At 40.2% G+C, this 113,684-nt stretch overlaps 10 protein-coding genes and 1 long non-coding RNA gene across 22 annotated transcripts; 4 read left to right on the top strand and 7 right to left on the bottom strand.

Moving 5' to 3' along the window:
• Window positions 1-33,752: 33,752 nt before the first annotated feature.
• On the bottom strand, window positions 33,753-37,422 carry LOC131465776 (C2 calcium-dependent domain-containing protein 4C). 2 transcript variants are annotated; one of them, XM_058638665.1, is made up of 2 exons: window positions 37,267-37,422; window positions 33,753-36,398 (listed from the first exon to the last, which is right to left on the bottom strand). In XM_058638665.1, the coding sequence occupies exon 2, from the start codon at window positions 36,348-36,350 to the stop codon at window positions 35,091-35,093; it is 1,260 nt and encodes a 419-aa protein (XP_058494648.1). In that variant the 5' UTR covers window positions 36,351-36,398; window positions 37,267-37,422; the 3' UTR covers window positions 33,753-35,090. The 2 variants fall into 2 exon arrangements, with proteins under 2 accessions (XP_058494648.1, XP_058494649.1); XM_058638666.1 differs by lacking the exon at window positions 37,267-37,422 and adding an exon at window positions 37,169-37,257.
• Window positions 37,423-41,445: 4,023 nt separating this feature from the next.
• On the bottom strand, window positions 41,446-44,771 carry LOC131465485 (uncharacterized). The gene is made up of 3 exons (XR_009241317.1): window positions 44,494-44,771; window positions 43,446-43,542; window positions 41,446-43,212 (listed from the first exon to the last, which is right to left on the bottom strand). It is a non-coding gene; the product is annotated as an uncharacterized LOC131465485 (long non-coding RNA).
• Window positions 44,772-44,918: 147 nt separating this feature from the next.
• Window positions 44,919-59,035, bottom strand: cdc34a (cell division cycle 34 homolog (S. cerevisiae) a). The gene is made up of 5 exons (XM_058638198.1): window positions 58,549-59,035; window positions 49,565-49,651; window positions 49,272-49,369; window positions 48,214-48,348; window positions 44,919-48,082 (listed from the first exon to the last, which is right to left on the bottom strand). The coding sequence occupies exons 1-5, from the start codon at window positions 58,729-58,731 to the stop codon at window positions 47,860-47,862; spliced, it is 726 nt and encodes a 241-aa protein (XP_058494181.1). The 5' UTR covers window positions 58,732-59,035; the 3' UTR covers window positions 44,919-47,859.
• Window positions 59,036-61,151: 2,116 nt separating this feature from the next.
• On the bottom strand, window positions 61,152-84,893 carry ap3d1 (adaptor related protein complex 3 subunit delta 1). 9 transcript variants are annotated; one of them, XM_058638131.1, is made up of 35 exons: window positions 84,576-84,893; window positions 80,910-81,005; window positions 80,090-80,170; window positions 79,738-79,818; window positions 79,521-79,628; window positions 78,866-78,995; window positions 77,980-78,119; window positions 77,614-77,687; window positions 77,456-77,505; window positions 77,130-77,179; window positions 76,674-76,722; window positions 74,921-75,066; window positions 74,332-74,480; window positions 73,993-74,223; window positions 73,454-73,685; window positions 73,221-73,366; window positions 72,949-73,090; window positions 72,556-72,627; window positions 72,281-72,374; window positions 71,824-72,023; window positions 71,451-71,524; window positions 71,062-71,085; window positions 69,137-69,308; window positions 68,901-69,044; window positions 68,459-68,512; window positions 67,033-67,149; window positions 66,598-66,756; window positions 66,194-66,241; window positions 65,906-65,926; window positions 65,389-65,578; window positions 65,189-65,277; window positions 64,773-64,858; window positions 64,496-64,617; window positions 64,228-64,307; window positions 61,152-63,909 (listed from the first exon to the last, which is right to left on the bottom strand). In XM_058638131.1, the coding sequence occupies exons 1-35, from the start codon at window positions 84,669-84,671 to the stop codon at window positions 63,814-63,816; spliced, it is 3,843 nt and encodes a 1,280-aa protein (XP_058494114.1). In that variant the 5' UTR covers window positions 84,672-84,893; the 3' UTR covers window positions 61,152-63,813. The 9 variants fall into 9 exon arrangements, with proteins under 9 accessions (XP_058494114.1, XP_058494116.1, XP_058494115.1 ...); XM_058638133.1 differs by having other exon boundaries at window positions 66,598-66,753; XM_058638132.1 differs by having other exon boundaries at window positions 68,901-69,041.
• Window positions 84,894-85,559: 666 nt separating this feature from the next.
• Window positions 85,560-92,498, bottom strand: hdgfl2 (HDGF like 2). Its single transcript, XM_058639403.1, has 16 exons — window positions 92,248-92,498; window positions 91,178-91,254; window positions 90,618-90,759; window positions 90,331-90,513; window positions 89,789-89,911; window positions 89,646-89,714; window positions 89,363-89,543; window positions 89,182-89,266; window positions 88,768-89,059; window positions 88,524-88,657; window positions 88,369-88,436; window positions 88,189-88,259; window positions 88,004-88,105; window positions 87,617-87,770; window positions 87,343-87,496; window positions 85,560-86,648 (listed from the first exon to the last, which is right to left on the bottom strand). Exons 1-16 carry the CDS (start codon window positions 92,317-92,319, stop codon window positions 86,540-86,542), a joined length of 2,016 nt encoding a protein of 671 aa, XP_058495386.1. The 5' UTR covers window positions 92,320-92,498; the 3' UTR covers window positions 85,560-86,539.
• A 1,230-nt stretch (window positions 92,499-93,728) lies between these two features.
• LOC131465555 (fumarate hydratase, mitochondrial) lies at window positions 93,729-96,248 on the top strand. The gene has a single exon (XM_058638339.1). It carries the CDS (start codon window positions 93,786-93,788, stop codon window positions 95,283-95,285), a length of 1,500 nt encoding a protein of 499 aa, XP_058494322.1. The 5' UTR covers window positions 93,729-93,785; the 3' UTR covers window positions 95,286-96,248.
• On the bottom strand, window positions 95,720-98,049 carry LOC131465558 (protein FAM32A-like). Of its 2 annotated transcripts, none has more exons than XM_058638345.1 (4): window positions 97,893-98,049; window positions 97,478-97,636; window positions 96,101-96,148; window positions 95,720-95,912 (listed from the first exon to the last, which is right to left on the bottom strand). In XM_058638345.1, exons 1-4 carry the CDS (start codon window positions 97,961-97,963, stop codon window positions 95,885-95,887), a joined length of 306 nt encoding a protein of 101 aa, XP_058494328.1. In that variant the 5' UTR covers window positions 97,964-98,049; the 3' UTR covers window positions 95,720-95,884. The 2 variants fall into 2 exon arrangements, with proteins under 2 accessions (XP_058494328.1, XP_058494327.1); XM_058638344.1 differs by having other exon boundaries at window positions 97,504-97,636.
• A 100-nt stretch (window positions 98,050-98,149) lies between these two features.
• Window positions 98,150-99,755, top strand: LOC131465556 (fumarate hydratase, mitochondrial-like). Its single transcript, XM_058638340.1, has one exon. The coding sequence runs from the start codon at window positions 98,256-98,258 to the stop codon at window positions 99,753-99,755; it is 1,500 nt and encodes a 499-aa protein (XP_058494323.1). The 5' UTR covers window positions 98,150-98,255.
• Window positions 99,756-99,771: 16 nt separating this feature from the next.
• On the bottom strand, window positions 99,772-101,955 carry fam32a (family with sequence similarity 32 member A). Its single transcript, XM_058638346.1, has 4 exons — window positions 101,802-101,955; window positions 101,173-101,320; window positions 100,718-100,771; window positions 99,772-100,623 (listed from the first exon to the last, which is right to left on the bottom strand). The coding sequence occupies exons 1-4, from the start codon at window positions 101,873-101,875 to the stop codon at window positions 100,555-100,557; spliced, it is 345 nt and encodes a 114-aa protein (XP_058494329.1). The 5' UTR covers window positions 101,876-101,955; the 3' UTR covers window positions 99,772-100,554.
• Window positions 101,956-102,082: 127 nt separating this feature from the next.
• mrpl54 (mitochondrial ribosomal protein L54) lies at window positions 102,083-104,861 on the top strand. The gene is made up of 3 exons (XM_058638341.1): window positions 102,083-102,285; window positions 103,401-103,557; window positions 104,146-104,861. Exons 1-3 carry the CDS (start codon window positions 102,159-102,161, stop codon window positions 104,276-104,278), a joined length of 417 nt encoding a protein of 138 aa, XP_058494324.1. The 5' UTR covers window positions 102,083-102,158; the 3' UTR covers window positions 104,279-104,861.
• Window positions 104,862-105,621: 760 nt separating this feature from the next.
• malt2 (MALT paracaspase 2) lies at window positions 105,622-112,920 on the top strand. 2 transcript variants are annotated; one of them, XM_058638407.1, is made up of 17 exons: window positions 105,622-105,840; window positions 105,992-106,301; window positions 107,067-107,233; window positions 107,387-107,514; window positions 107,670-107,826; window positions 107,918-108,105; window positions 108,796-108,892; window positions 109,071-109,121; window positions 109,440-109,541; window positions 109,682-109,885; window positions 110,199-110,376; window positions 110,484-110,558; window positions 110,674-110,801; window positions 111,468-111,617; window positions 111,737-111,894; window positions 112,016-112,153; window positions 112,345-112,920. In XM_058638407.1, exons 2-17 carry the CDS (start codon window positions 106,165-106,167, stop codon window positions 112,723-112,725), a joined length of 2,439 nt encoding a protein of 812 aa, XP_058494390.1. In that variant the 5' UTR covers window positions 105,622-105,840; window positions 105,992-106,164; the 3' UTR covers window positions 112,726-112,920. The 2 variants fall into 2 exon arrangements, with proteins under 2 accessions (XP_058494390.1, XP_058494389.1); XM_058638406.1 differs by having other exon boundaries at window positions 105,988-106,301.
• The last annotated feature ends 764 nt before the right edge of the window (window positions 112,921-113,684 follow it).

Below are 113,684 nucleotides of genomic sequence, written 5' to 3'. Positions count from 1 at the left end.
CCTTTATTTAACCAGGTAAATCCCATTGAGATTAAAACCCTCTTTTCCAAGATAGGTGGAATCACATAAAAACACAAATAACAAAGTTAGACATTTAAAACGCAGAATGAAAACAATGACAAATAAATAAACATAGATACATACATACAAATTATAGGTGCTTTACTAAAAACAAGTACATGTGATGGAATCAGCCTCAAATACTCTGCTGATGATCCTGGGAACAAAAGCAGTAATGGCCAGTAATTTGCAGTGCAATCAGATCACACGTAGGCAGTAGACCAAGAAATGTGGGTGGCTGAGGCTTCGGGTGGTCAAAGAATAAATGAATTTCAGTGAAGCATGGTAAGCAGAGTCCACCATACCAAGACACTGAGCAGGAGCATTCATATACAAGAGATTACCATCACATCACATCACTTTTTTTACTTTAATAGAAAAACCCAATTTCAGTTTCAGCTTTTTCACAAGGCACTCAGCATGAGCATCATCAATTAAGATACCCAGATATTTATACATGTTAACCACCTCTATCTTATTACCCTATAGAGTGGTCACTGACGGGACATCACTAACATGTGGCCTCTTAGAGTTGGAAAAGAGCATTAGTTTAGTTTTGTCTGCATTGAGAACAAGCTATAAAAACTCCTTTACTTGATCCCCACAAGAGCTTTAAAACTTTTGGCCATGCAGCACTGAAAGATTTGATAAATACATTGTTAGATGTACTCACCCGAGAATGTTTGTTTGCCCTCAAGTTCCACACCATCAAAAAAAAGCAAAGCAAAATCCAAAGAAATGCCACTGCCCGCAGTGCTCAGCACTTTTCAGGTCTTTAATTGTGGTAAAGCTTCAGCGAGTAGTGCAGGCACCAGTGTGGTGAAAAAAGAAAGCTCCAGCAGACAGCTCAATTCTGGTGGCTGAGTTTGGCTGCATATCCAGGCTAAAGTCAAGCCACATGGCAGCAAGATAAGCACAGTATTGCTGACCTGCTGTCTTGATCCCATGAAGCTGCTGCAGAACTAGGGTCTAGCAGGTCCTCGATCCTTAAGATTAGCTACAGCACAGGCCTCAATGCAGCTGCACACGGAGTAGGCCAGAGCACATGGGGCAGCTCTCAGAAGTTGGTGAATAAAAACCCACAGTCCCATTAAAAACGTATAAATCACTTAGATGTGTTGTTTATCTGCAGCATAAAAGAATCTAAGCGCACCAAAAGCACATAAAAAAACAGTTTAAAATCATTTAAAAACAGACAAACACTGACAAACAAATGGACATGCTGCCATCTTGGATCCGTGCCCAACTGATCATCCTGTTTTAGTAATCATTTCAAATAGAGAAAAAAATGAAACAGTGTGGTGAATCATGTTAAAATCCACTGAAAAGAATTCAACAAAGGTTTCTAACCTTCATCAATGTCCGATTGTAAGCCCTCATCACAGGTTGAGCGCTTTTGGTGCTTTCACACTGAAAATGAAGGGATTTTTACTGGTTCATATGTGTTGAGTCATGTGTAGGTGCCTGGAGCCATGTTCATGGTAAAGTGCCTTCCTCACTCAATTTTGGCCAAATCCTCTCCCTCTTCAGTCTCGTTCACTGTCTCGCTGGCTTGGTGTGCTCACACCCAGGATCTCTCTTTTTTTTTTTTGCATCTCATCTTTTTTTGCACAGGAAGTTTAAATAATGTTATCCCTGAGTGGCTTTTGCAGCATTGCATCAGGTACACTTCTCACTCAGGTTGATATATTTCATGTTGACGGACTCAGGAGAACTTTTTCAGTGCATATTTCTATTGAATTGTCATGTTTGAGTTCACTCTCTCTGCATTTCTAAATATGGTGGTCTTATGTCAGGTCTGATAGTTTTGCTTGACAGAGCCTGTTTTCAGATGAAGGACGCAGCATACAAAATCACCAAAAGTTGCAAATTGCAGCTTTAGATAACCAATTATTTTTGATAATAAACCAATAATTCAATAAAACGAAAAAACACAGATTATATTATTTGTATAGCACTCCCTACACAATAGTTCAAGAAAGCATAAATGAAATTATAAACTATTATAAAAAATATGGTGCCACCTGGGCTTTCCAGAGGACAGACTTCTAATCATAGGTACATGGCAGCCTTTAGAATAATAACTTGCACCCACACATCCCTTTAGTTTTTCTCCTTGTCCACAGCTGCAGGAGCAAGAGGGGAAGGCGTTATGAAATAATTGTGCTCTGGTGTGGTGTGGCAGTCAGAGCAGGAGTACAGTGTGCAAAATGATGTGTCATTAGAGAGATTCAATAATGGCTTTGTAATTGGCGCAGACGGCATGACGGCAGCACTTTATGTCAATCAATTCTCTCTCTCTCTCTTTCTCCTGTCTCTCTCCTCTCTTTCACTCCTTCAGCACCTGTTTATCAGCATCTTTCCATCTGTCCACATCTCTGTTTTAACCGCCGCCTCTGTGCCTGCCATCTTCTCAGCCTCCTTCACTGTGTCATGACGAATGAGGAACTGACAGATGAGGGTGATACATGAACACCAATGAAAAAAAGGCCTAATGGCTCTCAAATGAGCCATTGTGCAGGTAATGACATTTACTGAACTGGCAATGCCAGGAAAGCTGGAGAGGCTGTGCACAGTGACAATCACAAAGCTTCATTTCTGGCCACCTACACAGTGTGGTGATGCATACACACTCTGAGGTGAGTCAAAGACAAGAACGAAGCGCTGGATTACACAAATGCCTTTTTATCACTCAGTCAATCTTTTGCATGTTTCAGAGTTTCCTCCGCTGGGCGTCTGGGCTCAGCCTTAGAGACTCGGTGAGGAGCGTGGACTTCCAGAAGAGGCTCAGGGTTGAGATGATGTTCCTCTGCATTGAGAGGAACCAGCTAAGGTGCTACGGGCATCTAGTCAGGACGCGTCCTGGGCGTCTCCCTGGGGAGGTGTTTTAGGCACATCCAAAGGGAAGGAGGCCTCAGAACAGACCTAGGACATGCTGGAGAGATAATTTCTCTTGCATCCCACTGGGAGAGCTGATTGAAGGGGCTGGGGAGAAGAGTGTGTGGGCCTCACTGCTGAGACTGCTGCCTCCACGATTCAAATCCAGTTAAACAGAAAACAATAAACACGACAAGGGCTTCAAAATGATAAAAAGTGGGAAACAAAAGTAATGTTTGTTGATCACATGAATCCACACTGTGTAGGGCCATATCGCTGAAATAAATCTATGATGTGTTGTTATACTTCAATCAAATTACATTGTTTCTGTTGCAATTCAAGAAGTCTTTTTTCCCATAAAAGAAAAGCCCATGCTCTTTGGTGGAACTGAAAAGAATGTAATGTCAAGTGTGCAGTCTGCTTAGCCTGTAATCTACATAGACATACACTGATGTGTATTTACAGTACATGCATAATCTGTACAGCATCTGAGCCCCGTCTTAGCATTTGAATATATGGCTGAATGAAGGATGAATGAAGGGGTTGTGACATGTATGCATCAGTGTAGGTGCAGAACTAAGTGGTTGATTTACATTTTGTACACTAATGGATGTTTGATTAGATGAAGCTGATGAGCCTGACCTTTCCTTTTTGAACGACAGATCTGATGAGGTTGCTGCCACACTGTTGAGAGGCTTGTGACAAACTCAGACATTTATCATGTCTGAAAGACACATAAACACACACACACACACACACACTGGCACAAGATTGAATTCTGTTTCTGAGGCTAACGTCAGCTTGACGAGGTATGTAAAAACAAGAGTAACATGTACTGTATTAAACACAGAGACAAACATAACCATAGGTATATTCACTGAAAAATATTTTATAATGTGCTAGGAATTGCTTTATCATTCTGCTTCTTCTTCTGTCCTCATGTCCTCCTTCACAACATCCATGAACCTCCTCTGTGGTCTTCGTTATGTCCTCCCACCTGGCAGCTCCATCTTTTGTCCATCCGTCAACCTTTGTCCAATATAATCACAATCGGTCTTCTGCATGTGACCAAACCATCTCAACCTTGCCTCTCTCTCCTTATTTCCAAACTGTTTAACCTGAGCTGTCCCTCGGATATGCAAATTTCTAATCCTGTCCTTCCTGGTCACCCCCAACAAAAATCTCAGCATCTTCAGCTCTGCCACCTCCAGCTCCGCCTCACCTCCTGTCTTTTTGACAGTGCCACTGCCAACTTTTGCAATTAAAGCTCCGGTGTGGAACTTCTGTCATTCCAAAACACTGCCAGCACCTCTACATGACTCATACCTAGTTGTACCCCCATTTATATCATTCAAATGTAGAATGTCCTTCTTTTTTGCACTTTAATGCACCTTTTAATTGCCACTTCTTTGCAGTTTCAGCCATATTGTTTGCAGCCATCTTGCTTTAGTAGTGCTATGTTGCTATTGTGTTCCCACATATCCTCCATGAGTCATGTTTCCCAATCTTGGTCTTCAGGGACCTCCGCCTTCCACCAGAACTTCCCACCCAGGCCATCCTCACATTTGACGCAGCAGTGGCCTGGAGGAGGCCCTACAGCAGGCCCCGCATCATATCGATGGATGGTGATTATGGAAGACCTCCAGAAGGTTAACATCACCCTGGAGGATGCAGTAGGGTTGACACAGGACACTACGATGGAGAGTAGTGGTGGACATGGTTGGTTCTGAGGCCAACAACCAGCATGACCCGGGACTCATCAAGCAAGAGCAATAATGGAATGGAATAGAGTGCAGTGAGTGTACTTATGTGCTCACCAACGTCTTTTGATATGGTATAAACAAATCAAATGTAGTATTACAGTATAAACATGCAGCATTGTCTGCAGTATATACAACACGTGACTGGGGTACTCAATGTTCCAACAAAAGCTTTTCATTTATATCCTTTACCTCACAGCAAACCAGCCAATCATCCTGTTGTCGATCATGTTCACATGATGGTTTAGTTTCCTCTGATGCCATGTTCAAGGTGGTAAGCTCAAATGCTGTCATTCATTTCTGATTCACATAGCCCTAAAGTGGTTTTTCATTTGAGAGTAATGAAAAGGAGATTGCAGCCGAGGCAATTGTCTGGCATCTTTCTTTTCCACCCTCTTGCCTGTTTTAATTTTGTTGTGCTCGGCTGCCACACTGAAGACTGCACACTGACACACATCAGGGAACAGGCAGGCAATAGACGGACAGGCAGCCTATTGACATAATTGACATAATGTTGCATAAGCCTTCACATTTACATTCAGTAAATGATGGAACATGTTTGGTTAATGTGATTTGTGATCTTGAGGAAGCATAACTAATTTACGCTGAGATTATCGGGAGGAGAAAAGTAGGAGCAACCGAGTGCCACTTCCCTGTTGGATGGGCATGCTGATTCCAGCTTAAACCAGCACAGAGAGGCATTAAGAGACATGCTTTTAAGCGCAGGGACAGAGAAAGGAGCGGTTGATGCCGAGAATAACACTGTGAGATTTCAGGATTGAGTTAAATGTACTCTCAACCTTTCAAAACAAGACATTATGAGGCACTTACCTGTGCAAAACAACACTGTAATAACATTTCCCAGGCAGCCGTGGGTGAACTGCATGGATGTGACCATTGCCTTATGCATTTGATTAAAGAATGTTCATGCATTTTACAACACCAGAGCAATCAGCCTTCAAAATATGAATGGGCTGATTGCTCTGTGTTGGCACGCAAAACAAAACATACCATAACAGAAATAAACCGGATCGACCAAGTTACAGAGCTCCCCTGGGGCAGCAGGCGGAATAAAAAAACAAAAAACAATCTATGTTTAAATGTGTATGCACCATTTATTAAGTGTGCTCGCTGACTCTTACATGAGATTTGTAAACTGTGCCCTTGAGACCAAATGCTCTAATAACATGAATTGTGAGAGACAATAAAACCGTTTTGCACACTGAAAGGAATGAAACATCCAATGCACAGCATAACATAGGCTAAAAAGCTGCACTTAAACCAAGTGTATGTGTGAGTCCACCACAAAGCAAGCTTTAGACGGCCTAGAACGGCTCCTCCAAACAACAACTTCATATTCAACATGGCATTTGGTCCTTTGCCAATTACCTGCTGTTGTGAAATCAATCAAATCTATCTCATTGTGATATTCATTAAACAGTCACAGCTGTGTCCACATCCTTGCCTTTCTTGTCAATCAATCAATCAATCAATCAATCAATCAGTGTTTATTAACGGAGCACTTTACAATACCTGCAACATACTCAAAGTTCTTCACATAAAAAGAAAGAATAAAAAAGACTCAGGAGTAAAATACACAACAAACGCGTAAGGAAAACCAGTAAACGAAAAGAAATAAGAATCGTGAAATTAGAAAATGTACAATTAAGAACAGAAGGAAAGTGTCATTCTGTTACTGAATGTTAAACGAATACAAATTTAAAAGCTCTAACACCTTCTCTCCAAACTAATGATGGCTCACAACCATGGTTCTTAGGCGGTAGATTGTGACACAGTAGATACTTCACCTGTCACTGAATGAGCAAACCCAGAGATGAATCCACCATTCAGGTGATTTATCTTGATGTGCCACTGTGGTAAGGAATATGACAGGAAGACCAGATACCTAACCAACAAACAACGGTCCATCACACCCACTACAGATGTCATAGACTAATAACTAATGTTTATGGACACCAATAATCCAACTATTCACCTAAATATGAAGAAATGAATAAGTGAATGAAATTAACATGATGCTTACACGTGTTATTCCAATTTACATTATTACAGAACATATGATTTCGACTGTCAACATTACATTCCCTGTGACGCAAAATCCAATAGGATGATTCACAGAAGGTGCCTAAAATCATTATACTCCACATCCTAATGTCATTAGTGCTTATTCTAAGAGTGAGCTCATTCTGGTTTGAGTAAAGTGTGATTTCCATGGCAATGCCTTAACGTGGTTAACATCGGAACATTGCTGTCGATGTAAACAGTCGAGGAATAGCACCGACTGGCAGTCAAACACCACAAACTCTAAACAATGTCTTGTCCTCTGAAAACATGTTATTATAGGGCTGGAAGGGCTGGTTTGTTTGGTGGAAGCAGCTATTTGAATCCTAAAATGTTAAAATGTTTTGTTGTTGTCTTTCAAAAAAAACACAATTACCCTCCTCTGTCCTCAAGGGCTGAATTTGTTTTTCGCAGAGTTCCTCTCTCCTCTCTGTTGATGAAACGGGTGAGTTTGCCAGAACAGCTGATGAGTTTCACCATCATCAAGACAATTACTACAATTACTGCAGTTGTTAAAGAGTGAAATTCTCAGAAACAGCACACAAGTAATCACTGTGCCTTCTTAATATATATACATGTATATATACATCATTTTAAACTAAGAGTACTTCCTTTCTTGATATCGAAAAGAAGGCTTTATTTTTTTTATCAGAGAGCAGGAAAATTTGGTCAGTACCTTAAATACATCACATGTTTGGGGAGAATGAACAAAACTAATTAGTTCACTTCGGATTATACACAAACACAAGTCAAGTTTTCTAGAGCACATTTTAAAAACAACAAAGGTTGACCCAGGTACTGCAACATAAAATCAATAAAAAAAAAAAAATAAAAAAATGTAAAAATAGTAACATAACAAAATAGTAAGAAGGTCAAATATAGCTAGAAATGTCTGGGTTGACAATTCTTATCCTGAAGTGAAGGCCAAAGAGAAGATTGATTTAAAATGTGGAAAACAATGTCAGGGAGTGACACACCTTTCATTTTCATCCTTTCATTCACTATATCATGTGTACACATCAGATACATTGTCAAAAACAATGAGACAAGAAGCGTCATTGTCACTGTGCTGCAGTGCAGAAACAACATAACAGATTGAGTTGTACAACAGTAGAGAACCCAAAACAAATAAGGTAAAAAGACAAGCATGGTAATATAAAGAGGAAGAAAATATTAAAATGTTAATATTATTGCTGTATTGATGTAGTAAAAGTGTCAGTGCTGGCAAAATATATTAATGGAGGATGGTCACACACTGTTGTTTCACTTTAATCATCCTAGTGGTATTATGGCGTTTTTCCACTAGTGCACCACGGTTAACTGTAGATCAGTTAAAAAGACTTTTAGCAAGGAACGGTCTCAACCTAAAATTTCCACCACTAGATTGTGTTGTCTTGTAACGTTTGCTACAGGGGAGTAAATCAATAAGAGGGCGTGCAGGACGAGAGGGGTCACCAATGATGTTGGAGGCTCTGCTATGACGTCTGGCCTCCACTCCTGCAGGCAGTTGTGCGCCCATTGATCTTTTGTGCTATCTTCACAACATTCTGCAAAGCCCTCTGTTCCTGTTAGTGCAGCTACTCAACTGTGTTGCTCTGTTTAAGGTCAGTGCACGCCCTACTGTGCAAGGGTAGAAGTCTTTTTAGCTCTCTCAGAAAGGCATTGCTGTGTCTTACCAAGGAGAGTAGAGGTGTGTCCGGTCCAAGAGTTGTTCTTTCTTTTTGAAATCCATCAAAATTTCGTTGGTCTCCCTCGTGTTGAGGATGAGGTTGCTGGTAGACCACTAACGTGTGGTCTTTGTGACACATTTTCACACACAGCTGCAGCAGGAAGGGGACAACGTTGAGACACTGACAGCAGTGTTCACATGAAGAAATGATCTAATGTGAGATAACGTGAGCTGTTTTTGTGCCCATAGCAATATAAAGTATTTGTCTGGTAAGAATAGTTATGTTCTCACACTTTAATATGTGCGCTTTAATGGGGACCATATTTTCGCCCTAAACCGTTCTCTTTTTATACTTTCTCGCCAAAACTGACACTTTCCTGGTCTAATCCTGACAGTCTGCTCCTGCTGCTGTGGCTCCAAACCAGAATGACATTAGGCTTTTAGAGATAACAAGGTTTCCCCCTGCTCTCCTTCATCATCTGCGGTGTAATTAGACAGGTAATGGAGAGAGGAGCATCCCCAGGCCCATCCTTCTTAATCGAAAGAGTCATAGCAATGCAAATACTGACTCTTCATTGACTCAGACGTTTAAAACACTGATCTAATGTTTAACATTTAACACATGGAAGAGACACCACAGCACAGACAGGCTTATAATGACATGCCCTTCTTAGTTGTTCACAGGAGGGAGCCGTGAGTTTGCTTGGATGAATAAAATGGGTAATAACATTTGGAATGAAGGAGCAATTTTTGGCTTCACTCCCCTCCACCTCCCACCCGGCTGCTGCACCTTCTTCAAAGCCACATCCACCCACGCCTTCCATTTCTCTCACACAATGGCACACACTCTCTGCTCTTTCGGTGTCTTAACTTCCCTCTGTTTTCCTCTTTCATTTTCTTCTCACCTGCAATCTCTCACTCTCTCTTTCTGTCTAACCCCCCCCCCCCCCCCACTCGTCTTTGTCAGTGTGACTCTCACCGTCTATCAAACAGGCAGTGAAGCATGTGGAAGCTGTCAGTGGTGAAGACAACAGTAGGGGAGGGCAGGGCGGTGAAATGCAAGCAACAGAGACTGAGTGGTTGAATTAAGGGCTTTGGAGTGTAATAAAAAAGAGAATATATTGATTCAAAAGGTGGACATTAAATCTAAATCTAAATCTTATACTTTATTAATCCCCTTAGGGAAATTATTTCTCTGCATTTAACCCATCCTAGAATTAGGAGCAGTGGGCAGCCACACTGAGTAGCAATGGCGGTTGGGTGCCTTGCTCAGGGGTACCCCAGCCCTTTGACCTGGTGGGCCACCTTACACAAGCTGGGAGTGCCACAGAAGTGACAGTGGTAACGCTCTTAGTGAAAGAACGATAAAACCAATGTGAATGAATAAACTCAACTTTAAGGTCCAGTGTGTAGAATTAAGGTAAAATTGAAGAAGCAACAATTATACTTACATTTTTTTGTATGCGTACAATGTCCTGATTGTACAATTTCTTCCAATATGGCAACCCATCACACTTCACCTGCAACCAGGCTTCTATTGGATGATACTTGCTGTCAATCACACTGCTGTCTGTCACTCATGTGCAAAGCTTTATCATCTATTCTACTCTAAATGGGGAGATCTTTCATTGTTCACTGTTCAGGAAAATGTTTACGGACTTTGTAAATCAAGTGAGAATTAGAAGCTCATTCCCCAACAGATGTCTTTTTGAAATCAGTTTGTTGTTCTATGTTTACCTCATACAACTCCGCACTTAACCTTAACCTGAACTGTCAAATTGATGTGTTGTGTTGTTATCCCCTTTTTATGTGGATTGTTAATCTGTTTTGTTTCATTAAAAATTCTGTTCATGTGCCCGGGTCAGCAAAGGTATGAACCGCTGGGCACAAAGAAACTGACAATTGAGCACAGGTGTAAAACATGAGGGCGGGGCAGACGCTGATTAAAGGCGGGAAACAGAAGAGAACAGGAAGTGAAGCTACCTGAGCCGAGTGCATTAGTGCACAAAATAAAACAGGAAACAGACAAAACTGAAAACCACAAATAAACCAAATTAAAACACAAACATTTTTTTTATTTTTTATTTTATTTTATGAATGTATTAAAAGTTTTGTTTGTATTATTTCAAAATCTAACAGTGACAGCTCACATTTCCAGCCCTTGCCATGCAGATTACTTTCAATCATTTTAAACCCCAGCGCTAATACGTTAACTGATAATGAGAGCTGAACTGGTTCAACACGAGCAGTTATAAGCTTAAACACAGCATTACCATGGCAACTATCAACAGTGAGCCTGTGTGTGTGTGTGTGGGGGTGAAATTATGAAGGGGATTGTGGGAGAAGATTGAGGGATATGGAGTAAAAATGGAGGGATAAGGTTGAGAAAGCAGAGAGATAATGCTCTCTCCTGGGAGAAGTGGCAGGGTAAGGATGAGTGCGAAAGTCAGAATGACGACCAAGTGAGAGACAAGTATTAAATACTAATGAAAAATCTGCCTGCAGGTATTCGTCATATATCCGCAGACTTATCATTTCACCAGTGACAGTGGAGCACTGATGCGTTCAGGGAACATGTTTTTAACACATTTGCCACCTGTTGCTTTAAAGCAAGGGACAATTTGGCTTAAGGCTATTTCAGTATTGACATCATATGAAGAGAAACTTGTGTTTTATTAGATTCTTGCGAGGAGTGGCTGAGCTAATTTATGATTTGATATTCATTTGCAAATATCCCATCTCAGTCTGGTCTTATGTGTTATGAATTTTAATGCCTATACTTTTGATTCGGTTTGATGTTGTTGTTTTTTTTATTTCTAATGCTATTAGAAGTAATAGGACTGTGACCGAGTCACGCGTACACAAATGTGACAGTGTCAAACCTTTGCCTCTCTTCACTATTATCCTGTGCGAGATGAATGAAACTGTCACTTCCTGTGAACTTTGACTCAGCCATTAGCAACAACAGCGGTGTGGTTGATCTGACTTGGCTGTAGGTTTCATCATTAGTTGAGGCTGGAGAACTGGATTTAAGCTCTATAGAACCAGCTGGTACAGTGAAACGCTGCAAACCACCAACATCGACAAAAAACACTCCAACAAAGACTACAAATTATACACCACTGATCTCTGTGTGCATCACATTCGGCATGCAATGATGCTTAATTTGCCTCAGCAGGAGATGATCTTATACCTGCATTCACATGTATGAACATGCCCTTAAAACACTCATTGTTATTTCTGATGTCTTTTCTTAGTTGCTCATCAAATGGCACATTTTTTGCTTTTCCATTAGGGATAGTACCTGATGCTCTTTTGAAGTCAACCATGTCACCAGAGATGACTGATGTCTGATAAGTCCCTCACACATTTGAATCTCTTTTTCTCATGAGAGTGAAAGTAGGTGTTTTGATCATTGCGCAGTAATAAAATCCTGCCACACTGCAGTGACTCTCCTACAGTGATCCTGTCAGCTGGACACCATGGCTCAGAGTGTAGGAGCAGCATTAACCCTCACAGATCACAGTTTTGTTGTTGTTTTGTTGATGAACATGTGAAACATTTCATAATAGAGCTTAAATTCTATTCAGAAAGAACTAGTTTTACCACAGTAATGTCACTCACTCCTGAAGCTTGTACTGCAGAGCAGGATTTGGGGTTAGGTAACGTCAGAGTAAGGGTTTTCAGAGTTAAAAATGAAAAAAGGTCCAGAGCATGTTCAAGATTACACGTCAACAAATGACGACTCACTGATTCATTAAAGATCAAGTGGAGCTCAGTCTCTTTTGACTTTTGGTCAATTTCCCCTGATGAGATAGATGTTCACTTTCACTACTCTATAATAATGATATGATGTGATTATGTTTAATAGTACTCCAGCATCCCAGTACTTTAATATTGATGTGTACCCTGTGCAAATGTGGTCAGAATGGTCTCCAGAGCTGCCACCACGATTGGTTGAAAAATCCCCTCCTATCCAATAAAGAGCAAGCATCATTATTGCAGAGTGACAGTTCCTCAGCAGGAGTATACTCCAGTGAACAAGAGCCCCGTCCGTTCTTTCTCATTTCATTTTATTTTTTCTCCTTTTGCCTGCAGCAATGTCAAAGCCATTTCATAATGCAATTACACAGTAGTCTTTAAGAAGGGACAGATTAACATGTGCATATAGAAGATGGGGAATAATATGGGAGCTGCCATTGTGCTGCTTTAATCCTGGATTATCTGTTTCTCTTTCTAATAGTTTTTTCGTCCTACTTGAAGTATACATACATAAGTGGACATAGTCTTGTTATGTAGTCCTGAGACTTGGGAGACGAGGGGAGCTGGAGCCAGTCCCAGCTGACATAGGGCGAAAGATGGGGTACACCCTGGACAGGTCACCAGTCCATCGCAGGACCAGTTTACAGAGATGAATCACCAGTCACTCTCACTCTCAAATCTGAGGTCAGAGTGTCCAGTTTGCATGTTTTTAGACTCTAAACAGACAGACGCTCGTTCGAACCAAAGAGCTGTAACAGTGACCTTCTTGCTCTGAGGCAACAATACTGGCCACTGCACCACAACAACCCAAAACATCATCATGACATCGTATTCTATTGACTTGAGACTAGTGATTGAGACCAATACCTTCTCAGGAAAATGTTTACTGATGTTATTATCAAGTCTGAAATAGACTTTTCCCACAGTCTTCCATTCAAACCCCCTGGTGGCTTTTTCCTAGGCTTTATTTTTGAAGCCATTAAGCTAATGACACTTTTATATTTCTATAGAAATATGCCACTCTGTTGCCATGTAGACATGTTCATGCAGTAAGTCATATGCTGCAAACACCACCCACCCCAATTTATATGAGAAAATATTGACCTCTTAACAACTGGGGTTTTTAGTGAATGAAACCAGGTAGTGAAAACAAATGCAGCTGATATATTGTAACACAGACATCTGGTGAGATTGTCAGTCTGTTCACCTCTCTGCGTGAAGCCTTTGTGGAGTTACCGCTCTGTGGTCGGTTGTCTCATCTGCTTTTAAATCTGTTGATTCATAATAAAAGCCACTTTACTATATCAGCCTGTCTCCACTCCTACCTGTGTTGCTAAAACACAGTATGTGGAGAATCATGATGTAGATTATACCTATAAGATACTATAAATAGCTTTCATTTAGGATTCATAACAATGTTTTAATTGTTTTATTATTCCCTTGTAAACCTCTTGGAGTGGACATAAGATAAGAAATAAATCCAGCAATAGTTTGAGTGAGAATGAAGCTGTACAGAGTTCAGCCATCGTGAGGAAAGACAGGTTCGGTGGTTCAGTGAGTGCGCTTGTGTTGTGTGGAAAAGGTTGACCAGGTCACTTGAACAACATTACTGTGATGGTTGAGCTAAATTGCTTCACTGTTGTCCCCACAATGGCTTTATTGAGGCCATGATAGGGTTTTAAACTTGTCCAGATCAGAAAGCTCTATTCTGTTGTTACAAACCAACACTTCCCACTGGATCCTCAAGCAAAGTAAAGAAAAGGAAGTAAAGGAAGCAGTCAATAAAAAAAGGATAACTGTATTCCTAAATCTAGTTCATCTATATTATTATGCATTGTTTTCTTGTGTTATTTGTTGTGGTTGTCCAGTTAGAATGTGTAATGTTGCCAGATCTACCTTGTAAAGAGGTCTAAAACTAAATGTGGTTTTATGTCATGATACTATGAGGAAAATACGTAATTTTTCCCTAGACTTAAACATTACTGACAAGCTATTACTAAGTTATACAGATCATGTTGTTTTACTTTGTGTACTTTTTTGCGTCTGCACAAATAAGGCCGTACCTCACCACAGGTGAGCAAATAAACAGACGACTGATTCCCAACGTACTGTAGATACTCAACCAAGCTCCGTGTCTGTGAAAGTTTGACCTAGACTTGCCCCACCTGCAATCTATTTTTATTCCGTTAAACCTTTGCGTTCATCCATGAGGAGTGTCTAAGTGCTGTCCCGAATGACACTTCATCAGTACGACTCTTATTATTTTGGAGAGAGGGAACATCTTGATCTTGTGTGTGTGTGTGTGTGTGTGTGTAAATGTGACAGATTTTACGAGCTCTCCACTACACTCCCTTTTTAGGAGCAGAGAAAAAGCAAACCGAATCTAGAGATAATCCTCCCATCACTCTCCTAAATCTGCAGGCAGAGACCACGCGACCACATGAGGCTGGATGAGAGAACAAAGAAGGAAGACAAATAAGGACGTGACTGAATGGAAAAGTGTAGACAAAGCAGGTGAAGTTATTTCAGGTTTTTGAAACGCAGGTGGGACTACAGTTTGACTGTGTGTATAAATGCAGTGGCGGTTTGTATTTTAGTGAATTGAATAATGCTCTGCCTTTAACAAAACATTAGTTGATTTGCAGTTTTCTAAAATAGAATTAGCATTCCTCGTCAACATCCACTTAGACTAGTCTACGTTCAGATTTGTGTCATTGACCTGCGGGATAATGGCGGAGAAAGCTACTGTACGTTGAGAGATGCTTCATCCCCGTTCAGTACATATGTAGACTTTATGCACTTTGTTCTCTATGTTGTGAATAAAGAGAAATTTTACACTTTTAACTTTTCACAGACATTTTGTCAGATATCGCGATGTATCGCTATATGGATGTCTTGCAGACAGACGGACAGACAGACAGACAGATGACTTTATTAATCCCTTTGGGAGGTTCCCTCGGGGAAATTAACAGCTCCAGCATCCACACACAGCACTGTTAAAAATAGAGAGTAGAATAAAATAAGATAAGAATAAAAATAAAAATAAAAATAAAAATAAAAATAAAAATAAAAATAAAAATAAAAATATAAAAATAAAAATGAAAGTGACCCATGCTATATATATGTATGTATACCTACATACACACAACACCTGTATATATATATATATATATATATATATATATATATATATATATATACATACATACACATCTACATGTATACACATACATACATACATATACACATACACACATATATACATATATGTATATACATACATATACACACATAGGTACACACACACACCTACAGTTTTATTGCACATGTCTATGGTTTTATTGCACATGTTATTATGTTATTGTTGTGGTTGTACTGTTTTTTTTGTTTGCCCTCCTCCCCCCCAGTGAGGAGTTGTACAGTTTGATGGCCCGGGGGACAAACGAGTCCCCCAGCCTGTTGGTCCTGTACTTGGGGAGGAGCAGCCTGTTGCTGAGGCTTCTGTGGCTCCTCTGGCTGCTGATGACAGTGTGCAGAGGGTGGCTGGCATTGTCCAGGATGCTCAGCAGTTTGTCCACAGTTTTTCTCTCTGCCACCGTCACCAGAGGGTCCAGCCTCATTCCTACCACCGAGCCGGCCCGCCTGATGAGTTTTTCCAGTCTGTGGAAGTCTGCCTTAGTTGTGCTCCCGCCCCAGCACACCACGGCGTAGGAGAGAACACTGGCAACCACAGACTGGTAGAACATCCACAGGAGCTTTTTGCAGATGTTGAAAGATCGTAGCCTCCTCAGGAAGTACAACCTGCTCTGGGCCTTCTTGTACAGATGCCTTGAGTTGCTTGTCCAGTCCAGCTTGTTGCAATTATCACAGATATCGTGATACTACATGTATTGTGTAGGTACCCTGTGAATCCCGCCCCTCGTATAACTGGTAGCATATACTGTATACCAAGCAATATGTCAGGCAACTCTTCACCAGCTGTGTTCATCAAATTGAAAATGTGGATAAGAGCAAAAGCATGGAAGGAGAATTTGATCAAATCCCTGTGGATCACTGTCATAAAATGCACTTGAAATGAGCACAGACGTGAACGTGACAGGTAATGGATTCTGCTTGTGAAGTGATCACATCATCAGGTCCAGAATCCAATGCTAGTTCACTTCAATAGCTTGTATATTTTAAGTGTTTTTATTGCAATGTGTAAGTATTCTCTGGAGAAGGATGAGCATGCGGGAACATACAGTAATTTTGCCGTGGGGTGCTATATAGTATAGAGCATCAAAGGCTATATGTGCATGTGCCAAAACACCTTAAGAGCTATGACACCATTATAAATTGACGTAATCGTAATTTAACGATGTTAGAGTAACCAGCAAAACACTTTCATGTTAAACAAACTCATTACAAGGTGAGGACATTACTCCATTTATCAACATATTTTACGTAGAGTCAGCAGGAACACTACACGCAATAAAACATAAAACCGTCTCGTTCACCGTCATTTTTAGAAAACAATTTCACTCACATCCCACTAACATTTCCTCTTGGGCTGACGAGGGCGGATGAGCGACCTCCTGTACTTCTCCAGAATTTAAATGCAAAATTCACACTAATAATTATGTTCAATTGTGGTTTTACAAAGCAACTGCACCAGACATTTCAGGAACTTCATTAAAATGTCAAAGATCTTATTAGAAGCTCTGAGCTGACTCAGTGTTAAGGAAAAGAAGAGACAGCAGACAGAGCTGGAAGTGGCACAACAACAACATGCTTGTTTGTATCTATTAGTACACTGTGTTATGTCTGCTTCTGCTGGATAACTTGAAGGACAAACTGGATGTCTTCTCATCTCGCCGCACAACAAATCTTCATACAGATATAAATAAAAGTGACCTGACCTGACGGAGGAGTTGAGCTGCAAAACTGCAACCAAAGAGGAGACGAGGTATCAAAAGAGAAGATTACAAACTGTTTATAAGTGTGACCCGTCCTTGTCGTATATAACTTTGATGACAGTCAATTACAAACACAAACAGGTGGAACTTGAATGTGATGTGCACGATGGTTACGATGTGACAACACCACAAATATGAAAATAGGATATTGTCTACTTTTAGCTTCAGTTTTCCCAATCCAAGGACACAAAGGACCTTTTCTGCATTCTGTGTGTTTTCTCAATAGATTCACATGTCAATATCCTGCCTTATGATGTGCTAACAAAATGTCTGACCACACCTTCGTCTAATGCAAGTACACCCATGGGATAAGTGTATTTGATATTTAAACACTAAAGATGGCAGACCTGCTAAGACACCTGTGTTGCACTTGGCATCACTTCAATGAGGTTTGTGCAGATGAATAGAGTGGTTTGTATTTAGATGACAACTCACAGCACTTAACACTGCAGTTCTGCCATTCAACCATTCACACAACGCAATCGTGTGCAGCACTTTTTCTATCATTCATACTTTTCCAGCTGCTCCAGAAAGGACGTTTGGTGAAATGTATCAACATCCACAATAATCCACTTTTAAGGTTAAAAAATACAAGGGTGCATTTTACTCTGGACAAGCAGAAAGTGAGATGAATGAAAACAATGATGCAGCGACATTTCCTAAATGGTTCTTATCGGCTACAACATAACAAGGAATTGTGAATGAAAAGCGCTGTTAACACTTATTTTAGTTTCAGTTTCTTAGCTCTTACTTTTCACTGTTGTTGTTCACACTTTCTCAGACAAACGCAGGGGAAAGAAACAGCTTCCTGTGGATGCGCCAGGTACACGTCGTCACAACCGAACAAGGGCTTGGAGACAAAGTGAAAAATAAACAATCTTTCCTTATGACAGTGCAAACGAAAATCACTTAAAAAGGAGGAAAAAACACTACTTCAGCTAATAAATGAAAAAAACTACTCATGAGGGAAAAACTGCTAGCAAAAACAAGGGCTTGACAAATTATGAAACAAAAGTACAAGGCCTGACGAGGGTTATGCTGGTTCTCAGGTAAACAAGACAAGATGAACCGGCAACAGACAAAAAAGAGACACAGACCATATATATACACACACACAGTAATGGGGAACAGGTGGAAACAATCAGGGTGGGGAAGACAATCAGACTGGTGGGAAAAACACAAGGGGAAAGTACAAGTTACCTGAAATGAGAGTGAAATTTCAAAATAAAACAGGAAACCACAAGACAACATTGACATTAAGACAAACACTAAACACAACCAGCTTTCTTGATCATGACACACATACTTTTATTTATGAAAACATTTAGCTACATTTATTTTATATGAAAACATAGTAGTGTGGGTGTCGCTGTTACTGACCACAAGGAAGTAATTCTCATCTGTTCAGGCTTCAATTTAAGTGAAGTCTGAACACTGGTGGCCATGGGATAAGTACTGAAATAATACATGATATTTTATATATATATATTCATATACAGTATGTGTACTCATATTATTACAGTGCTGCTCTAATGCTGTTTTGCATTGTATGGACAGATAGATCTTAATGACAACCTTTTAAATGATGAGAGATTTTCTGCCTGGAGTTATCAATGATTGTATCCATCTTTAGCATCTGAGTGATTATGGAGGTGCCACAGGTAATAAAAAAGAAAAAGAAAACAACACAGCTGCTTTGATTTTGTTATATATTTAAATACATGTTCACAGCAATGAAGAATGTGTTGATTTTCACAGGACTACACAGTAGTCATATTAAATAATACTACAAAATCATGTTTTAATTCCTGTGACTGATGGCAAGAAAACCGCCTGAACACAGAGCTGGTCACTCATACTGTAGAAACAAAAATGGTATAAATGGAACACAATCTTCAGCCATTGCAATCAAAATGAGAATTTAGACAGCAATCAGAGACCATCATCAGCATTATCATCACGTATGGTCCCCAAGTCCAGCTGAAGATCTGATTCCTATCAGTACCTACCGCCCCCAGCTCTCTGACCGATCAATACACTTAAGCTCTTCACCCTAGAGTGAATGTAAGAATGAAATAAATGAACTCAGCTGCTCATTTTCCTGCTGAAAAACATGAAACTGGCTCAGCGGGAAGAAGACAGTCAACTATCTGTTTGTGTGGGCACTCATGTAGCAGGAGCTGCCAATGCCTGCAGACTTCACATCACAAGACAGCACGTGGTCATGTGGCGTGAGACGCACAACAATCCTCAACCTCCGGAGTTCTTTACGACTCTTGCTCTTGCTGCACATCTGCTGCTTTAACTTCCGCGCCGCTGTGTTTCAGTCACACAGCTGTGATTCATGTGCTGCTTAGTCTGAAATAACGGGGCCTCCTGCAGCAGACATACGCACTTTAGATCCATTACCGCTCACACAGATTGCCATATACATTTGCAATATCATTTTTTCCTTGCAGGTTCTCCCTCTTGTGATCTTCATATTTGAGATTATTTTTACACCGGATGCCCTTCCTGACACAACCCTCCCATTTATGTTGGTTTGGCACTGGCACTATTAGGTATTACATAGATTATTATTATTTACAAGTTTGCACAAACTTGTCACAGTTTATATTGTGATTTGTTCCCAGTTGGTTAAATAATGGGTCCCCATATAAAACATTTTGGGAACTCGATTGAGTATTTGTTGAGTTTGTATTTTGAACAATGAAAATGCATCCCGGAAATTCTAATTCTAATTCATTCTATTTATGCCTGCAACCTGCAACCTACAGTGCACTGATGAAACTATAGTGGACTATGGTCTACAATAGAATTTAACCCTTTGACACCTAAACCTTTTTGCTTATTTTAACCATAAAAAGGGCCATTTTTCCAGAATAACTTCACTATCTGGCATTTATTGACAGTTTACTGCATGTTAAAATAGTATATTACCAATTTAAAATTAAGAAAAACAAAAAGTTTTATTAAAAAATAACCCAAAACACTGCACTTTTACACGAACAACACGATTTTGCGTGTTGAAATTTGAAATTTGAACAGAATGAAACATATTTAAAATAATATTTGTTTGATTCTTTGTCTCCATGTCCAAAAAGTGTTGTGGTTCTGTGATATTATGTGTGACACATGTGTAATTGCTTCAGTATTAGTTTCAGTATCATTACACCCATAACACAAACTGAACAATCTAATGAATTGATTATTTATTGTGGAGAGATTCATTTAATAACTGTCCTACTAGCTCTTTCCCTGGACCGGTAATAAGATGATTAATTTGCAGAGCTGGGCTCTCTACGCTTGCTAAATCTGAAATTCTTCCCAGTCAAACACACTTTGTTCAGTCCACAGCAGAGACAGACAGTCAAGTCACTTTAGTTTGTATCAGGCTGGACAAAACACTGGACGAGGACTCAAAAGGATGCACTCAAAAAGCACAAGGCAACAAAAGACAAACAAAAGACATAAAATACAAAGGAGGTCAAAAGGCTACAAGTAACTAACCTTAAGATAATGACACTTACTGGTGGGCAGACAAGACACAGGAAACATGCAGGCTAAATACTCAGGTGGATAATGATAAACAGGTGAAACACATCAGGGCGGGGCAGGTAATCACAGAGGAGGAAAACTTTACAGGAAGCAGACTCTGAAACGAGAGGCAATGGTTATTATTTCAAAATAAAACAGGAAACTGAATGCAAGACTACTCAAGATGTTACAGAGTGTGAAGAGCTTTCCACACACCACCGTCCATTAGGAAAATCAGAGATTTGTCACTGCTGCAAGAACTCTTCATCAATTATTTCAAATGTGTTATTTTGTGATTTTGTGGATGGAAATCCATAATTCAAATTTAACTTTAGCTCCAGTGTCCGTGCAAGCTAAATTCAAGTTCCTGGTGAAGGTGGTGCGCTGGCGCCATGCAAGGCAAAGTCAGCGTTAATTAGTGTCACTACATCAACACTTTTTAATGGAACTAAACTCACTCATGTGCCTTGAATTTCTCCAGCTCTCAGTGGTTAGTTTTTCTTATCCTTATCACGGTGTGAACTCTGCAAACATCATTACACACCACACCTATCCACAACAGCAACAACAGTGAGGACACACATGGCAAGTTGATAGAAACATATCTCAGAAATGTGTGTGGACATTGGAAACTACTGAGATAACTTGCTGTATTTGGCTCCAACCAGTGGATGCTTTTTTTTTCTTTTTTTTTTTACAATAACAGAGATATGCATTCACACCATGCAGCTGACTGGATGGTAAATAGATGTGTACTGCACTCAGTGTGAGATTTGATCACATTTTCCTTGGTAGAAATTGCTGTTTGCTGCCCCAGCAGATACAACATGACAATCAAAAGGGACGGAGAGGAGCATCACTGCAGTCTGACAGCGAGAACAAAGCAGATGTCAGACGGATGCCTGCACATCTGTTCTACTAAAGATCCTTTGACTGCTCAGTTTGAAACGACTATATCATAAGATTTAAATATGTCAGCAAGTATTTTTAGAAAATCTGATCGTAAACAATCTGTTGATTGTAAGCCACATGCATGTTTGTATCTTCATTCAGTATTTAAAAAAAAAAAAAAAAAAAAGCTCTGTTCACTGTCTGGAACATAACTTGTCTTGATGAGTTTCTGTAAAAACAAAATGGGTGTGATATATGTGTGACAGCAAAACCACTGCACGTAGTAGATGCAATATGTGAATGTGTGAAGCAGCTAGAAAAGCGCTATATAAATACAGACCGTTTAGCATTTAGAGTCATGCCATTCAATGCCAAACTGCAAACATTCATGATATTAGGTCACAACACACTCATCATGAGGGTCAGCATGATTAAATTGTAACGATAGACTGTGTATAAAAAAAAAAAATAACACTTAGCCCCAGGGTGCAGAAAGACAGTGACATCTATTCTCTTGAACGGCCAGTGGGTGGAGACTCCAGTTTCTGGCAAAAAGAGGTGAGTTTGTATGTAATAAAAAAAAAAAAAAGAGTCACTTTACTGACACAGAAAGGTCGTAAAGAATAGGAGCAATAGTTTGACTGTCCTCTCAAGAAAGAAAGTCTATATATAAGTCTATTAAGTATAAGCGGCAGTCCAAAAGAAAGACACATCAGAGACACTCTGAGTTTCAAATCAATAGTTTCCATCTGGGCACACAAGTGACAGTTTGAATGTAAGTCAGTTAAGTCTTTTACAAACTGACCCTATTTGTTGTTTTATTCAATGGATTTATGGTGTTTAGGGTGTGGTTTAGGGCGTGGCTACGGTGCGATTGACAGAGGTCACCTGACCTGCTGCCGGTCCTCAAAAGATTCACTCCTCACTGTGCAAAACTCACAAACTCAAACCAGTGCACATTTTGTAAAGTGTTATACGTATATATACAGTATTATCGATTTTGACTTGCAATTGTTAAAACCTCAACTGCAGCATCTTCAAATCATTTCTGAGTGAGTCAGTAACAAAATTCAAACTTCTTTAGATACATCTTGACACAGAGGCTCATGCTGTCTCTGACATTGGTGTCTTCTCCTTGTCGTTCTGCATAAAATATTCTGCATGAAGGATCAGGGTGCATAAATGCGATCCCCATCTCTCATTCCTCTCCCCTTTCTGCTCATATTGTCTCTCTATCCCACACCTGCTCATTTGAAAGCTAATTCTCTTTCATTTTATGGAAGTAACATGTTGCTAAAGGGCTGGATGCTGGAGTAACGCGCCGCATCCTGCACCCATCCTGCTCTCTCCCCCTACGTCTCTAATTAAGATCCTGTTGCTGCAGCACTAATGTTAATTCACAGGTGTCTGCCGCCTGCCAGTCACCATGGCAACCGCAAGGTATGCCACCTCATCCGTAACGCACACATACACACACACGCATGTGTATTTTTCCTGCTCCTATCAACTCTGATTAATCCGAACAACAAACAGTGCTGGCTGTAGTTTGTGGACAAACCTGACGCTGATTTTCCCTGAACAGGAAATTGAGGTTGGCTCGTAAAAAACCACATCTTAAAGTGCATAAAGGTTTGTTCGTGAAAGAGTCCGATGAGCTGCTTAACTCTTTTTTTTGAACGCCTGTTTATTCAGGCTTTGAGAAGCAAATCTCTGTAAATGTGAGTGTTAATCCTGAGCCTCAGGACAGGCAGCTATATTACTCCAAAACCTGTCCAAATCAATAAGCTGACTGCCGTGGGAATTCTGAGGAGTTTTATTACCTGTCCACATCCATTTCTTGTTGTCTTCATTAACCATTTTCAATTCTTTCTGTGTTAAATTCCAGAAAAAACTAAATTCTATTCTATACAGAAAGGTCATGAATGATGCAACTAGTACTCTATATACTCTATACTCTATACATAAGTGGACACCACTGAACAGTAATAACTGCCTAATATAATAATTGACTGTTAACACCTAAGCCTCAAAATGTCTTTTTTTGCTTATTTTAACCATAAAAGGTGCTGTGAGTACGTGCTTTTGCCCATTTTTCCCAGAATCACTTCAATATCTGGCAGTTATTTACAATTTATGACATGTTAAAATAGTGTATTAACAATTTAAAAGGAAGAAAAACCACTGTAGTGGTGCACCAGATATTGCGTGTTAAGTTTGAAACTTAAACATATTGAAAATAACATTTGTTTGAGTTTTGGTCTCAATATCCATAAACAGGCCAAAGAAGTTGCATTGGTGTGCAACTTCTCAGCTTTCAGAAAACGTTTGAATTATTCCGATAGCAAAAACCGTCGCGTAATTACATTACTTCAAATTATCCTATACCCATCATGACCCCCCCCCCCCCCCCCCCCATCACCTCAGCCATCTTTTTCAGCATTATGCATTTTATATTATCATATTCATTATTAACCTCCACATACTGTCCTGACCATGTCCGACAACTTCTTAATTGTCTTTGTGTGTTTGGTGTTTGTTTTTCTATTTATATTTTCGACATGTAAAGCGACCGAGAGTCTGAAAGGCGCTTAGAAATAAAATTTAAAAATACTTACGCAACAATACGCTCGGTGTTAAAGGGCAACAAGAAAACTGGTGTTAAAGGGCAACAAGAAAACTGTTTTAGTGAATAGATAATTAAAAACTGGAATGTTTGATTTGTCTAAAGGAACAGAAGTGGCATTATTGACCAATAAATCTATAATAACCTTTCAGCATGCTGTCAATCAAACCTCTCAACTAAATCTGTGGAGACCAGGAAGAGAACAAGTGCTCGTAAATGTCCAATGCTCCCAAGAAACTTTAACAAAAAAACAAAAAAAAGTCAGACCATAAACATAGTAAAAGCCGTCAATGTTAACAGAGAGTTTCAGAGATTGAGAGATGGGCTTGGGTCTAACGCACGCACGCGTCTGTGCTCTGCTGGTGAGAGGAGCTCAGGACAAAGAGCTTCATCTCAAGCTCCTGTCGACCGCAGCTTAAACAGTTTGACATTTTAAGAAATACACTCATTCACTTCCTCGCAGAGAGTTTCCAAGGAATTGTCTGCACAGCACATATAAAGCCACGGCCAGCTGTGAGTTAGCTCTTCATTTGAGGTGCAGTTTGATGTTCCTGTATATAAAAGTGGACAAAAACAAAACAAACAAACAAAAATTCATGGATGTAAAGAGACGATACCGGCTGTCGATCACACATCTTCCACATGTTAGTATATCCATTAGCATCAATGTTTTTAACAATCCTTACTTTTAAAAACGTGGGACCGTGCTCAATATAATTGATTTATTTCCTGGGGGCCACTGAGTCTGGTCAGGAGGGGGACGAAACACAACATTCCATCATAACATAGCAATAAAGATATTCATGGAGATGTTTCACAGAATTCCAATGTAAAAGTGCTTATTTTTAAATGAAATGTTGTGAATTTACACAACAAAAACACATTTATGATGCAAAATAAGTCAAAAATAGAGAAATAAATATGAAATTAAGTAAATACTGTTACTAAAACTATATGTAATTTAATGTTTGAATTACCACCAAATGTCTTATTATTATGACTATTGTGAAAATATTGCTCGCAGATCTATTTAGTATTATAACGTGTCTGTGTTTAAACGAAGAGGAGGTCGCGGGTCATGTTTTCATTAGAACATGATATTAAGTGGTGAGCCGCATGTTTGACCTCTGATCTCATCATCGTCAGAGAGACCAAAGTAAAAGATGCAGAATACTAAGCATCATCACATTATCACTGAGAGCAACAGAGTTTTGACTAATTCTAGTGTGAAAGAGACAGATTTGGAAATGATCCTTTCAGTAGGCGACAGAATGTGGGCTTCACAGCAACATTCGTCTGAAAGTGAACACTTTGTGAAACACAAATTCTCACCAAAAGCCTCTTTTATCTCAGCCAGTGGGAAAATGTATGCAGCTCCTGGTTAAAGCAGCCTTAAAGCCTTATGGGATAACACGGTGTAACATTTCTTTGACGTTCTTGTAGGATGCTCTTGTGTTGGAAAAGATGAACATTGCTGTTTTCTTCAAGGGGTAAACAACACAATACTTGCCACAATATTGTCTAAATATGAATAAGAGACTGAGCTAAATAACCTTTGGTGCGTCTGCAGGGTTAGTATGTCTCGCTAACGATGTCACTCCCATGTCTTTTCATTATTGCTTTTTTCACTTGTGAAAATTCTCCTTCTTTAATAAAAATCGATTCGTGTCGCAGAGGCGAGTTTTCTCCTGTCCTTTATTTACAGCCGCAAATACGGGGGGATAAATATAAACCATGTTTGGCAAATAAAGAAAACCACTGTAAATTATAATGAATATCATTTTTTATCAGTAAATATTATCAGGATGCAAATTCATGTTTCGTGTCGTGTGGAAAACTCCTCACTGTGAATCTACGGCTTCAATTATCAAAGTAATCAATACGCAACAAAATTAGACGAATCATTTTGATTTTCTACTATTTTTACTTTTCAACGTCAGTTGATTTAGATGTAACCAGTTTATATTTCTGATTTATTGATAAGAGACTGTGGCCAGGCTTAGTTTCAGCTTTGTTTACCTCTTGCAGCTAATTACACACATTCCTTGCATGCTTCCCCTGACTTCAAATGCTTATTAAATGTCTTTTCTGCAACACTGACCACCTGATGTTCTTCAGAAACATGTTGGAAATGTCCCCTGGGTTGCTATGGTTACACTGACACTATGGGTTTGGCTGTACAGCGCAGCACTGGGTGTTTGGGGGGGTCGGCCATCCTACTGGTTAGGGCCACAGGGAGCAGACGACGACAGCATCATCGTAGGCCAGGCCAACAAAGTGGCAGCCGGTTCGTCTTTAATGACGCTGCTGCTGCTGCTGCTGCTGCTGCTGCTGCTGCCAGGTGATATACAGCACGAGGGCTCCTCATCAGGAACCCGCCTTTGTCAGGAGGACGTCATACAGTCGTGTTGTTATCACCGTGACTGAAGTGACAAAGGACTGAATTAAAATGTGATTGGAAATGACCTTATCTAAGCCTCGCCTCAATCAGTCCCCGTTGTGCTTGTGGAGCTTTGGCACGTGTATGCAAAACCATGTGTGGAGCGACAAACTGTTCTTTTGGTTTTATAAAAGAAACAAAGGCTCGTGTTTTTGTCAGCCACAGATTCTTCAGCCATTTTCATGAACTACATTTTCTTTGCAAATGAACATTTATTCAAGGAGTTGAACAAACTTTGCATGTCATTTTCATTTGTCTCAAAAACAAAATCATAACCCTGGAAAGGTGTTTATCATACACTTTCACAGTCGCAAACATTATATAATATCAGCACCGGTCTTACACATTTATTTAAATGATAAAATGAACACAAAATGAGAAAAAATAGCCCCAGAAAACCCCCTAGTTTCAGTTGTCTGCTGTGAATGTCACTTCAGGAAAAATATGGATGTATAAAATTATATCAACAGTGCTACTGTTTTATTACGTGGGGCCCAGAAAAGTTCACACCTAAATGGATTACATACACTCATAAGAATATTTCATTACATGAATGATAATTTAAAAAGATATGCGTCTTCACTGAGCTGGAGCAGCATCAGAACTGATCTTAATGAATGACATGATTATCGTTTTATAAGCATTGCTAATGCTTATAAAATTAATTATATAACTTCTTACCACTTTTCTCTAAACAGCTTATCTTGACATTATTTATAAATAAACTGTTGTAAAAATATTGTGTCACAGGAGGGTTATAAATGTTATAAAGCATTATACCCAACAATTTGTACACAATAAATATTGTCGTAATGTAATGTAATGTAATGTAATGTAATATTGGTACACTAGTTTAACTGCTTGTTAACTAAAATATCTAATGAGCCAATGGCAAAACAGCAACTCGATGCATTTTACATGATCAGGACGACCTGATCATTCCAGGCGGGAAAAAAGAGGATTTAAGTGACTTTGAACGGTATTTGATTGTTGATTAAATGAGTATTTTCAGAAAGCCCTGACCCACTTGGATTTTCACACAAAAACACCTCCAGGGTTTTTAGAGAGTGGTTCATAAAAGAGAAAACATCCAGAGAAGAGCAGCTCTCTGTCTAAACGACAGAAAGGCACTTGAAACAGAAACTCAAATAACCACTCGTAACATCCAAGGTATGCACAACTCTGATCTCATAGACTGTCAAACCTTAAAGCAGAAGAGCTACAGCAGCACAAGACTGCACCAGGTGAGGTGTACCTAATAAAGTGGCCAGTAAGTGTACATGTCAGCATAGCACAGTCTCTGTGGGACAGAGTGAACACATGAGATTTCATCGAGTGCACTCATAGAAGAAGCCATTCTCTCAGTAGCCGTCGATACAACTCCATCAGCCAACAGCTCTTAGATTTATTCTAGAATCTCGTCTCTAACGGTGTTTACAGTTCCGCTGAGAGTAAACAGGAAATACAATTACTTGCAGCTGGACAAACACACACACACACACACACACAAACAGCTAAACTCACAAAAATGTTCTCTTTCATTTGAGGGTAAATGTCTGAGGAAGAAACGCTGTGCGCTGAAATTATACAGGATGGTAATGTTACCAGTGAAACCCCCCCAGCACTCGCACACACACACACACTCATGTCATTCCTTCACTTGGAAAGCACTCTGCTCTGTGGTTGCCATAGTAATTCCAAAGCCTTTAACAGCCCTAAACCTTTCCTTCCCTGCAGTCAAGAAAAGCCTGGGTTGAAAATGGCCCCAATCAAATTTGATCTTCAGAATATCAGGCTTTCATTGCCGAGGCGACGTCACACCTGGACCCCGCACCCATCCTCAGACCCTCAGCCTCAACTGTGATTCCTCCATTCCTCCACTCTTCCCGGGAGCAGACAGCATTATAAATCAATTTACAAACTGTGAGAGATGCGCGGCGCAGGATGGAAATGAACAATGGCAGATGAAGAATATTGGAAAAGATTTGCTTGCTGCCACAGAGAGCAGCATGTCGGCAGAGACAGCGCCTCGTGTGCAGCTGGTGCAGGAAACCCAATAGTTTTTTTTTTGCTTTTCTTTTTTCCTGCACGTGTTAGAGAATTTGTTGTTGTGTGGATTCCTGAATAATAAATAGTGGAAAGGTTGTGTCATGACGTCACTGAATTGTTGAATGATGTGATTTAAAGAAAAAAGTGCTCAAATTTCTGATAAATGGTCTGTCGTCGTGAGTAAATATATATGGATGTCAGTGTGGTTCTGTTGAGCTGATTGATTTTGGGATTATCTTTGCTCACGACCACTAAAAGCCTTCACCAGTGAGTATCGGTTTTCAGTTAGGTTTCCTGTGAGCAGCAGCTGCAGATGCATTTCATCTCTGATCCAAACAGATTATACAGCCAAACTAAGGATTTGTCAAACCTTGATTCTCTTTTACTCATTGGCTTTCGACCCAAAAGGTTGGGTTTTTTTTGTTTAGTTTTTTTATTGTTTTTATTTTATGACTTTTTTTTTGTTTTTAAGTCTATTAGGTCTTATGTTTCTATATTTGATTTGTTTATTTATCTCTGGTGTTAGAGCACTTTGTTTCAGCTGTTGTGTTTAAAGTGCTTTATGAATAAAGTTGGGTTGGATTGGATTAGTGAAAACACCAGAAAATGTCCAGTGTGAGAATTATTCAGAATGTTCCCATGAACATTAAGTTGAGCTACAGTTGAACGTTGATTACACTGTTGTGTCCTTGGCCTTCTGTTCTTGACTCACTATAAGAAGTAGCAGGGAATTCATTGACTGAATAAAGTGAGTCACCTCTGCTTCTACAGGTGGTGATTCAGTATGTCCCAATTTCACCTCCTTAGTATCAGGAATTCAGGACTTTGCCGTGTTGTTTTCTGTCAATTGTTGGAAGTGGTGCCACTTTAGTCCCGATTGTTGAACATGTACATTTACATTGAAGCATTTAGCCGACACATTTATCCAAAGCTAAGGAGAATAAGCTACATAGAAGAACTCTTAGAAAGAAATCCACTAGATAGCAACAGTGCAGAAGGAGATCATGCGGTGAAGGGGGTAAAGGTAAGTGCTAGCACAGAAGATGCTCTTTGAAGAGCTGGGTCTTCAAGAGCTTCTTGAAGATAGACAGGGACGCCCCCTGTTCTGGTAGCGCTCGGTAGGTCATTCCATCAGTGTGGTATGATATACATGAAATAGTCATTTCCCTCCCAACTTATTATCTGGCTCTCAAATTTCAGTCTGATTATTATGTTTACATGTGTTTGTGCTGTCAGGTAAATATTGGCTTGATTCTATGCCTGAGAAAATACACTTTTCTCATTTTAAAGCAGTTATACACTATCACAAGCATACAAGTGGGTGGCATATTCAATTTCTACCAATAAACGTTTCTAAATGTCCTAAATTCTCACATTATGGTAACACACACATTGTAACACTGGAGCAGCTCAAATTAAAATGTTTTTCTTTATGAGCAGCCGCTCAGAAACACAATATCTGATAATGAATTCAGGACTTTCAGATTCATTTATCTGTAGGGGAAAAAAGAATGAAATAGAGCTATGACAGTGGCCGTTATTAGCAGTGTTTTCCTGCTGAGGAGCATCTCCAGGCTCCTGTCACACACTTCCTGTCCAAAAACAGCAATTCCCAGACTCCTGAGGCTGATAACGATGGTGTCATATTTTACCCCTGCCAAATAAAGATTGCACGGCAGAGACAAGACGTTTGATGTGGTCCAGTATTATGCTGTGAAAGAGGGACAAAGGACAAGGAGACGAGAGGCAGCAGAGGAATTCAAATGGTACGGAATCTCTGAATAGGGCGCACGTTATTAAGACCAGTGATTAGTGCAAAGAAGCAGAAGTGTCACATTATTGTGAATGAACGTAATTATAAAGACAGAACAGACAGTGAGTCAGAGATGAGGGAAGGAGGAGAAAATGTTAAGAATTTAAAGTCGAGGGAAAGATTTAACTTAGCATCAGTGTTTTATTTAACCTCATTTTACTTAATATTCTTACTCTAAAGCAGGTGTTTACAGAATCTGTATTTAATCACTGGCTATAATTGTCGCTTGAGTCACTTAATTATGTATTCATTTATTAAGTGCACACATTTGTTTTATTAGTATAACTATATTCATGGCTTTGAGAGTCTGTGTATTTGTGTCTGCTTCTATTCTTTCTTTCTCTCTCTGTGTCTTTTGTCTTAATGTCCTTTTTCTTTTCTTTTTTTTGGACAACCTGTCATTTAAAAGATTTTTAAATTTCACAGAAGGAGGTCGGGGTCTCAACACCTGCCAGTCCAAAATGCACAGTGGACTCTTCGGCAACACGACTGCCAAGACTGATGTTGACTTGACGAGCGGTTGTTGAGAATATTAAAGGACAGACAGACAGGCATACAGAGCTTTGGATTTATATACTGTATATATATATATATGTATATATATATATATATATATATATATATATATACATACGTAAAAAGAAAACTAGTGTTAAATATACCAGCAAAACTGGGACGCTTTCTTTACAAATAGTGACAAAAATGACCACTGTTGTAAGATTCACCAATAATTGCTAATATATTACACCTAATATTAGTTTCATGGATGAGTGTTTCTTATATTACAAAGACATTTGGTCATTTGGTAAAATCTTTTTCTGAATATTATTTGCCTGAATAAACTCATTTAAATCGGATTTATCATGAAAAATTATTCTAAAATAAAGCTGTCACACAGCATTACTATAAGTTTTATTCCCAGTGGACACGTGACAGTAATAGCAGGTCATTTCAATGAAGTGACCCAAAAATCACCATGTGACCTGAAATCAATAACAACACAAACAGACAGAGATGCTGTGGAACTTTTCCTTTAATTAAACGACTTCACACTCATTGGCACAGTGACCACAGGGCAGCTGTCGGTTGCTGTAGCATCACAGAAGTAAAATATGCACCTACGTACATACGCCAGAAACACAAGAACAACACGCAGCACATGGAAATGTTCATACATGTCTGGAGAGATACTAAGATTTCAGTGTCAAGTAACGGACCGGCAATTTGCAGCTTCAGTTTCCAGAGAGAACCTGTCGAGACAGGAAGACTTGAGACAGAATATTTATATACAGTATATATATATATATATATATTTATTTATTTAATTTATTTAAAAAGAAGCAAAATCTAAGTCTGGCACACACACAGACACCGACAGTTCACTCAAACTTCTCCACCCTGTGCCTTATCAAACAGCCGAGTGCAGGATATAACAACTGCAATAAAATGATGGAGAAATGAATCGCGGTATTTCCTGTGTCACTTAAATAAAGGTAATACAACCCTGATTGGTTTCTGTCATCACATTTGGCACATTCACTGTCCTTCGAAGGGGGAATTCTGATGAATTCCCACTTGCGAGGACTCGTGCGGATGCGAGTTTTGCATCGGTCATGCAAGGCAATGGGAATCGGGAGAATCCCGCAAAAGTCAAGTAGCTCGAGAGGGTGAAGTGGAGAGGGTGAAGCAGAAAGTGACAGAGGAAGATAAACTACCTGGACAGTTCTGAAATGATGTCACTTGATTCAAGAGTAAAATGTGTTTGTTTTTTCATGGATGAAACAAACAAAATGCACATTTGTTGACTTATCCGGTGCACAGATAACCCCTTGTCATCTTCCACCCTGTATTTCACTTCCACTAAATGATAAATCACATGAAAACTGTCAAAACAATAAGAACTCTGACAATTTGCGGAACGTGTAAAAAGAACAAGGCGTCCCACCGCTGCACATTAAGAACCCACTGACATTTAGTGCTGATGCTACTGAAGTCATGCTAGAATAAATCTCTAAAAGGTTCGGCGATAACGGCGTTGAGTACAATTTAGGAAAGTTCAGGTAGAAAACACAATAAGTTTACGTGCAGGCACTGTACGTTTGCACACGGGTATGCAGGGATTACGACACACAAAGCCTCAGAGTGCTCCTGCATGTATAAAAAGTAACACAGGGCAAATCAACAACAGTGCTACAAGTACAGTATGCTACAAACACCAGGGGGAAATAATCCTCCCAGAATTAAGCCAAAGCTTTGGGGCAGTTTGTACGAAACCTCCGTTTGTCGTTTGCATCACTCTTAGACTCGAGACACGAGGCTGAAATCACGCACAATCCTTTGAATAGATCCAGAAATGTCTGCGTGTCCTTCACTTTTCTTAAATACATCTCATTTTTTGAAATTGTGTGTCTTTTTGAGTCTTTGTCTTTGTGAAAACACAGACTAAACTTCTTCTGAGTCTTTAGGAGGACAAAGTACACTATCTGAGAAAAGTGCCGCTCTTCTTGGCAGAGAATTGTTTCCTTTTTTCTTTCTTGACACGGTTTCTTGCTCGGTCCCCCGGGCTTCATTAGTGTTGAAAAAGTCATCATTCAAATGCCTCTCACCAGCACTTCTCACTCACAAGTGCATAACTGGCACTTCGCTGACAATAACAGAAACTATAGTACATGTGTAAATTACCTTCAGTACAAATCCAACACATGTTTATACTTATTTCAAGACAATTAATTGTATTTTACACAAACTCTGGACAAAATGTCATGCTAATCAAAACACGAGTCTCTCTGAGACACACACACACGTACACAGTAAGGCTTTAGGGTTTCATTAAAACTTTTGTCTCCAGCATGTTATTGACATATGCCATGCATGTGCTACTCTGCACGTCCACTACCATGCTCTGTTCCTCCCTGGTGAGAGGTTTATTACATTTACATGCACACGAGTACTGTATTTGTCCATCGCCAACATTGTGACTAAGGCAACAGCCCAGTTGCATAAATAGAGGATGAAGTTCTGTTGTCACATGCACAAATGTCACGTGGGTTTCATGAATGGACGTATTTCATTTAGTAAAGCTGAAAAAATGTAATACAAAACAATATACATATATATATATATATATATATATATATATATACATATATATACACATATACATATACATATATACATATATATATACAGTATATATATATATATATATATATATATATATATATATATATATATATATATATATATAAAAAACACCTGCTGTTGGTTTCATGCTATTTTGCCAATGGACAGCTGGTGATGATAACACAGCAACGCAGGCAGTCGGCAAACAAATGAACACCCATCCAAACAGTGAAGGACATTTTAAAATATCACCAAAAGTTGTGTTAGGAGAAAACAAACAGCGTCAATATGTCAGACAAAATCAATGGGGAACCTGCAATTTACAGACAAACATCCCAGATGCAGCGTTTGACTCAATAAAAGTCGATATAACTTTAGAATAACAGAAATATCACACACCCACATTACCTCAACCAAACAATATTATCTTTTTGTGCGTATAATTTTACCATGATGCTATTTACGATGTCACTTTTCCCACATGCTAATGACAAAATCTCACTAAGATCTATGTTTAATTACATGTATCATGTCTCTAATTGTTACTGTTTTCAAAGGTTGTGGCATTACTCCACTATAAGACGTAAACTTCAGACTTTGTTGATATGTCTTTGTGACAGGCAGGAAAGAATCTTATCAAAATAAGCTTTAGATTTCCTTCTCTATATGTTTTTAGACCAAACTTTAATAGACTAAACCACTCCACCTTCAAGATCCGCACAAATACACACACACACACACACACACACACACACATGTAAAGATCCAACCATGGCAACCATAGGCTTTGCATTATCAATTGTATTATGATCTATATATCTTTCACGAGCATGTAATTGTGATTATCGTGACTGCTCTGTTTGGCCTTGCCCTCCCTCCCTCCCCCTGCATGAGGTGGGCCATGGTAACTGGGATCAAAGGGTCATTTGCACATCAGGATGTAGTGCCACTTCAAAGCTCACACTGGCACACAAAGGTATCTTTGTGCTGAACACACAACAGCACGGCTAATGTAGACTCCCCGTCCTGTGCTGTTGTGGATTTGTATCACATTACAATAATAATAAAAAAAAAAAAAAAAACATGCATACACTCAATAATAAGAGTGAGACACAAGCACATCGAGACAGGCTGATGCACAGGTGCTGTCCAATGCTTGAAGCAGCCTTGACTGAGGACGTTGGTGTTGGTTGGGGACACGTGTTCAGTTGAAGGAACCACGAGAAATCCTTCATCTGTTGCGTTTTCTTAAACTTGGTGCTCTCACTTGAGACTCTCTTTCTAGAAATCTATGTCTTCATTGGATCACTTTGTCTCACTTTATGCCCTTAAGCTACGATTATAAAAAAAGAAAAGAGAAGAACCTATAGAAACCAGTGCAAACATCTAATTTATGTTCCAGTCCACATCGTTTGTTTTTGGCTACTTTGACCTCCAGGTCATGTGGATCTAAAGCCCGGGGATCAGCTTTGTTAATGGCACCTCTCGCTCTCCCAGCAGTGTGTCCCTCTTCAGGCTGGTGCCTTTGTTGACCACCTTGAACTTCACCGACAGTTTCTTCACCTGAACCGAGCTGATCGAGTCAAAGAAGAAGTCCTCGTTGAAGACCGGGTTGCGGCTGTTCTTGATGATGTTGCTCCTTTGCTTCTGCTGCTTGCCCGGGTTCAGGTAGACGGACACACAGCAGTTGATGCTCTTCACGTCAAAGTGCTTGTCGTATAGACTCTCTGTTGCCAGGACGCGGATCAGGAGGCGGGAAGTGCTGGAGTCATAGTTGGCATTGATCCTAACCACTCCACCTTTGTGCAGGTTGATGGTGTGCTCTTGGTGGAGGCCGTGGTCGGACGCGCCAGCACCATAGTGAAAGGAAGGGACGTGGAGCCGTCGCGGGATGTTGGGACTGGGCTCGGCTGAGCTGCACTCGTCTGTGGAGAGGGAGCTGTGGCGAGCGAACGTCCGCTTGGCTTTCACGACTTTCGCTTGTGTCTCATGGGTGAAGATCTTGAGCAGAGACGCGGAGCGGGAGAGCAGAGGAGAGCTGAAGGGTGAGGACTCCGCTGAGGAGCACGTGTCACTTTCTCCACCGCTGAAGTAACGATAAGGATTCATGTGAGACGTGTTGACGTCGGCGGGATTCAGGTGGTTTCCTGCGTCGCCGCCTTTCCCCTGGGTCTTCCTCTGCGGGTTTGGGGAGGTGATGGGACTGGTCAGTTCACAGTGGAACAGAGATTCTTTTCGGCGAGTGTGCGGGCTTTCTTTCAAGGTCGCAAATCCGTATGACGTCTGAGTCTTGGGAACATACGGCAGGGACATGGCCGTCTGTGACTGGGGGTCTGCGTTGGTGTCTCCAGCCACGACATCATCAGCACTCTCGATCTGTATGATGTGGCGGTTTGCTGCTCTCAACAAGTTCTTTGTGTCTCCTGCAATCTTGGCCATCAGACGAGGACTTTTCTGGCTGCTGCTTTTCTTCCCACTGCTGATGGTGTGCTCTGAAGTGGACGGCTGCAGCCCTTCCTTGGGTTTCACATTGGGAACCTCGGGCTCTGGGGGGCAGCTGATGAGCTTGGGAGGAATGAAAAAGTCTGGGATCTTGTCCGGAGTGAGGACGTTACTGTAGGCTGGGGCGATGACTTTCTTGTCTCCATTCTCTCCCTGTCTCAGTATACCAGTCTCCACCGACCCACGGATCTTATCCAGAACCCACATTGTCCCACTGGAGAATGGGATGTGGCAGCAAAGTGTGGTCAAGTGTGTCTGCAATTAATAACACACAGGGGAGGAGACATAAATGATAATAGGAGGAAGGAGAGGGATAAAAATAGCACCAAGGTGTTCTAGCTCTGATGTGCAAACACAGCCCAACCTAAGTGTTTATGGGATATCAACAAGAAATATTACAGTAACAGCAAAGTGAGTCTGGGACTAAATTATTGATCTACTGTTTCCAGACGCTTCAGAGTAAAAGCTCTCATGAGGATGGAAGGAAGTTGAATTAATAGGCTCATTAGATTTTATGTGAAGTCATTAAACTGACACACGAGATACCAAATCAAGCAGATTTGAAAAAATGACAACATTTACGACAAAACATGCAGTAATGTTATAGGGGTGTAGCGGTGCACGTAATAGTGTATCAATGTAGGGACTGATGAGCAACAACAAGTGGGAATCATCACTGTCTATACATTTTATTTTTTTATTTAATTAAATCTTTATTTTTATTCCAAATAGAAAAATGCATCCTCTCTTGAAATAAAACTGCCAGCTAATTATATGTGTTTTATTCTAAAAACTAATAACTAATAATATCAGCAGACCGATTGAATTCTATATTGTCAATTTTCCAAAGACAGAGAAAGATGTTTGGTCAAAAGATAGTTGTTTCTCATTTTTATTATATATCAATATATAACAGTTCCTCATCCAAAATGTTTCTGCTTCTTAAACAGCGTTGGAAAAGGTCACAGAAGTCAAAGACTAAAAATTCTGTCCAGCAGCAAAGATGCTCGGACGCTTATACGCACCTGCGTCAGTTTTCCAAAAACCTCTGAAAGGTAATATCGCGCTGAATCTGCGGGGAAAACAAATCAAAGCAAGAGAAATTGAAAGGTGAGTTACTTACAGGGCTGAGAAACACACACACACACACTGTTGTCTTTCTTTCTTCCTTTCTTTCTTCCTCTCCGCCTGCTCCGCCAGTAACAGGTGTTTTCTCTCCTTGGATGAGTTGTTGCGCTGCGCGGCGCCGCTATGCGCCTTCAGACCGTCTCAGCAGCTACTGGAACAAGTGCCGCGCGCTTTATAGACGGCACGCGTCAGCAGCTGACCAATAAGATCAACCTGCGCTTTGCACACACACACACATACACACACACAGACACACACACACACAGTCTATGAGAGGAAGAGGCATCTTACAGGTTGGTGTAACAGGTTCAACCTGCCCGCTGTTATTTCTGCGTCAGGCAGAAAAATGTTGGTCTTTCATCAGAGTATTGTTGTTGTTGTCATCACAGCTGCAAGAAATGTAGTGCAGCAGATTCACATGAACAGCTTTATTGTTCAGAAAAGAATAACTAAGATCAGGGCCGGCCCAAGCTTTTATGGGGCCCTGTGCTGCATTTGTTTTGGGACCCAAGTGGACTGTGCTTGATCGTTATTGATACAAATGTAACACTATAATTTGCCATAGCTGTATATTTATTCCAAACCGGTGTTTTTACTTAACGTGAACTGAAAAATAACAAAATGCAACAGTGGACGTTGCAAACACTATTTAGAGATGTGAATGTATCTAAAGATGTTCAAATGTTTTTCTTCGCACACACGGCTGAGTTCACTTACATATGCCTCAGGTTGGCTCAAACTAACGCTGCTTTTCCACTATACAGTTCCGGCACGACTCGGCGCGGCACAGCTCGACTCTGTTTTCCATTACTAAAGTATCTCCTCAATGCGGTTGGAGTCATCACAGCAACTGCTGTGACGTCATTTTATATGCGACACACACAAAGTAGTGACGAGTAAAGCAGTCATTTTGCGATGTACTGAATCATTAAAAAAATGTGTTCAGTAATTCCTGCAGGACGACAGAGCAGGTTGTGATTTGGCTCAAGTCTTTTTAACCGATCCACAGTTCGGCACTGACAGTTTGATTCTTGTGTTGGACGTCGCACTCGGAACCGTTAGTATGCCTGCTTAATGGTTCCGCTTATCGGTTCCGCTCGTTGCAAATGCGTCATGACGTCACACACGGGCTGCGTTGGTTTGTGGTGGTTATATTTCTCACGAAAAGATGACAAGATGGTCACTTGCAACACTTGTACAGTTTTCATTTCGTTGGCCGTCACAGCATGCAATTCATTTGCAGGACTGTCGTGTGTTTGATACACTGCTACTTAGCGACAAGTCAAGCAGCAGCGGAGCTAACGGGATTCCATCTGTTATTAATGCTGAAGGTAACTTTCAACTCTCCAGGCAGGACAGGCCCTGTCTACTTAGTTAACGTGAGCGCCATAAGAGAATCGATAAGGAATCGGATCAGTAAACAATATCGATAATGGAATCGGAATCTTTCAATTCTTATCAATTCCCATCCCTACTCATGCCTCTTCCAGTGACAACTCTCCGGCAGTCTGTTGAAGTCACATTTTAGTATCAGCTCAGCTCGCATGGAACCTCTCCAGAGGTGAAAGTTGTGAATTTTGCTGCTCAATAAAACCCAGTCATTCATCAGTTTGATTGGATAAATGCTTCCTGTCCCCACCCACCCCTGTGTTGCTGGTGTATACACACAAACACAACAGTCCCTCAGTCAGATCTGATAGTATTGCTTGACAGAGCCCATATTGAAATGAAGCAAACAACATTGTTCTTGTTCAGAAACACCAAACAGAGACAGAATAATCACATCATCAACAACAACAACAACAACAACAACAACAACAAAAGATCATCATGAGTTACGCACTGCAGCTTTAAACAAGATCATTGAGTAGCAGGAATGAACAGAAATGTGCAGGTTTCCCACTAGTGTCACTTCAAAATAAAACACTAGGACTATAGACAGCATTTCCGAGAAAACAATTTTGCCCATTCATTATTATCCCAACAACAGAAATTCACTATGATCAAGGTGTTGTGAGTGTTCTTTTAATGCGATGCATGATTAAATTCTATATTTTTAGTCTGTTGCATCTCAATCCTTCCTTAAACTCAAAATAAAATGATACGAAGGTCATATAAAGTCAAAGAGAAGTGAGTCTTTGTTGGTCACTTCAGACCTCCACTCACTTGCTAGATTAGTTTGTTTTTTTCCCCCAGTAGCACACACACACACACACACACACAGCACATCACAGCGCCTCTCAGTGCAAACCATTATATCTAATAAGACTGAGCCTATCTGAGCAGGAAAAGCACATGCAGCTGAGCGGACAATGAACTGTGGAGAACATGCACCTGTGTGCACTAATTCAATTTACAGCCTTTTTTTCCCCTCCACCTCCTTTTTTTTTGTCTGTCCTTCTTCAGGATTAAACCGACCCTGGAAACTTTGCTATGGCAACAAACACATTTGTCCGTCTGAAATAGAAAGGGGTCCCACTGACTTCATTGATCTGCAGGACAAAAAAACACTTTGTTTCGTCACGGCACTGCAATAGCCTCCCCACTTCATTTAGATCCATATCCTCTCTTCCGTTCCCTTTACCTTATCCACAGGCAATTTGCTTTCACTTGAACTTTAACAAAAAAAGAAAGAATGGATGTGGTAGAATATGTTTTAGGTTTGTTTTGGTTTTAAGTGGAGTGCCATCTAACCCACAGACTGTGAGAGGAGCACGGCGGCACTGCTTTATCAGAGATCAGCAGAGCCATTAACAGCACTGCACTGACTGCAGGGAGGAACTCAGGAATATAGCAACAGGTTTCACCTACTGTGTGAGTCCATACTTGGTGACTTAGTGAATGATGGCAGCACCAACAGCTTCACAAACATTGAATGGAAAAAAAGCCCTGTTGCCCTCAGTTAAACAGCTTTGTCATTCATACAGTTATGGCTTTGCAGTTTGCATTCCTTCTCTTTTAAGCTTTATTTTATCTTATGCAATCCTATTTTTGTGAAATGTTTGTTTTTGTTTTAAATGTTTCTTTACAAGGTTTACAAGGCACGTTTCATACAAAATCATGCAACTCAAAGTGCTTCACAAGCCGCCACACACCAATCTTCACACACCAATCACCAATCAACCAAGATGTAAAGCTCATGAAACATACTTTGAGCGGAGGGAACCACGTCAAAGGTGAGATGAGGAAAGACTGGAGGCTAAAAATAAAAAAATGAAAAGTAATTGAACAAAAACCAGGAGGAGGAAAAGCAGAAAAGGTCCTTTGAAAGGCTGTTTAGAACCCATTGATTTGAAGACCTCAGGAGGAACATGTACTGAATCAGGCAAAATAGTATATTGTATGTGTGTACTTTATACTTATACACACACACACACATCCTCTGCCAAACCTGCTCTACCACATGAACCCCTCCCACCTGAAGCACATAACACGTTAAGAACATACTGTATATAAACTTGACATTTACCAAAGTGTTTCCACATATACTGTACATGTGCAGACACATGAAACAGAGGAGAGCTTCACTATCTTCACCAGGTGGTAAAAATGGTTCAACCTACAAGGACAGAGACACAAGGACAAAGAGACAAGGACAGAGAGACAAGGACAGCATAAGCCCAACCTGCAAACCACATCAGCTGTTTGAGCTTTGAGTGCAGATAATTAGACACCTTCCTTTCAGAGGTCAGACCAGAGGTCATTGTCTGATGCCATCAACAACTTAAAAGAGCCACTTATCACATTGACTGCAGGGACAAATTTGAGGGCTCACCCAATCAGCGCTCGCTCACTCAGCACCCACCAACATTTGTCACATAAAGCGTGTTTTAATGTTTCAAAGCTTTGGAATCGCTTTAAATCTTGCAGAAATGGTTAGAGGTAGCAACGATGGATTATGTTCCAAAATTACATTTAGGATTTGATTATTTTACAAATATGTATCATTAATAAACATGACTCGTTCTAGTAATACAATGAGTAATGTAAAGGGATAGTACTACTTTTCAGTCGCCATATTTAGGAGTAATATGTACTAACATTTACCTTCCTGAGTAACTTGTGAGTTTTCATGGTAAGAAAATATAAAAAAAGAAAAACAGGAAGACTGATCTGATCATCTAAAAGATTCATTTGGTTCAGCTGAGGAAGAAATTATTTTAAGAAATCTGTAAATATGTAGCATTTGGCTTTTAGCAAATATTTTCAAGATTCATTTATCTGCCAGTTTAATGACAGACATTAAAATGTGCCTGATTGAAATCTTTATTTGGATCCACAGTAGTTTATACAAATAAAAACACCCAAAAATCATTTCCATTACTGTGTGTAACATTAAAAACCGTCTTATGCTACATTGTTAGAGGGAAGAAAATGGAATGGGTTCTGTCCAGACCAGTGCTCCATTCCTCATTCAGGTTTGGTGAAAAGTGATTCAGCATTTTTTGTGTAATCCTGTTAAAAAATAACAAAAACACACAGGAAAATTAAATAAATGAAGCTAATAACCAACGTGTCTCCACAAACTAATAACAGTAAACTTCAAAATTATTGATTATTGGTCTTTCCATTAACAAATTACTTACAAAGACGAACAATCAAATTAAATAAAAGATAAATGGGGAAGAAAAAAAAAGAAAGATCATTAAAATGGAGACAGTATCTTCAGGGAAATATCTGAATGTCACTCCAACACTCCAAAGGCTCACACTGTTAACAACTTCCTTTTACAAAATAATGAGATCGATACAGCAGTCTGGGACTCTTCAGCAGCGCTGAGACCAAGTCAGGCTACAGCCTCTGAAAAGGTTAATGTGTCTGTTCTGCTCTCATTAAAGGGCCAGACCTTACATCTCTGTCGGTCCCATAATGTGTGAGCAACACAAGCTTTTTCAAGAAGTACCCATAAGTACACAAGTGAACTTCAATGTTGGAAAATACTGATGGGCTTCAGTGTTTCTGAGGTTGTCCAACTCTTGTTATCCAGACAGACGGGTGTATCTACACACAGGTGATGATGCCGGGTAATTATATATAAATAAAGCAGCTCCAGGAGTCAATTCAGAGAGTGTTAATCACTGTGGTGTGACATCTATAATCTGGTGATGTCCATCTGTCTTCCTGGAAGGTCCGGGAGGAGGCGTCAGTGGTGCTGTTACGCAGAAACGAGGCACGACGTCAGAGAGAGAGAACAGGAACTGCACAGCAGCTCGGCAGGGGGTCAAGTGCATCTGCAGATTCGCTCGCTTGTTCCTGCCACGGTGAGTGTCTGTCACAGCGCACACACTGTGCGGTCACTCATTATGGTCAAGCATGAGGCCTGACAAGTCATTAGGTTCCATTTTTAACCCACAGCCTCATATTGTTGCCATCCATCTTCCTTCCTGTCAACCCTCTGCCACTTTCCGCATAACTTTGTCACCTAGGAGACGTCTTGTTTCCTGACATGTGGGTCAAACCCCCAAACCATGTCCCTCCATTATGAGCCGACTCTCTACTCACATCCTCCCTTCACCTCTCGGTTCTGCTCCACTTTGCCCAGTTGAGTTGAGCAGCTTTCCTCAGGTCTGCGCGGCTCTGACTCACTTGGCCTCGAGTCGCTGAGAGGCTGCAGGAGATGAGTGACAAACTTTCAGCTGGAGGAGAGGGATGGAGAAACACTTGACGTGTGTTTGAAGTGTGAAACCGCCGATAGAAGGCCACGGGTCTGACTAAGATGCATCAGTCGCTTTCCTTTCTAGCCACAAACAGTTCCGACTACAGAGAATGAGAGACGCCACAAAAGGAGAGAAGCAATTCTGCAAATGCCAGGACCATTTCAGTGTTTTGCCTTTTCTGGTCCACTGAACTGGCATTTGGATTGGACACGTGCAGGGCCAAAGGTCATACCTGTTGCCACAGGAAACAAAATTTGATGGACTCCGCTGAAGAGATGGTATATCTGGAGAATGAAGAGCCCAGAACACCAGCATACAGTTCAACACAGCCTCACAGATTGATGATTTTTATATTTTCAAATTACAGACAGCCATGGCTGCCTCAACCTTTCCAGGAAGAAATACGAAAATGGATGTAATAAAACATATATGTTTAAGTGACTAACAGAAATGCAGCAGGAGATGAGAAGAGGTCCAATAGATTAAGTAATGACCACACTTCGATTTTTAACCTTACTTCTTTGCACGGCAGCGCCCCCAGCTGGGGGGTAAAGGCAAGAAAACATTGCAGGCTTCAGGTTGTGATGTTGAATGCAGAATCATTGATGTGTGAGCTGGAAAAAACATTTTAAAAACAAATTTAAAAGGCTGACAAGTTGGAAAAAAGTCCACAAAACACAACAAAAAGGCACATAATAATATACGTATTATTATTTTATATCTTTACAAAGGCAAATACAAACAGCTGAGACAAGCTGCTGCTGCCACCTACAGACATGAAGCGGTCATAACTCAGATTCTTTTAAAAACAAAGTCTGTAGTAGGGTCAAAGTATTTATATGAGAAGGAACATCAGGAACAGATTTCATCACTTAAACTACAAATAGTGCAAATAATGGCCCTTAGAGAGTGATAAATGGAATTATTTGCAAAACAAACGAGGGTTCTAATCCATGTACTGTTTTACAAAAATGTAGGATTTTTATCTTGTTGGGTTAATAAAACTCTATGTTCGACAAGGTTTCATTGAAAGCAGTAAATGTGAGTTTATGTGTCCATGCTTAGAAAAACTGTTCTGTGGTGTTTGTGCATTTATTCAATTAAGATCAATTACTGTCCTTTCTGGACATAGATAGATTAAAGATTAAAGGAATCTTTATTGCTTTTTCCGCTGCAATGTTCCTTGTTTTGCCTGAAAAGAATAAAACTGTAGAAACTGACAAATCCAAACTTTAAAAAAAATCACTTGCATTAAGTTATATAGGGGCTCATTTTAATCTCTTGGTGATGTCTGGCTTACATCAAAAGATTATACAATTGACTATAAATTAGTTAGACACATAAGATGCTCACATTTGATCCACCACCTTTTTTTGTATTTTGTTGGTTTGTCATCTTTAAAAAGTGGTTCCACATATAAAGTCTGGGAGACATAAATGTACATAAGACATAAATGTATTGCAGAACAATAAAAATAAAATTCACCATGCAGATACCAAAGTGGAAAACAAAAGCAGAGAGAAATGAATGACAGACCTCAGCGAACACAGCAAGCAACATCTTACCTAAGTTTCTTCCAAGTCTTGTGATTAGGAACTGTCAAGAGAAAAAGCAAGAGACAAGACAAAGTAGCTTTCAGAGGTTATTTCTTAAACTCACTTAAAGATTTAAAAAAAAAAAATAGGTGACAAAAAATGGGAAGTATCAGGAAATCCTTTAAAGTCACCACCACCCTGATTCTTGCAGGGTGACTACTGGGTACATGTCTCATCATTCACTTCCCTCACACTAACAACTACTTCTAGTTTTTTTTAAAAACCAAGAAGTGAAAAGGAAGAATGCAAGGCTTACATCTCAGAGCTCACCCTGAATTTCACTCAGTACATTCACTCACTGTTCCAGCGTCTGTAAGAGAACAAAGAACAAAGAGCGGTGAGATCTCAAAATCTCTCAAACAGAGCAGCCAACCGGCCAATAAAAAAACAATCCATATCTTATAAAGATCTTTATTTCAGAGTTTAAATATTTAAAGATTTACAAACCATAAGAAAAAAAGAAAATATAAACAAGAAAACAATTCATCAAGTGATCGTCAAAATGTCCACATGTGCATATGAAGGGATTGTAAACAGTCCTTAGAAGCCAAATAGTGAGACTCCCTGGGGTCAGATTTGCTCAGTTTGGGAAAAAAAGGATTGGTTTGTTGGTGGATTGGTTGGTTGTATATTTTCCTGAGGTGGTTGTTATTGTTTTATGTATAGAAATGCAGGTTTGTTTCCCCTCAGTGATGCTGCTACCAATCAGAGCTCAGAGAACTGGGAGTAGTTGAGAAAAAAACAACAACAGTGGTTCGACAATTGAAGAGGAAAAACTTAAATCCCGTTCACCCAAAAACATCAAAAACGGAGTGGGGAGAGTCATTCACAGGCTGTAGAACAGACATCAGTCATCACAGACTACTGACAACTCATTTCTGAGCATTCAGGGCAAACGAAGGCTGGGAACATTCACTGATTAGAGTGCTGCAGCAATTTGGTTGTGTTGAACATTTCTGAAGTTAGCACATTTATTTTTGATCTTCCATGGGTTTTTAACAATCAGGTCATTATTCTTAGCATGTAATACACCCAAGACAAAGCATTGCAGCACACACCACAAATTTAGAGATAATAATAATAATAATAATAATGATGATAATAAAAAAAAAAAGATGACATCAAAAACAGTTAAAACAATCCCATAATAAACCGACGACCTTCAGCCCATTCACAAGGCAACAGCTTTAGATAAAATTGCAAACATCTGTCCCTGGACATAATCCCGACTCTTATAGCAGATCTAAAACCACAAACGTGTCATTGACAGCATGCTAGTGAAGAACCACTTTCTCCTGCTCATGCTCAAACATCAACCATATCTCCATTCCTTCCCAGTTTTATCTCTCCGCAGCATGTCCTATAAACAAATCGGCAAATATTCACTTAATCACATACACTTGCGCACACATACACACCCACATCGGAAACATGGTTCCAGTGATGTTGAGAATTCTGTCTGTAATACTGCTCGATGGTACTAATGTGTCATTTCAGTGTGCAACAGAACACTCCTGGCTGTTACAAAGATGCTTTCTGACAATACAGAGATCCCATCAGGCTATACTCATTCTTCTGAATCATTCATAGTGATTCAGGTGGGGGGCACTTTCAAACATTTGAGAGCAGGAGTGAAAGTGCTGCCTGTACAAGGAGCCTCCACTAGGTGGGAGGCGCTCCATGAAGGCCAGCATACAATCTCAGCGTTATTTTTTCTTCTCGCTCTGGACACTGGAACTACTCTGTTTTAGGACACCACTGGCAAACATGTAACAGATACAGCATGTCGTTTGCTCGTAAAGATCAAGCTGGAGTTGAGGCTCAGCTTCTCTGCCACACACATGAAGCACTGCATAATGAGTAAATTCAAGCACTGACCATACACTGCATTTATTCAAATGGACATAGTCTTCTGATTTAAAAAGCCCAGGAAGAATGATGGAAGTAGTAGTTAGCCACCAGGGGGCCACTCCAACAGTCGCAAATAAAAGAAGCCCATTTGAATAGAAGTTTATGGAAAAATGAGTCTACTTCTCACTTGATTTATAATGTTAGTGAACATTTTCCTGAGGAGTTAATGGTCTCAAACACTAGATTCAGCTCTTCAAGTGGACACCAACGCTAGTATCATCCAGTGAGAGCCTGGTTGCAGGTGATCTGTGAACTTCCAGTTGCAAAAACTGCCATTGTGGCAGGAAAATCAAGCATCTCAAGACTTCAAAAATGGGAGTTATTTTTGCAACTAAAAGACTACATCCATTTGACATATATATACACAGTCTATGGCAATGACTGCATAGTTCTTTTAAATACAGTACATACGATTTCATGAGCAGCAGCAGCAAGCTCAGATGTCTGTTGGTTAACACATCCAGGGCACTAGTAGCATGTGCTTGTGTGATGAAGACAGTGTGGCAGTCGGTAGATGACGTCTGTGCGAACATGACCTACATTAAACTTTGTAATTTTTTCTGATGAATCATATCTTTCTTACTCACAACCTGGACAGAGTAATAACTTCATCAGAAGGGGATTACAAAGTTAACACCTGAGTCCTTGTGAGCCTGAATATCTCCTCTCTCTCTCACACACTTTTGTTTGTCTGGCTACTGGAGGTAGGCAGACAAACAAAGGCGGTATCAGGGAAGGCACAAGGCAGAGTGAACAGCTTTCTTTTTTTTTTTTTACAAGCAGCACGAGCCTCTGGGCTCCAACACTGTCAGAGGTGAGGCATGGCAGGGCTTCCAACGGCCTGGTAACTGGAGGTCATGCACACATGGCTCAGAGGTTGAACATGACTCAGCTTTTCAAAACATGTGGACACACGCGCACACACACAGTATAATGTGTCTAAATTAGATTCCTTTGCAAATGCTCTATACATGTTTAACTATAATCTGATCTGGCCAGTTGATGAAGTGACTATTCCATGGCCAAAACATAATGCACAACTCTCTGAAAGCTAGAGGAAGAAAAAAAGAAAGGAAACAATTTTATGGGAATTTAAACAAGTTACAAGTTCTGCTAAGGCAGAACAGATGTGGAACTGTAAGTTTACCTGCTGCTGTTATCCTGTGTTTAACTTCTACCTGGAAAGCAAAATAAAAGACTAAAAGAAAACATGACAGAAACCAACAAAGCAACTCTGGAGCTTTTGTTTCTTCGATGCACCAAATTTTAGTGTGCATACTGTGACTGCATATGAAACAGAGAGAGGACAGTGGGGCCTGTGCTAAGTGAGGATGATGACAGACTCAAAGTTCGGTCAGTCATAGAAGAAGGGGAGGGACAGGGATTGGTCAGGGGTTTGGGGGTTGACGTCACAGGGATGTGAGGTCAGGAGTCCTCAGTGCCAGAGTCGTCCTCGTCATAACAAAAGTCTTCGTTGTCGTCCTCGTCATCGCCATCCAGCTCCTCGTCATCATAGTAGTCATCATATAAGAGGTTGGAGCCGTCATCTGTGGGTGGGACTTGGGTGCGGACACAGTACTCGTCCAGTGTGATGGGAACTTTGACGCCGTCCCGCTCTGCATCAGCTTTGGTAGCTAGCACTTGCTTCCTGTGAGAAGGAAAGAGGGAGGGGGGGGGGGGGGGGGGGGGGGGGAAGAGAAATTACTGCTGGCACTCTCTGTACCGGTTACAGTGAAAAACCCACTGAAGTGTGAAGAGTGCTGTGCCTCATCCAAGCACCTGATGATCTCGATGTATTCTCTGTCCTTCCCTTTACTGTCTCTCCATTTGCGATACATGACAGATGCGTCTACGTTGGCCGGGGAGAAGGTGTTGGGCTCGTTCAGCAGAGAGATGACACTGAGCAGAATGGTCCTGAGAAGAGACGTCGAAAAATGGAAGACAATTATATGGGGAGAAAGGGAAACAGGGTAGATAAGACAAACAAGAAAGATTGAGAATGAAGGACAAAGACGTGCACAGAGGCAGAAAGGAAAGACATATGGGAAAAGAGAGACATGTGGGGAGGTTAGGGCCAGAGGGGCAGCCTACACAACTTCCATTCATCTCTGCCACCATCTGATTTTAGCTACAAGAGAGAACAGAGAATACAATCATAAATTACTAAACCTGAATCCAACATCTACTGACCGAGTCAATGTACTGTACAGTGTCTTTTTTTCCCTCTTTCTTCAGGCAAAAATGTTGGACTACTTGATTTTATTACTTTTTTGCTCAGCTCTTAGGCGACAAATGAACCCATGATTGTGGTGCACACCTCTGTTCAACTGTGACAGACTGTACATCAACAAAGAGAGAACAGGGAATCTGTTGGGGCTGAAGAATGTATGTCAATTATCTGAAATAAAAGTGTATGAATTATACATAATTTTGGGATTTTTGCCACATTTCTACTGCAGCATGTTGGTTAGCAGGCGAGTTAAGGGTTTCAAATGCTTGTCTGGCTTTATGTTACTTTTTATGTTACATCCATGAACAGGAGCCAAAACTTGATTTGATTTTTAGTTTATTGTCACTATTGCTCATAGAGACTGTGACTGTGTTAAAATCCTCTTTAATGTGTTGGAAAAAATGTAATTTGTTTAAGTACGCTTAATGCTTGAGGTTTAGCCCAGGCTACACTAAAAAGGCTAAATCTCTCACAGGTATACTCCACAGTTGTAGTTAGTAGTAGTGCTAGGTACTTTAATTGAAAATAAGGCCAAAACTCTACAGGTTGGTGCATCAGAATCATTCTAAATTGACACATGTACATACTGTAGTGTTCTGTTGTGTACCTGACATTCTGTGTGGGGTTCCACCTCTCAGAAGGCAGCTCGCCGCTCTGTGGGTCGTCCACTGGTGGGTGCAAGATAGAAATACAAACATCCCCATTCTGGAAAAGCAGGGGAGAAGACATTAACAGGTTGAGGCAATATTTTATATATTTATATATTTTTTTTTTTATTGTTTATTTTCATCAATTTACATGCAGTGGGTTAACAGAAGAAAAAAAAAATACGAATCAGGAAACCGGTCTGTGACAGTGAAAAGCTGCTAGTTTTAATGGGTATTTCCACTTGTCAGTTACCTCATAGATGTTGGGGTGCCACATTTTGGTGAGGAAGCGGAAAGCAGGTGGAGAGTATGGGTAGTCGACAGGGAACTTGATCCGAGCCTGGGAGTGTAGAAGAGAAATAGCAATGTAATAGGAAGGTGGTTTAACTACTTCTCCCTTGCCAGCGGATTCATGTTGAGTCATGGCTACTTCCCTCTAAACTCTTACTAAAAGGAAGGATCTACTAAAAAAGTAAAGAGTGACTTTATAACTACAGACTACTGCAAATAATTTAAACACAGTAGAGGTTTGGCTCCCTTTACTACTCTCACAAGAGAAAGAAAAAACAATATTGTTAAATATAACATTGGAATTTTATTTATAAAAATTATATTTTAAATTGTATTTGTTCCATAGAGTTCATAGAATTCTTACTTAAATTAACATACATCTTCCTTATCATACATTAAGGTCAGAGCAAACAAAATCCCAATGTACAGATTAACATACAAACTAAGAAAAACAAATAAGAAAAAATGACAATTACATACACATCTACTCAGTAACCAAAGGAATAAAACAAAATAGAAAAAAGTGATATTGTATACAAATGCCCAAAAGAGTCCATCCTCAATTGTATTTTATCTGTCATCATTTCCACAACACCTCATTACCCTTCTGCTTCCATTGATGTATGACAATAGCAAAATAATTTTAGTATTTTCAAATTCTCTTCTTTTTTGTAGGGGGAGTATCTATCTCTGTCTATCAATCCCATGCATAGTGCAGTCTCCCCTGTATCAGTATATTTATCACATCACCAGATTTATGCCAATTGCAGCCTTATTCAATAGATCCTGAAAGACACTTAAAAATAGTAGCTTTATCGTCATGGTGAACCCTACTTAGGTATAGGTGATCGTGGAGGAGCTAATGATAGTGTAACGTAATATTGTGTGGAGAGTGGGAGGGAGGCTCGCGGTGCATTCAGCTGCTAAGTGTGTGGAGCTTAGAGAAACACCAGTCAGTGGGTGAGGGTAGGTGGTGTGTGTGTGTGTGTGTGTGTGTGTGTGTGTGTGTGTGTGTGTGTGTGTGTGTGTGTGTGTGTGTGTGTGTGTGTGTGTGTGTGTGTGTAGGGGATGGGATAAGGACATCATGGGGGTTTGTCCTCTCCAGCTGTCACTGCAACCCAAAACAATCCACTACTCACTCCCATGGTCTGCTATTATACACCATGACCCTGAAAGCACAGAAACACTCTCACACACATGCCTACTATCTGTTAGGACACCAAATGCACTGATTACACAGATGCACGTCATTCACAGCATGACCCCCCCCCCCTCTGTTCTTGCTAACATTTGCTGATTTGGCATGGTCAGCTGGTCTTCGCCACAGTGAACCATCATGTAGTGCGCGCGTGCGCGTGTGTGCGTGTGTGCGCGTGTGTGTGTGTGTGTGCAATCATGATAGGGTTTTGCTCTATAAATAATACTATAAGCGTTTTACCCTTTCTGTAGTATTGAATGCCTATTAATAACTGAATGTGCTGCTGTCCATTTTGGTTGTTAGAGCTGCATATTCTCCTCAAAGTGAGTCAGTATGTTCTGACCTCCAGAGCAAGATCAACATTTGTTGTGCTGGAAGCATTCCTTGATGAGGATTTCTGATTTGCAACCAAGAGAGTAAACATGTTCTCACCATGTAAAAATCTGACTGGGGAGGAAACACTGACTCAGCCCTGAGAGAATGTCGCCAGTAGGAAAGAACAAAATCCCTGGGTCTGGCTGACTTTGCCAAAAACTGGTGGCCCTTCAGAGTGCAGGGTTCAAGCCAACACTGTACACATTACAGGCTGGCAACAGTACAACAGCTAGAAAGGGAGGAGGACAGAGAGAAGGGGCAGGCTGCAAGAGTGAGAGTTTGTCAGAGTTTGTCTACATCATACTGGTCTACTAGCTGAGAACTTGGTAAAGACAAAATGAAGCTTGTATTATGGGAAAACTCCAACTGACTGTCAAATGTCTGCTGAGCCCAATAAAAAGAGCTGAGAGCTGTAACATCTGCCAGTGAGGATGTTTTAAAGGCGACATAGAATGCTTGTATCACACATATATGTTAGTTATGGAGGTCTACTTACATATATTAACTTGTTTTCATGATTAAAAACCTCCTAATCGCTGCAAACACGCCGATCAAAATATCTCCTCGCTGACGCTCTCGTCAGCCGCGCTGTTTCAGACCAAACAGTTGCTGTGATTGGCCAGCCAACGAGAGCTTTCCTACTGTCCTGTGATTGGCCAGGTACCTGGAAGTGACGTAATAGATAGGCCAGCGCTCAGATACACAGCTCCCCCTCTGGCACGGTGGATGCTCTGCATCTCAGCAGCTACAACGAGACTAGTTCTTCTTCTTCTGCGGTTGAATGTACGCAACCGGATGTGCCCGGACTAGTGCCCGCACCGGGAGGCGCTACGGTGGTGAGGATTTCTGATGACGACATCAAATTAAGGAAGTGTCGATCCGCTTCGCAGAGCCCAGGAAAACAATACAACACTATTTTCTCAGCAGTGGCTGAACTGTTTGTTCTGAAACTTTAGGGTTTCATAAACGAGGTAATGACGCAGATACACACAAAAACGCAGCGTTAATTGGAGCTTCCGGTCTATGTCACCTTCAAATGAGCTACAGTGCCTAAGTATTAACCTGTGAAACTACTTGATTTAATTCAATATGGGATGGAAGTGGTGCAAGGAAAGAACTTACGAGCACAAACTTATAACAATATTTCAACAAACAAAGTGGTTTGTGGTTGTCTTCATTATAAAATAAAGGGGAAAAAATTCCAAAACATCAGCTCACCACTTTCATCCAAATCTGTGTAAGCTATCTTAGAAACAAAGAGATGAATATAAATGGAAGAAAACCTATACTCCATTCAACAATGGAAAGCAAACCACTAGAGCCACCCATCTCTTTGGTGATGCACATATAAATGATCCCAACATTCCAAACGTCTAATTATATTTGAAAGTTTGAAACCGTCTATTTTCATGATCCCATATCTCATTCTGTAGCTTGTTGTTTCGATGTTTGGAGATCTATGCATTTAATGCCTGCTATAAAAGAAATTGTTTACTGTGATCCTGTGGGTCTGAGGCTACGTCCAAACTACATCACTCCGTTTTTGTTTAAAAACACATAAAATCTCCTCCAAACATGCCTTTTATCCAAAATACCAAAGTGTTTAGACCCATGAAAATTTGAATTTGAAAAGCAATGTTTTAGTCTAGCCAGGGTGAACATAACACCTTCGTATGTATCAGCTGTGAACTAAAATCTCTGTTGATACTTAATTTCAGTTTCAATTTCACCTTGTCTCAGTTTCATAACTGAAATCCTTCTTACTTGACACTTTTGTCTGTTTAGTAATTTTCTGAAAGTAAGCAAACAACTGCAAAGAAGAGTTTCAGCTTCTTGTTTTCACCGGCATCCACTTAAGCGGTGTACCATGTGATATGCATTTCAGGTGTGTTAGCACGACCACAGATTAATGTTATAATGGAGCCAAAATGCTCATCTAGACATTGATTGTTTTTATAGATGAAAGACAGATAGATAGTTTATTGTCCTGGTAAATCTGTCCTGAGCTCAGCAAGCCTAAATAGATTTGCATGCAATGCTGTAATCAAATTCAACATCAAATAAAAACAAAAAAGGGAAAAGATCCTAACCAACAGTAGCATAAAAATCAAGAACCCCATGGTGGGGAAGTAATGGAGGGTGGATAGACAGATGGATGGAGAGGGCGAATGTGTTGGTTTTAGAGATGAGCAACAGAGCTGGCCTAAAGAAAGACCGACTGCTTGCTTGGTTAGTTCATTTGCTTTGCAGCAGCGAGTGGCTTGTCTCATCAAGAGTGAGCAGACATGGGTGAAGAAATAAGAGCAGGAGGAGGAGGAAGCAGAAACAGCTCAGTCACTTTCAAGTTTCCAGATATCTGCTTTTTTATACAAGCTTCTGTTTGGGCTGTCAGTGGTAGAGCAAGTCGTCTTTCAACTTGAAGGTTGTGGGTTCAATTTGGCTAGTCTACGTGCCAATGTAGACTAGACAAGACATTTAACCCGACGTGCTGTGCCAGCAGCTTGTAAATGGGTATGAAAGACAAGACTAGAAAAGCGCAGACCATTTACCATATATATATTCAAATTTACATTGGCCATTGCTCACTTTCTCCCCACTAGGCTTTCACAGCCCTCAAGGATCAAAAAATAGTGGGTGAAAAAATGCTTTACCAGACTCAACCAAGATCGTCACAAAGTATGATCCTCAGAACATTTGATGAGAATGAATGAACAAATTCAGAGAAAGAACTCATAAATGAAGTGCAGTCAATCTGCCATGCTGTGATCCAACACTTGCGAATACAGAATCTTTCTTCAACTTTCTGTGACGTTACAGAGCTGCCTTGAAAGATAATGGGAATGAGAGCGAACATGTCTACTCTGCGGAAAACGACAGCAAGGCAAAGTAAACCAGGTCAGTGTAAAGACCCTGAAAAGACAGGGAAAAATCATTCTGTTCTCTGTTCTCACGTATCAACTTCATAGCGGTGTTAAGTTACAAACCGATTCCTGTGTAACTGTAACACATGGATGATTAAGACAATCAGCCAACATTTGCTGCTATGTTACTACACTCAAGGTTAGGTCTTCAGGACTTGTTCACCTCTGCTCAGTACAGGATCCCCCCACATTTCATGTAAGGAAGGGTTGCGAGTGCTCTCGATCAGGCTATTTCCACATTTTCTTTTTCCACTCAACCCTGCTCTTGTTACTCTGTCACAGCCAGAGGGGGGAAACCTGACTCCAAGCAGCTCAGCCAGGCCTGGCCCAGACAAGTCCTCTATAGCCTGTTTAGGGCCTTTTACCTCTATACTCTCCTACACTATTACTGCAAGGCTAACATCATAGTCTGTGGAAATTATGTAGCATGCATATGAGGGTGAAAGAAAGCAGGTACAAACCAGAGTCAGCTGCTCAACACAACTCTGATCTGCCAAGGGCTAAAAAAGATAGCACGGCCCAGGCCAGAACTGAAGGGCAACACCTCCCTTTGTCGTGTTTGTTCCAAAGAAGTGGTAGAACAACCCCTGGACATTGATATGCAAGAGAACCAATTCCAATAATGAGTAGAAGCAACTACAATCTAAAGTAAAACATCCAGGTGTGGCACAGCAACACTTCAGCTTCTTAGACCCCAGGCACTTTCACAGCAATACACCTCAGCCCTGCGTCACAACACAGAGGAGTTTCTGTGGTGCGTCACCACAAGAAACTCGGTGAAGCACAAGCAGATGACCTCATAGATGTACTGCTGTGTTAAATATACAAAATGTGCATTTTAAAGGTTTAAAAAAAGGGGGGATTGTAGCATTAGTTTTGCACAGCTATGAAAGAAAAATTAAAAGGCTACTTAATGTCATGTGAAGTAAAACATGTAGGTGGAGCCCAGACCATGGCTCCGACAAACAAACTGGAGGATTACCTCATTTGACAAAGCAGAGAGCCTTCACACAGTGGATCCCATTCTTGGAAATGTATCAGGACCAAACAAGTGAATGTCAGCATCAGAAACTATAGGCTGTGTTCTGGGACAGTTATCTAATGAGATGAGATGAGATGAGATTCAACTTTATTCTCATTACTCAATTACAAGTTTCATGTAACAAAATGAGGTTTGCGTCTCACCAGAAGTGCAACAATGTTATGTAATATAATGTTAAATGAATGATATTTCAGTATGTTTCAGTACTCGATGTGTCTGCGGTCATAACGTATTCATCATGGTGTGATTGAGAGCAACACCCATGCGATATTAACACCTGACTCAGCCAGGTTTTATGTGACATCATTACCTGCCCTGTGTCTGACGAACAGGGAGCTGCATCTTGTTGTAACTGTTTGGTTGTTTGTGTAACCTGGTCATAACTGCATGTTTGTCTTACTTGTTAGAAGGCACATGGCAAACAGGTTGGATGGAAACCCAACACAAAACAATGACTCACAACCATGCGGTGGATTTCACAGCCAGGTAGTGCATTCCTGGCCCGACAAAGGAATCCTGTGCACAGCACCCACAGAGAACACTGTCAACGGTAGCCTGGCTGTGGCTCTGTGCCTGCCTGTTTTCACAGGCTCAAAAAAAGACCAGCGGCAAAATGAGCAGGCTTCTCAAGAACTGGAAGCACAAAGCACTGCACAGTTAAACTGAGATACTGGATAGTCTGAACACAACACCATTACTGAAACAACAGATGCAAAAAACACTGGGGCACAGGGCTCCGCATTATCAGCCCATGACAAAAAAGTGTGTAACTGTAACAAACTCAAACAAATTTGACTTTGTTGTAATTTTTGTTGGCTGCTCCTCTAAAACCTTTAAACATTTAGATTGCTGGATTAGTGCGTCTTCATCTTCTTCTACATCACCTTAATTACAGCTCATTATTAATAGTTTGATGTACAATATTGACATATGGTAGGTGTGAAGCAGAACTAAGTTTCCACTAAGTGTTTTTTTTACTACAAATCTAATAAACCACAGCAGATTATATGATGAATCAGAACAATAGTAAAGCACTCCAAGTTTGGGTGAACTATAAACCTCAGTGTTTTGCAATATCTGAAGTTGCAACTCATTCAAGTTGGAGACCAATGACCTGGGGGCTTACTGTGGTAGTAACTAACGTATGTGTTTTCCATATTTACAGTGTAGGTGTGTCTCTAATGGGAAATTCCGAGAGCGTTACGTTGCACCTACAGCCATTTTGTTAAAAACATAAACATCTCGTGGTTACCAGGTCATGGGTCACAGACATGAGTGACCTGAATAGATAAGTAGCTAAAATGCATGTTACTATAAAAAGTATTTTGTCCACAAAGAAGAAAATATGAATAGTGTAGGGGCTTTCTAAACTAACCAATTACACAAATACTCACAAATGGGAACCAGATATCTGTGACAACAACATATTTATACTTTCAAGGGAGGAAGTTTGACAGAATAAATAATATACAAACTAAACTTTTAGGTTAGGTTACATTAAACTTTAGTGTCAACAATAAGGAATGTTGTTTTGACAGTAAAAATGTAATTGCACTTGTAGACATTGTTTGTGGATCATGGAAGTCTAGAACACCTTCCTAAGGGAGCAGTTCCAACCATGAGGGCAACAGATGAGACAGATTACTGTTATGTCAACAGTTCTCTTTTTGATACTCATCGTATACCTGTCCCTTTGCTGTATTTATGGTTTTCTTTGATTTTGCTTACTGCTGATTTGCATTGATCAACCTTCAAGAAAATGGCTGAATTGGTTAGATAATAAGCTTGTCTAATTCGAGTAACATTATGCTCGAGGCAGTTGTGCCAACAACCTTATGTTTCATATTACCACAAGTAGCTGTAAAACACTTACTGTTGCAATAAAACACTGCTCTTAACATGTAGAAAATAAGCCATAGGCTAAAAGATTTGGTGTCTACGAGCTTACACCTCTTATGCTTGCCCCATACGAGAGGATAAATTGGCCAGAGTTCATTCCTGATTGGGCCCTTCTGACAATTGTGGGTGCCTTACGATTTTAGACCGATTTAAAAAGGATATTGGCCAAATTATCCTGTAGTGCGAGGGGTGAACAGATGCAATTTCAACGGACGCATCAGTCTTCCTGATATCAAATCGTAAGCATTAAACATGTTTGATATTTACGGCTGAACAAAGATTGAGACTTGAGCAGAACCCCGCAATAACCAATGAGAGCGAGGTGACTGGGAAACGGATGTTGCGTAATTTGTTTAGAACTATAACTTGTACAAGCCAAGTTGATTCCGTCTTCTCAGCCATGACTTCATCCCCAGTTTTTTGAGTTTCTCGGCACAAAACATTGCACACACAACAGCTATTAACTGATAATGTCGACAGTTCACCTCCATGTCTGTTTATATTTTTAAGTCAAATTAAACAGTCACACGGGTTTTGGTGAGATCCCAAATCCATGGAGTCTGCTCCCTGAAATCGCTTGATGAAACGCCAAGTGTGTGGTCCTGCGTCTTGACTGGATCATCTAGTCATTTTTAAAATCAAGTCAGATTTGAAAATCCTCCAGTGTGGGGCAGGCTTTAGACACCAAAACGACATACATTTACACTTATGCCAGTATTCTACCTTCATTTGGTCAATCTTTGAGAGCTTTCAGAAAACATAAATACATAGACATTCAGGTGAATGTCCATGTTTCTCCATATTGATATGCATTTTCTAAAAGATTATGAAGGAAAAGCACATAAATATAGATGCATGTTCATATTTAGCCAGAAAGCACTAATGCTCATTCTAAGCAAATAAACATATCTGTAATTGTACATATGCCATAGACATCCAGGTACATGTTTTTTCCACATTTCAGGAAGCAGAGAGAAAGGTATGAATTGACTTGAATAACATTAAAAAATATTTAAAAATGTTATGTTAAAAAAAAGCTTCAGTTTACATTTTTAAGTGGAAAAACAAGGTAATTGAAAATCACGGGTTTGTGAAATATCCACAAAGATGGCAGCAGTTAGACAGCATTTAGAAGTCACTATAGAATACATAATATTGAATATAGAATATGAACAATTTCCCCTTAAATTATTATCCCGACAACGGAAATTCACCAAGGTTGAGACTGCCATTTTTATCGCGATAAAACCATATATCGTCCCATCTTAAACTCACGATTAAGTTCAATCGATTTAAAGTTGAACAAAGAAGGGGAGGCTGTTTGACACTGTAAAAAGGACACAACTACACAATTGTCACGTTAATGTTATTTGCTCTTACCTATCGTTCACGGAAAATGCTACAAGGTTACCGACTGCTAAGTCCTTTATGAGTAAATTACTTGAATGTAGGCTAATTCAACCAGCTTAAGAACAATAGACCGACTGCTAGCTAACATTAGCTATACTTACCTTAAAATAACCACCCTCGTAGTGTGTGTTCGGGGGTCCGAATATCGCCACTTCCCAGTTGTACATGTCCGACTCGTCCACCAAAGTTATCTTGAACCCTTCCACCGGCTCGTCTTGAAGACTTTTCATCTCCAGCATTAGTGCTTTTTGGGAACTGGCTACATGATGCCCATGCTGAGCCATATTCCACAACGACGTGTTTTATGTCTATCTTTATCAGCTACACCACCACCACAGCCGCCGTCGCTGTGCCTGCGAAGGGGGGACAAAGATAGCTTGGCACAAACAAAAGCCGTAACTGGAACAACGAAACCCTATCGCAAAACCCTAACACAAGAGCGCGCTAACGTTAGTTTCCGACTGTGTGGCACCGAAACGCGACCTAACAACTGCGACGGACCTTTATTTAGTCAGGACTGGTGCGCTCGCCTCTGTTGTTGTGAACAATCTAGTGTAGCTCCAGTTAACACTACCATCCCCGTCCACTGCCGTGAAGTCGACACTGACACATCGACTCGGTTTCCGGTAGCAGCTTTCAATATGTCAATTGTATGAAAATGTAGTTCTATTGCAGCGGGTTTAATTAAAGAGCCGGTGTGGAGGAAATGTAATATACTAATACGTTCGTTTGTATAAGTGTATACATTTGTGCTATTTTTATAGTGTCACTTTTGTGCTATTTTTATGTGCATTCACATGTAACAATAGACCCACTTCCAAGCTGACTTTATTCCAAGCTTTCTATTTTTTTAATACAAACAAATAGGCTCCAGGGGTGAACACACAGAAATAATAAGTGTTTCATTCATTGATGACCAAGTGAATCTGACTCACCACACCAAAAATCTGCAGTGTGACCCCAGAATCTTTTATTTGTATTTTAGGAAATGGCCGCCTGGGCCTGGTCGGAACAAGGGCCTCTCTACATGGAGTTTGCATGTTCTCCCTGTATGTGTGTGGGTTTCCTCCTGGTTTTCCTGTTTCCTCCAACAGTCCAAAAACATTAGGCAACATTAGGGATTAGGCAAATTGGACACTCTTAATTGACCGTAGGTGTGAGAGTGAATGGTTGTTTTTCACTGTGATCCTGTGATGGACTGGTGACCTGTCCAGCTGGGATTGGCACCAGCGACCCTCATGTGGAGGTTAAATGGGTAGATGATGGATGGTTAGTTATGGCCTTACTTTACAAAGTGCCACCATGTTCCTACAGCAGCCTGAACAGACACACCAGCCAGAGCTTGAGCTTCACAGAAGAACGTCATCCTTTCTGGAATGTAAAAAACACTGCAGTTCTCTGAGTGGAGTTTTTTTTAGAATCTCCTGTTTCATCATTTAGATGTCACCATTTCTTGCATGCTGGACCTTACAATCCAGAGTGAATTTCTTGGTAATCTTATGAATCACTTCAATATACACTTGCAGGCCACTTTATTAGGGTACACCTGTTCAAATACCTGTTTACACAAATATTTAATCAGCCAATCAAATGGCAGCCAGCGAATATATTTAGGCATGTGGGCATGGTCATGAAACACCTGCTTAAGTTAAAAGCAGAACTCATGAGGAGAAAAAGTTTAAATATACAGTCTGTGTTTGTCTCATTTCCCTCTCCTACCCCAACATAAGAATCCAAGATGGCTGCCATCCATTAAAGCCAGTTACTGCTTTTACTGTTTTTCTGTTGTTTTCTTAGATTTTAAATCATCCATATAATAGTACTGTAAAAAAACAAGTTATTTTTGTTGATCTAATCACACCTTTTCAAATACATTTAGCTTTCACACTTTTAATAAGTGTATTTATCATTAGCTATTTTTTTACAAATTTACCTGGAGATAAACAGATTTTAAATTTTTAAACCACTTTGTAAACATTTTCAAAATCTAAACAGCATAGTTGACATGGCTCCTAGTGTCTGGAGCATGACTTTGCAAGAATATATATGTTTATATAGTTTATGCTTTCGAGTGGAATTATTTTGAAAAGTTCAGACAGGAACCTTTACCTTAATCACAGAGTTAGCTTAGCGGTGATCACGCTAAGAGAAGTTAGTATGGCTTCTCTTTCGGGTGCGTCCTTATCAAAATGGGGCATTTTGTTGAAAACAACGTACTTATACATAAAACAACAAAACAAACACCCCTGTTTCTTGACCGCTGAACTGTATAAAACACAGATACTCTCCGTCACTAAACGAGGTCTCTTTTACCGAGTTAGGCAATGCTTTCTGGGAAATGAAGGCCTAAGCTATACGACTGAATTTACTGTATAGGTCAGTGTTTCCCAATCCTGGTCCTCAGGGAACACTGCCCTGCATGTTTTAGATGTTGCCCTGCTCCAACACACCTGATTCAGATGAACTGCTCGTTACCAGGCTTCTGCAGAGCTTGTTGACGAGCTGTCCATCTGAATCAGGTGTGTTGGAGCAGGGCAACATCTATAACATGCAGGGCAGTGTTCCCTGAGGACCAGGGTTGGGAAACACTGGTATAAGTCACATGTAAATAACATACACAACACACGCATTGTCCTGTTCAGTTGTTGCTTTTTAAGTCATATACAATGAGAAGTGTTCACTGTACCACAAGAAGGACAACAGCAGCTTCTTACAGCTTTTATTTATGTTTTTTATTTTGGGTGGACTTTCTTTAAAGGGAATGTAGATAAATTATATTGCCCCCTTAAAACATACTACATTATACAGCTGGAGAACTGAGAATGGGAAAATGAAGAGGACCTTAAAAAAAAAAAAAGTCTTAAGAGTATATTTCAATCTCACAAGCCAAACGTGATAAAATAACTCACTTCAACTGAACCAAAAGAGAATTAGGACAGAATGGGTTGTCTCTCAGTACACTGCTTCACATGACCTTTTATATTCAAATTATTTGGAGCCCCAAGCCCTGTGTGTTATGATGGCAAATGCAACCCCCTTTCTCAACTGTGTTTAATAATTTAAAACATTGAACAATATCACTTTTTTAAAATGTCTGATCTTAGAATAGATTATAATGTAACACCACCAGGAATAGAGAAAGATCGATTAAACATAGTAAAAAAAACAAAAACAAACAAAACAAACTCTAAAGAAAAGGACAAGATGGAATGACACATTTTGTTGTTTGTGTAACAACAAAATGTTCCATGGAACAAAAAGGGGAAACAAAAAGTGTACATTCCAAATCATGCAATATACACATTTTAATCAAATATTATGCACAGGAAAATACTCAAAATAGGACAATGTATGAGTTGGGATGTGTAATTTCTTTCTTCAGTTCCACCAAGATCATTTTCAGGAACAGGAAAATACATATACTCATTTCCCATCGACTACTGATAGAGCTGATTCCCTCTGTATTCATACTCTACAACTGGGCAGAGCATCTTGTGGAATGGCTGATCTGACCTTCAGGTCACCGACATCATTATCATATGTTGTTATCTACAATAGCAGACAGATGTGTAGGGGTATTAACAGTTTATATAAACAGAGACGCCAGTTTAGATCTTGCTACTACTAGGTTAACTGGACTAGATAGTGACATAAATGATGCAAACTAAACAATCAAGTGCCTCTGAGAGTGAATTCTAAGAGGAAGCCACTTCTTTTCTAAAGAAATGGCCTTACATGTCCATCTTAACAAGTCGATGCACAAAACATTGTCAAGGCAGTTGTTGAAGGGAAAAGAAACACTGGGGAATAACACCGACCTGTGTGTAGCAACTGTGAGCAAACATCAAAGTGGCACAGTTGCAAACATTTCACATGATTTCAAATCAAACAAACAAAACTACTGCTGTTGACAGAGCAATGAAGCCACAGTGACTAATTGAGAAGAACCGACAACCACTGACCACTTCACAGTCTCTGCTTACAGAGAACTGCAGCAACCTGATATACAGAGCAGCAGGTTTTAAAAATGCAGAAAGGTTCATAGTGTAAATAGTCCATTATTTAGTTAGTCATTATTTGACTTTTTCAGAGAAATGAGAGGACAGAAATGCAACGCAAGCAGCTCTCTTCTTCATGGCAAATAATAATCTGACCATGTGATGCCACTAAAAAGGGGAGTCAGCACCATAGAGGCTTCTTAATAATACAATAGTTCTTCTCTACAATTACAATATAACATCTTCTATTTAACTGACAACTCCAGATTTCAGATGAAGAGGAGGCAATGACCTTACAGCAAACTGTCCTGTACTAAAGCATATATTTCACATTACAACACTTATCTGTTTCCAGTTTCAAATTCATCATTGATTTGTTGGAACTTCATGTGGTGGTGGGAAGGGTGGGGATAAAGTGCAACTTAGCACAGTTGGATCAGGGATCAAATTTACTGGAGAGGGAACTGGGGCTCTATCAGACTCACAGAGTGCTGGAGTAGGTCAGACTGCATGACTAAGGCACAGAGCAAAACCACTGATCTGCTGTACAAATCATAGTAGCTGATCAGTTCTGAGCCTTGCCAAAAGGAAATTAAGGCAACAGCTCTGATACTAGATAAAGACCTATGCCTTACATGTAGCTTTGGTTTCATTGCTGCTCTACCCTCACTGCAGTCACCCAGTGTCTCCTCTAGGCTCGCTGGCAAAGGTGGGTGAGAAGAGCAGAATCCCAATTTCTCCAGCTAGTACCAGTCTGAGAAAGATTCAGTCACAATTGTTTAATGAGCAGGAAGAAGGGGGTGAGGCAAAGGCGCAGACAGGCTTTCAACAAAAAAAAGGACAAAAACAACAAACAAAAGACAAAAACTTCAAAACAGTAAAAACACAATTCAACCATCAACAGAGAAAAGTCCAGTTGTCAACATTACATAACACGACTGTCATAGACCAAGTTGCCACTAGAGTGGAGGGCAAAGAGGTACACAGGATAGAGCAGAAAATGCAGGGCATCCAGGACCAGGAGCACGGTACAGGGTCAGAGTCTGGGTGGAAAAGGGAAACCATATGAAGTTGAAAACCAGGAAGTAAAATCAAAGTGCACTGCAGAAAAAAGGGGACATGTACTCTGCAAAACAACATCAAGTGTCGGAGAATAACAACAGAGCTCAGAGTGCTCGGGAACAACAGCGTTTGGGACACTGAAGTAGAGGGCAAGGGAAATAAATCTTGGAAATTTCAGGACTAATAACACAGCAATGGAAGTGCCAGCAGCAGTGTGTTTGTAATATGATTATGTTGTGTTTCAGCGAAGGGGGGAGGAGGGGCTTATATGGCCGGGTTAGGGGCTTCTGGGGCTGTCGGACACAATCAGCACTGAGAGAAGGTCTGCTTGATCTCATCCAGCACATTCCCAAGCATCGTCGGCTCGTCACATTTAGCATCAATAGAAACTGTCTGACCAGACTGGGAGAGAGAGAGAGAGAGAGGCAGAAAGACAAAGTCAGGGTCACTATTGAAAAATTCACATTTTATACTAACAAATACTGCAACTATAGTAAAAAGTATTTTATTATAAATATCAGCACCCATAATCTCTCACTGCTTTAGTGATGTAACAAAACTCACATCATGTAAATCATGAAAATATTATTCACATTTAAGTTGAGGAAAGCTGTACAGGTATTTCACATTTTTGCAGCCACTATAAAAGACATTTTGATTTTTAAGGGTGTAAGGATTCTCCAGGTGTCTCGTAGAGATATATTCCACTGGCTCACTTACACTTTTGACCAGCAGACAGACATGATGACCCTGGATAGACCTGCTGTACATGGAGGAACAGGAGTCGATCCTCTCCACAACTGATCAAAGAAAACAACAACAAAAAAACAACTATCAGCAATGCTCAGAACAACTGCATGCACAATCATGTTTTTGTTTTGTTCTCCACTGCGACTTTTTGGAATAACACAAACATGATCCAACAGAAAAGCATGAAGCATCGATTTTTCACAATTTAAGTCAGTGTGTGTCCTGGGGTATTATGTACCTGAGAAGTGGTGATGGAAGCAGATCCTGGCTAGAAGATGGTGAAAGGGCATGTTGACCCCCTCCAGTTTGAGAGAGCTTCCCTTCAGGTCACCTGACTCCAACAGCTTTGCATACGCATCACTAGCAAAACGAGAAAAAGTACAAATCAGCATTTGATTTCGTCTTGACCAGATTGTCATTATATTCCGTGGTATGGCATGTTCCCCACAGGATAAATCAGGTGTTTTAAGGAAAACAATCAGTGAGCTAGTGCCGAAAAAAGAAAAATCACCAACCTGTAGCAAGGGGTAGTGATTAGGTAGGAGGTGCAGGTAAAGTGCAGTTTAAAGTCCAGTTTCTCATGAGTAGAAGATTCCTCGTTCTGCAGGAACAGAGCAACAAACACTCACTATTATAATATTATGTTTCCCCTTTGGCATTCTCTTCCGTAGAGAGACCTGGGTGAAAATGACACTGGAGCTGAAAAGGATTTCTAATCTGGCAAAAGTACACATCTCAAACTGCATCCATACTGCTAAGCTTACAAAACGGGAATAATTGTATTCAAGGTCCAAAGTCCAAACTTTCTGATTTATATTTGACATAAACAGCAGCAAACAGTAAAGCTTATGTGGAAATGGAAATTGTTGGAAAAAGACATTAGGGAAACTATGAGTGGTTGAAAAATGCATACCAAAATTCCCACACTAACCTTTACTATGAAGGTTAATGTTCCCTTCAGTTTCTGTGGCATCACAATGCTCTGCACGGTGAAGACAAATCGCGCCTCATTGGAGACACCTGGAAGATAAGAAAAGCTAAAGTTAGGTAATCAAACTAAACTAAAACAACTGATTTGGAAATCCTCTCACTGTATTTAAAAAGAAATACAGTCTGCTGATAATCACTGACCAGGTGGAAGTTGGAAGGGAACAGTGAGGCTATCGTGTGGACCTGACCCCTCTGGTCTCTGAAGCTTGGAGTTGAGAGAGTCCAGAACATTGAACTCCATTGATTTGAGGAAGCTATCACACTTGTTTTCAAATATGATAGACACCACGACCTGACTGCCGTCCTGCAGGTTCCCCTGGATGTCATAAACCTTGAAGGGTGGGGGGAAAAACAGAAAAGGTTCTTTATTTAATAACTTATTTGCAGGTGGCTATTTCTTCCTCCTTGTTTTGTTAGAATGAACACAGGTTTATTGAGAGAAGAACACAACACCTTATCAACCCAACACCAAGACACACATCACTGTTCTCAAGAAACAAGAGAACAAGGAGGCAATCACTTTTTTTTCTTTTTTTTTTAATACTAATAACGAGACTACTTGAGAGGCAAGTTTGTAAAGAGCAACAAGAATACAGAGAAACACATCTATGGAAGAGCTTTAATAATATTCTGTCACTGACAGAACTTAAACCAATACCTGATCAGCGTCTTCTATCATCTTTGAAAAAAAAGGGAGAGAAATCAGAGATCTGCAAGGTTTTTTTTAACAGCTTCTTCTGACTAACTTGTAAATTCATATACATAATTAATACACAAACAATTGCTTTACATTAATAATGTAAAGTGAATGATGGATACAAGCAAAACCAGGCAGATGAAAAATGAACGAGTATCTAAACACTAAACATTCTGATCCCATTTTTAATAATAACAACAGTAATAACATTTTAATGCCTAGAGCAAAATGAGGCCAGTCATCACTCACCATTTTGATGTAGGAGTTCTCAGCCAACAGGCAGTAATTGGACATGGACTGGAAGGAGACAAGAGCTCAGGTTAGAACAGGAATTCTCTGTCACTCAGTATGCCAACTAAGCAACGGGACGTGCTTCAACATGGCTGATGTATAATGAGTAAGGCAGAGTGTGTGTGTCTTCTAGGTGTATGTGTGTGTACACCAGAAGCCATCAAGAGAGATTCTGAAATAATTGTACAGGCTACATGCAGCACTAATTTGTTAAGCCCTTATTTTTCTTTGAACTGCAAAATTAAAATCAAGATAAGAGTAGAGAGAGATCCCAGAATGGCACTTTACTTGCTATATTAATTTAAAACATTGTCATTTCTTGGTTTTAAGAGGCCTATTAAACACAGATGAAAAATACTGACCGGCAAAGGCTCCTCCTCCTCCTCCACAGTGCCATTCTGCACGGACTTTTCTCCTCCTCCATCACTGTGACGATGATGGTGATGATGCCTCTTCTTCTTTTTCTTCTCCTTCTCTTCCTTCTCCTTTTTCTGCTTCTTCTTCTTATGCTTGGAGGACTTCTTAACATTGAAAGCACAGAAGGAGAAAGATTGAGATGATGTATGACACATTTTAGACATCGAAAATTGACTTTGTAAGGAAACCTGGTTACTGGTACAACTATTCCTCAAGAGACCACACTAGAACTGGCAGGCCTCTGTAAATAATTTGCACAGACTTGTGAAAAGAACAAGAGCTGGCTGCCAGTGTGCTGCATCCTGTCAGGTCACAATGAACTGGGATCTCTAGCACCAAAGCCAAATTTCTACTTTGTCATGTCATCAGCGGTGACTCACAGTCTCCTCCATCTCAGTGTCTTTGGGCTCATCGGGCTCCGAGTCCTGTGCTGCTCCTGAGACCACCTCAGCCACAGGGGCTTCTGCTTCTGCTGCTGCTACTACTGTTGCTACTTCCTGTTTACACAGACACACACACAAGCAAACAACAAGGCCTAAGCAAGAGCAACCATAGCATGCAATACTAACAGGAGTATGTGCCACTTCTGTTTTGATAGAGATGAGTAAAGTTAGTGACTTCTCTCAACCATGAAAGCTATTCATGTTCAGCTGCAACCGACTGAGCTGTGATTCCATAAATTGATATCGTTTAACCAGAAATGTTGTATGTAGGCAAACAAATTAAACCAAAATGAGTTGATTAATTAACTATTATTAACTATTACGTGTATGATTACATTAACCCACCATACAAGCTGATACTCGCCATATTAAAAGAGCCTGATGTGCATTAGAGATGACTTACAAGTGCGCTTCTGTGAGCTGTCTATGTCAAACACTCATGTTATTATAGCATGTAAAAACAAGTCTTCCACAAAGACATGTTGTGATGTGTTTAAGATCATGGATCTGACCATTTCTTTTCCACTTAGTGGCATTCTTAACAGTCTTTCTGGGTGCACTACTTTATTTAATGGCAGATTACTACAATAAAGTGTTGATTAGTGGAAAAGGTCAAGTTCCGTGACTAGATACTGGATTGTCTGGGTGTGTTTGCATGCGTGTGGAATAAAATCTAGATTCAGTGTTTCATACAGACTATATATGAAGGGTAATTTCACATAATGTCATAATGTCAATTCATGTCCAATGTATCAGGTCACATCCTAGACCAGTGTTTCTATTTATATGCAAATAGAAACAATTTGTCAAATTTGACAAATCGAACTGTGAGTAAAAAAAGAACAATCCTATGTGCGACTATAGACGAAGCAGTGGCACACACAGGGTGACATGGTGGCGACAGGAACAACTGGAGCTGACCACCGGTCAGGCTCCAGTGAAGCTCAGGCAACCTGCATTCACTTATCACCACCATCACCAACACAACAACCACTTTGACTTCAAGACCGAAACGACATCCAGCGAGCAAAACAACGGCTGAGGAAGAGAACCGCAGACATTGTGAGACCAACACACAAACACACATACACACAAACACACATACTGTTAAACAGAGGGAGGCTGGAGAATGGAAGAGGAAAGTGTTATGTGACCTTTAAAAGAGGAAGCAGTGTCAAAAAAAACAAGTGTGAGGAAGATTAGGACCAGACAAAAAAACAAGTCACTGATCCACATCGGGAGGCAATAGAGAGAGAGATTGCGTGACAAAAAGCAACATATGACAGACCAATAATTCATGGAGTGAATAAGGGGTGTGTTAACTGAGGAGATGGAGGGGGAGGGGAAGGGGAGGGGACTCCACCTGGGCGTTAGAGGGCACTGGAGCATTTGAGAGCCAGAAATCCAGATCCGAAACCTAGAAGAGGAAGGGAAGGAGAGGAATGCGCAGAGGTGAGAGGGGTGAGGGCCAAACAGGTTCTTATTACTACAACTAACGACAGTGGATACAAAGATTACACAGCTCTATTTCATGATTACAAGAGACCCAGCAGTCACTTATGAGGCAACTGATACTTGATCATTGAAGCTGATCGAGAGACTGGTAAGATGAGAATGATCAACGTCTGAATGTAACCTCCCACCAAAAACCGTGGATTTCATGATATTCTAAAAGTATGAATTTTAGAATACTAGAACATCTGATTTAACATTTAACATTTCTGAGATACTAGGATATTAGGATATTCAATTCCTAATATTCAGGTAGGACACAGGCTTGCTACAACTTTTTTACAAGGGCATACCTCAGCACTGGTGGATGTGGGCAGCTCTGCCACTTGACTGATTCCTTCAGATTGGACCACAGGCTCATCAACCTCACCCCTGAGAAGATCTTCCTCCTTCTCCTCATGTTTGTGTTTTTTCTTCTTCTTCTCATCTTTGCTCTTCTAAAAATATCAGGAGAATAAATTCAGCTCTGTGTCACACTATGGTGGAGAAATAACCTTAACATGAAGTTGTTTTTATAAGACAAACCCACCTTCCTCTCCTTGTCTTTATCCTTCTTCTTGTCATCCCTCTTATCTTTGCCACTCTTCTTCTTGGGCTGCTGTGGGGCCGCAGTCTCTGCTTCTCCATCTTCTACAGGACTCTTTGCTGCCTCTACTGCACGATGTGACCTGACTGGCAGTTTCTCGCTGTCTGCGAGAGGCCTGGACAAACAGAAGAGTACAGGTACATTTGAACCTTTCTAGGATGAGTACTCTTGGATGAAAAGAGTAGGCGCTTTATGGAGTTGGTGGCATCATCTGGAAAATACTTAAACCTTCTGAATTTTTTAAGTGAATAATAACTTGTTAGGAAAGGTGAAAAGGACTTGCAGGGTGCAGCAACCCACTGAATACAGGCATGTATTCTGCTCTGTGTAACAGCCTTATACAAAATGATGAGCTTAGCCATTCCTTTGAGAGCTAGAGCTGGAAGCATTAGACATTCTCACACAGCTAGAAAGCAAACTAAACATTTTTTGACCCAAGCCTGGCCCTTGTAAGAAATGACCAAATCCACTACCGCCCCCTAGTGGCTCTTCTCTGTAAAACACCCCTGTGCAGTCATTAGCCCTGTCTGTTTAAAGCTGTAATATACTGCACACACAGAAAACACAACCTTCAGTAAACAAAACAGAAACGTTCTCAGTGTGTGTGTGTGTGTGTCTGTGCACAAACACCAATTTAAAAAAGGTACCCAACATAAAAAACTTATAGTCATATATTTGGAATAGACCAAAAACACCTGGAGTTATCAATACTGAGGCTGATTTTCCATGAAAGACTCTAAATAAGGGTGCACAGTACACAAAGTGTACAGTACATACAGTTTACTGTTCAGTGAGGGACAGCCTCCAACAGTCGTTTCCAAATATCCATCATCACCAAGTCTAAAACTGAATTTTAACTGAATACTATTAGAATTATTTTCAATTATTTCTATTTTAGTATTGGTTTCAGGGCACGTGTGTGACATTTCTATCAAGGGGCAGGCTAAGGGTTAAACAGCTGGTGAGAATTAGGAGGTATGGTTTATATAAATAAAACTCAATGGAGGAGGATCAGGGAAACAATCATACATCGTAAAGCCTGATTTATACTCCATTGATAAAAACACATTGTGCAATGTTTTCAATTCATGCTTCCGTGAAATGTTTCAATCATCTCCATGTAACCACACACGTCTATATCTTTCAGGAGCCAGTTTGTTTCCATGCCTGGTTCAATAGTTGAAGATGAAACTAATATATTAAATATAAATGGAGATGTGAGTACTAATCACAGTGCACTACAAAGCACTATGGAAGCTGTCGTATTTATTATATAACAGCTTCCGCAACTGAAGAAAACTGCATTGGTGCGCGACATGTCCATTTCTGGTGTGCCACATATTAAGAAGTGTTGTGCGATGAAGTATAAATCAGGCTTAACCATTAGGAAAGGCTTCCTAAAAGCATGTTGACACTGATTTTATTTACCAAGAAAAACAAATGTTAAATACTTTAAAAGGAGCCAATTCCATGTGGGCAGATAGTGAAAGATAATGTCCTGAGAAGATCAGCAGCAGTCATTCAAAATTTTCTTTTCACTTAAAGATCACAAGATCTCCTTTAGAAGGCAAATAAATGATTAAAAAGCTTCTAGGGAACAACTGCTGGTGTTGTCAGGTTTATACAAGTAAAACTATTGTATAAAAGTATACTGTTAGTATGCAATGTCAAATGCTAGAATTTAACAATAGATATTTGAAGTAGAAGAAGTGCAAAAAGGGGAAGAAGGTACAGCAAACTCCAAAAGAGTGAATATATGACAACTATATTAGCAAGATAACTATTTGAAGAGAGAGAGAGAGAAAAAAACACAGAGGCAAGCCAGGTACATGTTGGAGTCCAGGTCCTGTGGTTGGGGAACTACTCACCTACGCCCCGCCATTTCCCCCAGACTGCCCACACAGAGGCAGTAATGGGTGTGTGTGTAGGCATAGAAAAGAGGAAGCAGAAAGCAGAATGCCATGAGGAGGAGTCAGCACGAGGGAAAGGACCAAGTCACAGTGGATGTGACGCTTTCACCAGGAAAGTCAAGACATACTCAAACACATAAACGCTACATCTAAAAAAAGAATCCAGATTAGTTATAATTCATACAAGCATCAGTGCTCCTAAGATTTGGAATGATAATCAAAGTTTAGATGACTGACTGATTCACTGGCACAGACATGTAAATGATGAGTTAATGCATTCACTAATTTCAAATGTAAACAAAGGTCAACAGATGTGTAGATTTAGGATCTTCGTGTCGTGAACTCACTTGTCCAAGTCGATGTCCAGTGCTTTGTGAGGGTCGTTGGGGTCTTTGTCGTCATCGTCACTGGGTAAGGCATTCTAAAGCAAGAAGGTTTATCCATTACCACAACTTACAAACATGAGAAGCAAACAGCTGAGAAACTGATTTATACTCTGAGAAACCAAGTGATGAAAAAAAAAAACATTATATTTAATTCTGACTAAGATAATTTTACATCATTTCGCAAAGCTAGGATTACCAAGAGTAAAAGGAAAATTAACATTAGGGGAAGATTATAAATCAATTTAGGAAAACTGATATATTTTGACATTTTCCAATAAAAATCCTTATAAACTATAAACTTATGTTATGCAGCTGCAGCTGCAGTTCAGTGTACCTCTGGCATCTCCTCAGTAACTATGTCAACCATGTGTGCAGGCGTAATGTCCTCCTCACTCTCCGGGCCAGAGTCATGTCTCTTCCCTCGTCCACTGCGCTTTTCTTTCCTCTTCTTCTTTTCCTTCTTCTTCTTCTCTGCTCTCTCTTTCTGCCGGCGCTCCTCCTCCAGCTTGACGTACTGGTCGGACATAGGCAGACCTGGCGGGACACGAAAAAGGAACAGGTGTACTACAAAAAAGAGACACTGATGACAAATATGTGATTTATTATTTTTTAAGTATTCAAATTAAAAAAAGTATAATTGCACAGAATTAACACATAAGGAAGAAAACAGTATTACAAGCCCCAAAAGAATTCAGGAGCCAGCATGTTATTACAGCATAAATTCTAGAACAATTGCAGACAAACAAATCAATTCTACATAAGCTAAAGAACCATAAATGTGACATAAGTACCTTGATGTTGAGTCTCACCTGGAACCTTGAGAGGAACACTGAGGTCAATCTGCACAACTGGGATGTGCTCCACTCCAGGAGTGTCCTGGTAAACCTGCACAGAAACAGCAAATGCTAAAAACACACCGTTTAAAAGTGTTTACAATCCATTTTATAGTATCTAACAACACTTTTTTCTTCGATATATCACAATTACAGAAGAGGGTTTGAAACAGAAACAGGAAGAAATGATGACGTGGACTCTATGAAAATGCCTTGTGATGATGTAAACAAACCTTCTGAGAGGACGGGGAGGCCTTGATGTAGAATGGGTTGTTGGCTTGCTCCTGCTTTCTGGCTTCTCTCCTCTAGGAGTAGCAAGGACAAGTATAACAAGAATTAAATGATTGAAGAAAATCTGATTTACTTTAATAGGATTTGTAAAGCTTGTATTGTTTGCTTTAAAGCTAAAATTTTAATGATTACAGCTGCATTTGGGACATAATATTTGCAAAATTGAGGTAGTCGGATAAACTGACATTTACAAATGAATAATTCAAGCAGTTGAAACAACTACATTTAAAAAGTTTTTGAATATTTAAAATCAGTAAATTCATTTTAATTTCAGTAATGAAACTGTGAACTATTAATAAAACAAACATCCTCATTGAAGTCATCGACCAGCTTACCCTTGCCAGCTCCTTCTCGTCCACCTCTATGTGACGGGGACGCGAGTGTTTGGTCTCCTCCTTAGTAAAAATAGCCTTGGGCTGCTCGTCCTCAGACTCGCTCTCAGAGGGAGGCTCGTTGATCCAGGCGTCCAGGTCCAGACTGTAGAAAGAGTTACACAATGCTTTAAAAAGCCTCACATTAGGTAAACAAGATTTAAAATGCAGTCATATTTGACTCTGTGACATTGCAGTTTCATAATACATGATCCTCTCGTACAGAGCTAACGTACCCTTCAGGAACAGGCACTTTCTTCTGTGCCTTGGGGGCTACAGGGTTGAGTTCTCCAGCAAACAGCGCACTCACTTCCTCTGCTACTTCCACATCCTTCTGCTGCAACTTCTGGATGTACTTGACAAGCTGCAGAATGCATGATGCCTGTGGACATGACAGCATATTTAAGTTGACATATCTATTACGGTTTTGGCATCACAACACAAGACGCTTCTCAAACCTGTGGCTTACCCTCTCTTGCACCTCCAGGTTGGCGCTCTGGACAAACAGTGGTAGCCTCTCAATCATCAGCTGGATGGTTTCCTGTGCAGCTGTGCTGTCAGTGTTGCCCTCCTGGTTCTTCAGCACAGTGGCAAAGAGCTTGGCTGCATTCTGCACATACACTGCCTGAATGTGGCCTGGTAGTGTGGCCACCTTTGGCCGTAGCATGGCCTCCAGTGTCTGCATTGGGTTCTCTAGGTGTCTAAAAAGAGAAGAGGTTTTTTTTTACTCACAACTTTATCAATTTATTTATTTGGACTAAAGCCAATGAAATACCATGATATTCCAGCCCTTTTGAAAATTCAATTGGTTTGTTTCTTTTATCAAGTATCAAAAGATACTACATGTTGGTTTTACAATCAGTGTAAAGAAAACCTTTACTTTTGAGTACATTATGGCTGTCAAGGGAAGTAGACACTGGCATGGGAAGCTGATCAAAATAGCCAGTCAAGAGTGGCTTGTAAACCAGTGTCAATACAGATGAATCCCAGTGAGAGAAATAAACATACTCAGAGAACTCGCCACAGATCCAAGCTGCGGCATACGAAACTTCACAGATGCCGTTTCGCTGCATGTTGCCAGTCAGCAGGTGGGCATTGTCCAGCAGAGTGGCCATCTGGGCAACAGCAAAGGCCCGAATAGCTTTGACCCGAATAGCAACATCCAGCATCTGAGAGGCGATGAGATGGCCGTGCCGTGTGCCCTCTAATCGGGTCAGCTCCACCAAGATACTGATGTACCTGTCAGGCAGATAAGTAGGTGCTGTTCAATTGAATGTATCGAAGTGGAGAATGACATCAGACAAGATGTTGAGGAGCAACACAAGACGAAGCTGGTAAGAGACTGACCACTCAAAGTTGGTGATGTATTGGTAGTTGCTTTGACTGCAGATGTCGATGATCTTGGTGAGAAGTTCGTCTCTGTAGGTGGTTCCCTCTGCTTTGTCCACATGAAGCATTAGCTTCTTCACAATCTCCATTAAGTTCTTTTTGGATACCTGAACAGACAACAGTTCAACAATGACCAATCAATATTCACTATAATATTATATTTGCACAGAATGACACCTGTAGTTGAAAACCAAAAAAGACACTAGTAATCAATTCTCAACAACAACCATCAATTGATAATTAAGGAAACACCACAAGTAGAATAGTTGAACAGTAACTACTTATTTTTTACTACTTTGAGCTGGAAACTGTGTCATTGCCTGATTAACCTGGTTCATTGCATTCTACACATTAAGGCAGCTTGTAAAATCACGCAGCAGTTAAAGAACTCATTACCAGTCTTGCTTAGAATAAAGATAATTACTCAAAGCACTGTCAGGTTGCTTACACCAACAAAAATAATCTGGTTTGAAATTGATTCATTTATATTACTCAACAATTAAACATACAATTAGTGATGAAAAAAAAAAAAAATCTGTTTCCATACCATCCCATAGAGCAGGTCAAGAGCTCTGAGGCGAATGGATTCATCCTTGTCGTCCAGACACTGGAGGATGAGGTCTTTATGAGACTGCACCGACTTGGGATGGGTCTTCAGGATCTTTGACATGGCCAGCAGGCCCAAGTACTTCACTGCAAAAGCATGCACACACACATACAGTCAAGTTCTCTAGAGACTAAGTTCAAATATGTCTACTTCTAGCTTCTATCACTACACTATATTAGAACGGACTCAATACATTCCTTCATTTAAGATCCTACCATTTATAAACATTACATACTGACCTCAACCATCTACCCTGCAGTTATAAAACAAATTAAATATCTCATCTTCCAGAGGCCTTTGTTGACATTTTAGCCTCTCACTAAGATCTGTGTATCTGAAAATAAAGTACAAGTAAATACACCATAAATATTGCACTGTTGTGTTAATTTAAATAATCTAAACAAATTACATTAGTAAAATAAAAATAAAACTTATTATCAAATGGACAGGATCTTAAAACACAAAGCAATGGAAAGGACATACAAACACATACACATGGGACAACACACACACACACACACGCTGGAAACAGTAGTTTTGCTTTGCTTTGCTTTATCCTCTATCATATTCCTGGCAGATTTTCCTCCTCACCAAATAGATTTTTTTTAAATTCAGAAAGCTGCTGAATCACAACAATCTGTTGATCGTTCAGTCTGGCAGAGACAAATGCCTCTCAGATTCCTGGATCAATAAATGTATGTCTGGCACTGACCTTGTGGTGTGGTGAGGCTGGTCACTGCAGTAAATATATTGAATATGTTACATGGGATGTGGCACTAGAATTGCCTCTGAATCTACCGCTGCTATGAAAAAACTGACGCGAGCAACTCTGGAAAATGTTTTAAAAGAAAAAAAACTACACTGTATGCAAGTTTGTATCAGTAACACAATTGCGCGGTGAAATGCGAGGGGGGGGGGAAGAGAAACGTTGTTTACTACCTTGCCACCATCATTCCATTCCTTTTCAGGATTTTTGTTGTTGATTGAAAAACTTTGAATACAAGGGCACATCTGTGCACACAATCAATGCAAATAATTATTTAAGTATGTGTTGTTTTCAGCAACATAATGCAACAAAACACTGAATTAATCATTTTAGTCTATAATGCATCTAATGCATTAGCTGAATTTCAGCCACCTTAATGTCAACTAGATTTTATATAGTATTTATATTACTGTAAGTAAAGTAAGTTTTTAATTCATCTTATTGACTTTATCAGTTCAAATCCAGTGTTTTGCAAAGTGTTAAAATGGATAAAGACATCAAAAAAAACACTGGTTCTCAGCCTGCTCTATAAACACCAGAGGTCTAAAATCTACTTCAAACATAAGACAATCTACATGTCTATGAGGGATAAAGATAACTCGAATCCCAGCACCAGTTAGGAGTGGGCAAGGAGAAGTATCCAAAACTTGTTGTTTGATAATAGTATAGTGGCAGCTTTTACCACTATTGCATTGAGGCAACAAACTGGGCGCAAGCTCGTCACTTCCTGTCACCAGTGGCTTATCAATAAATACAACTTAAGTTAACCTGAAGCCCAAGCAGGCCATCTAACTGAGGGTTAATGTTCGAGTTATCCAACGTCAGGGCATCTACGTTACTGTCATCTAAAAGGGTGGACTGTTCCATCGTCAGAAACACGCAGACAATGAGAAAATGACACACTGCAGGCATTGACAGAAGGCTCACAGTTCTGGTCCGAGTCTTCTATCAGGATTCGTAGTTTCTGCACACAGAGCTGAGGGAGAGTAATGGAGAGAGAGAGAGGAGGGAGCAGGAGAAAAACAAGAGAGGGGGAGGTACAGAGCCATTAACACCAGTAAACCTTTCCACACCAGTTTCAGTCATGTCATACAAGCAAAATTCATATTGAATGAATTGCGTGTGATTTAGTATTCAATAGCACAAGATGTTTTTAAGCATTTATTGGAAACATTAACATACAGCTCTGCTAGCCTGTTTGACATTTACTATGTACACACACACACGCTCACTATCTACTATGTTAGGACAGTCATACATGAGAATAAGAAAAAGAAAAAAAAAACGGCTGAAAACATGCAGTGATTAAACTGGAGTGGAAAGGATTAAAATAAGCATTTAACCACAAAAAAGTGGAGACGGGAGTGGACCTGAGAGGCTTACCTGGATACTAGCACTGTGGTTAGGCATCCCAGACGACAACGAAATCAACACTGTAATGAGGGGGAAAAAACAACAAATTACTTCGGAACATGTACAAAACATGTATGAGGGAAAACAAACGTTCAAGGTGGACATTTCTTCTTAGAAGTATCCTGCTAAATCTATCGAGCGTGAATTCTCAAGTTAAATTGTTTAAGGCATTAAGTAAGACTGATGTTGTCATCATATATTTATTTCTTATTCTTGTACATCAAAGTAAATAAATAAATAAATAATTTGCATTTAAATGTCTATGTGCTTTACCACTGCTGATAGACAGTACTGACCTGCAATCACAGTGTTGACACATTCATACAGCAGAGACATGGCAGAGGTACTGTGAGTTAAGAAATGAAGAGAGTACAGATTATTATCGTTGTTTTCACCACATCAGATTTTTATGATATCTGTGGAAACATAGTAGAGTTGAGGGATTTAATCTCACCTGTGGATTAGGTTTGTCAGGGGTTCGATCAGCTTCTTTCCTAACCGTGGCTCAAGTGGTGTGAGCGCACCAAACTGTTAAAAAAAAACAAAAAAAAAACAGTGAGTTATTGCACATATACACTAAATAATAGAAATAATCAACAAACTAATTTGGACCACTATTACTATATACCACTATTGCACTTTATCAAACTCAAAGAAGGCAACAATTGCAAATAAATGCATGGAAATAGTAAAAACAGTCATTTGCTCTGAGACCAGAAAAACAATACATTCCTCTTCTCTTTCTATTTATGTGATTTATTCCTATTTCTTTGGTGCAGTATTGTCAGTAACACCAAGGCACTGCGTCCTGTGGACTAACCAGCTTGATGATCTTGATGAGAACCCAGTTATTTGTAGAAGAGGTCATGAGCTTGAAGAAGAGAGGGGCGAGGGACAGGTAGTTCTTGGGATTTCTGCGTGCCAGCTCACAGATGACATTCACTGCTGCTGACTGGACACCTTGAGAGAAGGGTAACATTGACACAAAAGTCAGAAACCAATTAAACTGAAATAAATATTTATGTAGACATAGCTACTTTTTTTGTAGTGTTAAAATGCATAGTGGTAGGTTGGATCAAGTGTGGCAAAAACTATAGATTTCCATATTCATTCATAAAACTGAACGCCCTTGCACCAATTCCATAAATATCATTAAATACATTAATGTGAGTTAAGTAAGCCTTTGACAACAGATCATAGAAGCTTTTATTGTCAGCTAAAGCACTTTAATGTTAATGTTATTCTATTCGTCTAATCTTAATAGCCAATGTTTACTATTACCTTTACTGTCTACTGCTGTGACACTGTACATTTTCCCACTGTGGGTCTAATAAGAGATTACTTTTTCTTAAAAATCAAACACAAAAAAAAAAGAAAAATGACTACTAAATTAGCAGTAGATATTTTAGACACAAATAGTTCTGTTAACTGTTGTGTTCCCAGACAACCCTGACAGAATCACAAATGCCTTCCTTAATCTCATATTCTTAGTTGCTGAATAATTCAGAGGGTTCAGGTGACAGAGAATGCCAAATGCCAACAGTAACCGCAGTGCCTATGCTTAATCTAATCTAAAAGAAAAGAAAAAAGCTAAAACCAAAGGCAGACACCACTGGCAAAAACTGACCAAATGTTTTTCTTCATAGCAGTAAACTGTGGGGGAATGTTGGGATTATTAATGGAGAATATGACGTGTTTCCATTTACCTGGGTCTGGATCCTCAAGTTTCTCCTTAAGCCTGGGAAAAGCTGGGCGAAGGGACTCTGGATACTTGAGAAACACCTTGTACATAATCAAGACTGCTTTCTTTCTGATGTAGGGTTTAGTGTGGGACATCTAGAGAAAACAGCAAAAACCATAAAGACAAGTTTGTTCAATATGTAGCTGGAAAGAAATCCAACAAAGGTAAGCGCTGAGAGTAATTTCTTGACAAACACGCGTTTCCATCAGCCGGTTTGTAAACACATTTTGATTTGCACATAAAAACACCTAAATGAAAACATTGATAATTGTGTGTTGAAATAGACACAATTACATTTTTTAGGTTTGAGGGAGGTTGAAAAGTTGACATATTGATAAAAAGGGAAGATGAATGACAGACATCAAGAAATCACTTGAGCCAAACCCTCCCTCCCGCATCCACATTTAGCTGTACTGGAAAAGTAGCAGAAATGGCCGACGCAGTGGGCGAGAGGAGGAATGTGTTGACTGACGAAGAAACCACAGCATTCCTCCTCTTTGTGCAGATGGAAGCAGCATCGGAACGCCACCATATATTACACCATGACGGAACGGCAGAAGATAGAAACACACAGAAGTGTGCGTTTCCTTATTTCAGTGGGAACCTAGTTCATGACTCACCAGTGTCATGATGTCATTGGCCAGGTCCCGAGCTAAGTCGGGGGTCACAAAACAGGAGAGGCCAGTGAGGGCAACACCTGTGTCATACTGGTTGGGGCTGCTGAGGTCCTGTGCGTGAGAAGCGATAAAAACAGAAAGTTCAAAAGAAAGAGTTGGTTGCTTGGGGCATTATTAACAGTCCAGAGATGCACGTACACAAACCAAGAGTGCAACTGACCTTTCGGATCTGATTGGTTGTCAGCATGATCACATCAGTGCTCTCATGAAAGCACTGAGAAGCTGCCAGATAACCGATCCTCTGCAGGAGACAAAGCAACCACAGAGAATCACATATAGTGCTGTGTTGCATTTTAAATTGTATAACTTCATAGTGTGCATTTTAAGTAAGCTTGCATGTTCCATGTAGATTTACCTGTACAGAACAAATAATGTATTTTCTGTGGCTATTGCTAAGGTGAAGCATTTACAGTGTTGTGGATGTCTTTAGTCTTGGAAAACATGCTTATTGCATATCTACACTTAATTGTGTCTTCTGAACAATTGTCTGCCTAATTACATTGCAGACGTACCTTGTACGTAAACTTGGAGGAGCTCATGACTTCAACGATGTTGAAAGCGGCCCAGCTGACATCATAGCCCAGCATCTGAAGCTGTAACACAGAAAACAGAGGAGACAGGGAGAGGGATGTGGGTGAATAATAGTAGAATAGATAGGCTGTAAGCTGTTCCTGTGGTGCACAGAGACCCAACGATTTGAGCTGCAATCTCTCAAATAGAGCAACAATGTTAAATGCAGGCCTAAGCTATAAATAGAAATGGTACTTTCATTTAAACACTGTTCTTATTAAGTGCAGGCTGCTGGCGAAAGCGGCTCCATTGTGACTACTCATCAGTTGCAAAAATAGAATATTCACAAGAAGGTCTGTAATTTCTATAAATGTGTGAGGTGGTTTCTAAACAGTGAATTTTTTAGGCCTCAATGACGGCTTATACCCAGACAATGGGCTTTGATTCACCATGATGCAGTTTGAACTGAATAAGATTTCATGTGGTTCCCACGTATCACAGTCCATGAATTCATAAACTGTATAGAATCCATATCTTGTCTGCATTATTTAAAGTTTTGTTGTTAAAATTTCATTGTCAATGTTAAATCCTGGGACCTTAATAATAATGTAGAATATGAATAGAGACACTCTGGCATCATTTGAGTAATTTGCACCTAATTTAAGACAGATTATCAATGTGTATTAATTAAAAGAAAGGATGGGTTTACAGTGAGAACAACCATGCACAGACAGACTGCAAATTCGCCAGTGTCTGTACATCAAGCAGAAATGTCGGACAGAAAGACTCAGTGAATCAACAGAGGGTGTTGAGAGGTCTTACATAGGTGAGCTTGCACACAGCATTGGCTTTGACAGCGATGTTGTCCTGCTTGAGCTCCTGTTTGATCTCATCGATGCATGTGGAGATATATTTGGCCTGCAGGGAAACAAATGAGAAGACAAACAGACACCAAAATCAGTTTAGGTGAAGTGAAATCCTAATTTGTGCTAATTTGTGTCTCTGGCTATATGAAGCAAAAAATATATGCAGCAGTATTTCTTAGTATGCTTCTAACATCAGCTGAAAATAGTCTAGTTATCATGAAACTCAAGCCTCTGGTTATGGGATTTAAAATTATGCCAAGACTTAAATTCATGATTCATGTTCTGCTAAAAGCCCTGGATGAAGTCATATTTGACATGTGGCTCTGGCTTGTAGACCACAAACACTTCCTCATCTCAAAACCATTATTGAAAAACATTAAACATTGTCTCTTGCTTATCGGTTTGACATTATGAATTACCTAATAGATAGCTGGAAAATGACAGCTAGCAATCAGTATGTCACAGGTTCAAAATACATTAATGTTAATGCATTGTACAAATGCACTCGGAATGATACCACACATAATGACTTTGACATTTCTTCCTCAAATTTATTAAATGCTTCTGTTTTCTGCCCATAGAAGGAGTTTAAAACCACAACCGAATGATTTCTTCAAGTTTGGCTCACAAGCAAAAAATAAATATACAACCTGATCCAATCCAATTTTACTCAAATATAATTAGACTGAGGAGCAAATGTTAAATCTCTCTTTAAAAATACACTTTGGGTTAACATGACTTTAAGATTTCCATCTCTATAATAAACAACAGTGAAAGCAGGAGGTACATTTTATCTTAACAGCACAGGAGATGCTCAGTGAAACCTCTAGACAAGGCAATCACTTGACCATTGTTGAGAGGAACCACCTTGTTTGACAAACATGCACATATGTATGGCTGTGAGTGTGTGCTGGTCATGTGTGTGGAGTCATGAGACAGCACAGTGATTGGGGGGGTGGGCAGAGCTCTGGTCACGTGATCCATCTCACTCTCTTCTTCAATGACCAATTCAGAACCCAGTGAAATATCTGAAATAGTTGCCACGGCTCCAGTACAGACAACGTTTTCACCAGTGTGGCAAGCTGAGCTGGAGACATAATAACAAATAGCTTATAAAGTGTTAAAGCTGGCTAGTTAGCTTTAACGCTTACTTTTTTTATACTAATAGAAATTACAAACAGATGCAAACTTGAAATAAAACTTGTGCAAGGACAGACAAGACACACACACACACACCTCACACCTTGTTCCAAAATGCTTGCCGTCCCAAAGACGTGGGAGAGCGAGTGAATGAATGAATTGTGCAAAGACTCAGCAGCACACACGTGAAAATCAAACAGTGTGTATGAGAAACGGTGGGCAGACTGGGAATATGTCAACACATGTTCAGGTGGAAATATACAGTACAACAAACACACACACAAAGGTTTGCACAGCTATCCTTTTAAGGACTCTGCATGGACTTCCATTCATTGGAGGACACGCACCCGCGCGCACACACACACACACACACACACAGTAAATTAATATTTTAGCAAACTGGCCAGTGTTGACAGGGGAAACTGCCACCTTATCTAGGCTGCCCAGTTTGAGTTACCACAGGCAAACAACTTATACCATATAATGAATTAAGGGATCAAGCCGTGATAGTATGGAATCTTTTATCTCCTCCAACACAAATGTCCTCATTACTCTGATATTGGGAATTACTAGTTGGGTCTGCTAGATTATCCTCTGTGTGTAAATTGCTTCCCTACCAACATGGTAAGCAGCTGCAGGACAAATCTGCCACAGAATTAAAATGAAACTTCAACCAAAAGCTACCCTCAGGTTAGGCATGCTACTCCTACATTTCACACCTGACCTACAGCTTGAACCAGGTGCACACAGCTCTGCAGCTCTGTGCAACAGCTTGTTACTACCAGACAGAACACAAGACAAAGCCAGTGTTGAGTTTTCTTTCTGGTTTTGCTTATAAAAGGGTGGTAAAAAAAAAGATGCAAACAGTGTAATGGCAACATCCCACCCTACTCCAGTCATGTTATAGGTTTGTTTTTTCACTCTAATCAGTACTCTAGTAGTATTTATTTGGAGGCACTGCCATGATATTCACACTTAATTAATTGATTAATTAATGTTTGATTAAACACTATGTGATAGCAGTGTGAAACTGCCTTGGATTTATCAGTGGACACATCTGTACAGTCCGACTCATTCAAAACATTAATTTCCATCTCTCTAAAATGCATGATATCAGTGTGTATTTGAATAAAGGGTGGCGAAGCCCAGATGTGATTATATGCGGTCAAAGGAATGCATCAAGGACATATTGTGCTGTGCAGTGAAGACGTATAATAACACCAGGTCTGAACAGAACCATGGCTGACTTCATCTTTGTGTTCATTTTATATGACTCTCTATATCATGGTAAGATGCATTTCAACATAAACATCCAAAGTAAGTAAGGGATGATAAGATAAGATCACAATCACAACTACTATATGTGTGTTTCACAATTCAGCCATAATTTAAAAAAATATGCTTTAATGAAACATTGTAAAGTAAGAATCTTAAATAAGAGCAGGATAAATCATTAAGGTGCTAGAATGACTGGAAAGATATAGGATCCCCCTTGTAGCACTTCAACATAAATAAAAAGAAAACATATTGGTGTCAGGTCTGGTGTCAAGTCAGTGACATGAAATATTAACCATTTCCTCTATTCACAATTATTTCCATAACAAAAATTTAGCACAATAGGGATGCACGATGGCATAACATCAGTATCAGCAGATATTGGCTTTAAAATGTATAATCAGCAAACACGCCAAGATCCGCTGATATGACTACTGCCTAAAATAGTAGGTTTGAAAGAGCTACTACCTCCTTGACTTCTATGCCAGCACGACATAAGTATGAAAATGATTGTGATTATTTCACCAAAGGAGTGATTAAATGGCATTGGGCAAAAGGAAATACGTATATATCGGTATCAGCCCAAGCAAAAAGTATCATGCATCCCATACTGGCAACTTATTGCCAGTGCTACTCATCGAAATAACATCGTGTATCTTCCCATCCATTCTGCGGTCAGGTGACACATTCAGCTCAAATTAAGGACAAATGTCAGTGCAGAGACGTATGAACAGCAGCCGCTAAAGACCGAACATCGATACGGTTATCAGCATTGATGTTGACAGCAGAACCCTCAGGTGTGAAGCAGGACTGTGATAAAACTATCGAGTTGTTTCCTCTGACTGGCTCTCAGCTAGCTAGGCTAGCTGTCATTAAAAACCTTACAAGAGCCTGGCCTCTTAAAACCTGGCATGCAATTCTACTATAAAGTTGGCAACCATACACACGTCACAACCATGGTCATAATCTATTATTTAGTGATTTAGTAATTTGCGGAGCTCAACTAGCAGCTAAAAAGACTAGTTTGTGTAGCTGCTAGCTAGCAGGCGAAATGACAGAGCGGACGCTAATGTTAGCAGAGCAGCAGCCGTAAGCAGCGGCGTTAGCTGAATGAAAAATGATAACGGTGACGTTTCCTCTGACATACAAACGTTACCGAATGTGACGTTAAATGTGTTCCAAGTGACAGCGACAGTCATCGGTTTACCTCATCTTCCTTGTGATTCCGAATGCCACGTACTAAATCCTGGAGGTTTTTATCGAACATCCGATCGATGCTCCCTTTGACAATCTTCAGAGCCATGTCTCTCCGTGACTTATGCCGCTCCTGTCCTGCGGGGCCAAGCGCCTTGCAGAGTTCTAGTGGGTGCCGACCGACCCGCTAGACTGTCTCTCATCCAACCGGCTACCGTGCGTGCAGGAGCTGTTGCTGTTTACCAAGCCCAGGCAGATGAAGTTGAGGCCAGATGGGGCGTCCCGTGCTGTGCCGAGACGCTGGCAATGGATCACTGTAGGAAATGGCTGACAAAATGGCGCCTGAAGTCAGCTGACTTGGGTATTATACGAGATCTTACATGGGAATCAGGGCAATTAAAGGTCTAGTCCCCCCTCACTCAGATGACTAAACCGATGTATGCAACTGAACATTTAAAAAAAAATAAAAATGAAAAACCTCATGCAGAAAACCCCACTTTCAATTAATTTCAAATAGTCATTAAAATAATCTAGGTAAGTGGAGTATATAAAGCAGCATACTATTCCCACACAACCAGTAACAGATAAATAATAATCTGAATAGTTCAGCTGTTGTTGGAAAAGCAAAGTGAAGCAGGTTTTAAAGACAAATAAGTGATGGAATCCCTTACAGGTCCAATGAGTAAGAATTGGTGACATCTAGTGGAGAGACTGCAGACAGTAACAACCAGATGACTACCCCACTCATTCCTCCTCTTTCCCCAGAGCAACAGGGGATTATAGTGGCTTTTCAACTACATATTAAAATATATATATTGTTAACTGTCTAGGCAGGCAAGTGCGTTAGATGGAAATGTACCCAGTCATTTAAAAGCCAGCAAGTAAAGTGGTAGGCTATTTGTATACAAACAGAAACAATCATCTGCAGAGTAAGGTTATTGCCAGGAAAGCAAATTAAAGCAGGTTTTACACATCAAGGAATGAAATAGAAACAAAGCCATGCTGAGATTTTTATTCATCTCAACTAAGCAGTAGAAATGCTTTAATTTATATAGCACTAAAAACACCTGTTGTATGCACGTAACAGGATTTGTTAAGCAGGCTGCAGCTAGATGAGATTTCAATTGCTTTTAAAAGGGCAGTTTTCGATCTGTAAATTGATTCCATTTATTATGCAACATACTGAATGTAGACACTACGAGAAGAGTGGGAGGTGTGTAATTCCACAGCAATTAATGATTTAGACAAAAGTGTGGACGCACATTTCTGGAAGCCAGGCTATAAAAAAGTAGGTGGACTTCAGTCGGGGAAGAACAACAAAAAAAAGTTTCAGACTGGATAATTATAATAACAGATAATAAAATACTTAAACATAAAAGATTTACAAACAGTACATCACCACTCTCACAATGCCATACACACAGACAAGAGGCGTTTGTGACACTTTAGGCTTTATAAAAAATAAAAAAAAATATGAAGCCAACAGATGTAAAGGCTGCACAAAATCTTTCCACTCAATTCCATTCAAACTCCCCACAAGAATCCTTTTGATTTTGATCTCATACTAGCCCTGTCTACATTCTTGTAACAGGTGCTAAAACTGTCATCATTCAATCAACATACAGTATGAACAACCAATGTAAGAGTTCATGTGGTAGAACGAACAAAAGTAGCCACGAAGCAGAGGTTTAGGCTGAGGATCCAGGACAGGCCAAGTGTCTTATAAACGAACAAAACTGATTCACACCGTGCCACAAACTATCACACTAATAAGCTTTCCTTTTTGCTGGGATAAATACACAACTGGTGTGAACAAAAGGGCCTTCTGGCTGAATATCATATCGTACAAAATGTCCAAAACATCAACAGTGATGTGACAGGTACTGTAGGGGATACTGGGTGTGTGTTGTATGATGTCAAACAAAGAGGCCACCGTCTTTTTGTGCTTGGTTCACTGCACTGGTGGTTAGAAGTCTTTCAGCTTTCAACTGTAGATGGTTCCGCCTCTGCAGAGATGGAGTTGTCTTCTTCTTCTTCTTCTTCATAGCTGTGTGTCTGTTGTTCAACAGGACTGCTTGGGCTCCGCCTAAAGATAAACAAAAGTCAGTCACAAACCAAACAGTGCTTCAATCACAATAATTACCAGGATGTTAACCAGGGAAGGTCAGGTAAAGATATTCAATGGTTCCATTAAAACAGAAATATGGGATTTTGTCAAACTGTATTTTACTGTGCAGGTATCTACTTTAAATGGATATTTCAGGTTTTTGAATTGTGGTTCTATGGTTTGGTTTGTGATTCTAGGTACTGACATGCTTGAGCGCAGCTGTAGTGCCTGGACTACACATGAGACCAGCAGACACTCACTGTTGTTAATAACATGGCTGCCAGCAAAGACGCAAGGGAAATGATTTTAGCCACTCGTACAAAAAAAGAAGGAAAAAATGAATTAATGCCTGTTTAAGTCAACAATATCCTAAGAATAGGTTTACCCTTATCATGATGTTTGGCTGCTTCATTGTGTCGTTAAGACGGTCCTCAAATGAGTAAACCACACACTCTCTCGCACCAAAGTCCATAGAGAAAACCAGTGTTTTTAATTGGCATGAAAAAAGGAATGCTGGGTAAATCCAAACACTTGGTTATTAACCAAGTGCAATACCTCATACAACCCAACATCAAAAAATCAAAACTATCCCTTTAATACACTTTCAGTGCATATGCCTTAACAGCTGTAACTAAAGCAAAGCATTGTATTTTAATTCAAACTGGATGTTCACCTGTTTGGACTTGAAGTATCATTATCGTCATTATTCTTCTTCCCCTCCTCCTCCTCCTCCTCATCCTCCACCTCCTGGGCAGGTGATTTAGGTTTTTCCTCAACCTCCATATCATCGTTTTTCTGCTCCGATTCCCCGTTCATTGGAGTAGAGTCTAGAAGAGCCAAATTTAGATTCATATAAGAATGCAGGATAAACCGAAATAAGTTTATAAAACCTAATTAAAAAGGTAGGATTTCGATCACGTGCAGTCTAATCCAGTCATTTGTTTTACCTCCATCTTGTGTCTCCTTCCCATTATCTTCCGGTTCCTTGTCTTTTGGAGGTGTAACTGCTGCTTCTGCCTTTCCCACAAAGCGAAGTTTTAACTTGTTGTAGACGTCACTGGCTTTTTCCATGACTGCATTGCTGGCTTTATACCGCCGGATCTAAATTATCAGAAGTAAAAAACCATTAGCGTTAACATGTGTAAGAAGATTTTAACATGACACGTAAGGTGGCAAACTACAGCATCAGACACAGCGATATATATACACCGGTGAGTACAAAAGATAAACATTCACTCCACACAGAAGTCATTGTTAACTTCTGAGGACACTAGTTTCTTTTAGTAATTTCCAGAAAATTAAAACCAATGCTGCAGCGAGACAATTAAATGCACCTTCTTTAATGTGGCAATAACTTCAGCATTCTTATGGAGGATCTGGCTGGTGACTGGAACAGCCTCAAGCTCTGCCAGGGCCTGTAGACACCGATCTATGTCCTAGAAATCACAAAAATACACCAGCGTTCAGTTTTCAAGCCCAAACTAAAAACAGAAAAAAAACTTTTAAACTTGTCACTCACTGGGTTGTCCACTTTGAGCGCAAACTTTATATCTGTGTGGAGTTTCTGTAGCCGCTCTTCTGGTGATGGCTCTGCATTTGGACACACAAAGCAACGGTCACTTTATTTCATTATTATTTTCCTTTTCACTAAAGCAATATTATTGGGGCTTCAGTATGTGTCTGTGTATGAGACACTGACCCTTTTTCTTTTCCACTCTCTTTTCTGGCGGCCTCTCTGGTTTACGTTTGGGTTTTTCAGGCTTAGATCTAAAAGAAAGACAATTCTCAGGTCTTAGCATATTAAGATTTAATAAATGAATATATATTTCAGTCTGTTCAACTTTATGCACTCACCTGGCTCTGGACTTTTCCTCTAATCGTTTTGCTTTCTTCTCTTTTAGCTCTTTCTCCTTTCTTTCTTTTCTCTCCTTCTCCTTCTTTATCCTTGCTTTCTTCTGGTTGTCTGGCTTTTTAGATGGTTTCTTCACCTTTTCATGAGAAAAATAATAAAAAAAAGATTAGAAAAAAAACCAAACAATTGCACTACTTGAATATGCTCTCAGTAAGCAGGTATTTTCCCCCCAGAAACAACTGTTACCTCAGCTTGCGGTGAAGAATCAGAGTCAGAAGGGGCAGGAATCGGAGGTGGAGGTGGTTTCTTAGACTTCTTCAGTGGGTGCTCATCTACACCTTCGTCTGAGCTACCGCTGCTGTCACTGTCACTTGCTTTTTTACTCTTGTCTTTTTTCTTTTTCTCATCCTCTTCCTTCTCCCTCTCACGTAGCCGACGGAGCTCCTCTGCCTCCTCCTTTTTCCTGCGCTCCTCAAGCTCTCGTCTTCGTTCCTCATCGCGTTTCTTCCATTCACTGATGCGGTCAGGTTCACTGTCACTGCGACAAAACAGGGCAACCTATGATGCCTTGTAGACTGGTAAAGTGCAAACTAGAATTCATAATAGTGTATAAATCTGTGGTGTATGAGTGGGTTAACAGAGGCCTTTGAGCATACAGACCTGTCACTGTCGGAGGAAGATGAAGGTGCTCGTTTTGCAGGTGCCGGTTTGGGTTTCCGTGCACGAGGCTTTGGTGCAGGCTTCTCTAAAGGAGAAAAGGGACGATCATGGAGCGCATGTTAATAAAAGCGATATGCTTTTTCTATGGATATACACAAGAGTTCTAACTGGTTTGCTGTACCTTTCTTGCGTGCTTGTGGGCCCTTCCGAGGCGGTGGATCTGATTCTGATTCAGACTTTGAGCCAGACTGAGATTCTGAGCCAGACAGAGCTGGTCTAGGTTTCTCATCCTCTGAATCACTGTCAACTGCTTTCTTCTCTGACCCTGAGGCTGAACCTGAATCCGAGTCTGATGTAGCCTTCTGCAACATGACAGAGAGGAGGGAAATGAGAAGGCACAAAACAATCAAAATCTTCCAAAGCAACAACTTTCAATGTATTCATTAATGAGACAAATGGTTCACCTTTTTCTTTCCCCTGCCTCCAGCTTTCTTTCCACCTCGTCCACCGGTTTTCTTCTCTGGCGTAAAATCCTGTTAGAAAAGTGTGTTAACACTTACAGGTTCTTTAGTCTTAGAATCATACCATGTTATGTATGTGTTATTACCTGGTCACTGTTTTTTCCAGCATCAGACTCTGAGGGTGTGGGTTCTGACTCGGAGGGGGATCCACTCTCCTCTTCATCTCGGTCACTGGACGAGCCTCTGGATTTTTTGGGAGGAGGAGGCCGCTGAAGAGAAAACGCGAGCAAAAGAGAAATATCCTTTCACTCACACACACTCAATTATTTAAAGCTGCAGTGCATACACTGCGATGATATTTGCTGCTGTGTAAATCAAATCACTTCCTGTGTGCAGTGACAGAATGTTGCCGGGCAACACAATATCTATACACTGCTATACTGAACAACACAGAGATTTGTGTGGAGCTTAATCAGCATTGTGTGAGCTCACTTGACAATGGTTTGAACATAAAATAATGTAACATATGATTATATTCAAAAGTTACACACGATAGTTTTAAGGCAAACAAAGTGACAGGTCAAAATTACTTCAGTTATTTGCAGCTCGTATAATTAACACTGGTTATAACCATAAGTTAAGTGGGGTGTTAAGAAAGGGTAGGAAGGGTCAATATGTGAACAACTACCTTGGGAGCTGCTGGCTTTCGCTTCACGCCTCCTCCTCCCCTTTCATGGTCTTCGCTCCCAGAATCTGAGTCAACCTCACTTGCTGAATCTGCTTTCTGAGGAACGGCAACCTCTTCCTCATCTTCATCCAAGTCACTTCCTTTTCCAGCGTTGTTGCCCTCACTGTCAGATGAGCTGGCTGGCTACAATCAAACCATGACAGAAAGATTAATACACAACATCCTGAGTATTTTTTTGGAGTGTAGGGTAAAGCCAAGTTGTGGGTGCCACAGTAGATCTGACTTACTACAGGTGGTGCACTGTAAGAGGCATGTGGATTGTTCTGGATCTCCCATAAACCTTCATTGAATCCCTTCCTTTTGTTGGGCTTTCCGTAGCGCTCTTTGTACTTCTCATAGGAAAAAAGGTCCTTTGCTGCCAGGAATGCTCTGTTAAAAAGGGAGGGATAAAAAAAACTCAATCAACTCTACAAAACAACAATGTCCTGTTGAAATAAAAAGTTGTTGACAGTAAGGAAGTTTCACATTGACTGGAGACATTAAAACAACGGACTGTGCCACCTAGTGGTAGATAAATATACAGCAGGTGCCACCTCGTCAAACTGATAGGTGCCTTACGCTTTTTCAAATACATGAAAACATCGCTCAACAATTGGTCTCCCAAACTGACACAAGTCAATATTTATAGGTAAACCTGCAGAAACGAACCCTAACAAGTATTGGTGTGAGGCAACAAAAACAAAGAAGTCACAGTTTGATGATAAAAAAAAAGAAGCAAATTCAACCGAGTATGACAAAAATTACAAATGTACCAAAAAACAGTAAAGCAATAAAGTGTTTTACTCACGTCTCATGAGTCCCAAAGAAAAATATCGGAATTTTATTGGGAGGAGGTTTAACTGCTCCATCAGCCACATCCTCAATCTGTAAACAAGCAATACTTCATGAAAAGACCAAATGACGAAGGGAGATTTTCTGTGTGGACCTGGGATATTTAACATGATAATACCATGCACTGTTTTATTGCCAAGTCAGTTTTAACATACAAGGAATTTGCTCTAGTGTTGCACTAACAAACACAGTAACACAAAGATAAGATTAAAATGGTTATGGATGAATGACATTTGTGATTAAATTGAGGGAAAACACAACATAGAGCATGTAAATGTAAACCTATAAAGACAGTGATAATCAGTATTATTATTATTACTATTTTTAATAATAACAACAACAATAGTAATAATAATGATAATAATAATAATTACTTTTAATGAAATACAGGCAAATAAATACTTTGATTATTATTTAATCTGGTACTTGTTTTCCTTTATTTAGGATATGTATTAGCCTACAAATGTGTATGTACAAATGTATAGAGGTCAATAGACTACATATAGTATTTCGAAACGTAGGGAACCGTTTTATCAATGACTTATCAAGTAATATTATCGATATTTGTATTATCATTATTATTATTGTATTTTTTTTGTCTTTTAGTGAATTTGACCTAAAACAATGTAGGGGGAACAACTGTTATGGTTATGAAATTGTGAATGTGTTGGCAGTCAATGTGGTTATTTCAATTCATTTAGATTTAAATTTATTAAGTGGATGTGCACATTTGAAGGCGGAAACGTCTTCGTATCGTAGAGAAATGCGCGGTTATGTGGAACGTCATGAAGAAGAAAAAAAAACATCGTTAGCTGTTTGTCTCCATATGCTGTAGATGAGGCTAACAGCATCTTCTGCAGATGCCGCCACTCATGCACTAACTTCGGCCCTTTAAGACTGCTTGTCAGCCCACTGAATTTAAGTTATGTATCTATGTGATGTCCATGTTAGACAGAAGCACAGATACACAGAGAAGCTTCTCCAGCAACCCACCCCCTCCGCCTTCTGCTAGCCTCGCTCACTTACCCTGGCTGGCCAGTGGGGGTATCCCTTCATTTTAGCGAAGACCAGGTCTCCGGCCTGGAAGTTGTGTGGCATTATCCAGCTCCTTTATGCAGCCCAGATGTAAGAATGTCCCGCTGAGCAGCCTTTCTGTGTCTCTCTGCGTTGGCTGTTTTCAGGTCGACACGAAACCTGGAAACGATGGGGGTTAGCTACAAAGCTAACAGTGAGTGAACTAACGTTACCGCGAGAAGATGCAGCGGCGTGAAGACAGATACTAACGCACAAAGTGCTTCCGGTAAAGGCTTACTTCGTGCTTCAAAATAAAGGTCCTCCTATTAGGAAAAAGAGCCACGCAGAAATAAACATATTTGAAATTCAATTTCGATGCAATTAACTGATTTCAGTCTCCACATGACTCAAATCACGCAACTGTTTTCAGTGTTGTGGCTGAAAGCAGTTATTTGAAATCGTGTCATTGATCATTCGGAATGTACTCAGTAATTAAATCCAGTTAAATGAAGTAATGGTGGTCCTCAGATTTTATTCATCCTGTCTTTTTTATGTTAACATGATCAGTTATGTTTTCCTAATGTTTTTATATACACATTTTTTATATTACTATATTACTTTTTTTGTTGCTTCTTTGTTGATTGTCATCCTCTTGTTTTGTGTTCCTCTTTGTTGCTGCAATACTGCAACTTTCCACAGTGTTACAAACAAGAGAAAATACTAATCATCAAACATACTAATATTACTGTCAATATATACATATAGATTATTCTGGGAGTTCACATAGCTACAACGAATACAGTCCAATATTACAATAAAAATAACCTTCAGTTGTTTGTTAAATCTGTTAATTCAACCTGGGTGATAGAGACTTTACTTTGTCACCTAAACACTTAACTTGCATTATGCATTAAAGTGTTTCTGTTATTTAGCCTGTTGTATTATATTTTTTAATAACTTTATTTAAATGCTTTGTACAGTGAGGGGTTTCTCTATGACTATTAATCTTCATAAAAACACATTTAAAAATAGTATTGATTTAAAATTTCTTCCCTGAAAATGATTTCCACACAGGAAGTCTCACAAAACGATACATTTCATTTATGTAACTAATATACCTTATTTTACTGCCAATAATAAATAAACAGAAATGTATATGTACACATTGCCATATTCAATAAATATTTAAATACAATTATGCATATAAACTTAGGTTAGATACATGCTCTGCTTCTCTGCTCTCCTATTGGCTGACGCACGATCGGTTTCCAAACATTTAAAATGACTAAATAATGTAAAGTTACGGTCCTTTATTCTACAAAGCAACGTTGTCGTGGCGGATATGGTATCATGCAATGTTATGGAACACTTTACTGATCCGGATAAAGCAGCCTGATCGTTTCTATCCGATAGGACAACTCGAGCGGAAGTCCCGCCTTCTCTGCTCTCCTATTGGCTGACGCACGATCGGTTTCCGATTCACCCAATGACAGATGACAATGTGGAAGGCAGCGCTGACCTCCCACTGTATTCACCTCTAATGCGGAGCCATGTTTCGGTCTCTGAGACGCGTTCAGCAGTTTAACTGCAAACTCCTGACTTTACAAAGACTCAGCGTCAGCTCTAAAGCCCCTCTCTGCACCTCCAGAATGGCCAGTTCAGAGTACAGGATTGAGCAGGACACGTTTGGGGAGCTCAAGGTCCCAGCTGACAAGTACTACGGTGCCCAGACTGTCAGATCCACCATGAACTTCAAGATTGGAGGACCGAGTGAGAGAATGCCAATCCAAGTGATTAAGGCGTTTGGTATTTTGAAGAAAGCAGCAGCTGAGGTGAACAAAGAATACGGCCTTAACCCAAAAGTAGCAGACGCAATCATCCAGGCTGCAGAAGAGGTTTCAGCTGGTAAACTGGATGATCATTTCCCTCTGGTGGTGTGGCAGACTGGATCTGGAACTCAAACCAACATGAACGTCAATGAGGTCATCAGCAACAGGGCTATTGAGATTATGGGAGGGAAACTGGGCTCTAAAGATCCTGTCCATCCCAATGATCATGTCAACAAGAGTCAGAGCTCCAATGACACCTTCCCGACTGCCATGCACATAGCTGCAGCCACAGAAGTCCACCATGTGCTGCTGCCTGGTCTGCAGACGCTGCATGATGCTCTGGCCGCCAAAGCTGAAGAGTTCAAAGACATCATTAAGATCGGGCGCACACACACTCAGGATGCGGTGCCACTCTCACTTGGTCAGGAGTTTGGCGGTTATGTCCAGCAGGTGAAGTACAGCATTAAGAGAGTTAATGCTGCCATGCCCAGAGTGTACGAGCTGGCGGCTGGAGGCACAGCAGTAGGAACTGGACTCAACACCCGCATAGGCTTCGCTGAGAAAGTAGCTTCCACAGTGTCTTCACTCACGGGCCTGCCTTTTGTCACAGCCCCCAACAAGTTTGAAGCTCTGGCAGCCCACGATGCTCTGGTGGAGCTGAGTGGAGCACTGAACACAGTGGCCGTCAGCATGATGAAGATTGCCAACGACATTCGTTTCCTGGGTTCAGGGCCCCGCTCTGGCCTGGGGGAACTCATCTTACCTGAGAATGAGCCAGGAAGCAGTATCATGCCAGGTAAGGTGAACCCCACCCAGTGTGAGGCCATGACCATGGTGGCAGCCCAGGTGATGGGAAACAATGTCGCAGTCACCATCGGAGGCAGCAATGGACACTTTGAGCTCAATGTCTTCAAACCTATGATCATCAAGAATGTGCTGAACTCTGCACAGCTGCTGGGTGATGCCTCCGTCTCCTTCACCAACAACTGTGTGGTGGGCATCCAGGCCAACACAGAGAGGATCAACAAGCTCATGAATGAGTCTCTCATGTTGGTCACAGCTCTTAACCCACACATTGGTTATGACAAAGCTGCCACCATCGCCAAGACTGCTCACAAGAGGGGGTCGACGCTGAAGGCCATAGCTGTGGAGCTGGGCTACCTGACAGAGGAGCAGTTTGACCAGTGGGTGAAGCCAAGTGAAATGCTGGGGCCAAAATGAACATTCTTAACACCAACTAATTCCCCTTGGACTACTGTACCTTGTCTCCCTTGGTTTACAGTGTGTTTGTCCTGTGTTCCAGTTCGAATGAAAATACACAAGAATTTAAAAAAAAACTCTGGTTTTCTGATATTTTTCTTACATTAGTTTACACACTTGTTTTTCTAACTTATAACGCATCAGCCAACATTCTTATTCCATCATTAGGGATGAAAGAGAAAGAAGCATGTACAATCCGTTTTCTTTATAATAATACTCTATATGTACTTATACAGCACTTGTCAAAATGAAATGACAGTGATTCACAAATAAAACCATTCATACTTAACAAATAAAACCATAAGTTAAATTTGAAGAACCGAAAACATACTGGAAGCCAGTTTAAAGAGGCTAAAATAGAACCAGAAATAATAAGATGAACAAATGCAGGCTGGTCAAGGTTTAAATATGTATTGATATGATAATGTATACAAAAAAAAGCACATTTATAAATGAAAAAATATGTTATGTACAAGTTTTGAGTACAAGTTGTAAAAGGTGAACATTTCCTCCTCTTCTATTTGGTCCAGCTGACCTTGGGAATATCATAGTGCTCTCTGTCAGGGTGTCCAGGCGACAGTTGAAACCCTATAGACAAATGAAACAATAGGAGATATGTTAGTTTATTCTGAAGTCAAAACCTGAGCGTGTTCTGTGTGCAACTCGGGGAAAAATGTTGACTGTATGTCAGTCACCCAAATTCCTATATTAACTTTAATAATTGTGTTGTTTTATGAGTTTGAATGATTCTCTGCAAGGTCTGATGCCATATTTACCTCAACGTGGTCTTTGTGTCTTTGAAGCTTTGTTTCATGATCCACCTGCTGTAAGTAAAGAGACAAATAGACAAATAAATGTCTACAACATTGTGCACAATCGCTGTGACTTAAAAGTACAATAAAATCCTCTTCACATACAACTGAATGATGACTACAGTCAACCCAAACTCAGAAATATGGGTCTGGTCTTGAAGATCAAAAATAAAACAATGATCCTGTGTGTGACATTTAGGAAGAAATTGAATATACTACCCATAAGTATGCTTCAGTAAGTGTTTAAAATAATACATTTTTTTAATTATAGTAGGATTAGAATAAGCTATTTATGTGTACTTTAGGCAACAGTCTTGCCATCTTGAGCCGCCACGTTTGCACAGATCCAAGACAAACCGGCCAGAGCCATGGTTCTCAAACTGTGGCTATGTGTACCACCAGTGGTACATAAGCTTCCTCTGGTGGTACTTGGAGGAAAATCAGAAATACGGTTCCAAGAGCTGAGGAATTTTGACAGGAGGGTGTAGAAAATTAAACAAATAACAAAAGAATTTAATGAATTCATCTGCCTCCTGTGAAAAGTCTGCAGCTGACTTTGCTCAGTTTATTTACACCACTGTATTTTAATGTCGGTGATAATGGTGTTCATTTGAGAGATCAATATTTTCTCAAGTGGTTCTTACTATAAAAAAAAAAGAAAACGGCAGAGAGTGTGGGATAGTTCCCTGACACACTTGAGAGTAGGAGGAGAGAGCAGAGAATTCCTCCCTATGTTGTCATCAACAGTCTCGCCATTAGGTGAAACTGAGCCTTACATACTGGACCTTTAAAACAAACATGAACAATGTGTACAATATGTGTTGATTTTTAACATTATCCCACAGTTCTGTTCAGCAGACATGTTTACAAGTGAATATAGTTGGCTTTTTCTCACTGGTGTTTACCGTATAACTTGTACTTTGGTACAGTAGGAAAGTCAAAGAAAAAAAATGAACTTGTTGCCCCATAAAGATAACCCGAGTGTTAATGTTAAACTACAATAATATAGGTTTATGTGGTTAGGCCTGAAATGTGTGTTTACCATATGATTATGGCATTTTCTATCCAACATGTATCTGTATTTATTTTATTTCTGTTGTGTACTATTTTAAATCGGTGTAGTTTGTTCTAATATCACCTCCCCTGTGTCTGCATGTTAATCAGTGGTAAGCCTATTAATTCATTAAAAAGTGGACTTTCATACTGATGTGACATAATGACGGATGGTGGTTGTTGTCTCTAACAACCAGATTGTTTTTGACTAATAAGCTGGGAAGGTTGAGGTCTGACACTTTTCAGCAGATTTCAACGATTCAAACATTTACCATTAAGTAAACTGACCTGGTTTTCCCCCGCTGACAACTTACCCTCTTTGCTTGCATCTTTTCAAAGGCTATTTGTGCCGGTATTCTTTTGCCAGCCTTCTCAGTTTTCGCCTCCTCATCGTTTTGACTGGTCACAACCTGCTTCAAGCATAGTGTGCTCCCTTTATCCTTCTTCCTAAAAAATATATGTAACAACAGTTCATTAGCACTGGCACTGCGGCCACAAATGAGCAGATATTTTCTAGTGTAAAATAATGTTTTCACAGCAGTTGTTAAGAAAAAAAAAAAAATCTAAAAAATTTAAGATGTACATTTTAGCAAACAGGTTAACATAAGCCTCGCTTAAATAAAGCAGTTTTAATCATTTGTGTATTTTTCTGCACATTTAAACTTGTCTTTCACTGAAATATACCAATTAACACAAAACTCACCCTTTCCCAGCTAAAACGTTACCAACACCTTTTAATGTCTGGACTAGCATATTCTGAGATTTTAGAGTCATTCTCCATCTTTTGTTTTACTGTAAGGCCACAAACATAGTCATGCAAGTACTGCTCCCAGTCAGGTTGAAAGGAAATTATTTTGTATTTTACGTCACCTGAAATGTTGTGTTACCGCCTTCTGCTGGATAAATTATCTGTTATTTCTTCTCCTTGCTTTGAGGCTACATCAGACATGCATCATTCCAGGACTTTGAAGTGAAGGATTTCAAAGCCATTCTGTAACCCAATGTTCTTTGAGCAGAATTCAGGCAAGTCTTTGGTTGATAAAGTGCTATCATGTCTTAAGAAGCCATGTTTCGATCTCTGAGACGTGTTCAACAGTTTAACTGCTACCTCCTGATTATGCATAGCCGCAGTGTCAGCTCTAAAGCCCCTCTCTGCACCCCCAGAATGGCCAGTTCAGAGTACAGGATTGAGCAGGACACGTTCGGTGAGCTCAAGGTCCCAGCTGACAAGTACTACGGTGCCCAGACTGTCAGATCCACCAATAACTTCAAGATAGGAGGACCCAATGAGAGAATGCCAATCCAAGTGATCAAGGCGTTTGGTTTTTTGAAGAAAGCAGCAGCTGAGGTGAACAAAAAGTTTGGCCTTCCCCCAAACATAGCAGACGCAATCATCCAGGCTGCAGAAGAGGTTTCAGCTGGTAAACTGGATGATCATTTCCCCCTGGTGGTGTGGCAGACTGGATCTGGGACTCAAACCAACATGAACGTCAATGAGGTAATCAGCAACAGGGCTATAGAGATCTTGGGGGGGAAACTGGGCTCTAAAGATCCTGTCCATCCCAATGATCATGTCAACAAGTGTCAGAGCTCCAATGACACCTTCCCAACTGCCATGCACATAGCTGCAGCCATAGAAGTCCACCATGTGCTGCTGCCTGGTCTGCAGACGCTGCATGATGCTCTGGCCGCCAAAGTTGAAGAGTTCAAAGACATCATTAAGATCGGGCGCACACACACTCAGGATGCGGTGCCACTCTCACTTGGTCAGGAGTTTGGCGGTTATGTCCAGCAGGTGAAGTACAGCATTAAGAGAGTAAATGCTGCCATGCCCAGAGTGTACGAGCTGGCGGCTGGAGGCACAGCAGTAGGAACTGGACTCAACACCCGCATAGGCTTCGCTGAGAAAGTAGCTTCCAAAGTTTCTTCACTCACAAGCCTGCCTTTTGTGACAGCCCCCAACAAGTTTGAAGCTCTGGCAGCCCACGATGCTCTGGTGGAGCTGAGTGGAGCACTGAACACAGTGGCCGTCAGCATGATGAAGATTGCCAACGACATTCGTTTCCTGGGTTCAGGGCCCCGCTCTGGCCTGGGGGAACTCATCTTACCGGAGAATGAGCCAGGAAGCAGTATCATGCCAGGTAAGGTGAACCCCACCCAGTGTGAGGCCATGACCATGGTGGCAGCCCAGGTGATGGGAAACCATGTCGCAGTCACCATCGGAGGCAGCAATGGACACTTTGAGCTCAATGTCTTCAAACCTATGATCATCAAGAATGTGCTGAACTCTGCACAGCTGCTGGGTGATGCCTCCGTCTCCTTCGCCAACAACTGTGTGGTGGGCATCCAGGCCAACACAGAGAGGATCAAAAAGCACATGAATGAGTCTCTCATGTTGGTCACAGCTCTTAACCCACACATTGGTTATGACAAAGCTGCCACCATCGCCAAGACTGCTCACAAGAGGGGGTCTACGCTGAAGGCCATAGCTGTGGAGATGGGCTTCCTGACAGAGGAGCAGTTCGACCAGTGGGTGAAGCCAAGTGAAATGCTGGGGCCAAAGTAACACTCACAACAAAATGTTCACTACAAAACAGAGACATTTATTTCAACAAGAGGTTCTGTACAATTATATGAGCAAACCCTCTCTTACGGTGTAATAATATTTTTGTTGTTGTTTGATGCAGCCTGTTACAGGTGTTACCAAGTTTACTCCAAAGAAACATAGGGAAAAAAAAAATATAAAGTTTTGTCACATCTGCACAAACCTGGGCTAAGAGTATGTGTGTTTTTTAAACTGGCTTTGCAATAAGGTATTTAAAACCTTATTACCAGAGTATAACACTACACTAAACTTCACATAATTGTGTTTGATACTTCAGCTGGGCTTGTCACTCCGTTTCATCAACAATGCAGTGCTTTGTCGAATCACTTGTTGCTATAGTTTTGGAACTTCCAACTGTTCAAGTGTCACATGTGCCAATCCCATATTTCAGTGGACTACAGTACCTTGTCCTGTGTTCCAGTTCTGATGACAATATAAGAATTCTAAAGCATATCTTCAGTTTTCTTTAGATTACTTACACCCTAGTATTTAATAAAAAAAAACCTGATACATACAAAGTCATAAAATGATGTCACCAGGAATAAACTACACAGTGTATTAGATAAAAGAAAGCATATACAAATTGTATTTCCTCATTTTCTTTATTCTTCTTCCGAAATGGCAATAAAAATAATAAATGAATGCCACTAAACAAACTGTAATTGTAATTGTACAAGATTAGCAAAGAACAGATACACATTTCAAGATTTTTGTCCAAAATAAAAGAAAAGAAAAAGAAAAGTGAACATGTCCTCCTCTTCTATTTGGTCCAGCTGACCTTGGGAATATCATAATGCTCCGTCAGGGTGTCCAGATGGCGATTAAAATCCTGTAGACAAATGAAACAACAGTAGACATATTAGGTTTTGCCAAAATTTCTCTGGTAAAACATTAAAGCATTCTGTGTGCAACTTGATACATACCTCGACTCTGTGTTTGTGCGTCTTTGAAGCTTTGTTTAAAATCCTCTCCATTTGCTGTAGGGAAAGAGATAGAGACAACGTCACATGTAGAAAGCTGAACATCATCACTGTCAGTTTAGTTACACTCTCTTGATCAGTATGGAACTGAATAACTAACTATATTCAACACATATTCAATTACAAAAGTGTGTTGTGGTCCTGTAGTTACATATGGCCTGGATAAACTGCAAAATAAAACTAACATCATAATAGTAAATAGTTTAAATACCAACTACCTCCTGTATGTCAATGTATACTGAACACATAAGGAATGTTTATGTACAACATACGTTGACTTTGGCTTAGATTTTGGATGGTTGATGTCACAAACTACCACCATGATGAGAAAAATGTACTTGATTTGATTCCTACGACCATTTATTAGCCCCCAGTTATAGCTGAAAAAAAAAACTTACCCTCTTCTCTTGCATCTTGTCAAAAGCCATTTGTGCTGGTGTCCTTTTGTCAACATAGGCTTTCTGGGTTTTCACCTCCTCGTCATTTTGATTGGTCATGCTGAGCTGCTCCAAGCGATGTTTACTCTCTTTATCCTTCTTCTTCTTCCTAAAAGACATATAGTAATAGTTAGCTGATACGTCATGCACACGCACTATGTTCAAGCCGTTGGGGATTTTGTCCTATTGAGCTCATGTACATCTTATGTACTTAAATTAAAATCAGTTGCTTTGTAAGGTGACTGTATGACAAAATCTAAGACATAGTTCAATTCCTCGGCCTTGTGTGGTTTATTTGTGAAGTAGCTAATGCTATCTAGCTAATGCCAGCTAAACGTAACCACATAGGCCACATCTAAAACAGTGACTATACTCTGTAATACTCTGTAATACTTTGTTTTACTGCGTTTATTTTCACACATGTATTCGACCAAATCATGCTTAATTACAATAACTGACTCTAAATTCTTTGTGATAGCAAACAAACCAGCATCAACCTCGCATAACCACAGCAGGGTTGTGTCAGTTGTGACAGAGTATTCAAAACATACTTAAAATACAAATACGTTGCCAAAGACAACAAAACTCACTTTTTCCCAGCTGAAACGCTTCCAACGCCTTTTAATTTCAGGGAACTTTTCTGGACAGTTGCGTACTCCGACATTTTGGATACGTTTTTCTTTTTGGTGGAGCCGTTCTTCTTCTACTTTTGTTTTGCCACTGTAGCGTCACAAACACTAACGGTCACACGCGTGCTGCCACCTGCCGGGCTAAAAGGATATGCAAAGCCCCGTGTCAGCCATTTTGCAGTGTATCTTCCCGTCCAGAGGGGGTACAGTATATTATTTTCACAAAAGTCACACACAACTCAGCGGAAGACGGAAGTCGTAAGAAGCTATGAATGTCAAACTATAGCATGGTTGAGTCCTGAGTAACCTAACATAAACATGTCTAGTTACAGTCTATTTAGAATAGTAGCGCTGACAAAATGCATCACAACCAGCCCTACAACGGCGCTTTGCAGGGTGAACGTGACAAACAGACTAAAGACACGTGGATATGCGAAGAAAGTCGGTGAGTCAAGAAGGACATCTGTGTTCATCTGTAAAATCTCTGTGTTCTTCTCTGCCAGTTTGAAATTGTAACGGTGGGTGAAACGTGTCCAATGTATCGACTGTTTACACTAATGATTGGCAAATTAAGCGTTTGTGATGCAGTCGGAAGCGTCAGTTACAGTGACCTCTCCTCGCTAAGTACAGGTCTGCAAGCTAGTTGGTGGAAAGGATCCTTTTTTAATTACACACACACACACACCTCAGTGATCAGGGGTGGAAAAACTGCTTCACTTTTGAATAAAATATATTTTGTTCTGAAGCATCTTTGCTTTGATCACCCTTGGATTTTAAAGTTTTGTTGCAAATTGAAAATTATTTGACGCACACACACACACACACACACACACACTAAGACTGAACATGTGTGTGTTGTGTTATTGAGAAAATGTGTAACTATGGCAGGGGCTGATTATGTGGGATAGGGGACAGAGCTTTTTATTGAAGTTTCAGTGTTGCACTGCCCTCACTAGTGCACACTAATATGTACTCTTAAAAATAAAACAAAAAACACTTAAAAGGATCTGTAATAGATGGCAAATGAAAGCTCTTTTTGTCAAGCAATAATACACCATTTATAAACCATTCCTTCAATATTAAATACCTGTCTAAATCACCTGTGAGCCACACTAAATGATAATGTATTTTTGTTAACACAGTGCCAGTCGCAGAACTTGTAGTGTCAATGACAACATGCTGGTAATTGGAGCTGCAACTAAAGATTATTTTCATAATTGCTTAATCTGTCGATTATTTTCTCGATTAATTGTTTGGTTCATAAAATGTCAGAAAACCTTAAAAAATGTTGATCGTGTTAAGTCAAACCTGGAAATGATGATGTTCTCAAATGTCTTGTTTTGTCCATAAACCAAAATGATTCACTTTTAATGATTTATTTGTTATCCAGAGCAAAGAAATTAAGAAAATACTCACATTTAAGAAGCTTAAACAATCGGAAATATTGTTTTAACCATGAAAAAAGCTTTGAATTGATTATCAAAATAATAGTCGATTAATTTAGTAATCGATTAATTGTTTCAGGTCTATGGTAATAGAATCTTTCCTCTTGTCTTTCAGTGGCCAAAGGAAAGGGTAAAGGTATGGTCAAGGAGGAGCTGCAAGGTCCAGAAGTGTGTAAAGACACTGTCAAACTTACTTCTCATGCAGTAGGGGCCAACATCTTTAAACAAGGAGATGACCCCAAACTGAAGCCTCCTGAGGAATATCCAGAGTGGTGAGAGCACATGTTTCTGCCCTTATTATGATTTAGTACAAACAGTTACGATTGTGTCTCTCTTCAGTGAATGTTTTGTGTGTGTTTTGCCTATTACATATCAATGCTATTTATTTTTAAATGTACACATATTCTCATATCATGCCTTTCCTCTCACTATGTTGCTTTCCCTACCTGCAGAGAGGAAAAACACTGTAGCTCTAGCATCTATGGGAATCACACACAGAAAATCCTAACAGAAACACATTGAAAGGAGGGAGGCTGAATAGATGGTTCAGTCGACCAGCAACTCCTTTGTTCCTACAAACTAAAAGATAAAGCAGTGAACATACGCTTATGCTACATCCACACAACTCTGTTTTTGTTTGTAACTGCATAAATTCTGCTCTGGATATGCCTGTTTTTTGGACATTCACCACCTTTTAACTTGTCATGCATTTGACAGCACTTAACAGTGGATTTTCTTTTGTTTTTGAGTGGATTTCGATGTTTTTGAGAACTTTTTGAGGCAACCTGCTGAATTCTAGGTGTAGAGCAAGGTCAGCATTGACTGTGTCGAATACCATACAAATATTCTTTTTTTATCAGGTTGTTCCAGCTGAACCTGGGAGAGCCCAAGAAGCTGCCAGAGCTGGAGCCAGACACCTGGGAATACTGGAAGCGTCTGAGGAAGGAAAACATTTGGCGTTCCAACAGACTGCAAAAAGGGAAGACGTTTTGAACAATCACTGGACTGCCAGTGGGCAGCTCTTGTCCTGGGCAGCCATGTGCTTTGGACTCTAATGAACTGAATTTCTGTGACATGTGACATCGGCATGTCCACATCACATGTCTAGTTCCTTAATTAAATATTATTAGACCCTTTACCACGTGCCATTCATCTAGTAGGTTGCCTGAAAACATGCAGCACACACAGTCCTTTATCTGCATTGGCCTTCCGGGAACAGTGTTTGGAAGCTGAAAGCATGAAACTCTTGCTGATTTAGGCTTTTAAGTTCAATGTGTTGTGACATTGTATTATCATCCATCCTGAGTGATGTGTTCACATGTGGACAGTGCTATGTACAGGTCAGAAAGTCCCCAATTCATCTTAGGGTCCAGGTCCACTCATCAAAAAACACATTCAGATAAAGCTTGAGCTAATTTCCTCCCACCTGTTGCAGTTTCATACTATTTTAACACTTCTCAGCACCACTATGTTGATGTATTTATAGCTATAACTACACCATTAACATTTCCTTTTTTTTTGAGGGTGGACACATCCGTACCTTCAGACTCATTAAAGTTTTTTCCTGGAGGACAGACATGATATCTCTATGTATTTGCACACTGGGTATGGATGAGAGATCCAATCACAAGTGGATGCATCCAGGACACATGTTAATGCCATTTGTGAACTGTCATGCTAGTGTTGTCCACTTCTGATAGGATCTCAGGACGGATGTTAATAACAGGTTTGAATGCGGCTTATATGACACCACCAGAAATCAGTTAGGGTGAATATGTCACATAACCCCAGCCTCAAAGGCCCAGTGTGTAAGACTTGGTGACATATAATGGTGATACTGCAGATTGTAACAAACGGAAGACTCCTGCTCATCCCTGTCTAAGTGCGTCAAGGAGCTATGGTGGCCTTCTCATACTGGAAAGTTTGCATTCAAACTAGTAAATACATGGCAGCATAAGATGCCAGCCTCCATAAAGCTACAGTTTTTATTTGAAAGCAATTATACTAACATACTTATTGGCAGTGGTTTAAATTTCTGTGAATAAACCCTCCATAATGTCACAAACTGTACAAAAACTGAACATGTACCAAAAGGTTAATTGTGTCGCTCCTGTTATTAAAGGGATATTCTGAGAATTCAGAAATGCAGTGTTAACTGTAATTGATGCAGGCCTATCACATTGTACGTTGGGAATGATCTAATGATATTTACACAAATCATGTTTCCCCCCCCCCCCCCCCCTGCGTTTTAGTTATTCTAAAATGTTAATAAAAATTCAAACAAAAGTTGCCAAATGTTCTTGTTAAGTTGTTATCAGTGAACTGCAATTAACGGTTAATGCACAAGTTTTGGATTGACGTCCAGGTACACGTTTTTTGCACTGATAATTCCCTTCTACGATACATTCGTGGTTGCTGTGACAACGCTTCATGCAAATGACTGAGGGGTGTTCGAAATGAGGAACCGAAAAGATCTGGGGAACTAAATCATGTAAGAGTGGAAGAGAGAGGTGAATGCACCAGAAACATGTTATCTCCTCATACAACCGTCGTCGGTAAGTCCAAACTTTTTCTTCGATAAAGCTGTAGAATGAGAAAAGTCATGACGGAAGTGTCGCGTCACACCTCGATTATGTTAGTTTCGTTTTAAAGCTTTTTTGTCTCACATGATGAATTGTCATGTGCTGTGTTTATGTGTTCAGACAGATATCCATCAATCTGACCACCACGGGAAACCCCCAGCTTTCTGAGGGGAATACAACTGTGTGTCAGGAACACGAGTGGGACGTTCATTCGCCAATAAACTCGCTGTTGGTGTCAGTGAAATAATCTCGTTATATGTCCACTTAATCTCCGGGAGCCTCAAACTGTATGTACATATGGAGGGTTGTAAAATAAGCGTCGGCTCTCTGAGTGAAGACGTCCTGAACAGGCTGGCAAAGATGTTGGATAACGCCACCTGCGGGTGGAGGCAGCTGGCCAGCGCCGCGTCCGAGCAACCGAGTCTCCGCTGCAGGTGAGTCATTGAAGGCACCACGCTGAAAGCAATCGGCGGTTACAGCTCAATTTACGTGAATTATTCCTTAAATACATTTAATTTGACCACGTATTGTATTACACGGATTCTCTTCAATAATAATGCAACAGGTGCAAAAGTTAAAGGTTTAGATTATACTTTATTGATCTCACACTGGGGAAATGCACACGTTACAGCCGTTAAATGACAGAATAGATATACAACACAATCGAAATGGAACAAAAAACTATAAATTATAACAAAAATATGTCTGTCAACCTGTGTCCATAATCTCAATCTTTGAGTATTTTACAGTAAACCCACAAGAGGGTGACCTGAAAACTGTGATGTAGTATTGAAGTCCGCACACTATCCAAGACCAAGTCATCATGACCCAGATCAGAGTGTACAAGAGATCAAGATGTGACCAAGACTTTAAGGGACAAATCAAATTTTTAAGACAAATCAAATCTTATTAGATGTGCAAAAACACAACGTACATGATATCAAGGTAATTTACATAGTATGGGGTGGGAATCACAGGGCACCTCATGATACGATACGATACGATATGATACAAGATCCACATGAATGTTTTAGTGGTTTATGAAAGCAAACAACATATCTCCTTGTCTCTTTAAAAGACTTGTGGCTCTTGTCTCCATGAGCCTCACGTGTAAACCTTTGTGTAAAGGTATGTCATTTTGGACCTCAGACTGTCACTTCCTCTTCTGACTGTGGTCACTGTACTCCCTTCCCCTGCAGTGAAAGTGAGCTGACCAGCTGCTCACTCCAGGTGCTGAGCGCCACAGGCAGCCCTGGACGCACACTCCTGGCTCGACTGGCCGATCGCTCCTGCTCCCTGGACTTCTTGTGCCACTGTCTAAGGAAGTTGGACCACCTGGAGGCTGTGCAGTACCTCACCACCATAGGTATAAAATAAGCAAATGTGATGAATATGGGTTTATTTCTCACAGTAGAAACAAGTATGGGATTTACAAACTCCACAGGTTTGAGGTTCCGAAAAATGATGCAGAATGATTTTGACTCTCTCCTTCTTTCTCTGTGTGTTTGTGTGTTTATAGCCGAGATGATGCGGATCACAGTGCAGCCACAGTCTCAGCAGGCTAGAGTAGGGAGTAGGGTGGTATTGAGCTGCAGAGCCACTGGTCCCCCTGACCTCAGCTACCAGTGGTTCCGAGGCAAAGAGGAGGTCAGTCCAATAAAGTTCTAGTCAAACTCTGACTTTTGTGGAGTGTTTTTGCCTTTTATTCGTAGTGTAAATCTTCCACCTTTACATCATATTGATGTCAGTTTGGAAGTAAAATAAAATAAAATGATTATACATGATTTATCTTCTTGTTTTAGATTTCAGATGAGACTGGATGTACACCAGAGTTGGTTCTTTGTCCTCTAGGCCCAGGTCACCAGGGTCACTATATCTGTAGGGTCAACCATGGAGAAAAATACATCTTCTCTCAGTGGGTCCATGTTCGCTTGGTTGACTCTGCAGATTCTAGTCCAGGTATAGCTCCTCTCTTCCTCTCTTCTCCCTGTTTCACTTCTTTTATCATGTTTCCTGACATATAATGCTTGGTTAAATCTCACCGTTCCAGGCTGCAGCAGCACTCTGTTTCCTGGGTCAGCGAGTGGGCTGAGCATCATCCACCAACCTCAGCCCCAAACTTTGTCTGAGGGCGACGCTCTTCTCCTGGAGTGCAAAGCAAAGTCCAACCCTCCTGCCCAGTATGAGTGGTACCGTAATGCAGAACCCCTGTCAGAACACAAGACAAGTTCACTTAGAGTAAGAATATTTTTAGAGTCAGCCTCGTAGGGCGTATAACAATAATTGTTTTAGAAAATGCTTTTCGTATTATAGGTAAGATTTAGTTGAAATTTCCTTTTGGCAGAAGTGGAATAGTCATAGAAAAGACCTCATAGGAATTTTTTTTCAATGTACAATCATTTTCATTACCACAAAATTAGCCATTTACACCACTAACAGGTCGTCTCTCTGGAGACTTCCATCTTTTTAATGAAAAAACTATACACATTTTGAGTTTTAATAATACCTGAAGGCTAGAATAAATTCTCCTACATGCTTGGGAGGTAATGATGAGTTGAGAGATATTCAGCTGTCAACAGATGTAAATCCTACACACTGTACCTTTAAAACTTTGAATACAAAAAGGGAATCAGTAACAAAAATAATCTATTTTACATTTAAAATGGGACATGTTGAGCCTTACTGTTCTTGTTTGTTGCTGATCTGAGACCTTTTGTCAGTTTACTGAGTTGACGTAAGTTTGCCTTTCACAATAGAAAGTGGGGCAAACTGTTTGAATGTCATCATCCTGTTGGCTAAGTTTGTTCAGTATGTGAATAATTTGACTAGATATTTGTTTAAAATGTTAACAATGAGTGCATGTGTTTTCGGTCTCTGTGCGAATAGCATAACGTTTGCAGGTGATGCGTATCATTGTCTTTCCTGCAGATCCCGTGTGTGACCACAGCACACAGAGGAGAGTACAGATGTAAGGTGTTCAATTTCTATCATGAGATTTGGAGTGACACAGCAACAGTCACTGTTGGTGAGACTCATGGACATAATATTTATTTATATTTATTGTATTGAAAATGTATGGAGGAGAAATCAAAGATATATCGATGTTAAAATTCTTATGATGATTGTATGATTATGCAAATATGAGCACAGACATTGGAAACATTACGGCACTAAACATGTTCTCATTTTGTATTTTAATGCAGGCCCCACTTCCATCACTGATGCACCCTGGGTAGAAGCTCATCGTGGCCCAGGTATGTTGTTGGAGTTCACGTTAAAATTTAAATATACGGGCTGAAAAAAGGAAGCAGGGTTGGGTTTTAGTTCCTGTGCTATGTGTTGGAACATTTCGTAACACTTTACGATTCCTGTTTTAAAGCACGCTGCTCATAAATAAAAGAGTGTTAGGTAGCCTTACTTTGTGTGCATTAAAGCAGTTCATCTAATACTGGGTATGAGTGTGTGTTCAAGTTTGTTAAGCATAGACTGTGTGGAAGTGCTGTAGGAAAGACAATACAAATAAAGCATCAAAGATTGTGATGTAATAGCAGTTATTCTTTTCATGTTTCAAGTGTCACCGGGCTCGCAGGAAATCCACAGGTCAACTTGTGGACCGGGAATGAATCCACTAAAACAGAGAGTCAGTCAGCCCCCAACAGCCAAACGTTTACATGGTGAACCTTCTCCAAACAAATGCTTAAATAATACTCATTAGTTACAATAGAGTGTTTAGTATTTGCAGTATTTAATTGTGTGCAATACGTAACATATTTGGTGAGAGGGTTTTCAGTGATGTCCTGTCTCGTCCCCACAGCAACAGACAAAGTCGCTTTGCTGATTGGCAACATGAACTACCTCTACCACACTCAGCTGTGTGCTCCAATCGCTGATGTCCATGAGTTGACCAACTTCCTCAGACAAATGGACTTCAAGGTGGTGTCCTTGCTTGACCTCAACTGGCAGGAGATGCACAGTGCAGTGACAGAGTTCCTCTTGCTGCTTGACAAGGGAGTCTATGGTTTGTTTTGAAGTTTTTCTACACGTTTAAAGGCTGCACAGCTTGTGACTCCGCAGATACAAATGAAAGTAATGCTTTTGTTTACAGTAGTACAGGCAGAGTAGGGCTGAAGGTGATTTAAACGTTTTTCATATCTGTGCCAGTACATAATCAGACTTATTACTTATATAATAATCTTTCAGTCCATTACTTGAATGTAATCATGCTTTTTTTTCTCTCTTGTTATTAAATTGATAAATAAATTGCTTTATTATAATACAATACAATGATTCCTTTAAAGAAAACTTTAAAAATATTGTCCTTCCTTATTCAGGATTGCTATACTTTGCTGGTCATGGTTATGAGAACTACGGCAACAGTTTCATGGTTCCCATCGATGCGCCGGCCTCCTACACGTCAGAGCACTGCCTGTGTGTTCAGAATATACTCACAAGGATGCAGGAGAAAGAGACTGGTCTCAACGTGTTCCTGCTGGACATGTGTCGCAAAAGGTATCAGTGTTTATTTTAATGAATGAATTAACCTCCTTGTTTCTTTTCATTTCATTCACTCGAACAAATGCTTTATGGTATGTTGTTTTTTTTTCTTTCTTTTATAGAAATCCAAATGATGATGTCATTGTCCAGCCTGGACTTCTGAAGGTCACAGCAAATATAGTATTTGGTTATGCGACGTAAGTTGTAAACACAGTTGTTAGGCATGATACTAGCATCACAACTTTGAATTAGGTAATATTCCTCTTACTTTCACCCTTAAGGCACCACTAATGTGTATGTGGTGGTGTTTAGATGTGTAGATGCTGAGGCATATGAAGTGAAGAGGCAAAACGTGTCCAATGGGATCTTCATAAACTTCCTCAAACAGCGAGTTTGTGAAGACGAGAAGGTTACAGTCATGCTGGACAGAGTGGCTGAAGGTATGTAGAGCAAACATATGACATTTCTGTCCTACTATAGATTTGCACCAAGTTACAAAATCAGTCTCAGTGAAGAGGTCTAGATGGTGTGGTGCCAGGAAATTGTTTGTTTCATTCATTCATTGTCTACCGCTTTATCCTCCACATGAGGGTCGCAGGGCTGCTGGTGCCAATCCCATCTGACATAGAGTGGACAGGTCACCAGTCCATCGCAGGGCCTTGTTTGTGTTATTGCGAGTTAATACGTTTCAAGCTGTTTAAAGGAATCATGTCTTTAATCAATTTGGTCAGATTGTGCACAGTTGGTTCTGAGTTTCAGCCGTGGATACATTGACACACATCCCTAGTTTTAAGAGTGTAGTTATTTATATTTATATACCTTTTTATGTAGTGTATTATTATGGATTTATTTGTGCTTTTGGTATCATTGTATTATATTGGTTTTCTATGTATTGGTTTGATTTTTCTCTTTTTCTCTTATTGGACTCTGAGTCTGTGACAGAGTCTTAATTTAGTTGAGTTGAGTTGAATTGGAACAATCGCCCAGAATTTCTGACCAAATCAAACCTGAATCTACAACCATCTACTGTGGTGTTGTTATTTATTACTTCCATATGGTGCATTAATTACTAACTTTGTGTATTAAAAGTTGCTTTTTCTGACCAGACATGGGCCGTTGTGTAATCACACGAGGGAGACAAGCTCTGGAGCTACGCAGTAATCTGTCCGAACGACGCTGCCTCACTGACCAGATACAGACCTCTGAATGTTCTGCATCCTTTTCTGCTCGTAACCTGCAGTGGGCTGTTGCTCATGGTACTCCTTTTTTTTGTTTATCAGATTAACCTAAGTGTTAAAATGTATTGTAGGCTACTTTAAATCAAATGATTCTTTGAAGTATAGCTAACCTACTGTGTGACTGTCTGTCTTCATAGTCCTACCTACGAGCCGCTACCTGCAGTTTGATTGTGGGGTGACCGTTCAGCTTGGGTATGCTGCAGAGTTCTCAAACGTCATGGTCATTTACACTCGGATACTCGAGAAGCCCGCAGACATTGTTTCCTGCTGTGCTCAGCTCTCTGACTTCCCTGGGGTTTGTTTGTAGTTACTTATGCAGACTTGAGATTTTAAAGATACATATTGTTACTCATAACAATGTGTGTGGGAATATTTCACTAATGTTTCACAATGCACTCAATGTTTTTTTTTGGCAGGATGTGGAAATTGATCTGAAGAAGAGTAACCAGGAAACTCTACTTGAAGCTGGCAGTTTATTACTGATCAAGGAAAACCTCCCTTTGCCAGAGGTTCCCAGTCTTTACTCTCGTATCCGTGGCCTGCAGAGACTTAGGGTCAGACACTGGCTAATTTACTTCTACTATTTCTGTCCAAAATCACCTAAGTAGGAATTTGCAAATACTAACTGAGTCAGAAATATGACTTTAATCTACCTTTAATAGTGCATTCAAAACGGTTAAACAATTAGGACTATATTTCAGTGTTATACAATATTTTGATGCTTAATTGTCTTTTATCTTTACAGAGTGAGCTCACATTCACCATCTGCCTTCATTATACCTATTCCAACATGGATGAAGAAATACTGGAAAGAAAGTCAGTAACAGTTGGCAAACCACTGGTCTCCAAACTCAACCTCCATGAACCACGACCACCTCGGGCCTGCTCTTCATCCTCATCTTTCAGCCTTGACTCCTTCGATGTTCCTGAGTGCTCGTCCATCACCAAGGACTTCACCTCTGTTGACTCAAACACATGGCCATATCATTCACAAAGTGCCAGAGGGTCTTCCACCAATGACTCTGCAGCTTCATCCACGAGTCCCAATATGCCAGAGGAGACTGACTGCCACGAACTGGGTGATACGCTTAATCCTCCTGCCAAAGCTTTCCCCACAGTCAGGTAGATTTACAATAAATGTACATAGACATTATAAACTTGATTTGAACGTTATGATACATCAACTAGCATTTAATGTAGAAAACAAACATTTTACAATAGATTGACACATTGTAAGACATTAATCTATAGCTCAAGTTTAGTATGTACCCTGTTTGTATGGAAAAAAAGTGGAAAGATTAAACATAATCTTTGGTTTCTTGATTGTTTGATACGTTATTCTGACCCTCAAAATAACAGTGTCTTAAGATATTTAAACACTGATAATGAAAGTGCAGCACCTAGCACTTGGGCTTCAATTGACTCAACATCATATGCATGACAGATTACCTTGCATATCCTCTCTCTTATTGGCACAACTCTCTTTAGGCATGCAGATGTAGTTATCAGTATCAATATATCTGGGGGGAGGATGAAAGGGGACGTGGTAAAGAACTTCAGGCTGTGATGGACATCTCTGAACTGTGAGTGAGAGCTTCAATTTGTGGACAGCATTACACCTCTCAGTGTACAGCTGACTAGAAATGAGTTATTCCCCTTTGTGTTAAATCTCAGATAATTTCACACTTCACAATATATTTATTATTTCAGATTCAGATAGATTATTGACCACACAGCCGAAACTTGTGGAATTTGTTAGACACCATACAAAAAACAACAGCGTAAACTTAGTTAGGCACCCTGTAAATGTGCCGAAGAGCAGGAGAACTAAACTGAAGGGGACAGGGAGTTTATTGTCCTAATTGCAGTGGGGATAAAGAAGCTGTTCTGTTCTTGAAGCAGGATGTTCTGGTGGAGCGAGTTTTGTACCTTCCCCTTGAAGGCAGCATTTCAAAGATGTGATGAGCAGGTTGGGAGGAATCGGAGAGTATTGTCTTTCGGTTATGGAGGACATGAAAATACTTTCATTGATGGCTTGGTACAAATGAAGTCGAAGATGCGGTTTTATGTTGCATTGCTTGAGTT

The sequence above is a fragment of the Solea solea genome, chromosome 9, assembly GCF_958295425.1.
Source record: "Solea solea chromosome 9, fSolSol10.1, whole genome shotgun sequence".
Classification (NCBI taxonomy): Eukaryota; Metazoa; Chordata; class Actinopteri; order Pleuronectiformes; family Soleidae; genus Solea; species Solea solea.
The sequence above is the reverse complement of the archived record's forward strand: the minus strand, read 5'-3'. Positions and strand labels throughout refer to the sequence as shown.

What these genes read in the sequence shown, in the direction of transcription:
- LOC131465776 (XM_058638665.1), bottom strand. Translation starts at nt 36,350, where the DNA reads ATGTGGGTTCTGGATAAGATCCGTGGGTCGGTGGAGACTGGTATACTG.
- cdc34a (XM_058638198.1), bottom strand. Translation starts at nt 58,731, where the DNA reads ATGGCTCAGCATGGGCATCATGTAGCCAGTTCCCAAAAAGCACTAATG. An exon ending in ACGAGGGTGGTTATTTTAAG is followed by an intron (nt 49,652 to 58,548) that starts GTAAGTATAGCT and finishes CTACACTCCCAG; the next exon opens with GCTCGGATCAAGTTCCCTGT. An exon ending in AACCCCACACAGAATGTCAG is followed by an intron (nt 48,349 to 49,271) that starts GTACACAACAGA and finishes GTCTCTTCTCAG; the next exon opens with GACCATTCTGCTCAGTGTCA.
- ap3d1 (XM_058638131.1), bottom strand. Translation starts at nt 84,671, where the DNA reads ATGGCTCTGAAGATTGTCAAAGGGAGCATCGATCGGATGTTCGATAAA. An exon ending in AAAGTGCCTGTTCCTGAAGG is followed by an intron (nt 73,091 to 73,220) that starts GTACGTTAGCTC and finishes CTCTTTCTACAG; the next exon opens with TCTGGACCTGGACGCCTGGA. An exon ending in AGGTGAGACTCAACATCAAG is followed by an intron (nt 72,024 to 72,280) that starts GTACTTATGTCA and finishes GTGTCCCGCCAG; the next exon opens with GTCTGCCTATGTCCGACCAG.
- hdgfl2 (XM_058639403.1), bottom strand. Translation starts at nt 92,319, where the DNA reads ATGCCACACAACTTCCAGGCCGGAGACCTGGTCTTCGCTAAAATGAAG. An exon ending in ATTCTTCACCGCAAGCTGAG is followed by an intron (nt 88,658 to 88,767) that starts GTAACAGTTGTT and finishes TCTCATGAAAAG; the next exon opens with GTGAAGAAACCATCTAAAAA. An exon ending in GAGAGTGGAAAAGAAAAAGG is followed by an intron (nt 88,260 to 88,368) that starts GTCAGTGTCTCA and finishes GTCCAAATGCAG; the next exon opens with AGCCATCACCAGAAGAGCGG.
- LOC131465555 (XM_058638339.1), top strand. Translation starts at nt 93,786, where the DNA reads ATGTTTCGGTCTCTGAGACGCGTTCAGCAGTTTAACTGCAAACTCCTG.
- LOC131465558 (XM_058638344.1), bottom strand. Translation starts at nt 97,963, where the DNA reads ATGACTCTAAAATCTCAGAATATGCTAGTCCAGACATTAAAAGGTGTT. An exon ending in AACGTTTTAGCTGGGAAAGG is followed by an intron (nt 97,637 to 97,892) that starts GTGAGTTTTGTG and finishes TATATTTTTTAG; the next exon opens with GAAGAAGGATAAAGGGAGCA. An exon ending in AAAAGATGCAAGCAAAGAGG is followed by an intron (nt 96,149 to 97,503) that starts GTAAGTTGTCAG and finishes CTTTACTTACAG; the next exon opens with CAGGTGGATCATGAAACAAA.
- LOC131465556 (XM_058638340.1), top strand. Translation starts at nt 98,256, where the DNA reads ATGTTTCGATCTCTGAGACGTGTTCAACAGTTTAACTGCTACCTCCTG.
- fam32a (XM_058638346.1), bottom strand. Translation starts at nt 101,875, where the DNA reads ATGTCGGAGTACGCAACTGTCCAGAAAAGTTCCCTGAAATTAAAAGGC. An exon ending in AGCGTTTCAGCTGGGAAAAA is followed by an intron (nt 101,321 to 101,801) that starts GTGAGTTTTGTT and finishes TATGTCTTTTAG; the next exon opens with GAAGAAGAAGAAGGATAAAG. An exon ending in CGCACAAACACAGAGTCGAG is followed by an intron (nt 100,624 to 100,717) that starts GTATGTATCAAG and finishes ATTTGTCTACAG; the next exon opens with GATTTTAATCGCCATCTGGA.
- mrpl54 (XM_058638341.1), top strand. Translation starts at nt 102,159, where the DNA reads ATGTCTAGTTACAGTCTATTTAGAATAGTAGCGCTGACAAAATGCATC. An exon ending in TGGATATGCGAAGAAAGTCG is followed by an intron (nt 102,286 to 103,400) that starts GTGAGTCAAGAA and finishes CTTGTCTTTCAG; the next exon opens with TGGCCAAAGGAAAGGGTAAA. An exon ending in CCTGAGGAATATCCAGAGTG is followed by an intron (nt 103,558 to 104,145) that starts GTGAGAGCACAT and finishes TTTTTTTATCAG; the next exon opens with GTTGTTCCAGCTGAACCTGG.
- malt2 (XM_058638407.1), top strand. Translation starts at nt 106,165, where the DNA reads ATGGAGGGTTGTAAAATAAGCGTCGGCTCTCTGAGTGAAGACGTCCTG. An exon ending in GCAGTACCTCACCACCATAG is followed by an intron (nt 107,234 to 107,386) that starts GTATAAAATAAG and finishes GTGTGTTTATAG; the next exon opens with CCGAGATGATGCGGATCACA. An exon ending in CTCTGCAGATTCTAGTCCAG is followed by an intron (nt 107,827 to 107,917) that starts GTATAGCTCCTC and finishes TCACCGTTCCAG; the next exon opens with GCTGCAGCAGCACTCTGTTT.